Source organism: Ambystoma mexicanum, chromosome 6q (genome assembly GCF_040938575.1).
Source record: "Ambystoma mexicanum isolate Mex_15411 chromosome 6q, UKY_AmexF1_1, whole genome shotgun sequence".
Lineage (NCBI taxonomy): Eukaryota > Metazoa > Chordata > Amphibia > Caudata > Ambystomatidae > Ambystoma > Ambystoma mexicanum.
This window is the reverse complement of record NC_090937.1, coordinates 1,393,826,245-1,393,970,423: the sequence shown is the minus strand read 5'-3', so window position 1 is coordinate 1,393,970,423 and position 144,179 is coordinate 1,393,826,245.

Genomic DNA, 144,179 nt, shown 5'->3' with positions numbered 1-144,179 from the left:
ATATTGTCCGATCAATGATTGCCGCACGGAACGTCCCTCCTGTGCATCGGCACCGTGATGCTGTCCTGCCATTCCTTCCTCCTCCCCCTCATCATCATCTGGTGGTAGCAGTTCCATGTCAGGGTGCAGTGGCACGTTCCGACGGATGCACATGTTGTGCAGCATTACACATGCCATGGTGATCTTGGACACCTTCTCGTGGCTGTAGATGAGCGCCCCACCCGACCGGCAGAGGCAACGAAATCGTGCCTTAAACAGGCCGAATGTCTGCTCTATCACCACCCGTGTACGGGTATGGGATCTATTGTAGTCCTCCTCGTGCCTGTTCTGTGGGTTGCGGACCGGGGCCATGAGCCACGGCTTCAAAGGGTAGCCAGCATCACCTGCATGAGAGTGGAATGAAGGTAAGTGTTTGTACATTCATGGTGCAGAACTGTACTAGTCTTACATAGCAGCAGGTGATTACTGGCCATGCACACATGTCCCAGGATACAGTCACCCCATTACTGGCCCGGGTATGTGTCCTGTGCAATGGAATGATGGAGGGGGTAGCTTCTTCCTGATGGGTCATGGTGTGCACTCACGTCTTGTTGCATGTGCGTCGTATATGCATGCAGCAGTGTTGGACTGCATTCATTGATCTCATGCGCGAGATTTGGTGACGGGGGGGTGTTGGCTGTAGTTGGTAGCATACTCGTCATTCTGCACTGATCCCTACCATGGTGACTTGCAGCAATCCTATGGGGGTGCAGGACCAGTGACACGCTGTGGGATCCCTTTTAGACTCACTTCTATGCACTCCCAGGGATGACTGTCCTGTGTGTTGTGATGCAGGAGTCAGCGACATGGTGCTATTGCACTGCATGGTGCAGGATGCCCTTACGGTGTGTAAGGGCTGTCGATGAGTGGTGCATGTGTTGTGGTATTTGGCCAGGTTTCCTGTTAGTCATGTAGTGTTAGGTGTCGCCTCGGATTCAGCACTGTGTGGTTAGGTGGTCATGTGCCGTGTCACTTGTCTTAGGGCACAGTGTTCTGTGAGGTGCACATCGTGCACTGGCGTGAATATTCCCACACAGGTGGAGTATGCATCCCCCCCTTCCCACACAGGTGGAGTATGCATCCCCCCCTTTCCGACACAGGTGGAGTATTCATCCCCCCCCCCTTTACCACACAGGTGGAGTATGCACCCCCCCTTCCCACACAGGTGGAGTATGCATCTCCCCCCCCTTTCCCACACATGTGGAATATGCATCCCCCCCCTTTCCCACACAGGTGGATTATGCATCCCCCCCTTTGCCACACAGGTGGAGTATGCAGACAACCTACTCACAGCCCCAATGCACTGCCATGGCCCATTCAGGTTACTCACCAAGTAGCCAGGCACGTCGTCCAGCATGTCGCTCCATGTAGCATGGTAGTGTTGAGTTCCGCAGGACCAAGGAGTCATGAGTTGATCCGGGTTATCGGGCATTGCAATGTGTGATGGCTTTACTGGCATTACACACCATCTGGATGTTGATGGAGTGGTATTGCTTGCGGTTGCGATACGGCACCTCCATGGCATGCGGGACCACCAATTCAACGTGGGTGCAGTCGAGGGCACCTATGCAATTTGGCATGCCTGCCAGTGCATGGAAGGCAACTTTGGTATCATATATCTCCTGGGGAGTCCGTGGTAGGGATATGTAGTCCCTTGTGTGGTTGAGGAGGGCATCCAGCACTTGGATGAGTATCCGGGAAAATATGGGCTGTGAAATGCCATGCATGTGACCCACTGTATGCTGGTAGGTGCCTGTGGCAAGGAAGTGGAGCACAGACACTACCTTCAGTAGAGGGGGGATGGCAGTGCAGATTTCTATGCGGCTCACTATGTCGTCATGTATCAGGTCCACTATGGTGGTAATGGTGTCCCGGTCAAGCCGGTACAGGGTGTGGATCTGCTCTGGTGTGAGGTTGAAGGGGGTGGCTCTGATGCAGGGGATTGGGGGCTGCCGGTGTGGTAATGGTGGCTGCACCGGTAGGGCATGCTGGGCCTGTCTCACCCTCCTTCTCCTCCTGTGTATCCTCTGTAGTGGGGGCTGTGGTTGTTGTTGTTGCAGTTGCTGCCTTGCAAGCAGGGCCTCCAGCTCCAGGAAGGCTGCTACAATTGGTATCATCTTGGTGTGGGAGGGGGTGTGGTGTGTGGGTGTGCTCCTTTTGTGCTGTGACAGACTCCATTGCCTCCACCTGTGCTGATTGGGTGCACCTGTGCCTCTTTGAAACACTGCTCATGGTTCTTAACACCTTCTCAGCGATGCCGGTATTTACTCCATGGCGGTAAGGTACTTTGCGGCCTTGTGGAGGCTGTTTTTTCCATGTCTGCTTCACTTAGGATCAGCTCCGGTTTACGCCATGGCGCTATTTTCGGTATGGAGTGTCGGACGCGGGCCACTAAACCGCTATTTACGGCCTCGTAATTTACGGCGCCGTAAATAACGGTCTGGTGGGTCAGAATGGGCCGTAAAGGGAAACGATGCCGGTAATCCTTTACCGGCATTGTTTTTCCTTTACCGCCCTACTCGGAATGACCCCCATTGACTGGAAGCGACATAACATACGGGAATTGCAATGGTTACTAAGCCGTATCCAGTCAAGGTCACCTGAGCGAAGTGTTCTTAGAGGGGGAATTGCTTTGAAGGTTTTCAGCATTATTATTGCCACCCCATAATAACTGGCATACCTGGGACCAGTTTTTCATCCTGTGCCACTTTGTTAGAGCCAGACACAGGTTCACATTCTTCGTTGGACAACTCTTATTCCACTTCCTTGTCATTCACATCAATTTTAGGATTAGGTCCACTTATCGCACTCAAAGCTTGCTTCTTTGACTTAACCACAGGTCTAATCGCTCCATTAGGCTCTAAACCCTCTTCTCCATCCTCATCATCAATCAATTCATCCTCACAATGATTATCCCACTAACCGTTTCATTCTTGTCGAATTCATCAGTGGGCTCATTCTTGTTTATTGCCACAGGGATAGAATTGCAAAAGGGCAGTTTGTACACCTAATATGCCAATGCTATTGGTTGTGGACCGACCCTTTTTTGGAGGCAAGGGATTGCATTCTTTGCCAAGCCTACTCCCACTATGACCAGTATCTAAATACAAATGTTTAGTCTTTTGTGTACATTTTTTCGGGGGCAGTGGCTCTTCCTTACAGCCCTCTGAGAAGAGATTCAAATGGGCCTTGGATTCTTCGTCCAGTTGGTGGAGGTCAATAACCTTCTCCTCACACACATTATTTCCCATAACTTTGCGTTTGTTATGTGGTACCACCTTGACACCTTTTTTTGACTTATTCCTCTTTGCTTCCCTTTTCTGTGCACAAGCAATGTTTTTTTTTTCTCTCCTTGTCAGTACCACTTTCTGTTTTTCACACTCACTTTCAAAATCAGAGTCATTCATACTTCCACTCATCCCTTAATTTTTGTCATCAGATAAGTCAATTAGATCTAGAAGCACTGAGGAACTATCCGTCTCTTCTCTAAGAGGCCCAGAGTCTACTTTTGGTGAATAAAGACACTTAATTCCATTGTTAAGCTCCCGCATGATAGATTTCTTAATGACCTCAATGTCCAATTTCAACAGTTTGATGTCACTACCCATAGCGCATATAGCTTCCATTAAAGGGTCATGAGATTTCAACTCAGGGTATGGCTGACGGCCTAATGAAGCAGCCACCATTTCTGCAAAGGATTTCATCTCTGCATTCACCATTCTTTCATCCCCAGGAGTTTGTATGGAGCCATCTTTGAGAGGTAATCTGATTTTGTTAGACACTAGATTGGACACAGCATCACAGGTAAACAGAACCCCCTATACTTTGTTGATCCTACATAGGAGCTTGGTTATAATCGCTCTCAGTTCAATTAGAACACAGTGCGTTCTTTTGTGTCCCTTATCTAGTAGGTCTAAGATCCTTGATAGAAATCCACACCAAAACCTGGGGCATCCCGAGCACGCAAGTCCAATTCCTCATCCACTATAACATCTTCACATGTGTCAACTTTAGTAAGCATAACTGTCTTTTTTTCAAATTGATCAATCAGTTCACTGGGATTCATAAAAGGATTGGTCTTGGTTACTAATGGATGTATAGAAATTCACCAATAGTTTACCTTCATATCCATATCCTCTAGGATTTTTACCACTATAATCTGCATCCTCATTCAAATCTCCTGTAAAGGAGTGGAGGTTATGATTATAGTGGGTCAGTAGGCTAAACATATGAACATCTTCTCTTCCCACTACTCTATTAGAGACTGGAGTGGATGGCCACAGAGAAAATCTCATTCTCTTACCCACTTCCATCTCAATAGTGGGACCGAGAATAGAGCAGTCATTCAAGCCACCCATCACACTGATAGTGAAATTCTCAGTATCAAGCTTACTTCTCATCCATTCGTCTATCTCTGTCTCACTAGGATCCATCCTAGCACAGCGAAATCATTTACCTCTTTGACATTATATTTGATCAGAGATGAAGCAAGATTAGTGATCGCCCTTTCATTACGATGTACAAACTTAGGAGCATCCTTAGTTATCACACCTTCCTCATTAATGCTCTGCAGCTGATCAATCTTTGAGGCATCCAAAGTTACCTCACCTTCCTCATTCATACTCTGCAGCTGTTCAATTTTAGAGGCATTCAAGGTTACAACGCCTTCGTCATTCATACTCTGGAGCTTTTCAATTTTAGAGGCATTCAAGGTTACAGCACCTTCCTTGATCATATTCGGAAGCAGAGGTAGATTGACAATACTGTGTACGCTACACTCAAAGTTAATGACCTCTTCCTGAGGAACATCAAGATTCGTTAGATCCTCGTGCGAGGATCTTTCATTTGACAATTTCATGGATGCCGCGGCTGGACTCAGCACCCCTGTGAGCTTCCTACCGCTTCTGAGTCCATTCACCATAGTCCTAGGGCTTAGTACAGAGACCCACAGACACACAGTTTAGATCCTATGAAGTGCCACAGGCTAACACGTTACCAAAACACAGGCTAAATTTACACAGTTCAAATATAACCTGATTAATAACAGGCTAGTATGCAAGTAGGCAAGTATGCTCAAAACCAAGCACATCCAACCAATTTCACACAATTAAATGTGAACAAAATACCAAAGTACAGCCTTCGCTCCCACCACCATGCCAAACAGCCTAACAGCCACTTCTGATTCCACTTCCAATGCACGTGCGCGATGCGCGTGCATCTAGCTAGATAAAGGAAGTGGAACGTGGCCAATGGCGCGGGAGGCCGGAGGCAGGGGGCGTGCCTGCGGGCGGATGAAAGCTGTAAGGAAAAGAATATAGCTGTAACGCTTTATGGAACTAAGCAAATGCAACGTACCGATCAAAAGCAAACGCCGCGGCAAAGCTGCACCACTCAAAGTTCTGAGAGTTCTGAAAGAATAAAGTCAGTAAGGTCAATTTACTTGAAAGTCCAAGCAAAGAAGTACGGGCGGCACAATATTACGCCAGCACTAAGGCTTCCTCTTCCAGACGGCAACAGCAATGTCTAAGGCAATATCCAGTAGAAGAGTAGCAGAGCAGCAGGCAGATTTAGCTTCAGCCTAACAGCCACTTCTGATTGCACTTCCGATGCACGCGCGCGCGATGCACGTAAATCTAGCTAGATAAAGGAAGTGGAACGTGGCCAAAGGCGCGGGAGGCAGGGAGCGTGCCTGTGGGCAGATGAATGTTGTAAGTCCAAGCAAAGAGGTACGGGCGGCACAATGTTACGCCAGCACTAGGGCTTCCTCTTCCAGATGGCAACAGCAACGTCTAAGGCAATATCCAAGAGCAGAGTAGCAGAGTAGCAGGCAGCTTCAGCTTCAGCCTAACAGCCACTTCTGATTCCACTTCCAATTGCTTTTTGAAATACAACCTATGCCTACCCTCACCCATGTCTCACTAGGCAGTTCATAAAGAGTTGAAGGTTTCATACCTGGAGGATGATTTGAGGCTGGAACCGGTTCAGCTCTGTCTGAGATTATAGAAAAAAAAAATAAACAATTCTGAGTAAACTAATTATGAGTCATGCCATGGGCGCAGAAACCAATGCTTTAATGATTCCATGGTTTGCTTTTATAGGAGGGTGATGTTACCTCCTATTTTTATATCCTGGCAAGTATCTGAAGAACGGTGGCCAACAACATCAAATCTGATTTATTACTGAGACGCAACATCGAAAGAAAACAGCAAGGCATTTTGAAACGTATTAATAGACTAGACACAATCTTGCTCGATGGCCAGCTCCCTAGTTACCTGTTTTGGCCAAAGATGTTAACTGAATGAGTAATAATTATCAAAGCAGGCTTCAGTGCCATACATGAGGTTATGAATCTAGACAGTAGGGATCAATAATCGATATCTAATAACCAGAGGGTGGAGGACCGCGGGTAGGGTGCCTGGGATAGGGAGGAGATGCTAATAAGAGAGAGGGAGAGAGAGAGAGATGGAGAGAGAGAGAGAGAGAGCGAGAGAGAGAGAAATATGGCCATTTACATCTTTTTAAAAAAATCTCTTTATCAGAATGTTCTCTTTACTATAACATTAAGCAGTCTTCTTCGTCCCTTTTGTCTTCTCATGTACCTCTGTTCTCTCTACCTTTAAAGACCCCAGATCAATTAGCTTCCCATCCCATACTCAGGGGGGTTTCAGGTCTGCAGAGGAGTGCAATTCATTTAACAATTGGCTCCAATCCACCACCACCCCTTCTGCCAACATTGGTTCCCATGTTTGTTGCAGGATATCTACCTCTGCCATCCCTCATCTACGGACATCTTCCATCCACTGAGCCAAAAACTGACCCTGGGGTTTCTTCAATGCTATGACCGCCCTCCTTTTGCGAAGTACTAGCAGGAATTGACCCAGTCGCTTCTGTATTTTATGGCGCTTCCCGCTTGGCAACAATCTCCATAAACATATTCTTGGGATGCATTCAAAACTAGAACCCAATAATGCATAATGTTTTATATTACTGCTTGCCAGAAGTCCACGATCACCCCTCACTCCCACATCATGTGCCAGATCCCGGCTAACCCAGTCCCTCATCTCGGACAATCTGTGCTCAAATTATGATTTATTGAGTGTAGTTTCACCCTATGCAGGACATTGATCTGTATAAATTGAAATCTGGCATTTCTGGAGATTTTTGGGATCTGTTACCACTTTACTCCCATTCCACTTTTGAGATCTGCTCCCCCACATCTCTTTCCCACTTGGCTTTAACTGCATGCTCACCCCTGGGACACAACTCACCTATTGTCCGGTAGATTCGAGAAATCTTTGCCCTCCCTTCCCCCTGTGTCAGTAGCACCTGCTTTAGTGGATTCGTAGTGGGTTCCTCCGGGGTACCTCCCAATATTTTTGCTAAATGATTAACCACTGCCCCATAGGCTAGGTACTGCCCTCTGGGGATCCCATATCGCTGACTCATTCCTCAATCTGTATCACCTTCCTTCCTTCAAACAAGGTACCCACTGAAACACATCCATTCTCCATTAACCCTGGGAACCCCATTCTTCTCACGGCTGTCCAGAGTCCAGAATCTGTTATCTGCGGTACATCTGGACTATAGAGTCCTAATGCCTGCTTGCTTTTCTGTACTACCTGGAAAACGTTTCTGTTCCCCTTCCATCCAACAGTCCCCCACAGTAATTCCACACTCCTTTGATGAACCAGGAAGCCCCCAATAAGCCTGACAGTAGCTCCCCTCCAGTATCCGCCCATATCAGCACTGCCTGCATCTGTGCTGCCATAACATTTTGCTCGTAAATTTGGTAAATTGAGACCCCCGTGCTGACATGGACGCTGTAGTGTTGCCAGTGAAACCCGTCTCCTCCCAGAATTCCACAGAAATTCCCAAACCCGTTTATCCAACATCTTGAAGAAGACGTTTTTGATGGCTCATGGGATGTGGTGAAATAATAAGGGTGTCTCAGAAGAATACCCATGCATAGAGCTACTCTGCCCATCAATGGTAATTTCTTCCAGAGTTGGACCGAGTCCCCTATCCCTGAGAGTGCTCTCTGTATTATGGACAAATGTCTCTTCGATACTGTGAAAGATCTGAATGCCTAGATAGCGAAACAACTCCCCTTAACATCGGAGTCCCCAGGTGGGGAGGGCAGTCAGGTCCCGATGGCTAAGGACCCCTAACGGGAACAACACTTATGTGTCTATGTTAATGCGGTAGCACGATAACTTCAAAAAATTGACCAGCACTTCTAACAGGATTGGTAGGTTGTCTAGCAGATTCCCCTTATGCAGCAAGTCATCAGCATATAGGGAAATCACATGCCATACCCCTTCCACCTGGATACCTGTGTCTCTCATTTCTTTCCTGAGATACTTCACCAATGGTTCTAGCACCATTGAGAACAATAGCTGGTAGACCTGGCACCACTGCTATGTCTCCCTACTTAGCACCCATCGCTGGGACACCAAGTCATTTGTTTTCACTCTTGCCATTGCTCGTTGTATAAGAGTCACAAACACTGGCATATTTTGTCCCCAAACCCATAGGTTCTCAGCACCCGAAACAGCCATTCCCATTCCACAGAGTTGAAGGCCTTCGTGGCAATATATGCCAGTCGCAGGAGGATAGCTCAGGGGCATGGTGCTTGCCTTGGAAGCAAGACGACAAGCGAGCACCACAGGTTCTATCCCCGGGTCCGTGCTTAGAAACCTCTGGGTATTAAGTGTGTTATAAATAACCTATCATATTATATCATATCATATCATATCATATCAAAGGAGGCCACAGCAATGGCCTCTCGGGAATCTCTAACCTGGTCCACCATGTGGGGCAAACGATGGAGATTCATAGTGGTGATTTGTCCCTCCATGAACCTGCACAGGTCTGGATGTACCAGACGCAGGGCCACCCCAGAGAGGCTTGTAGACAGTTCCTTTCCCAAAAGGTTTTAATTGACATTTAGTAAAGAAATCGGGCACACTCAAGGTGGTCTTTATGTTCTTTTAATAAGACTGTTATTATCGCTTCCCGCATTGATTCTGTGAGAATCCCTGTTTCAAAGGCCTTGTTGTAGACTTTCTTAAGTCGGGGGACCAATAGTTCCTCAAACCTGCAGTACAATTCCACCGGGAGTCCATCCCCTCCCGGAGATTTACCCTTCCCCAGTGCGTGCAATACCGCAAAGATTTTGGATTCTTCGATTGGCTCATCTAGCATCTCCTGGATCTCACTCAGCAGGACTGGCAATTCTGCCATGTCTAGGAGCTCATGTGCATCATCATCCGAGTATGTCTTTTCACTCGTGTACAAGGATTGAAAAAAAAAGGGTTTGAAGATTTCATTGATCCCTGCTTGAGTGACAGTTATGTCCCCAGAATCCTGATTAATCTGGGTTATGGTGTGCCAGGGCTGCCCCCGTCGGATCAGCCAGGCCAATAATCTCCCTGCCTTATTTCCCTCCCTGTGAATCTGTGTGTCTCTCTGACTCCCATCAAATTTGGAAAGTGAATCCTGTGCCTCCCGGTGAGATGCCAAATTGTTAGTTAATTCAGTGCCTCTACCCTGTCCTGCCACCTTTTCCTGTTCCAAGTTATTTACCTCCACTTCCAGTTTTCGCAACTTCTCCTGCAGAGTTCTCCTAACCCATACTGACTTCCCCTAACCATGACCTTGAATGTTTTCCATAAGGTTCCCCACTTTTCCACTGAGCCCTCATTGTTTTCAAAGCAGCTTAAGGTCTCTTCCCTCAGCGTCTCTCTGAATGCCCCATCCTCTAGGGTTGTGACTGAAAGTCTCCAAGAACCCAGTGATGACTTGCGCTGTATCCCGTCATGTTCATTATCAGGGGCGAGTGATCTGAGATATTTCTAAATATTCTGTACCACTAAACCTGCAGAAGTATTCTGCTCTGACAAACAGGTAATCCATTCGCAAATACGATCCATGCACACCAGAGAAGTAGGTGTCTCCCCGGTCCTGTCCATGGGATTCCCTCCATAACTCCACCAAGTCTCAATCCTCCACTATCTTTCGTAAGGATGACGCTGCTTGCTGCTTCAGTAAACCTGATCTCCCCGTACTGTCCAAGCTAGGGTTTAAGAGGCAATTGAGATCCCCGGTAGCCAGTCATAATGTCGAATGCAAAAAGTCGAATCCAAAAATGTCAACAAAAGAAAAATGTGGAAAAAAAAAACTCGAATGGTTTTTTTTTAATTTGTATGTTTTTTGGCTTTAGCTAGTAAAAATAAACAGGGGGTTATTTTTTTATTTTTTTTAAACATATTCAAATTTTTTTTCGCAAAATTTTTGCATTCGACTTTATTGAATTCGACTTATTCACTATAAACCCAGATCCCCTCCTCATATAAACAACCACTCCCGACATCGTCCCACCAATTGCATCACCAATTGGAAGTATTCTTTGTCATCCACTTTTGGAGCGTACGAATTAACAACACAGATGTCTCTGCCTTCCAATACACCCTAAAGAGCCATCCTTCTTCCAACGTCATCCCTTACCAACTTTTTTACCTGTAAGGGCACTCCCCGCCGCCTCCCGAATCAATACCCCTCTTGCGTATTAAGAATAAGATGTTCCCACCACCGTCCCTCCGCACCACCTTCTCAGTAAGTCCAAGTTCTTGCGTACCATATGGGTTTCTTGTATCAAAGCGAGCTATATGCCCCATACCTGCTGACATTTCAACTTTTTACCTTGACCCTGCACATTCCAATTCCCGATTTTCAAACAATCATCCCCATACTAAAGACTGTTGTCCCTTTCCCACCATACGTTCCTCTCCATCTCATCGCCCCACTGTTCTGCATGTACCATTTCAGTCTGTTCTACCAGCTTCATTTTGAACTTTAACCAACTAGGCAACCGTGCCCAACATGTTTGCCCACCCATTTCCCTGCCAACCCTTTTTCCACTCTGTCTCCCAGGTAGCCCCTCTTTGCCCCACCCTTCCTTCCCCAACAGATTCCCTCCACCCTTCCCTTATTCTAAACCCCCCCAGATGTACTGTCCAGGTTCCTTTTCATACCTGTGGATAAATGGCAAAGAGCACAGGGGGAATGCTCCCATCACCCCCGCACCAACCGTCCGTCAGAAAAAAAAAGAAGAGGGAGATAGGAAAGATTCCTGCCCTCCTACCGCTCCCCTTTTCCACACTCCATGGTCAGCAATCACCCTGTCAGCAGCAGTGTGTACCGCCAGCTAATCCAATCCTACACTTCCTGCAGCAATGCAAAGAACCAGGAATTTGCATCTACTATGGCCTTAAGCTTAGCTGGAAAAAGCAACATATACCTGATGTGGAGTTCTCGGAGGCAACGTCTTACTGCATCATAGGTTCTCTGTTGCCTCTGCACCTCTAATGTGAAGCCTGGAAAAATGCTCAACTTGGTGTTACCTATCTCATAGTAGCCAACCTTCCGTAACTCCTGTGGGATTGCATCTCTATCTCGAAAATGTAGGATCTTGGCTACTATCACTCTCGGTGGTCCTCCCAGTGGTGGGGGACCTACCTGGCACTCTGTGCACATGCTCCACTTTAAAGAGATTGGAGAGACTCTTCACTCCCAGAGTTCTCAGGATGAGATTCTCCACAAAGAGTTCCAATCTCGTACCTCTACCCTTTCAAGGACCCCAACCAGCCAGATGTTACAGCGCCGGGATCGTTTCTCAGCGTCTTCCACTCTTGTTTCCAATGTTCTCGTTGCTCCTACTATGCCAGCCGCCTGTTTCTTTGGATGCTGTATGTCATCCTCCATATTACTCACTCTTTGTTCCACCTTTCGCATACTTTTCTGAGGTCTGCCCTCACCAGGGACACATCCACCCCTACTTCCTTCATGCTCCCCTCCAGGGAGGTTTTTGTGGCTTGAATGGCCCCCATTAGGGCCTCTAACGTCATTCCTCCAGTCCCTTCAGCAGCTGCCCCCACAGGTCCCGGGTCTCCACCTTCATAGTTCTGCTGTTTGTTTTTGGGGTCAATGTACTTGTCCATTTTCTGCTGACCTTTCACCATAGTGCTAGCATCCCCTTTCGCAGCCTCTGGCCACTGTTGCAACTGTCTCAGGGGTCCTTTGCCACCCCCCTCTGTGTCACTGGCCCTTTCCAGCAGCCTGACTTCACCCTCACTGGAACTTGAACTCATTTTCTGGGCTGCAACAGGTCTGTTAAACCATTCAGTGCCAATTCCTGTACGGGGGGGGGCACTTTCTTTCCCCCATCAATCTTAGGATGTGTCCTCCTGCTTCACAGGGATCTGAGTGCCCAGCTGCGCCTGCACACCCATTTATTTAATGTCTATACCAGGGCCGCAGTGCTCCTCCTCCTCCTCGTAGCCCTCATATGGATGACACTGAGCAATCCAAGTTTCCTGCCGCTACTACGCACCTATTAGTTCCAGCACTCTATCAGTGTCCCTGTGCTTCCACTCCGCTATGTAATCTTTTTCAGGGGTGGCACTCTAAATGTCCCAGTGTGTTGACAGCGTCCCCAGCTGTGCCTCCGTACCTTGCACTGCTGTTCAGGATCGTTTGGCTGTCTAGTTACTGAGCCTGTTTTTCCCCTCCAGGGACTTTGCTGCCTGCAAGGAATTCCTCTGCCGGCTCCGGGCTGCTCTTGTTCCGCATCTCACCTTAAGTACGGCAATCCAATGTGACCAACGGGAGGCTCTCTCATCACACGGATCCTTCTTCTGGGATCTTGGCCGCACACCTAGAACCTTCATCGGGTGCGTTTTCTCTCACCGATGTCGTCGCTGAGCAGTGCGGCAATGTCTCCTCCCTGCTCTGCGAGTTCCGCGTATTCCATTCAATGCTGTCCCACGGCGGTGGCCTTCTTAATCTCGGTCCTCTGCAGGATCCGGCGCTAGATTCTCTGGGGGTCCCTCCAAGACAACCCATTCTACGGAGTACTGGTCAGTATGTGCTCTCCAGGGTCACCAGGCTAGTTCATCAATAAATGCGGTTCTTTTACCCCAAAACGCACGATTTTACCAGGATTTCGTCGGGTGGCCTGTGAGCTACAGAGCGTACGTGTTCATGCTCCAACAGCTGCCTGAACGTCAGTAATTCCAGCATGCAGATGCCTTGTAATATACACCTCATAAGACATCTCAGCACATGGTTCATGCATCCTGACGGACTGGATTATGATATCCCACAGATAATGGCACAAGCCTCTGGAAATGAACCAGTTCCTAGGAAGTGTAGCACAGCGATCATTGTTTTGTGTTTGCATTGTATATGAAGGGGCTGCTGTTAAGCTTAATTCACCCCTCCCAACCCCACGTCCAGTATCACCATGTCCTCGTATGTCACAGACTCCTCTGGGCGGAAATATACTCTTGCCTCACTCTCCTACTGGATTGGTTGCTAAGGCTGCAGCAGCAGCAACTAGCCATGCAGCAGGCTTTTTGCAAAAATGGCGAATCAAGCAGCTTCATTGTTCTACACTTTACCACTGTCTTGAACGGGTGAAAGTTGAGACAGTCAGAACTTTCAGCAAACAGTTTCAGATTTCTTTGTGGATCAGCACTGCAGCTGTGGGAATGATTCTTTAGGTGTATTGCACCTCCATTTTCCCTACATGGGCACTTTCCACTGGCAATCCCAATATTCTCATGCAGATTATCCAGCTTTACAAGTGCCTCTGACTCAAACCTTTGCAAATAATCTTTGCCACCATGTGCACACATTGTTTTAGAACTAGAAATGCAATTAACGAAGTTAGTATGTATTTGCCTATTCTAACATTTAATGAGAATCATTGAGCTGGTTGAATTGTGAGTACGCAGGTCTTATATTTGCATGCTAAAGGGCACACTTTTGAAAGATGAAAGTCTGAATTTTTTAAAGAAAGCCTGCTATTATTCTGAGCAATATCTTTATTGAGAAAGGGTTCTTAAAGGTCTCATAATTTCTCTGTCAATCAGAATTTTAATTTCGAATACTCACATTGATATTCTCTTGCAACGTTTAACAAGCATGTTTTAAAAGCTGCAGAATTACAGAGCACTTTAAATCAAAACTGAAATATATTGTTTTCAATTCGCTAGGTCAGCACGGCCACGGGTCATAAAGACCATTGGCAGCATTGCTCTGTCCTCTGCACATCGTCTGCAACAGGGAACACGACCCAGAGATCTGTGCAGACGAAAGTGACCATCTTGTGAACCCGGAAGTGCTTTGTTCTGTGGCAGAACCTCCAGCAGCGACTGCTGCTATCCACTTTCTGGCAGTCAGCTGATTCGTAAAAGCCAATCGCCCCTTGTGAATGCACTGCACACAGGCAGATTCACCTCTGTGAATCAGCCCAACCACTGAAAGTAGGGCAAATGCAAGTGGGAAACACAGGATTAGTCACATAGGCCTTCATTTCGAGCATAGGGGTGGGTTAAACAGTGCTGTTAGCGATTTAGCATCCCTTTTACTGCAGGATAGTATTCTTAGTTGGAAGGTGATGTGGAGGGACAAGTGGTTCCTCTGCATTACCAACAACATTTCCTTAATTGATAATTCCTCTAAAATCCCAATGGAGTCCAATACAATTCTACGATGGGGACCAACTCAAACAACTCTCCACTGCCAAAAGAATTGACAATATGTGTCAATGTGTCACACCCCTGGAGTATCTCACAACTCGGTCCTGACCACGGAAGCCAAATGTAGTGGACCCCTGCCAACTTGGTTGACAAAGGTTCCTGGTTCGTGATAACAGGCAACCTCGAGGCAGCCCATGGGGGGAAGAGGGTTAGGGAGAAGTTGCGGATAGGGAAAGGGGTGTGTCGGTTAACCGTATAGAGGGTTTGGGTTTGTGTAATGGATAGGTAAAGGGTTTAAAAGGGAAAAACATACATAACATAATCATGAGATTGCAGTGATAACCTCTTCAGCACTGGAATTCTTAATACCCCAGTAGCACTCTCCTGTTCCTTTTGAACTCACTCCTTCTTGACTAGGATTAGGCTCCCATGATATTCTCATATTCAATGTACCTTACATACTATGCAAGCGACTAACATAAGCACATAGCATCCAGTGACCTGGACTGAGCAAACGCGACTAACATAAGCACATAGTAACCTGGAATTATCAAAGAGTACAGAGGACCAACATGAGCCCATAGATAGTAAGCTTATCCCCCCCCCTGCCATTCCATAAATGTCTGCCAAATAGTGATTGCCACAGTTCCAAACTCCTCTTGGTTAAGCAGCGACAAACAAACATGGCTTGCATCTCTCCATGTGTCCTCATACAGCATTAATACGCGTTCGCCACTTTTCTTTTCTAGTTCATGTGTTGCCAATAATGTTAACTTTCTCTTTCCACTCTCTTGTTCTCCCCAACCTCACTCATGCCATACGTTCTACTTAAATGAGGCCTGGAGAGGGCTCGTGGCACCATCCCATGCGAAGTTAAACTTGCGATACGCAGGGTCTCAGCAGCGTTCCTTGCTCCTGCAGCGTGGAAAACAAAATGTAATTCACTGGCTGCCTGTCCTTCTGTGCTGCATGCAACACCCTCCAGCCTCACACTCTCAGACCACGTTCCTCCGGTTCACGGCCATACTCTCCTCTGGCCCGTGACTGCAAAGCCAGCAAATCACCAACAAACAGCACAGGCTGGGGAGGAGTCTTTATAGAAGAAACAGCGTGTGCACGCGCACACTTCAAACACCCATGTAGTCATGGGAGTTGAAGTCCTTTTGGCCCCAGGGCCCACAAACAGTATTTCACAGTCCTTTTATCCCCCACACCACCATGATACATAACCAGTCCCATTTTCCACACACAAAAGAAATGTCACTATAATTAGAATGGGTCCTACAGCCTTTTGGTTAAAGTTGAAAATGAAGCATATCATACCAGTTTTTGTCTTTGTATAAAACATGTATGGGCGTTTGTCACCTGATAGTCACGACATTTGCTAAATGTTTTTATTTTAAGGCCATATAGTACCATAATAACCATCATATGCTCAGATACTAACATCGTTTTCAGTTATAAATACAGAAAGTCAGGCACTCACGCTATTGTAATCAGAATAGTTTACCCAGGGCTCACATTCATTACAAAATGTGAAAGGGGCGGTAGAATAACTGTGTAACCATTTTGATTTGGGATTGATACAGGTTTTGCCCTCCATTGCAAATTAAAAGGTTCATGTATTACACCACAACCAGATATTTGAAATCTGCACTAGAGTTAAAACCAAGTGTTCACCACCTTAGAATGACAGGGCTTTCTCAAAGTTGCAGTAACAATCTCTGGAACTTGCTATCATATATGGCCACCTCACCTTGTTAATTATGGTGTATTAAATTAAATATCAAACATATCACTACTTCAAATCATGTTCCGGCATTTTTGTAAACATATGTTTAAGAGACGCCTTGTTACGTTTAAGAAAAGGGTCATTGAGTCGCAAATGTCCAACATCATACAAACTTTATTCGGCCATCAGGCCATCACAGTACATCCTAGCACATACACTTGATAAACAAAATCATATTACACCACATCATGCCATAAATAGAAGAAATAAGAGGGGAGAAAACAGCAGTGGAGAAGGACCAGCTCCATTCAAAATTGCACCAATTTAAAAAGGACTTTCTACAATCATCCCCAATTGTCGTTCTAGAGGAATCCCTTGGTTTCTTCTTGCTCTCTGCCAGTTTTGGTATCCCATGTAGGTAAACTATGGCGGATCCAGACCCACCCTTTTCATAGCGCACAGACATATTCCCCCTGAGATAAGAACCATATGATTTGGGGTGATTTTCCCGAGTTAGAAATGTTCGAGGGAGAAATGACCGAAGATTATTCGTTTGAAATAATCTTCGGTCATTTCTCCCCTGAACATTCACGATGGGCCCAAACCCTCTCCCCACACCCACACTCCTAACCCCACCCCAATGCACCCACACCCCCTCTGCCTTACTTACCTTGCCTTCCGTCTCGCTGGTCCCTGCGACAGCTTTTCCCTTTCACTTCCGTGATCGGGAACCAGTGCCGCAGGTTCCTTTCGTTTTCTTTTTTTTTTTTGTCCCCTGCAACCCCCGCTCACTATACTGTATAGCTCTCACAGCCTTTATTTTTCTTCTTTTTTTTGGGTCAGCTGTGGGGGTGCCCCCGCAACCCCCCTCAGTGAGCAGGGGTTGCAGGCGATAGCCATGCAGCCTTTTTTTTACCTAGCCCTCCAAAAGACCTAATATACATACCACAAAAAGTTCGAACTTTTGGTAGTTGTTCCGTGATCGGGAACCGGTGCCGCAGGATCCTTTTGTTTTCTTTTTTTTTCTGTCAGGCAGCTGTAGGGGTGTCCCCTGCAACCCCCGCTAACTATACTGTATAGCTCCCACAGCCTTTATTTTTCTTCTTTTTTTTGGGTCAGCGGCGGGGGTGCCCCCGCAACCCCCGCTCAGTGAGCAGGCGTTGCAGGCGATAGCCATACAGCCTTTTTTTTACCTAGCCCTCCAAAAGACCTAATATACATACCACAAAAAGTTTGAACTTTTGGTAGTTGTTCCGTGATCAGGAACTGGTGCCGCAGGATCCTTTTGTTTTCTTTTTTTTTCTGTCAGGCAGCTGCAGGGGTGTCCCCTGCAACCCCCGCTCACTATACTGTATAGCTCTCACAGCCTTTATTTTTCGCTTAGGGAGCAGGGGTTGCGGGGGATACCCATGCAGCCTTTTTTTAACCTACCCCTCCAAAAGACCTAATATACATACCACAAAAAGTTTGAACTTTTGATAGTTGGAACTTTTTGTGGTATGTATATTAGGTCTTTTGGTGGGGTTGGTAAATTGGATTCCGTCATTTTGGCCGAATCCAACCATATACTGCAGGGTCGTTTGCGATTGAACCTTTTACAGGACATGAGGGCTGCTCCACAGTTGGGGGAATGTTGGCTTAGAGTAAGACACTCAACTGCGCTCTTGGGGCTTGATTCTGGGTTTGCGAGGGGCATTGACGTCACTGGGTTTCCTGGATGCCCTACTGTGAAAAGCAGCATGTTCTTTGGGTGTTACTGGTTTCCTACAATCCATGAAGTAACTACAAAAAGGAGTTGAAAGGCATTTGCCTCCCGTTTATACCTCAGTATTATAACACATACTATCAGAAGGCTGAATTATTTCAAAGTTATTCCTAACGCTGAGTCCCTAGCACAAAGTTAAATAACCCTATCTGTAAATAATCTCGTATCAATTGGTTGAAGGCCCTAGTAAGTGCTGCTGAGCCGACTACAAGAGATGTCGAGATCCTGACCCTATCCTCTCTAAAACACTTTCCTAGTGTCTATAAGTGCACACAAACATGGAGGTCGGTATTTTGTATTTAATCTTTCTGCCCCACAGCGTGTGTCTTATCATTAAAACAAAGAGATGACTCTATGACCAATGGTCAATAGGGGTGTTTAAAAACAACAACCTATTTTCTCACCACTGTGATGTAGTGGAGAGAGAATGTGTGATGATAACTAGAGCAATTTCTTTTAACAAACCCTATTCTTTATTTATAAGGGTATTGAAGTCTGGGTCATCGGCCAGTACTCTTAAACAAACAGTCAACCGGTTTCAGCGGGATTCTTGAGTAGCCGCTTTCTTCAGGACAAATACTAGTTTACATTCAAGTGTTCTCAAGGTGTCTTCAATATTATGAAGTGTTTGAGGGTGTCTTCCGTGGTCCAGAGTAGATATGGTGGAATAATCCCTGATCCTATAAGGACAAAAACAAGAGAGAAAGGTGGGACTATCATCAGTCTCAAGTACTATTAAAACCCTTTCAAAATTGTATTCTAGTTGGTACTTCTACTTCAAAATAGAGTTCTCCTTACCTCTATATGTCGAAGTGCTGAAACATGTAGTTCGCTTTATGCTGCGGGTCTTTTGGCCTCAGCTGCATTAAAGTTCTGTTTTCGATGTGCAATTCTGTGTGAGGAAGATGTGTGGCTCTCTCTGATCTCCCGAATTGTTCTCACTGTAGTGGGGACAAGAGTATCAGATCTTAATGTCAACACTCGTGCGTACATTCTTAATTATCTACACTCAACTGTCCAACATATTTGGTGGCTCACATTATCCGTGATTTTAACATTATATGGTGGACTTGCCTAATGCTTCCTAGCTGTATTGCGGTTCTCAGTACTAAGAGACTTCCATCTGCTATGCGGGTTGTTTCCTATGAGTCATTTACATCATAGTTATTACGCATATTGGTGGGCAGTACGGCCATGATTAATGATGCCTCCCTCTGTCTAGTTCCCTTGATGTCATTGCCATATATTGGCATACCTCCAGCTGAGTGTCAAGCAGTGTCCAATGGTGGCAACCAGTGCTGTTGGCACTTCTCCCATGGCTACACCCCAGAATGTGGTGTGCTTCTTCACCCAACACTTCCACCTCTCTTCCTGGGATAGTGGGAATAACTACAGGTTGCAGTGGGTGCCCCCCTTTGCATCGCACCACCAAAATGCTACATTTGGTTTTGGGCTCAGGCTCTGGGTCGACTTGTAAACTGGATAGGAGGGCTGACTTGCAAAGAAAAAGTGGGGGAAAGGGTGACAGAGGTGGGGGCTCCATTATTGCCCTCCACACCGATGCCCGTTTCAGCTCACTCTCACCTTGCTTCACGAGGAGTTGATGGGTCATCTTCCGACCCAACAGCACATCAGGGGTACGCCATGCGACACCGCAAACACCCTGCGGAATGCCAACACCGCCACCCTTAGAACCCGCCGGGCTTCCTCTCTGTTGCAGTAGTCTGGTGATTATGTAGAGGAGGGGGCTTGGAGGGGGCGTGGCCAATCTGCAAGGTAGCAATGGCGGGTCTCCAGACCCCTACGGGATGCCAACACCCGCCACCCTTAGACCCCTCCCGATTTCAGCCTTGACGGGGAAGTCCAGTGATTATGTAGAGGAGCGGCAAGGGTGGGCATGGCCAATCGGCACAGCAGCAATGGGGGGTCTCCAGACCACTGCGGGACACCAACACCCACCGCCCTTAGACTATGATGCGCTTTACAAATGTGTCTTCTTTGATGCAGTGTTACATCTCGCTTTTTGCCGTTTAAAGTATATCCTACATTAAACCCCAATAAGCGGATATTGTCACATGATGTACTGAATATTAGCATTTGGACTAGAACTTTATATATGCAAGCAGTTTTATCTGAATTAATGAAAATGTTTACAGAGGCACCAGTGAAGTAGTGACAATGAAGTAGTGACAATGGAATGCAAACAACTGATTCCAAGGTAGATTCCATGAGAATATATGTTCCAAATTGGGGAACATGGTACACAGTTTTGACTTTTGAAGAACGTAGACTATATATCATAATGTAAAAAGCTGGTCAACAAGTCATTCCTTGACCTCTAAGTGATCGTAACATTATTTCATATGGAGTTAATTATAGGGATACAGACACTCAATTATTTACAAAAATAGTTCATTAATAATAGTATTTGCAAAAATCTTTTTGTTTATATTTTTATACTATAATGGGACACACAATCAATTATTATGTATAGCTACAGTTAAGTTACATTACACATCTCAAGCCCTAGTTCATACGGCATTGCATTTTGTACACATTTTTCATAATTTCACAGTATCTACAACAGTAAGCCATGTTTTTCTGACAGGAAATGTCGGCCCATAGTGAGCTAACAGGCGGTTGCTCCATATACCGTGGTGACCTTCATCAGGAGAACTATTTACTTTCTCTTCCAACAATAATGGTTCCCTCAATTTTAGATTCTTGTCCCCTTTGTTCCAGATTGACAATGCTCATTCACAGAAGCTCAGTTACGGTGAAACATTGAATTCTACAGGATACTTGTTTTTATGTTTTCATGCTCAATATTGCAGCTCTCTTTACTTAATATGTTTCCTTCACTGAAGTGTGGTTCAAAGTAAGCTACGGCAAGACCGATGTGTACATTTGACGCACTACTTTGAGAGAGTGGAAATTCAATGAATGTTTCCAGTGAAGCTTGTCCTTCATCCACGAGGTCTATAATATCTCTTTACAAAATTCTTTTAAATTCCATATTCCCTTGTCTATTTAATCTCCTGCATTAAAAGGGGCATCTGATTACATACCTGACCCCTCACTGTGTCTAACATATAGGTGCATCCTATGTCCAGTGTTAGGGCAGCAGAGGAGAAGCACAAAGAATGCTTACAGCATGTTTCAATCCTTTGTCGAATATCTGTACCATCGGTCAACATTTCTGCTCACTTCTTTTGAAGTGGATATTTATGTGCATTATGACAAACCTCACAATATCATTTGATATAGCTACCACCTTTCTTAGTGTAGTGTTGATGCCTATTGTTCACTTCAGTGAGCTGGTTATCTATTCACCTGGAGCATGTAAACAGTTTTTTCTATTGGGAACCGGCAGCATTATTAAAGTTTTTTTTTAAAAAAAGGTGCAACATTACCTTAGAGATTTCCAAAACTCTACAGAGACATCATAGTATCATCAGTCCTCTTAAATCCACACCCTATGTCAATGGTACTCAGCATTGGTCATCAGGACCTATTTCTATTTAGCATGGATAGCTTTCGGGGTGGTCAAAGAGGGACTGGGGGTGCAGCAAATCGAACGCAGTTTCATTAATCTCAATATGAGTGCACTTTTCTAAGAACGAGGCTAAACTTGTGGCTGACGAGAGAGATTATGGTCAGGCGTAAAACTATTCATGTGGAGCTTACATTTTGTCGTTTTTGCAAAAACCGATATGAGAAAGAAACGTTGCCACATCGTATTGTATCATGCCCACATTTGCATGTCTTTCGGAAAAAACACTTCAAGGACCTTTTGAATCTGTACATGGAGAAGGATGAAAAAGATATTTGGAGCATTTTATCCAATAGTACTAGATTCTCAATTATGAAAGCTATCGTGCATTTTTTGGAAAATGTTTTACATGATGAGATATTGTTAGATGTATAAAGTATAGTCTCGTCTAAAATCCAGTTTTGCAATGCGGAAATCATAGACTTTCACAGTGGTAATTGTACCTACGATTTTATGATGGTTATTTTAAGCATCTTATTTGTCTACTTTTATACATTTTATTATTGGTTCGAATGTTTTAGAAAATGTAATAATTACATGTACTGTTAATTCCTTCTCGCTATTGTCCAATTATGTTGTTGTGACAATTTTTCCAATAATTTTTGAAAAGTTGATGTAATCAGCTATGACAAAATAAAAAAAAAAAAAAAAAAAAAAAATATGAGTGCACTTTTACAATGCATCCGAACATAGTGTTTAGGGCTCTGTTTGAAAATGCACTTTGACTTCTAAACAGGTAGAAGGCAGGTAAATGAGTTATCCATATAATCTCCTGATGTTTGAGAGCGTGACCAAAATTGTTTTTTGTTTATTCCGGTCAGTAGTAAAACAGGGGATACGCTAAATGCCTAAAGCTATTTAGGAGTTTCAATTTGTGCAATAAAGTTGGAGCCTTGTAAATTGGAAAAGTTGCAAGGGAACAGATGTTATGGTGTCCCTTAGAGGGGATTAGCCATGTGTTTGGTTAAAGATTTGTCCAGGCCATCAGAGGCTGTGTGTAGCTGCACAAACTACAAAGGTTTTTTAAAGGCATCAGTAGTCTGTGGAATGGTGATGGCTATCTATAGTTCAAGGGAATTCATTGTTAAGCAGACCATTTGCTAAAATAAGTCAGTGAGACCATGTTCAATCATACGTAAAGTTAAAAGGTTTTAGGCCAGTTATAGCTAGCAATTAATTATGTTTGCAATAGTAATGTTTAAACCATGCACTAACATCAGGACCTACAACAACCAATCCCAATAAGATGTGTGTTTTAAAATAAGATCTGAAGATAATAATGAAGATAAGTCTGACCAATGAAAATGGAAAAATTGGGGAAAGATGGAATTTTTTTGAAGAGGTTTTGTCCAATCATATGTGGTGGGTGGAGAGTAATAAAATGTATCTGGGGTGTTTTTTGTTGCAAAAAGTATCTAAACTGCCAACTGATGTTGTATTGTTGAGACTTGGGTTAGGTTGGTCCTGTAACACCATGTTACCGGTCCCCGGATCTTTTGTACAATAAACTTGCTTTATGTACAACCATGTACTTGCTTCTTAAGTGGTGGGCCTGTTTTTGGTTAAGGTGATTAAAACTCCACCACCAGTTTTGGCGCGCCATGTATGAGCCCAGGTGTTCCGAGATGTTGGGGGTCTTCTGTCAACACCTCTCAGCTGCGGCACCTCACGTTGGGGATCAGTCTTCTGTGCATGGTTAAAAAGAGGTTAGCGGACGCCATATTGGTTAAAGGTCCATCTGCTCGCCAAAGATGTGGTGCCATGGCCTAGCAGCGTGGAATGTTTGACGAAGCACCACAACAGAGCACCTAAGATTCACGTGAGTACATGGTTGGGGGTGTAAAGCAAGAGGGGAAATAGGGTTAGGAAATGTGTTGTTTTCTTGACTGAGGGTTTTCTTTTTTTCTTTTTTTCGTTGGCAAAGGTAGACTTGGAGTGTGGGTGTGAGATTAGTTGAGGTTACAGGGCTTGGAAAAGTGGATGTTTTTTCATAGAGCGATTGAACTGGTTTGTATTGTAAGTATTCAGTATTGTTTGGAAGGAGATTAACCCATCACACCCCTCTAGGTGCTTTAGGGTGAGATGAATCCCATGAGGAAACTTGTGAATTGCCAGGGGTACAAAGACAGCATGCACAGACATAATATTATGCAAATTGTAGAGGTTTAGACTTAGTGGGTGCATATAAACAGGTGCCATTTTGTAGCTACGGCAGAAACATAGGGCTTGCATGGCAGCGTGTTAGAGGCAGGCCTCAAACCTGATGAAGAAACCTGAAAATGCCCAAACGCTGATGAGAGAGAGACCTGTGCTGTTAATTTCCACACAGAACACACATCGGGTGTTGCCAACCGATAGCCCTATGCTGCACTCCTAATGGGATTCAATCCCCAATATGTTTTGTTTTTAATATAGCCAGTTGTGAAATGGGGTCTCCAAACAAACGGAAGACACCTTTCGCAGTGGTGTGTGTGAGACTCTTAGAGAAAAGGGGTAATACAATGTTAATTTGTGTTCATTATGTACACTAGCTGTGTCCTTAAATAAAGGGATGTCCACCTGGTACAGTATAATCCAGAGCCACCAAGATCAATTACAATACAGGTGCACAACATATATTCTTTATATAGCAAAAGATGTTCAAACAACTTACAAAAATAGATGAATGATAAATCAATTCAAATCCAATTCTCATAAATACAGTTGGATAAGGTTTCGTAATCAAAGCTATAGAATCAGATCAAAAAACAACTTAATGATCACTTAGATTCATATATTCAGCAAAACCCTTAGTTCAATGCAAATGTACAAAACATACAACAATTCCGATACAGAATTCACACACAATGTGTATGTGCTACAGCAGTATGGGTAGTCAAATCCCTTCTGCTCTGTCTTTTATCCTAAACACTCCTAGATGTAATAAAGTGCCAACGCGTTTCAGATTCCGATTAATCCATCTTCAGGGCAGGATATGTAAAGTTCCTTCAGGTGAATAAGGATTTTCCTAGGGAAATGTAAATAGACTAATTAGCTCTTGGAGGATTGTAGATAATTTGAGATGGTTTGGGATGGTGCTTAACAATCAAAGGCACTAACCTTGGGGTTGAAGTTATGGGTCAATCGCTTCAACCTGTATAGCAAGCGAAAAAAGGACATTTCAGCTAAAATGAATCTGGAATGTTACACTCTGAGCAGTTAGTAAAGAGAACATATTAATATCACTCACCTGGTCCAGAGGCGAAAAAATCACCCCGGGTATGAGTAGACTGTTGGAAGGTCGGTTGCACTGTGTGCATACTGCAGAATATAAAGATAGGGGAATACTATTTAGCAGTAAGTTAGAACGAAAGTTCACGTCTCATCAATAGACATAATTCAACTCAAGACACGTGTACAGGTCCGGTAAACATAACCGCAACCAGATGTTTAGCGGCATATTGGCGCCGTTCACGGGTGGTGGCTCTAGTGCGTGTTACATAGTTGTAAGATACATAACTTATCTGGTCAAGACCAGTCTGTAGAGAAAACTCAATTACCTTCTCTCTTGGATCGAACGCAGCTCGCGAGACGCCCGTCAGTCAGATGCGCGGCCCGTGACTGAGATCTGTTATGTGGTAACCATGGCAGTGTTAATTTCCACAGAAATCCTCCTTTGTTCTAAAATGGTTGTCAATATGTTTATCCCTAAAAGCAATGTATCCTGCAGACCCATGAGATGTTGTTAGGTGCCTCGGTGTACGTGTTATCACAATCAGGCCAGAACAAGCCTCCGACCCCCACATTGCCAACTGTGAGTTATAGCCACTACAACTATCAGAATTCCTACATACCAGCAGGTCCCAGGCCACCGACCATAAACCAGTCAACCATAAAAGATCTAAGAGAATAGTACTTTACAAAGGCATGATTTGTAATGTGAGGTGCAGGGAGGGATACATTATAGTTCAAAAGCGAGGGTGGGAGCTCGAGCCTCCCCCTGTACGAGTCCATGATCATGCAAGGTGCCATGCCTCGTAATAGAGTAGCACTGTTAGAATAATATGCCGAGTGCATACATATGGCCTTAACAAAAAAAAATGTCATTCATAATAGCTCTTTCTATCAACAACTGAATGGCACGAGCATGGGGGCGACTTTTGCCCCAGACTTGGCAAATTTATATATGGACCACTTTGAGAACATCCACATGTATAATGATACCAACCCTTTTGGCAAAAATATCCACACATGGCATCGGTATATCGATGATATTTTTATGATCTGGCGCGGTACCATGGAAGAACTCACCAGCTTCAACATCTGGCTGAATCAATGTGAACTGTCCCTCCACTTTACGTGGCAAGCTAATAATAGAGAAATCCCTTTTTTGGATCTGCTTATAAACCGCACACTAAACAATACAATTGGAACTAGCCTCTACAAAAAACCAACTCAAAAAAATACGTTACTCCACTTTGATAGTTTTCATCCTCAATCATTAAAAGAAAACCTCCCCTTTGGCCAGTTCCTTAGGATCAGGCGGAATTGCTCTGAGAAACAAGACTTCCGATTCCACAGCGAAAAACTGAAGAACAACCTAATGGCCAGGGGCTATCCCCCCCACTCCATCAGGAGATCATACAAGAGGCCGAAAAACACTCCAAGAACGGAATGCCTTTCGAAACAAGTGTGCACCAAGTTGGACAAAATCACTTGCGTAACAACTTTCACCCCTATTAGTAATGCCCTGAGAAGAACCATTCGGAAACATTGGAAAATGATAAACACAGAGTCTTTCTCTATCCCACCCCCCCGTTTTGCTTTTAAACGGTTACAAAATCTGGGTGATAGACTGGTACATACGTATCCCAGACAGCCTACCCAAACACCTACACAACCAACACTATGGAGTTTACCTCCAGTTGTAGGCCACTTCTAATGTGCAATTTTACTAAAAATGTAAAAAGTATCGAGTTAAAAACCGGCATTTGGACCTTGAAATCGTTCTCGAATTGTGCAACTAAATGGGCCATTTATTGCATTATTTGTCCATGCAAACTTATGTATATTGGTAAAACCAAACGGACGAGAATAGGTGAACATCGTTCAAGTATCAAGAATAACATCAAAGACAAACCATTAGTAGATCATTACAGTAAAATGAAACATTCTCATAATGACATGACATGGTTTGTTCTACAAACTCTTGATGCACATCCCCGTGGGGGAGATAGAGACCTGAATTTACGTAAATTGGAACAAAAATGGATTTACAAACAAGATTCAGTGAAATGTGGACTAAATTTATACATTGAATGGAACTTGTTTGTACACAAATAAGGTTTTGTCAACAGCACTAATCATTAGTTCTGTACTAATCCTTTTGTACTAATTAGCATACCCATTTATAAATTTCATATACATGGGTTTACATTCTGTTGTAGATCATGGATCACCAACATTGGGATCATGGGTCCCCAGCTACCTGTTTCCCTGATGGTATATATACTATACCAGCTAGCAGTAAATAATAAGACATCTTAACAATTGGATTCAGCCAATGTACACTTAAACAAGTGTTTTTCGATTGTCCTTTGTTATAGATCATAGATCACTACAATCGGGATCATGGGTCGCCAGCCATCTGTTGCTGATGGTATATACACACCAGTTACCAGTAAACAACAAAACTTTACATTCAGCCAATGGACACTTCAACAAGTGTTTCCAATTTTTCTTTGAAAACATTTTTTTATGTGTAATCATTTCTTTCAATGTGTTTTATCCAAGCATCTCAAGTGGCCAAATATTTCCAGATACACATATGCTAACCATCAGATGGTTACTCTCAGTAATCTTGCGCTGTATATGCTAGCGCTACCGTGCGTATATCCGTACATTTGCTTTGAGTCATTCAAATATGGCCGATCGGGTTTCCAGCTTCTCCAGGCCATCTCCGCAGCATCAAGCGATTACGCTCACGCTAGAACGTGAGCATTTAACTGTGTGGAAACTATCATATGACTGACCAGACGTATCTGGCTTTGTTTATGACCGTCCGGATATAGAGAAAGGAGGCTGAAAACATCGCAAAAGTAAGTCTATTTTATGTATTACCAATTCATACGTAATATACGAAACAAGTACTCTCCATTTCAGAGTCCCCCCTCCTTCTCGTGTCTTGCAGAACGCTGTTTTTCGCACACGCCACTTTTAGGACGAATTACACCAACATTGCGGTGATGTCCGTTTAGACTAACACATTGTTGGCTCCAGCAGTTAACCCATTGATGGAAGGTATGAGGACTCATTTACATCTCTTTTATATGAATTGGGACAGTATCTAGTCATCCAGGGACATATCTTCCGTGCGCTTGTTGCACGCTTTATGTTTCCCATGTAGCCAATGACGGCCATGACCAGCATACTCCGCCATTCTAGATACATACAAAGCACCTACAGACATCGTCTGACCTACACAGAACCTCTGTGTCAAGTTCACTACATTAATTAATTTTTATTTGCACAAATAGGACAATCAGAATATCCTCACGTGCTGTTTAATGTAACAACAGAAGGTGTGGAGTTATATCTAGATGTACAAATAACACTAAACAGTCAAATGAAACTTATGCCATTTAAATTACTTCAAGATATTTATACATGATTAGTTTTTAGGTTGCACACTGATCTGTATGATAGGGTTGTGTGTATCAACACTAATGCGGCATTTTCACTTTTGCCATTTATAACATAGCTAGTTTTTAATATACATGTTTGTTTGTCCTTAGAGATACATCATTAAGACATCCCACACCCAGTGTGATGAATACGACGCCTAGGCTATAATTGTCGTTTTTTTCTGTGTCCTGATGAAAGCCTTTTCTGGTCCAATATCAATCTAATGGACAACAGTCATCAGTGAACCTCTGAAGACTGTACTCTTTTAAGGCTGGAAACAGAGTTATCCTGTAGACACATCTCCCAGGTGGACTTTTGTCCATACATTGTCCCTTTTGGGGGTTTTGTAAAAATACGACCATTCTATGTCTATGATGTGAAGTCACTTCTGTCACTACTAACATCACCTTTTGAAATAGAACAGGTTTGTTGTATATTTTGAATCAAGTTAACAGATTTAGGTGATTGTTTCACACGACTTTTTTACTCAACAGGATTGTGATTTTTTTCTCTCTGTTTTGTTGTGTGTTCTTTTAATAATTGGACTCATTATGTTTAATTTCTTTTAATATGTATTAGAAAAATAAAACTGATTTTCTTCCTTTGAAATACTACCTTATGTGCATATCTTGTGATATTTGTTTTGACACAAGACTGTGATTCACTTTTGCCACATTTCCACCCTTACAACCAGCCCAAATAGTGTGACACCAAGAGGTAGCTTGTTTTGGGAACCCTTTTGTGTTAACCTTATCCAAATACATAATGACCCAGCTCGTGAGACTGAGTCATTGAGCAAGCCACCCGCATCTATGAGGTGCAGAAACTGGTGGAAAATAAGAATCAGCCCAAAAACCCCAAAACCAACAGCACCCTAGCTGCTGCCAAGGTGGCTGAGGTAAAGGTTGCCACCGTTTTAGATTTGGAGATGGGGGGGCCTAAATACCTGCCTGCACTGAACAATTCACAGCTCAGAAGGCCCTCGGGCCAGTCACAGACAGGGAGTCAAGGAGGTAATCCCACAAATGGGGTCCCTCGCTCCCCTGACTATGTAAGTCCCTGCTACAAGGGAAAGAGACCAATCATGGGTTATGTGTGGACTCCTCCAGCACAACGGGGGGGGGTCCAGCCAAGCACCTGACCCAGGGAACTTCCCTCCTAACTTCCCACAGGAGGGCAGAAATTCCCCAAACACTAGGCAGAACTTTTTTTCCAGGTATCCGCCCAATTTCCAACCCCAAATCCATCCATCCTCCTTTCCCCAATTCCCTGAGCCCAGACAACCTAATCCGGGAGAGGGGAGGCAAAGGTTGGAGGGGTACCCAAATCTTCCAAACCCAGGGTATTACCAGAGAAGGGATAGCTACCCTTCCCGGGATCAACCCAGGGGAGAAAACAGAATCCCGTATCAGCCTGAGCGGGTTTCCCAACTGAGCGCCAGGTCCAAAATATGGCCCGGGATCTGGGTCACATACTGAGGGCTCAACAGAACCCTCAGATGAGCATGCCACCGCAGAATGCCCCAAACTCTGGGCCTGGTGCTCCAGAACAATGACAGGGGCAGCACCCCGATAACCCACCGGTTCCCAGGGAGGAGGCCCAAGGGGAAGGGGGGTGTAAAGCCTTGGAGGAAGCTTCCTTCCCAACTTGTAAACAGCCCCTGGAAAACCAGGAACCGGAAACAAAATCTCCTACCCCTGAAAGTCTGCCACCCAAGGAGCAAAGAGGAGGTAGGAGAAACAAAGGACCCAAACAGACCAATTTTGAGGAGGAGGTACAGATCTTCCAATTTGAGGGAGAGGGATCCCAAGAGGATCCTGGGAAAAGGATCTTCTCCTTCAGAGATGGGGGAACGCCTCCCAAGGAAAAATGGGTCCCAAGGGATTCCAACCTAGACTGGGTAGATGTGGGGATTGAGCTGTCGCCGCCCATCATTCTATCCCAGAACCAACAAGACCGAAAACCCCTGGTTCAAACCCATCCTGGTGATTGCCTCCATAAAAGGGGGGCGGCCCAGAACCGAACCAGGGGAACCCAAAACCGCATCAATAGACTGGGTAGATGTGGGGATTGAGCTGTCGCCGCCCATCATCCTATCCCAGAACCAACAGCATCAAAATCCCGGGTTCAAACCCATTCTGGTGACTGCCTCCAAAAAGGAGGGGGCGGCCCAGGACCGGAACCAGGAGAACTCGAATATCCTCTTTCAAGTTGCCAACTTTTTCTTGCAGATTCCCATGACTCTCCACAGTATTCTGCCCAAATCTCTTCTCTCGCAATGTCCAAAACCAGAAAATTAGCCCACCAGTTGTCCAAAAATGTGCATTATCTGTGCCCCCTTGAGGAGAAGGAGGGAAGATACTAAGCCCCGGTACAAGTACAGGGGCAGGGTACAATTTTGGCACTGGTGGACACTGGATCCCAAGCTACCCTTCTGTCCAAAAGGCCCTTTGATGAACTAAATGCAGGAAGGGTGGAGAATTACCGTATTCCTCTCACCTCTCTTCCTGGACAACTGCAGCACTTTGACGGGAAGGAAATTCCCGTCGAGAAGACTGCAGATTTGGACATCAAAATTGGGCGACACAAGGTGAAACGCCCGGTCATATTAGTGACTCCAGAGGGCACCCCTTGTTTACTAGGGAATGACCTCCTGAGAAGGTTGTCACCCCTAATAGATTGCGTAAACAAGGTCCTCTGGACCCAGACTAGCCGACCAATAAAATGAAAACAGAGTGTCAACCATGTTAGTTTAAACGGCACCTGCCACATGGTTGAACAAAAATCTGACCAAGTAGAATTTCACTTCCAGAACAACCAAATTCCAGATGTGACAGTAATAACAGTAGGACAACAGACTGGTGATGGGGGGTCCTCTCTATTTCTGAAAATCAACCTTCCCTCCAGTTTAAGGTGGTATTCCACACTGGAAGGAAACACTCTGAAATTCTTTACTAATCCACAATCAGACATTCCCACTCCGATAGTCCAGAAAGATGTAAAATCAGCTCAGAGCCTGACTGATATTCAGCAAATTGGAGAGCAGTTGTTCATCCCTGTTCAGTTAAATGATGGGAAGGACTCTGTTCTCGCTCGTGTGTGTGTGAACAACGGTAAGAGCTTCATCAGCGAAGCCATGTTCCGCCAACTCCCAAAAGATCCAGCCATTCCCACATTCAAACTGATAGACAAATGGGAAACTGACATGAAGCACCCAATTCCAAACATCTCCTGCCAAGCAGGTGTATGCTCAAAATCTCCATTGGCAACAAGAGCATAGTCCATAATTGTTGGGTCGTGCGAGACGTCAGTGCCGCCTTTTACTTAGGCAGTGACATTCTCAATCGCTTTGCCATTAGTTTGGACCTAATAAACTTCAAAGCTTGGTCCGATTAGCGGATAATCCCATGGGCTTTGATGATCCAGAAAAAGCATTTGGTCAGCTCAATTGCTACCTTATGCAGTTGAAATTCAGGTTAAAGAGGAAGTCACCATCCCAGAAAGGACCCGATAATTTCCCCTGGAAGTGAATGTTAAAAGAGGACAAAAATTGAAAAACCCTGATGCTTATATTCATCTAAATGCTTCTCTCCAACAGCAAGGGTTGGGGGTAAACCCAACACCATTAGTCAACATAGAACATGACACCATTCCAATAGAGGTGGATAACAGCGACTTAAAGAGTATTACTCTAGGTGCGGGCACCATTATTGGAATGGCGGTTGATGACCGACATTTCTCCATTGAACTGTTAGGACCAATCCCTAAGGACTGTTTTGACAGTGACAGTGATGACAATACAACACCAGACAGGATCTTTACCCGGCATGGGGGAAACTTTCTGGTGTACACTTCCTGCCCTTATGGCAAGGAAGATGTGACTTGTGACTTCAGAGGGGATGTGGTGATTTTCCAGGTCCATGAGGGCTGCCTTTCCCACCTGAAGCCTCCAGTCCAAATCAGCACTCTGACCAGGGACTTCTCCACCCAGCTGGAGGAGGCCGCTGAGATAGCAAAACCAGAAGTTTTTCCAGGATTCAGGCAGATGGTGGAAGAGAGAGTCAACCTAGCTGATGCCTGCGTGACTCTGGAACAGAAGCAAAAGTTGAAACAAGTTTTCTTCGATTTCCAAGATCTCTTTGCGGTAGACTCATATGACTGTGGTCGCACCGACATACACACAACAACTATTCCCACAGACCCTGGCATGACTCCAGTGTTTGTGAAGCAATATCGCTTGCCTCTCGCATCCATGGAGTCCCTTACTGAAATAATTAAGAACCTTGAGTCCCGAGGAATAATCCGTCCAGTCCACAGTACCTTCAATAATCCGGTGCTGGGAATATTGAAGCCAAACGGCCAGTGGAGACTCTGTGCCGACTTTAGGGAGCTCAACAAACGGGTCCATACTTCTCGATGGCCTCTTCCCTACATTGACCAAGGGTTGGCCCAGATTCTGGGGTCACAGGTATTCACTGCAATAGACCTGACCAATGGATACTGGACTGTGCCTGTCAGTAGGGAGGACTAATACAAGCTGGCTTTTACCTTCGGGGGCCAGCAGTACACATGGACCCGGACTCCCTTCGGATACCTCAACTCCGGCAATGAACTCAACATTTTCCTACACAAGGCCATGCCCGACCTGGGTGCAATGGGTAACCTGGCTTATGTAGATGATGTCCTCATCAAAATTTCAACTGTGGAGGAACACATAGCAGAAATCCACTATATTCTGACTCAGTTGAGGGCCGCCGGAGCAAAACTTTCCTTTCAGAAAGCACAGTGGTGTAGAACCCGTGTTAATTTCTTGGGGCATGAGATTAGTCCTCAGGGTCTCTGTTCCCAGGAAAAGAAAGTGGAAGCACTTCAGAAACTGAAAGACCCCACAACTCTGCGGGAATTAACCAGCCTCCCTGGATTGACTAATTACAGCAGAAAGTTCATTGAGGGCTACGCAGAGGTCACCAGACCCCTGATTCATCTCTTGAAGTGGGGGGTCAAGTGGGAATGGGGTCCAGAACAATCTGAGGCAGTAAGACAGCTCAAAAGAAGCCTCTCACAAGCGCCTTGCCTAGCTTACCCTGTCAGAAACAAGGAGTTCTTCCTGGAGACAGGGTTCTCTAATAAGTGCTTGACAGCAGTATTATACCAAAAGCATGACAAGGTCAATAAAGTAATCTCCTATGCGAGCAAAACTTTATCCTCTGTGGAAGAAAAATTCAACGATTGTGAGAAGGCACTCCTGGCAACGGTGTGGGCATTGAAGAATTACCGCCCGTTCATCCAGGGGGAACACATCATAGTGGAGACTCCACACCAGCCTCTGCAATACCTCCAAAGTGACAGAATCTGGGCCGGAAATGTGAGTAATTCCCGAATTACTTCCTGGATTCTGTCAATACAAGGCTTTCCTGTGGAGGTCAGATATGGCCAAAACAAGAAGAGTCCCCTCGCGCAAGGTCTGGCTGACTTGCATGATTGTGCCAGAGAAAACTGTCTCCAGGACGAAAGTCTAAAAATCAAGGAGAACATGGAGGCATACCTTAATTCCCCACACAAAGTCTTTGAAGAGGACAAGTGTGAGGGAATGCCCACTGTCTATGTGGATGGATGCTCTTACCATGTTGACAACAATGGGGAAAAAGAACTGGTGGCCGGCGTAGGGAATGCATGGGTGAAGGAGTCCCCAGAACCCTCCGCTGGGTACAAAATTGGTCCACGAAGTAGTCAGGTAGCAGAACTGATGGCTATGTATCATCCTCACTGCTGTCCAACATCAACTCCACAAACTGGTCATAATCACGGATTCGGATTATGTACGGAACGGGTTCGTGGAGCGCCTGGTCAATTGGAAAACCAGAGGCATGCTATGTGCTAACAACAAACCCTTGAAACATGGGAAGTTGATCCAAAACATTGATGATCTGGTCACCTTGAATGGGATGACCATCTACTGGAAAAGGGTCAAGGGTCATTCCAAAGTAGAGGGACCAGACAAAACTTGAAATGACTTAGCTGATCAGCTGGCCAAAACCGGGGCCATCCAAGGGGATCTAATAGAAATAGAGTCCCTGTTGGGGGAAATCCAGGTCACTGCTATCACTAGGTCCCAGACAAATGCTCACAGCTATCTTTCAACTGCACAATGGAGTAAGGAGACCCCTGATGCTGATTTAATTACGGCTCAGAAGGGGGATCCAATAATTGGTAAGTTTTACCAACACGTTGAGGACCCTGAGAACTTTCCCCTGACGGATACCGACTACGTCCGGAAAGAGGACCTAAGAGTGTTGATGAAATGTCCAAAAATGTTCCAAATCCAAGACGGTTTGTTGGTAAGGAAATCCCAAGCTGACCATGATCAGTGGGTGGTTGCTACCTCATTCCGAAGCCTGATGTTAAGGCACGCCCATGATGCGGCCACTGCCGGTCATAGGGGGTTTCACACAATACTGGACATCTTAAGAGAGGTTGCATACTGGCCACACATGGGGCAGGACCTCAACCAATACTTGAAGGGGTGTCTTGTGTGTGCACAATTTCAGCCAACATCCCTCACCCACCAGGCGCCTCTCCAAAAGAGGGGGATGACACTGCCATGGTCAGATTTGCAAATTGACTTCGAAGGCCCTGTGATTCGCTCGTGTAGGAGAAACACGTACATGTTGACGGTCACATGCTTGTTTACCAAGTGGGTGGAATGTCTCCCGGCCCCAAACTGCAAGGCAGAAACAGCAGTTGCCCTGATGATTAACCACATCTTTTCCCGTTTTGGTCTACCTCAAAGGATTGAGTCAGACACAGGTAGCCATTTTACCAGCGAAGTAATGACAAAGATGTGGGAGATACTGGGGGTCAAAAGGAAGCTACATATTTCTTACTGGCCAGACTCTTCTGGTGCAGTGGAGAGATACAACAGAACCATTGTGAGCATCTTAAAAAAGTTTGTGGCAGATTCTGGGCCAAGTTGGGATATCCGATTACCTCTGGTCCTAATGGCCATCAGACTACCCCTTCATCCGCAACCAAAATGTCACCATTTGAGTTGATGACTGGACGCAAGATGGTGCTTCCCCAGCATTTGCTCTACAGGACCCAAGAGCAGACGTTGATCAATGCCTCCACAAAACATGAGTATGTGGAGAATTTGAGGAAACACCTCCAACATGCTTTTGCCTATGCTCAGCGGAATCTAGAAAGATCAGGTAATAGCATGAAAACTCACTACGATTTGAAGACCACCCGGATAGAATGCAATGTGGGAGACCGGGTCTATCTATACAATTTCCAAAGAAACCAGGCCAAACAGCGAAAATTTTTGGCTACATGGAAGGGACTGTTTGAAATTGTAGATAAGATCTCCCCAGTTGCATACAAGATCCGCATCCCCAAAGGTAGTTTGGCGGAAGGGGAAGACAAGTGGGTCCATATAAATCAGCTAAAGTGTTGCCATCCCAAGCATGCTCTGGAACAACTGGAGGAGTCCTCTGCAATACCAGAGGGGGCCGACCCAGAGTAATTCAGTTCCAACCCTAAAATATTCCACATATAGCCTATAAAATTCTACGATTCTTGAAAGCAAATTGTCTCCTGATTAAAAAAAATGTATATGTTCTTGTCTACTGATTAAAAAAAAAATGTAGAGGTTCATGTCTTTTGATTTATAAAATGTATATGCCGCCCCACTATATCAATAGTGGTGGAAAAATGTCTAGGAATGTGTATTGCCGCTTTGCTTTATCATCCTAGGAGAGATGAAACCATGGAGACTGACCAAGGAGGATGACCCGGGGACCGGGAGCAAAGATCCAAGGGGCCCGAGGTACCGCCCAATATTCCCATCAGGACCGGCGAGGAGAACCGATCGATCCAACTGGATGTAGGAAAAGATGCTGAACTGTGCCATCTACGGAATTGGAAGAAGGTGATGCGGACATCCCAGCGCGTGGATCAAAACATCCTTTGCACCCGACTTCCCCCCGACTTGAATCAGTCGGGCAGGGGGGCTTGTTGGGTGTCCTGACCCACGTTTGGACTATTATGCTGCAACATTTGGTACTGTGGGCTTAGGAAATCCAAGATGGCGGAAAAGCCCACATTGCACCAGAATCCAGGAAAACCGCACAGTTTTGGCGCACACCAAAATGTTCCCCTGACCTGCCACCCACCAGTGCGAGCGTGATGGGCCAGGAGTGCCATGGGTGAAATGTGTGCCAAAGGAAAAACAGCAGTGCCGGTTAGCTTAGAAAGCGCTTTGAAATCACCTTTGTTCTCTTAAATGCAAGCTAAAAATGCCTATTTTAAACATTGCAAGATATTCAAAAATCTCAATGAACACCAGCAGACATTTGGCAGAATGTAGTCTTGTGTGCATACACAACCTGGAAAGAGAAAGAGCCCAAAATAATGTTCATAATGAAACTGGCTGAGCTGTGAATGTCAGCAGCTGAAGTGAAATTGGACTTAAAGCCACTAAAATCTAAATGTTTAAAATAAATGAGTGACCTACTGTTGAGTGTCACATAGTTTGCAACTGTTAAATGTCATAGTTTTGAACTTAGAATTAGTATTCTAGCTGCATGTGAAAAAAATGTAAGTTTGATTTGGATGAAGAAAAACTGGGAACAAAAGTGACATTTAGCTGAAGCCTGGCTTAAAGAGATTGAATTCTGCCTGGCAACTACCCCTGACAGGAGTTGAAATTTGCTCAGCCACTCTTCCCAGGCCTGGCCTGCATTCTCCTGCCCTCACCAAAGGAAGATGACACCTCACTGATTGGATTAGGGGAGGAGCAGCTGGGGACTGCAGGAAACTGAACAATGAGCCTTCCTTGGCTCAGGCAAATGTTAAATTAGGGGGGGTCGTAAATGGCTTCCTCTTGAGAGAAACTGGGAGGGGTAGTACCTCTGTGAGCAACTTGAGTTGGAGGAAGTGGACAAACCAGAAATTCTACCATGTGCTTTGGGAAACCACACCCCTCTGGGCCAGAGCATAATTTTAAAAAGATGGATAATTCATAGTACAGACTTGTCAACATTATATAATTAATGTCATTATTCTTGTGATTTTTCTGTGCACATTTTAAGAGGTGTTAGAACTCTGTACCATGTTCTGAGGCAAAACCCCATGAACTATGGAGATTGCAGACACAGGGCTCACGCTAGAAAAATGAAAAATTACTGGAATATTTGTAGAAAGGCGGTGTACATCTGTGTCATTTTTGGTAAAAATCCAATATTGGTAAACCAAACAAAAAGCGCGAAATGTCGTCATTTCCTAATCCAAGCTCTTAGAAACATCAGAGTTGGAACAGAAACTACCTTATGTGATATATGATGTGTATATGTAATGTCAACCACTTGTGTATCTGGGAAATGTGTTTAGTTATGAAAATGATTTTCTAAGGTAAAAGTAAAGGGGAGTGTTCTTTCTGTATGCCATAAAGATGACACCTGATGACTCACTGCTCCTTTCTCAAATCATGTCAAAGAGAAATCCTTGACCTATCAAATCGTGAGTGGGTTGGGCAAAGAAAGTTAGCATTCACACCCATTTTCAAAAGACATAAAAAGAGCCACTGGAAGCCAGACAGGGACATTCATTTTCCAACCTTCAACTGAATTCCTGTGCAGCACTCTGACGGAGAACTTCACTCCAGAACTTAAAGCATAGAGGCCTGGACCACCAGCTAAATCCTTTTTCAGCAGGCCTTCAGAATCCAGCAATCCAACCAAACAATTCTACAGCTGGGCGAGCCGTTGGATTCTTTGCCACGAACTTTTGCCAGAACTGGTAGCAGACCCAGAAAGAAGTGCCGACAGCAGAACCACAGACCAGATCAGAACCAGAGAGACCAGAACCAGAGAACCACAGACCAGACCGCGGTGAAGTGCAGAGCAGAGCTGAACCAGAGAGCTGTGACTTCAGAACCACCCGCCCGGAGTCTAGTCCAAACTGCTGACCAGACCCTGACGGCCTATGTCAAATTCATAGTGTGAGTACTCAGTCAGAACTGTGCAAAACCAATCTCTTAGCTTAAAATAATCTGATTCAAAACATTTGAACCTGTCCCGAACTGCATCATAGGAATCATGTGTCCCTTCTCCGATTTTAAACCTGTAAAAGTATCATTTTGCCATTTTGAATCATTATTTCATTTCTGAAAATCTACCTTCACGAAATCGTCGGTATCTCTTGAACCGAGATTTAACTTTCATTTTAAAGCTAAGATTCTAGTCTTTCCAAAGAACCCAGAACCGACTTTCTATTCATTATACTTTTTCCGTAATCGCGCTCGACGCACTCGGAAAAAGTGCTGCGATTTGGCTCAAATTTCTTCACTTGTCAAAATAGCAGCTTCTTGCTTTCCTTTGCTGAAATTCGTTTGCAACCTGACAATCATTCATAGAGCATTGCTAAAGTGATCCTGAACTAATTTAAAGTAGCTATCACCCACCCTGAATCTCTTATAGGGAATTAAAAACCATTTTTAGCATATTTTACTTCATTGACACCACATTTAAAAGGATTTTGCCTGTGTTTTAAAATCATCCCTGTGATCTAAGCTTGCTAGGGGGAACTGAACTACATTTGAGTGTATTCCTGAGAACTGTGTGCTCTCCCTTCCATCTTCTATTGCATAGGGGGGGAGTGAATTGCCACCAGGGGAAAAGTGAACATATTATCTCTTGTGAAAACCCTACCAGTTATTTCTGTACTGCATTCTTTACATCATTGTTTTTCCTTGAAACCATAAAAACATTCTCAGTTACCTTTTCCTCCCTATACTAACTCTTAAGTAATTAAATCAGTGTGCTAGTGTAACATCACCCAGTGTTGATCACTGTCATATTCTTAAGTGTGATATCAAATATTAATTTATTCTAAAAGTGTAATATACATATATGTATTGTTTAATATTTCAATTAAATCTTTTAAATTGCAAAACAAACCTACTTCTTGGCTCAATGAGGTCAGGGGGATTCAAAGAGAGGGGTGTTATATAAGGGTTTATCATCCAGAGTATAACTTGTCATAAAAATATATAAATAAGGGCTTCCCTTGGGCATCCCAGTCGAGGCACTGACTTAGTGGGATTGCTGAATTGAAGTCATTTAACAGTATGAGGGGCCTTGTGGATTATGTACGCCAATACGCCTGAAATAAATTCAATTTTAGCTAAGACAATGAAATTTGATGATGATCCTGCCACACACATCCAGTTAATTCAGGAGATGATCTGTGGAATGGAGATGACTATCAATAGTTCAAGGGAAATAATGGTTCAGGAGACCTCCCTCTGCTGCTTCATGAAAGTTCCTGATGATGATGAACAAAGTTACTACCAACCCTGGACATTCTATGGTGTCATCGGTATCTCTGCCGACACTTGGTCAAACTGATTACCATGCTCAACAGAGAATTTGAAGACCACAGTGTTAAGGTCTCTGGGTTCAGAGTTGGTGTAAGCTTTAGCGGCACTTGGGCATTCACCCTTTTATTTGGCTTTCTGACCTAGGGCATACCCAGTCATCGGGGACATCGCTCATCATAATATGCTTATCAATCTTTTATCAAACAAACCATAATTAACAAACAAACAACAACAAACAAAACAGCAACTTTTGAGTACCAGTTCTTTTCTATTTCAAGAGCACTATTCCATTACATAGTTCTCAAAACTGAGGGGTAGCCTTTGCTCTATTTGTCTCGGGTATCTGCAGTCTGCTTAATTGCGTGATACCAGATATGGACCGCCACCCCATACTCATCTCTCTACTTCCTCCATCACTTACTATGGAGTTAAAAAAACCTGCCTTGTGGGCAGGTTCCCCTCTGGGCCTACGTCGGTCAGTTCAACATGGATGTCTGTCTTGAACTTAGGGAACCACCTGCTGTTCCACATCAGTGATTCCTCATCTTTCTCTTCTATCACCATGGACCCATGTCTCTGAGTTATGGTGCACTGAGCAGTCTTGTAAATCCATGGGGATTTCCTTCAGCCACCTCCTGTTTGTTCCTTTGGCATTGACCACTTCCTGTGGTACACATAACCTGTTTGGGTCAGTCTAAAGATTGGAGTGGGGGGGTCTGTACTTCTGCGTGCTATATGGTAGAGAAGAGACACAGAGGACCCCAGCCAAGATTCTCTATTGTGGTAGCAATGGACGAGCAATCAAGGCCTAGCTTCTCAGGAGGTGATGCAGGCTGGCTCTTAAGTACAATGTAGTCCCCAACCCCCCACAAAGGAATGTCCACACACTGTATTAGTTAAAACACAGTCTTTATATAATTAAGTTCAAGTTTATATACAATCACAATAACTCACTTTGTGCTTAGTTAATCTATAATGGCAAATATCTACAATTCTTAGTGGTACCACAATTATTATTAGATTCCATTAAAGTGCATGAACTGTACTCTGGTTAAATGTCACACAAATCACTTAATAAGACATAGGAGGAAAGTATTTGGTTAGAATAATTGGCCGAATACTGGCCTCTACAGTTAGACACAGTTCTGTGTGGAGATCCCCCCACCTGGGCAAACTGTAAAGTAAAGTTATATCACAAGCCCAGTCCATATATTGTTCTAGAAGTCTTATTTCCTTCTCCAATAGTTCTACAACCCCAATGCACCTGGAATAGCAGAGTTCGTCATCGGGACATCGACAGATCCTTCTTGAGTGGCTCCCTTTAAGGCAGGAGCCACAGATCGTCGAGATCCTTGAGGAAAAAGGGTTGAACAACGGCAGTGAGGTGTCAGCTTTATTCCTAGCGGTGCTCGTCGATGATGGAGCGTTGGCGTTCTGCAAGGAAGAGGCGTGCAGGGCACCTCGGTGACGATAGTTCAGGACCGCAAAGAGATTGTGAAGAACTGTGGCCCGGCAAGGGCATCGAGTCGTCTGTGTCTTTGTGGTCTTTAGGTGGTGGGAAACCCACCGGCGGATGCTCCTCGGCACGTCGGCGGCCGCAAATTTCTCAGGCGGGACAAATCGGTCGACGGTGCAGGCGAGAGCATTCTTAGATCAAATTTTACTTAGGCAAAGGGAGCACGGCGGCTCCGGTCTGTGGCGACAGTCGTCCACGGTGATGGACAACAGGTTCCGGGTGCTTCTCCTTTTGGTTCCACGGCAGTCCCCGTCTCCGGTCGGCATCCTGTCGTAGGTCTGTCTACCAGGGAGCGCAGGCAAGGATTAGCAGTGCACAATGGTCCCTCGTAGCTCGGGAAGAGGGCACATAACCGGACCTCTTTGGGTCAGTCCTTGGAGACACAGCAGCTTTCAGATTGACGAAGTAGAGCAGCAGCAAGACTTCTCTTCCAGCAGGGTTTAAGGTTAAGCTTCAGTTTCAACTCGAGTTTCTCTTCAGCTTCTGAACACGAATTCTAGCAGTGAGAGGCCTCCAGATATACTAGTTGATCTCCCATTCATTCTGCTGGGTCGCACTCAGGCAACCAATCGGTCCGAAGGGCATTCATTCAGGCTGGCAGCCAATCAGGTGCATAGGTCATTCAGGCCATTCACTTCTCTCCAGGCACTCACACCAAGTTATGTGTATTGGGACAAGTACCCAGCCATTCAACACTCCACACTACATTCATACCAGTTTCGGGCAGGGCTGTCTCAGTCATTGTGTCAAACACCAGAAACTAGACATCCACAACAAGAAGTGCATATTCGTCACACACTCCATTCACCCAGGTCTCACCCACAGGGTGTACCTACAACATACAGTCACTGGGAAGGCTCCAGCCAGTCTGGCCTGGACTTCACAACAACACCATATGTGGAATTCCACCCAACAACCAGTCATGGGGAAGGGACAGAGTCAGGGCTTCCCCGGACTTTGGGAAAACAAGGTAACAGGCGATAGAAAGCAAGAGGCCATCGTGTTTCCTATCAGGAATCAACTGATTCCAATGCAAGGGCCTGGGTATCCCAATATGGAGGATACTCAGAGCACCTGTCAAATTCAGCATGGAGCTGCCACCAGCCCATACCCTGCTCTGGGGCCACACACAGGTGCCCAAAAACATATACTAGGGGCACAGGGTTGCACCCCAACCCATGGGTGCCATAAGGGTATCCCATGGGTCTGTACACCAAACCAAAAGAGAGCTACACCGCCAGGAGTCCCACATGAACTCCTGTGCAGAAAACATGACAGAATACACGATAAAACGCAGTAAAGGAAAAGGATACGGATGCATTTCCGATGCATTTCCAGTATCACAGTCAGGCAAACGGATCAGCATCCAGACTTTCCTTCCCAAAAAAACGGTTCTGCCGAAGCAACCCCCATTGTGGCATGTGGAGTGGTCTTGGTCAAGGGTGATGCAGAATGCCTTGTTGATCATTATAATTAAGTGTTTTACATCCTCGTTGGCCAGGGGCTAGCAGGGTGTGATGAGCCAGTGCTCAACTCGTTAGAACTTCAGAAAATGTGTTATTTATTTTACATGTCTCAACCGCACAAAACCCTTAGGCGTCAAGGCACTGTTACAACCAGTTACATTCAAATAATGAAGGGAGGAAAGAGCATTCATGGGCCAAAGTAGGGGGCCTAGGTGAACTGCCAGGTTTTAGTGCCTTTCTGACGGTCCAGTAAGATTGTTTGTTTGGTCTTAAATGTGGAGGGAGAACGTTCGATTGGTTATCCGCCACCGAAGGGGAACTTGCACCTCTGATTTTTGCCAGTTTGTATACAGGTTGAACAAGTCTGTGGGTGTAGGCCAGTCTCACAGGTCTAGAGGATTTGGCCTTTGAGAATTTTTGCAACAGATGTGGTGGGGTGGAGTTGGAAATGAATTTGGAAGTAATGGATAACGTTTTGAAGATTATCCTTTCCTTGATTAGCAGCCACTGGGTGTTTATTCTTGTCTCCGTGATGTGCTCTCTTTTTGGGATGTTGAGTGCTGCTCGGGTGGCATTGTTCTGGGTCACTTGGAGCTTATGGATGTTATGTGCCGAGGTGCCTGCAAAGAGATCATTGCAGTAGTCTAGCTTAGACCCTATGATGGCTCTTGGAGTGGTGAGACAGTTATTTGGGGCTAGGAATGGTCTGGTGGCATTGATTAACTTGGTCGGGTAGGCAGATGAAGTTGCAATGGCGTTGACCTGAACATGCAACCCATTGTCCGAGCAAATGGATTTAGGGATCCTGTGCACTGCAAATAGGTCTGCCAGCATCTGGACAGCAATCTCTGCTGAAGTTGATGCCACAAACTGTATCTCTGGTTATCTGGAGTACTCATCCAGCACAACCAAGAAGCGCCATGACATCTGCATTGTGCCAAAGTCAATGCTGAGGGTTTTCCATGGGTCTATGGCTCTTTTAGATGCTGTGGGGTTCTCGAGCAAGTGGTCTGGCGGCCTGACACCAGATACACCAGCATAGATCGATATTGACCTTGGCCTCCAGATCCAGGAACACTACCTCATCGCGAAGTTTAGCCTTTGTCTTGCTCGTCTTTGATGTCCTACATGCACAAGAATCATGACTTGTTCTTGCAGTTCTAGGGGGATGACTAAATGTGATCCACATACAATTAAATCTTCTGATCTGATGGACAGTTCGCTGCTTAACTTCCACAGGCCATGGAGGAACATTTGAGACTCAGTGTTCCATGTTGGTATGACAACAGAAACATTTTCCACTGGCATGAATGAAGCTGGGCTAAGAGATCCTGCTTGCAGAGTTAATCTACTACCTTTTCCTTAAGTGGAAAGGAATCCAACATTGATTAATGGTTATCGGCTGAATGGATGGGTCAACATGTAGCCATGTGCTCCTTCAGGCATCTGTGGCCCTCGAAAGGGTATTCCTCCAACAGCTGGCTCACATCACTTTGGTACATTTGGTATGCAAAATGAACATGTCCCAGGTCCTCGGCCGTGGAGCAGGTGAGTAGCGTGTCTTTCGCTGCAGGTGTGACATAAAAGGTGATGGCAACTAACGCCCAGTCATGTTTGACCCTAGTGTAGCACCATCCAGCGGTAGGACGGACAAAATCCCATTGTATGTAAAAATGTGGATGCAAGGTCTGGCCAGTTCCGGGGTTGGGCTCAAGTGGCAAAATTGGGACAGTGGCATGCCATTCATGGTTGTCCCAGTGTCTATAAATATTGGTCACTGGGCAGCAGGGTTGTCTGTGCTTTCCTTGAGCATCCAGGCTTACTGGAGAAATGAAGAATCACATTGTCATCGTCTACTGGTTTGGACATCACTGAATCCTAGTCATAATCCAAATCAGTCACCCGCCCTCAACAGGGTCACAGTGGTGGAACTGAACGGCTGAGTTGAGACACCGGCAATGGGGAATGGTACATCTTGGTGAAGTGGTTCGTTTTTCCACACCTAGCACAAACCTGGCCCACCGCTGGACAGTGCTGCCCATGTGGCAGCATGGTTTGGTCCGTTCATCCAATGCCACATATGTCAGGAGCCATGCCCTCTGATTGTTCCTGCTTCGAAGCATTGAAGGGCCTCTGGAATCGACTGCATGTGTCTCCTCAACTTGACCTGGTTGGAAGGCTTCCGCTATGTGCAGCAGCATCGTTGCTGCCAGTTTGTGAGCTGTTCCTAGCTTTAGAATCTTCTGCTGCTGAATGTCATGTCAACATAATCCAATCATGCAGAGTGCTAGATGGTCTCATTGGTTTCATCCCCTGGCTGACATGATACCGCTAACTGACATGATAGACATACAGAGACGCAGCCAGGTCTTGGTGTGTCTGGTGCAGATGGAGTCTCTCATAGTGCCTGTTGACCATTGTGTGACTGCAAATATACAGGGCTTCCTTGGAGACATCATACCAATCACCACAGGTCGGTAAGGTCTTCAAAGTCTGATGGACCTCTCCACCTGCATAAATCTATGGTGGATGGGGTGTCCACACCCACAGCATCGACAGATGAAATGCCAGGGATGTGTGCTGCACGAGCACCCAATCTCATGCCGCAGGCTAACACCCATATATCTGTAGACACCACCGCGGGAATTGAAGTGATAGTCTGCACCACGCCGAGGTGGACATCAGCAAGTGAAGGTCACTTGCGGTCCACCAGACCCTATGAACTGGTCAAAGGTGAAGGTGTGGCAGCTTGCATGTCCCCAGTACTAGGGTACTCTCTTGTATGCAGGGGAAACGGAAAGTGTCAGGATGCAGGGGCATCCAAGGCTTAGCCACGCAACACCTGGGGTGAAACTGCATTGTTCAGCGGTGATCAAGGAGCTCCACCTGCTGGTAGCAGTGAGCCATACACAGTGCTGTAAAACCAGAGAGCTCACAGTGCACAGGGAAGATGGACGCTCTCCACCCATGTTATGGTGGCCCACCAGCCATTCGCAGGGAGCCACAAACAGCACTGACCAGCTATCAGTCACGTGGTGTGTGGGGAGGTGGGAAGCCATCCATCTACGTATTCGCAGCAGCAGCGTGTTACTGCTTGTGCCCCAAAGGTTGGCGTGAGTGTTAAGTCCACAGGCCTTCTGCCTTCCTCGTCTCCGGGTGTTAAGGTCACCGGGTGTATGTGTCCCGTTTCATTCGGCTGGCTGACGTACCTCATCATTGGGGAAGCCCGGCGAAATAACACACAGGAATGAGGCAAACACCACTTGTTAAGTCACTAAATAGAAACTGGCAAAGAGAAACTTTTAGTCCATCCATCACCTATTCTGGAGCCCAATACTGGGGTGGGAGCACAAGCCTTTTTACGAATTGAAAGCTCTCTCTGTTCCTCCCATCTGAGGAGGCAGGAGCCCTTCTCAGATGCACATTCAGGCAGTTCATTCCTTTCCTTGATGTGATATGTTGACTGATTTCTCCCCACCAGGTCAATTTGTTTCTCACTGCAGGCAACAGTGTCAATATCAGGAGGCAGGAGGTCCTCCAATTCTCAGCTTAGTGTCTCACTGCACATGCCTCTGTATATGATGGCGCAGATGGACTCACTATCAACGTTCATGGCTATTTCCATGTTATCAATTTTGGAAATATCAGAGGTTGCTTTCTTTTGTAGAGGGAATGATACTTCAAACACATATCTTCCGAACTGTTGCGTGGTTTCCTCCACAGACTTCACAGTCCTGTCCACATCCTCATCACCGTAGAACTATCTGCAAAACCAGGCAAAATATCCTTGCTTCTTGTCCTTGAGACATATTGCGCTTCTGGCTAGGCTAAATTGGTTAATGGCAAGGTGGCATGCTTGCCACAGCTGAATCACTTGGTCTCCTTGCTCCCGTAATGCGTCTTTCTCTCAGAGGACTTTAATAAACACACTATAATGCATTCTTGCTTACTCAATTTATTTCCTTTCACATACATGGGCATCTGTTGTATGCTGCATTCAATGGACACAGCTTGCTCTCTAATGATGGGTCCTAAGCTAAGATTCTTCCCTGAATGTTTACATTGTTTGTACACCTGACCAATTGGCCCCTGATAATTGAGGCTGTGATATCTCCAAACTCACAGGATTGGATGAGAGTTCTGAGTGCACCCACACAGTTCTCTACTAGCTCATTTGGCCGCTGTGTTCTTTGGAAAAATCTGTGTATCTCAAAATATGTGCCACTGTAGCCTGTTAATTGCCGTTTATATTCTTTAAAGTCACCTGCACCTTCTTCTTCCCATTCAGGCAGACCATCATATTGTCTGTGTCCTTCATGTTATAGTGCCCCTATGTTTTAGTTCTTGATGTTCTGCTGCCAGGTTTGTGCATAGGTAGAACAACACCTCCACTTTAGAGAGGATGGAATTTAAGTTGCCAGGTTTGTGCATAGGTAGAACAACACCTCCACTTTAGAGAGGAAGGAATTTAAGTTGCCAGGTGTGTGCACAGGTAGAACAACATCTCCACTTTAGAGAGGATGGAATTTAAGTTGCCAGGTGTGTGCATAGGTAGAACAACACCTCCACTTTAGAGAGGATGGAATTTAAGTGAGGCAATAACCCATTATTAGCCAGAGGCATCAAGCATCAAGCGGTCAGGTGGTGTGCGCTTGCTGGCAACTTGTTGGAACCACGGTGCATGGTCTAGTGTTCCTCTAATAGGCCTACCAGGACAGCGTTGGCCGTGGATTTATATATTTAAATATGTACTGGAATCACTCCGAGCGAGGATGCGTACTCTGCAATTTGCACCAAAGCTAAGCTGATCGAGTCTAAGCTCCTGGCCCAATGGTTTATGGCTTGGCACGTAGCGGTTATTTCAGCTCCTGTCAGTGGAGATGAGGTCCTCATTTGTGGAATTAGTGGAACGTGGATGACTGTCAGTTGTCGCCCCCCAATGCAGTTATAAAACAAGGTGAGGAGATAACTAGATAGTTTAACCCTTTTTAATCTCGATCCACGTTGCATTGTTCCTTTACCGAAACTCAAAAGAACTCCCTCCTATCAAACATGTGAAAATCACTTTTGTTAAGAAACACAATACAATGATAATGCAAGAATGATGAATATGAACACATAGTTGAATTTATTCAAAAAGACAGTTGCATTTAATCGAAAAAGAAAACAAGCATTTTGGAGCCAAAGATCATTCATACTAAATACTATTATGTAATCATAATAGAGACAAAGTAACTTAATATGTAACGTAAGAATTAATGAATCAGAAAACCTTAAATTAACACATGCAAATCATCACATCCGGAAAAATATGAGTAAAAAAGACATATCTGTTTGAATTGGTTGACAATCAATATGCTTGAGTTGCGGCTAATGCGGTAACATTAAATTCATACAACACAGCTTTCATAAGGACAAGAATGTAAACATGAACTTTGTTCTGGCTTGTGTTCATTATAGAGATGCTAACATTCGTAAAATAAACCAAGAGATATGCAAAACCAAAAGACGTTTTTTAAGGGTACATCTGAAAGATATTTTTACAAAAACAACATTGCGTTACAGAAAACCGGTAAATACCTGATATTAATTCAGTTGATAAAGGAGACTGCATTCAATATAAACGAATTCCAAAAGGTGGGTGTGTGAAAAAATGAATGAAAAAGTGTCTAGATTGACTGAAGCGATAATGAGAAGCAGGATGAAGCAAATGACAATTGATAGCAACATTCCAAAGAGATCGCTGCAAGCTTACATAGGGCCTCATCACAAGTTGGGCATTAACCCATAAAAGTGGCGGTAACGGAATTAGTGCTGCCAATACCGTTCTGTCGGATCACGAGCCGTCGCAAATACTGCTGATCGTAAAATCAACCAGTGCTATTACAGCCAATGCTATTACAGCCAGTGGCATCTGCGCCGGAAACTCCAAGCACAATCACAGCCGCATCACAAGCCCATGTGGGGCGGTATTAGCATCGAAAACTGCCACTATTATTGCCGAACACACAGCGCAATTACCTCCATTGTCCAGCCGGATGTAAATGAACAGAGGTGTCAGCAATGAAGCCACAGGTGCTACCAATGGACTCCAGAGGACTACATAAGGAACACCCGTTACCAAAACACTGTTTCCAACACTATCTAGCCATTATTCACTATGAATTGCGACAGACAGCAGCTCAAGCTGCGCCTGGAAGTAGAGATGCAGGACAACCAGGCCAGGGCACAGGGAGTACGGGGGGTAGGAGGAGAAGAGCCCAAGCCACGCATGCAGCCATCCCCAGGGTCAGGACCTCACCATGGACCCTCACTGACACCCAGTTGGTGACCCTGTGCCGCTTCAACAGGGAGACCATTACTGAACTGCTTAGTACAATGCAAGAGGACATAGCAACTAAGATAAACATCCGCACAGCTGTGCCTCCACCGCTTAAGCTATTTCAGTATTAGAATTACAAGGTACTGGCGCCTTCCAGCACTCCATGGCCACGATCCACGGCATGGCGCTGCCAGAATTATGTGCAGTTCATGCCCAGTTGCAGGATGCCCTTCTGCGGCATGTGCAACAACACATCACACTGCCCACCACCCCAACCCAGGTCAATGCAATGAAGGCAATGTTCTATGCCGTAGCCCAATTGCCTGGACTGCACCCATGTTGCGTTGGTTGCCCTCCATGTCCACGAAGTAGTGTAACAAAATTGAAAGCACTACCACTCCCTCAATGTAAAGGTGACTTGTGCCCCCAACCTCATCATCACCCACTGCTGCGCCCACTACCCAGGTTCTACCCATGTCTCCATGGTCCTACAGACCAGCACACTGCTAGGATACATGGAGAGGTACAGAGCAAAACGGACCTGGATAGTGGGTGAGTAAAACTACCAGCACATATGCACTGTGAAGCACCTGACGACATGGGGGGATGTGAATAATGACACAAAGCATGGCATGACAGGTAATTGTAAAACCATTACCCAGCCAGCTCCTGCACATGTTGAACACACCTAGAATGACATGCTGAAGAACACATACAGCAGCAAATCATACCACACACATGACCACAGTTACCACAAAGCATCATGCATAATCCAAAGCAACAACCAACAGAGTGCCGCATTGCATCACATAACAGCATCACTGCCACTACCACACCCATGTCAACCCACCCTGCAATGCTGACCTACTGCCCCCAGAAACGTAGAGAAGGCTGTTACTCAACCAAGCATGCCACACGCACGAGAGCAATACACAGCCACAAGACAGCCACCAGGAACACATGACACCAACAGACACATCACAAAACATATGCTGCAACATACCAGAGTGCATGTGATGCCAAAACAATGGATGATACCAGTGACACAGCATGCACAGACATTGTACTGGCAAATTCCATGGGAAGAAGCCCCATATGCATGCACATGATGTCCATTGCCATGATAATGTGTAGGTTCCCCCCACACATTTCACAGTGAATGTCTGTGCCTCTCCCCTTTCAGGTGACTCTAGATACCCGCAGCTTGCTTAGTTAATGACCCCTGTGCGTTATTCACAAACAGTGCATGACATACCCTACAACCACGCACAGAGCAGGACATGTGTGTGCATTGGGCACACCTTTGGACATGTGAAGGCACTTTTTTGCTGCATATATCGTACAGGCAGAGACCTCATGTAAGCTCTAGAGAAAGTAGGAAAAATCGTGCTTGTGTGTGCCCTGCTATAAAACATCTGCATAAGAAGAAATGTACCACTACCCAGATGATGATGATAGAGTGCCTGAGGCAGGGGCCACAGCAAGAAATGTCAGAGATGACGTGAGGGATGGGAGACTGGCTCGCCAGGCACTGATTGACAATTTCTTTGAAGTAATTTCCCTGGCACAATCCAGGCACCACTGTGTGACTGTCACAATGACACAATCAGGAATGTCCTCACATTGATGTAGTACAATTGTTTTATTCCAACTAGGTGCCCTGCCCATCCCCCCTCACTCCTCCCACCACCAACTCCCCATCACACTATTCCCCCTCCCTCCTCCCACCACCGACTCCCTGGCACACTATCCACCTTCCCTCATCCCACCACTAACTCCCCAGCACACTATCCCCTCCCCCTCCCACCACTAGCTTCACAGCCCTCTATCCCGCCTCACCCCTCCAACCACCAACTGTCATGATGCCTACCCCTGGGGACCCAGACCACGTCCAGCAACCCCGGAAGCAGGCATCAAGTTATCCTAAGCAAGCCCAACAACCCCTGCTAGGGGCTATTTGGGTCCAGTCCTTGCCCCTATGGCGCCAGGCTCATATGGAGAGTCAGTCCTGGCGCCATAGGCGCCAGGCTCATAGATTAAAATTTACCTGATGCAGACCATGCTGCAAACTTACCTGATGCAGACCATGCTGCAAGAGCTCCAAGCCAAAAGAGGTTTGAAAGGGACTACTTTACTTAGGGACTATTTTTTACTTGGGCGGGGCTGGGGAGGAATACTTACCTGGGACTACTTTGGTGGCTATTTAAACCACGCCCGAAGAGCAGCACACGCTTCGCGTTATTCTGCATCCAGCAGCGTAACACTCACCGTGCCTGCAAGTCTGCATCCAGCCTTCTGCCACGCCCGCCTCGAGTTTGGAGCTCCTAGAAAAAGGGAGAAAGAAGGAGAAAGGTTAGAACAAGAGCAATACCTTTAATCCTTACCTGAATTCCCGATCCATCGCGCCTTCGAGCTGGAAGAAAGAAGTTATTTTATGCGCTTCGCCTTGCCTGCTGCAGCGCCGCGCTGAACTCACCGGCCTTCGCAGCATCTTCACATTCTACTGCATCCTCCTGCATGTTCCTGCCGCACTCCGGCACCTAAGGAGAAGACAAGAACAGCAAGGTGAGCCAAGGGAATACACAGAGGAATATTAGTTACCCCCCCCATAGACTTACCTGATTTTACCACCGTGGGTACTATTCCTCTTCCTGGGTCGGCACAGCTTCCACTGCATCTTCGCCAAACCTCGGCCCCTAAGGGGAAACAAAATGACAGCAAGGTGAAACAAAGGGACTAACAAGGGGAACCCTCCTCACCACAATAGACTTACCTGATTTTACCGCCGGAGGTATTATTCCCCAAGACTTCATACTTTTTCTCAACGCCTGAATAAGGGAGAAAGCAACAGGTTACATATAGACATAATTTTTTTTGAACTGTGTTGGAAAATACAAATCCTTACCAGAATACTACCGGTTGCCACGAGGAACTCTTCATTAGGGTCAAGCTGCAACCTGCAAGGAATCAGACAAGAGTGAAAGTCAGGCATTTGAACTCTTACAAGCTTTATACTTACGGCCTCTTGCTGGGAATCTCGGAGTCAATATTGTTCTGGAACTCACCAATTCCTTCGAGCCAGTGAAGCAACTGGTTATCAACGCGCCCCTGCACTCAATGCAGGATGGATAGCTCATCTTTTAAAACCATCAGGTGAGACTATAAGAGGGGACATCAAAGGTGATCTGTGGGGAGAACAGCGGTGGTGGGTGGTTTTACACTCAACTCCACGGGTGGTTAATTCCCTTTCTCCATTTGCAGAAGAATATTCCTACGGGCCAAGCAAACGAAGCTAGGTGGACCAGTCCAGTCCGTCATCTCGGCCCTTCGCGTCACATTGGTGGAGACCGCAACTGTCCAGTTCCGATCGACGCCTCTGTGGGAGCCAGGTGAGCGTAACACCAACTCCCAAGCACACTATCCCCCCTCCCTCCTCCCACCACCAAAACCCCAGCATGGCCACTCAGGGCAGTAAGTGTCTCAATTTTGTCTAGAACTGTGGCCTGTTGCCCCCCTGCCAGCCCTCAATGATTTTGGGTGCAGATGGCGCTGGGAATGATGCCTCAGTGTACTCTGCTGAAACTCCTCTGTGGGAGTTGTCGAACCGGAAGGGATGGAGCCTGGCTCCCGGAGCTGTTGACATGTTAATTTGTTGCTCTGGCAGATGGCCTCAGCGAGTGCAGAGACACCTTTGGACCCTCACCCTCTACCCATATACTGTTAGGGCAGCTGTAATGGCAGCTGCCTCCGCCCGGCTCATCGTCACGTTCTGCACAAACCTGCCGGTGGCCCCTTGTAGATAGTCATGGATTGCCTGCAGATGTTTGGAGTGTCTGCACCCTATTGCCTTCATCTCCCTCTGTCAGCTCTAAATCTCTTCCCGCCTCTGCAGCACAGTGCTGGTTGGGCGATGTGTGGCATATGGGAGTGGGTCTGTGATGTGGCCCTGGGCTGAAATCAGGGGAGCCATAAAATGGAGGTTCAATGTCCAGCTCAGGTGTCTGAGCACGCCGGCGGCAGCAAGGGCTCTCTGGGTTTGTGGACGCTGGTGGTGGGGAGGGTTCTCCGGGGTCTGTGGACTCTGGTGGTGGGAAGGGCTCTCTGGGGTTTGTAGCCCTTCTGTAGGTGATGACACCAGGCTGGTGTCCCCACGTGTCTCCACAGTCACCCTGCCAGCAGGTGTGGCTTCAGTGTTTGACCCTCCAGCTGCGGGAGTGGGAACAGTGTGCTTTGCACTGGTTCTGGTGGGCTATGTAGTGGATGTTGGCTTGGCCCTGTTAGGTTGCGTGAGTCTCACAGTGGGATATCTACCTCGGCGTAGCCTGACTGGGCCTTTGCAGGGTGGTGGACTTCCACCTGGAAGACATTGAGGGCCTGGATGCACCACTCCCAGATGGGCCTGCAACCTCCTCCTCCTCTGATGCCTCTGGTGTTGCGTGAGTGCCTGTAGGGGCCATAGGAAATGTTGTCAGGTATGGTTCCCATGTGTGTTGGCATGCAGGACACATTTGCTATGGTGCAGAGTGGGACCCCACACAATTGGGCTAATGGGCATGGTTGGTCAGGGGCCCAGCATCATGGGGATGCTTGAAGCAATGAATGTGTGACACATGGCTAGTTGGACTTTGGCCTGTGTGTGGGAGGGCAGGGTGTCTATGCTGGGGCAGCTGATGTACGGCATGCATGCTTGTCATCCTACATGCCCCCACATTCCCTCCCCAGGTGACACTCACATGGTGGGGGTGGTGGCTTACTCCATGGCACTGGCATGGTTCTATGGGATACTACGCTGCAGCCAGCACGGTTACACTGTGGTGCACAGTGATTGGCAAGCTGAGCACATGTCGGTGTAGAGGGACGTGTACTTCCTGTCGCTTGTCTGCCACCCCAACATGGGGCAGGACAACTATGCCTGAAACATGCTGGTGTGACTGCTGAATGGTGTCATCTTCGCTCATGCACCACAATCCCGCTGGGAGAGGGTGCACGAGCAGGGGTATGGTGTGTATGCTATTTGGATAGGTCACTTTCCACCGCTTCCTCCTGGGGTGATGCTTAGGGGTGCCCTTGGTGCCCTGCCCCATGGCTGCTGTGGAGGGTTGCTGATATGCCACCCCATCACTCCAACCAGCTTATGCTGGGCTGTCATTTGTGCATGCACTTGTGGGGGGCTCACCTCCTGCCTGCTGGCTGTTGGCACATGCCTCTGCACCGTTGACTCCCTCTGTTCCTTCCATAGCCCCACAGTGATACACTTTTCCTCCCAGGCGGTGAGGACCACTGGCTCCACAGTGCCTCCTCCAATCGCCAGGGAATCCTGGCATGTTGTGACAGCAGTGCCCGCACCCCAACCCTCAGGTTGTTCCACTGCTTGTGGTAGTCCTATCCATCACAGGGTACACTTGCCACTGCAATCACCTTCTGGCTGATGGCATGCCAGATAGCTGTCCTTCGCTGTCCTGTGGTCTTATGCTGCTGACTGCCTTATAGTTTGTAGCAGTGGGCAATGACCTCATCTGTCAATACTGCCAGCTCTCCATCACAAACTTTTGATTTTCACAGACGATTTTCGGCCACCTTGCCTCTGATCCTCTCCTGAGACATTCTGGATTCTTTCCAGGACTGGATGGATTGTGTTTTTCAAAATGGCTGCTGAAATGCTTCCCATTCTGGTGATTTTGCAAGTTTCGCCAGCGCTAATAGCACCTGCCGGGGTTGGCGATGGTAACTCTGTTAGCACCAATACTTGCTGGTAACCCTTATTTAGTTGCAGTTTCTGCCGGGCGCTAATAGCGTTACCACCGGAGTCAGGCATATGTTCATGCTAGGTTATAAAGAAGCGCAAATACCACCACACGACCCGGTGGTAACGCTATATCTGCTCTGCAGAAATTGCGCCGGTTTACCACTGGACTTGTGATGAGGCCCATATAGACATTAGCCAATGTAACAGCAAGTCATGAGAGGACGAAGGCAGTGAATATGGCAAGGGAAATATGCACAAGATTACAGTGAATAGCTTTGAGTCAAACAGCATGCACTCAGTAACCAAGAAACATGTACACTAACACCCAGGATGTACAAGTAGAGCATGATAAGAATACAAATATATGAAAAGGGATGTGCGGTAAGCCCTTAGAAGCTCTGTATGCTTCCAAAGAATGTCTGCAAACTTCTTACCCACAATGGCTGTTACAGGTTCTGTCAGCGTGAAACCCACATACAGGGCAAGCAACAGCAGGATCTGTGAGCTAACACCCTTCATGTAATTGTATAAGGTAACTTAAAGACAATACTCACCGAGACGAGAAATACAACCTGAAATGTCAGCGAAGCCCACAAACCCTGTTGATCAAACGGGGACCCAGAAAGACTATAACAGCAAATGGATAACTTAATACATAGGACTCCTGACAAGGGACAAGTAGGAATAGTGATTACAGAATATGGAGGAAAACATAGGCATTCACACAGGAGCTGGCAACAGCAGCACACCACACCTAATAATCAACAGGGAACAAAGGGAGAAGTCCAAGGGAAAACCTGGAACAGACTCCAAGAGAAAGTATAGGAAAAGGAGCAGGAAAAACGAAATTTCAAGGGCAAAACCTCCCCCTTCCCATTGCAGGGAAAGAAAGACAAAATGGGACTAAATACTAAATCTATAATCGAGGAGTGACTAAAGGATCAAGGTTTCACTGGAATAAAGAATACAGCCTACTGGGCTGCACAGACAGAGGAAAACACTAGGAGGGCTCACTGCAAAACAGAGGAAGACAGAAAGGGAATTTAGGAAGCAGAAATGACTAATAAGCACACTCAATTGTAAATCCAAGGGAACAAGAAAATAGAAACTAATAAATAGACAATAAGCTAAGAACCAGGAACAATGGACCTAACACAGTGCATGTTGGACCTTTTGGGTGAGCACTGCAGTATCTAGATTTTGAATCACAAATGGGCTTGTGTCACTGCTTAAGTATGTGGGGCCATTGCTGCAATGTATCACAGATTCAGGCACCAGAAAGATCTGAGCATCCGTGCTTTTCACCATCTTGCTAGAGTGAAACACCACACAATGATTGCAACTGACATTTTGGGTTTGTACGATGACTCAATGACATGGCAAACTAGAACATGAAGGAAGTGTGATGTTCATCAAAGTGACTATAGGTACCATGTTGGAAAGGGTTAAGGTTGAAAGTATCCATGTGTGATGAGGGCTTTGTATTAAAACTATTTTTAACAAGGTTCTGTAAAGTGGTAAAGAAGTATGAGGAGTGTAGCTGGCGTGTTTCCCATGTGGAGGCGCTCAGTGTCCAGGTTTTCCTTGTTATTGGCTGAGTGAGGAGGGGCTATTGCACAAAGACTGTTTCCAGATGCAGAGCATCACAGAGTGTAGCTGGAGTGTTTACCATGTTCCCCATGCTTTCCTGGGGAGCCGGTGCTTGGGAAACAGTCTTTGAACATCCAGCTGACATTGTGATCAGTGCAAATTTCCCGGGGAATCTCCCAGGGAGCGCGAGCAAGACACGTTGAAGTGAGTCCTGCAGAGGACAAGACATCAAGCCTGCTTACAGTTTCTAGCAAGTACTTCTGTTTTATGATCTGCGGAACCAAGTCAAGATAATGAAGGTAACTCACCGTCAGCATCCACCCGTGTCTACCCCCAAAACGAACCCCTCTGTTTCTTGTGAGGGGGGAATTATGCTAACAGAGAAAGGCTTTAGACCTGGGAGTAGCCCGGGCAGTTCTGTGGGGGAAGACTCCAGGGTTAATCTACCTCATTGGACAACTATGCTGAGTTGTGAAACATCAGAAGCCAAGGCAACGGGTGTGGATGGTAGAGCCACAGACGTAGTGGATTTGGCGCAAGCGAGGGTCACCTCGAATATATTGACAATAGCCATGCTGAAGTCTACCTGTTTGTTCCAGGAAGCTAGCTTCCTCACCAGAGCACCTGAGGAGAGAGTGAGCTTGACCGAAGCTCCAAGGGTGTTTACATGGTTGGAGCTGACTGATGCCAACCTTTTGGCAGGGGTTGCCTCCTCTTCGAGTTTGGTTCATCCGATGTCAATACCTATTAATGTGAGACTTTTTTGGAAGTTAATGTAGTTAATGGAGCATCTACACCTAAACTTCCCACAGAAAAAAGAGTCAATAGTTACTAAATTGGGCACAATACCAGTTCGCAATCCAATGTGATCATCTCCTTCCCGGTGTAAGAAGAAATATCAATCCGCATCTCGAGCCCAAACCAGGGGTGGAAGCTGAAATGTCTGGGAATTTAAGTCTGGCTGCAAGGTTGTCTTGCTACATAGCAGACATCTTGCTACAGCTATAGCTTGAAAATAGCAGGGTCGAAGAAACTTGACCCAAACGATCAAATGATTGTAAGGAACGAGATATTGAGATTTCCACTGAAGAAGCGTTGGAGAGCCAAGTTGTCTGAGTTTCTGGTGACGCTGGCATCCAATACTGCTCAGCCCTCCTCCTTTGAGAACCAATTTGGAACTTGATGGTGCCCATAAAAGAGTTACCACTTCGAACACAGGATCCTCATCCTTCGAGTCTTCTTATATTTAAAGTGAGCTAACGAAAACAAGAAGATCTTGTTAAATGCAAAAAACCAGTAGCGTTAATATTTTTGTGATGCCTACAGATTTACACACCCAAGCGAGCCTGATGACTGCTTTAACAATATAATTGGCTACATTTTTAAAACTTCATGAGACGATAAACAATAACTAAAAGGAGCAGGCTACCTTGACGGCTATGATGCATTCCAAGTTGACTTATATCGAGTCAATATCTATGCAAAACAGACTGGATCGAGGGAATGAGTCAGAGAAACTGACTCATAAGCACCTAATAGATCTCCTAACGGAGAATAGGGAGGATAAAAAATTGCTAGTCGAAATAACATGAGTAGCACTCAGGACGCTGAAGTACAGCAAGGAATAAACTATTTCCCAGCGCCATCGGATGAGGACAATCATTCGGATAAGAATGACACAAGTATGCAGACTGATCCAAGGAGTCCAGATGAAGTGACGACGAAGGGTAAACAGTGTATTGAATGTGTGGAAGGTCAGGGAGCTGCTGTCTTGGACAATTTGCCTCTGAAACTCGAGGAGAGGAATGTGCTAACTGAGGTTGAAACCCGTATAAATTCTTCTTCGACAGAAACAATGCCTAACCAAGTCAGCATAACTGTATTATCACAAGGGGAAGAAATAACTGAAATGACTGATCATATAAGGTTGAACACATCTAGACCCCCAGTTTTTTAAACACAGCCAGAAAAAAAAACAGCTGAGTAAAGCCAACAAAAATGTTCCTTAAAATACAAAAAGCATGCCGCATGTGAAAAATCTGAAATCAAATTACTCTAGAAAATGTCGGCATAATTGGAGATGTTGTTCACCAGAACCTGTCATAGACCAAGAGCCCCCAAAGAGGAAAGTTAGAACAAAGAGAACAAATCAAAAAACGGGGCAGAACAGTTCATATCATCTGGACATAATTTATTGATCATTCCTTTTTATGATGAGAAGGAAATAGAAGATCTTGTGTCAAATCATTTATCTCCTAGAGGTAATTCAAGCTCTCCCACAAGGGCAGCCAAAATATAGAGACAGCCCATAAGGTAAGTCAACGAATGTTTAAATCGACCGTACCAAAGAGCTGTGTTTTTAACTGAAAAACGCCTTTGTGCAGATAATGCTTTTAGAATGGCTGAACAACCAACAAAAAGTGGCCACAAGCAGTTCAGAACATTTGCTACCAAAGGTCCACAGGCGATGGTTAATTCAAAGAGTACGGAAATGGCAGCAACCAGGGAACCATTATCCAATTCCATGGATGTCAAGGCTGCCCCTCTAGAGAAGAAAGCTACGAAGGTTCATTTAGGGAGGACATGAAATTAAACCCCCTAAAGAAAACATTCAATGCTATAAATAACTCTAAAAGAACAATTGTGCAAAAAGGAAACAATAGATCAAACATGAGGAAGGTTGATTCTTGGGATTGGTTGGCAGGAGCATTGATAGCAAGCAAAAATCAGTAATGCCAAGAGCCCATCCCGCTGAGTGTATTGCCATGGGGTCCTGAATACCAGGGTGTTCATATACTTATTTAATAATGCTGACTGTGCTGTTGGACATTTTGATATCATATGCCTCCAGGAGGCTTGGGTGACTAACATCCCTGTCTTAGGTGGTTTTATTTTGTACCTGAATTGTGCCAAAAAAAAGGTTTGATGGGCAGTTCTTTGGTTGGTCTACTAACAATCATGAAGAATGGGATAGGTCTGAGGGTACTGGAAGAGCGTAACCCCAACTCGTACATCCAAGTATTGGTAATCGAATTGGTGATGTAAAAGCAAGTCATGGGGCCTCATTACACGGATGGCGGTAACCATGGCGCTAGTAGTGCCATGGTTGCCGCCGGAGTCCAGCATGGTGAATGGTGGAATTACCGCCCCATTCCAAGGTTGACGAGCGGTAATTCCCCATTCACCATGGCCCTTCCTCATTCCCATTTGAGCCCCCACAGGGCTCAATGGGAATGGGGAAGGAGCAAATAACGGTACCGCAATTAGCTGTACCGTTATTTGCTCTGAAGTCCCTCAGCGGGTCCCGTCCTTAACGTGTGGTCTGACCACACGTTAAGGACGGGACCCACTGAGGGACCTCATAGTAGGGCGGTAAGGGATTACCGTCACCAGTGCCCTTACCAGTGCCGGTAATCCCTTACCACCATCTGTGTAATGAGGCCCATGGAAAGCTTGCTCAAGATTATGAATTTGTATTGGAACCCTGTGGCTTGTTTTTTAGATTGTGCGACATCCTTGATTGATAATTTTAATGCTTTGTTGCTGGACCCATGGATTTGTGATATGATACTACTTTGTGCAAGTCTGTTTCTGGCTCAGAAACAGACTTGCACAAAGTAATATCATATTACTACCCCTTTGTCCATGATCCGTCACTCAGGGTTCCACACACCGCCGCCACATCCCATGGACCCAACACGCTGCATCATATTTAGAGTTGCAATGCAGTATTATTTTGAATGTGCAAAACTACAAAAGTGCTGTATTTGGGATTTTGACCACTGCCGTGAAGCTGCATCAAAATCTATGCCAGTATTATCACAGTAAATTAATTAAATCAAAGTTATTTATGTTGACACACGAAGTGACTATACTAGCATAAATTGTGACAACCATACCCAAAATATTGGGCTACACTTCACAAATGTGATCTAGAGTGACCATTACTGGCATAGATTATAGACACAGTTTCATGAAGGTGATTTACAGTGACTACTCTGGTATAGATTGGGCAAACAGCTTCATGAAAGTTAATCAGAGTGACCACACTACATTGATTATAGCAGCAGTGTCATTCAAGTGATTTACATGGATTGTGGGTGCAACATCGACGTGATTTACACGGTGAATGCAGTAATTCATAATGAGGACTCCTTCTTGAAGGGATTTACAGTTGCACTGTTGACATATATCAAAGGCGCAGCTGCATGACAGTGACTTACAATGGCAATGCTGGAATAATTTGTGGATACCGGCATCATGAAGTATAAAATGCTCCTTTGTGGTAACAAGGCATGCAATGAATTTGTTCTTGTATTAGCCAAGAAAGCCAGTTTTCAATTGTATGAACTTTTAGCCATTTTTTTAAACATTTCTTTGTAAAATGCACATTTTAAACATGCTATATTTCAAATTTTCTTTGGGGGAGAACCCCCAGAAGTCCAAGCTCCCTCGCTATGCTTGGACACTCACACATATTTGTTGAAGACGTTAATGCTGCTTCACTGAAAATATTCACCTGACCCTGATCCATTTACAATGCCAGGGCCCCTTCAGTGGCTGCCCATCTCCTCAGCATCCGAAACTGCATCAGACAATGGCATGGATATCATAATGTTACTGGCCATGGACAGATGTGACTGGCGTATTTGGGTGCCAGTTGCTTTCCCCTTGTTTCGACAATAGGTGAAAGATGCAACCTTTGATTTAAAAACGTACTTACAACATTCACCTAGTGTGACCCTTCTGTTCTATGTCTGAAGGCCATGCAGAAAAGGGCAGCACCTGCAATAGCAGCACACAAGGTCACAATCCCGTGCTTGCAAACTTCTTTGCACAGCTCTCTCTCCTTCCTTGTCAGGGGGACACGCTTGGCGCTATGCTGCACCCTCTGCCCCCTCCACCTGCTCCTGCCCCCTCCTCCACTTACCTGGTGTGGGATCTGGCCTCCATCCCGGCGACTTCCCATTTCTTTCGGCACTCTTCAGAGCGTGTAACCGGAAGCCCGAGGCACAGCAAGCTTTTGTACACAACCTTTTGTGACCCAGGCTCACCTGCGCTAGGGGCCTTCAGAAGGGCTTGCAGTGGGACCCCGGCATTTTGTGCTGCACCACTGGGGTGGAGTGCTGTAGTCCTAACTGTGCCCCCATCTGCACGGAATCAAATGTCCTTATTTTGTTCAGGTCGATCATGGGGAATCAGCATGGTTGGCCATAAGTGCTTGCTTACTAATAAGTGCCTGTCTACTGTGGATGATCTTCATCCATGGTGAAGGTGAGTACTAGCATGAGTGCATGTAAGGTCTTGGAATGCTCACATGTATGGTTGGGTATGGGGACATTGTGTGCTTGATGTGGGTTTCTTTTAAACATATGTTTTGTATTCGCTGGAATGGCCAGTAAAATGAGGAATGGCGTTAAAGAGTGACACGCGTTGACTACCCCCCATCATCTGGCTGTTCTTATCTCTGATATAGCATAACACTCTTCTGGTGGCACCCTGGAATCTAGCACCCCTCTAAATCCATCTCTTCCTCACCCACTCTTTGCATTCCCTTGCTTCTGCTCCTTTTCCTTTCTTGCTCCACACTACCATTGAAATACACCCCCTACCCTTGGTATTAAAATCACCATCAATATATTTGCTCCCAATTATGATTCTCCAAATCGATATACTAAATTTAGAATTGGCGCCCAGATCCCAAGAAGTTAGATAGTGCTTTCCCAGCACATTCTTAGATCCCTTGATCCCCTCCCTCTGAGCTTGACAGTCTATATGCTTGCCGACATCTACCTATGAAAAATCCTTCATTCCATGTTCATCTGTTCTATGTCCACATTGCATGTCAATCCATTCGTCCACCATTCGCAGGGAGTAGCTGAGAACATTTTTATATCTGGATCTCTTGTCTCGTGTAGTATGGGGAGAATCCAAAAGATGTTTATGTTTGTGGGTCATGGGTAATGATTAGCACCCAAACATTCTCATGTTGGTGGCTCTCAGATAGTCAGATATTCAGAATAACCCAGAATATTCTCAAGCGTCTCGGGAGGATAGCTCAAGGGAAACGTGCTCACCTTGGAAGCAAGACGACACGGAGCAGGGTCCGCACTTAGAAACCTCTGGGTATCAATCGCGTTGTCAATAACCCATCATATCATATCAAATCAAGCGGCCCTCAGGTAGAAGGTTGAACCCCCAAAGTCCTGTTGTTGGTTGCTCTGGGCAAGATCTATTCTAAAGAATTGTGGTTTTAAAATAGCTGCAGCAGGACATCAGAGCATGTTGTAAGAAGAGATGAGATGTAACACACACGCTAATGGAATCTCTTCATGACATGACAGTCACACCTCATTCACATGAGGAGTCAATCCCAAGAGCTATCTGTTTCATAACTGTAACTCCCAACAAACCACCATCCTCCACTTTTTGCTGTGTGACTTCATGGGGACAACAAGTCCTCATCATTGGAGCTTCTGTATTGTCTATGACTAGGTGTCTTGCCATAGTTTTCCTTAATGTAGTGCTGTTTTATGGGAATGCATTGTTAAAGTTTCAACATGAGGCATTGACAGGTTTATCCTGCAGGTTAGAAACAACATCTCCAGCAGCACTAAAGACTTGCACAGGCTTTACACTGGCAGGAGGCAGTTTAGGGAATACATTACAACTCTGACAAGATGTGTTTGACAATGCTTACACACCATGCGTTAGAGTGGATCATCATCCCTGCTCATGTGAGATATGTCAAGTAGGTATGCATCCACACTCTGAGTTGATGATTCGCCACAATATGATCTTTAAGACCCATCTGCATTGAAGATTGCAGATGAAGCGAGGAGTTTCTACAGGCTCTGTATGTCCAGCTTATCACAGTCAGTAGTGATCAGAGGAAATGTCATAGGCAGCGAGAGCCTTGTTCTCCCTGATGATGATGGCAACGTTCTTGATATCTCTGGTGGTGGTATGGTGAGCACAGGGGTTGCTGCATTTATTTGTCCATGCAAATGTTCCTTCCACCTGGCCAATAGGTGCATATTTGTACATCTGAACTGTGTCTCATTCCCAGGCTTACAGTTGCTGATTAAACATGTGACCACAAGCTGGATGTGCACAAAGCAAGCAACATGCATGATCTTTTCCATTTGCAGGCCCGCTACGACATATGACCCATTGTGAAAAGCAACACAGCCTAGCTACCATGGTCACAGCCACAGCACCGCCACCTCCTCCTCCTTATTCTCCTTATCCCAGATGTCAATACGTAGATTCCTAAATTACCTGCCCTTGCTGCCTTCTAGGACTTATTTAGCAAGCCATACCCATGTATGCTCATGTATGCCCATGCAGTCAACTCTGTCCACTGGACCACATGTATCCAATGGAGTGGGTTTTCTGGTACTTGGACTAACCTTGTGCCATCTCCACTGATGGAAGTACCGCATCATACATTTCTGGTACAGCCCGGCATGAACACTTCTACTGACATCCCAACCGTGTTACACTTTACTCATGAACCAATGAAAAGCAGGGTTTTCAAGATAGAATATGGCAAGATGCCAATACAAAACATTACTACCAGATTAGAGGTGAGCAAACAAATTTTGCCATGCATTCTGCGATATTATTATGCACACTAAAAAAAGAGCTGGGGCTTGGAATCTGGTACAATGGTGGCACATCAGCCGTCATTTCTGCTGGTATAGTAAAGGCAAAAAGTGGAATGAGGAAAGGCGCTGGAGGGAGGGCTACAGTTAAAACCACAACTATGTAGTAGCCAATTTGGTCACAGACTTCCTAGGTAAAAAACGTTTTGTTGCACACCATGCAGCTGAAGGGATGTTATTCACCTATTTCCAGGTTGAAGAAATAATGACATTTTGGATGTTTGTGGTGGGAAAAGACGTGGCCTATTAGGCACATCTAACTTCAAGGGTACTGGGGGGGTTCCGGGCTGTGCTTTTTAAAAACACTGCAGTCTAGTATATGTGTAGTTTTGTTTTCACTCCTATCCCTGTAACAGTGGAGCAGGTCTTCCCCTCCCTCAAGTATCAGAGGTTTTCAGAATAGTGTAGCTGTTGCCTGTACTCAACTGGATTATAGCCTTTATCCCGCTTTATATAGCTCATGATCCTCATTCATTTCAAATTCAATGCATGTGACAGGTAGAGACCAGGATCTGTCTATATCCAGTCCCTCAAAATGGCATGCTGTTTCTCCTGGCTCATCATCCCTGTCTATACGTCATTTATGCTCAGGAGTCAAGTCCTAAACATTTAAATGGGGGACTCATCAACAAACACAATGGGATGCAGCGTTGCCAGAAATTAGCATATCAAGAGGAAATATGCACATTTCATTAAATTGGATTTGCATAACCACCAAAATTGCACAGGACAAATGGTATTTGCCTTTCATAAAATCAACACACAAAACCAAGAGAGGATATTTTCTCCTAACAGTGTTTTTGAAAACTTTAAAAGGTGTGCATGTTCAAACTCCAAATACCAATACAAATGTTTTACCTGGAACTTGCGGTACCCAAATGGAACATTCCACCTTTACTTGTTTTACTATTTTTCATCAGGTTATATAGTGCAGTGGTGAAGTGTCTGGCCTGTAAACCTGACGCCTGATTTCATTCATAAACTCAAAGAGGACATTCCATGTAACTAATTTTTAGCTGGGGGGGACTGAGTCACCCTCTGAAAAAAGTGGGTGGACTCCGTCCACCCGCGTGTAGCCTCGACTTGAGCCCTGATTGTGCTTGCTCATCATGGTGCTCTACGCTATCTGCTGTGTATGCTGCTTCACCATGTTCCCCTTTGTGTGTTTGGTCTGGGCTCCTCAGTAGAAGTATTCTTCATAATGTGTATTTCCCCTCCTTCTGTCCCAAAGACGGGGAAGTGAACCTACTCCACCTACAATATGTATTAATGTCTCTCCGATGCTGGTGAATGTGATATTAATCTGGCAACCAGATGTTGCAGTGGATGAATTCCCTAACAGATGTTTTAGGTAATGCATGTATTTTAGTTCCATCCTGCACTGAGGGAGGCCTTTCAACTTCCATTGAGAAGTGTAAAGCTTTAAATATCTTCTTCCAAAAAAAAATACATGCTGTGCAGATGGAAATTGACAAAGTTTTTACGTTAATTTTACTTCCACCCTGTTAGACAGCCCTCCAGTTTTTTTTTTCATTTCATCAAACTAATACAGACATTAAGTCCTTACTCACTACTCCATGACCTATAGTTGGATATTGATGGATGCCTCTCCAGCGTTGGTACCTAAAGAACATGCTCAATATTTAGCGTCCTGGAATGATTTAGCATCCTGAATGTCCAAATATAGCAACCTATCCTTTAAATGAATTGCATCCCGCAGGAAGTAAAAAGGTCAGCCATCACTTCTCTAAAATAAACCTGGCCTAGATCCTGCTGCTTTTAATAGCGTTCACACAACTGCAGAGCTTGAATCAACTTCAAAGGCATTTGGACTTTGCCCCGCTAGTAGCACCTTTTTCAGCCCACCCTCTGCCCCTGTCACGAGACAGAAATTGACCTCCTGTCTGTCTGGGAGGATATTCTGCATATACCATTAGATGTATCTGCCGCTTTCTATGCCTGTGTCTCTATATATCAGAGTGCACAGCATACCATAGGATAGGTTCTAGTCACTCCTTGCTGTCCGAGTTCAGAGGGTCCTATTAGTGCAAAACCATCAACATACCTCCACTGTCTCCACTTCTTTTCAATATATGGATATCTGCATTCGCTTCGCTAATTGCCAGCCTTGCTGTTTTGCATTACTCTTCTCTTCCTACACCAGTGTCACCCAGTTTCTGGTGTGAGCTGAGGGCCCTACACGGACGGCGGTAAGGGTTAACGGTCACCGTTAATGGCAACGGTGACCGTTAACCCTTACCGCCGTACTACGAGGTCCCTTTGCGGGTTGGAGGAATTAACGCCTGCAAGAACCAACCCGCTAAGGGACCTCGGAGCTAATTACGGCACCGCAAAATTGCGGTGCCGTAATTAGCGCCTTCCCCATTCCCATAGAGCCCTATGGGGCAGAAATGGGAATGGGGAAGGGCAATGGCGGAAGGGGGATTTACCGCCCCTCCAACCTTGGAATGGGGCGGTAAATCCCCTTTCCGCCAAGGCGGTGCCGGTAATTTACCGGCATGGTCCAGGGTGCTAATAGCACCCTGGATTACCGCCTTCCGTGTAATGAGGCCCATTGCCCGGGTTTAAGCCAGACTGTATGTAATGAGAAGTTGGATTCGGGACAGTGACACGAAAATGAACTTCTCTTAAACTGAGGTTATTTTATTTGACTCGCACCATTTTGTAAATAATGCAGCTCTTGCCTTGCTACTTGCATTTTCATAGGTTACTAGGGGACTTTTGCCAAATCAGAAAATTGCGAGTTTTATGAAAACTGACCAGAGCTTTAATACTGAAATAGCATAGCTCGATTATCTTTATTTGTTTTACTCTTCACAAACTGAAACAGACTCTTCTGTTCATCCTCAGACAGAAGCATCATATTGTGTTGTGGGCTCTGGTTAATTGCAGGTCATATTATACTAGCGCCCTGTGGGGTCTATGCCGCTTGGCTTCAGTCTGCGCCAAAGGCCACTTCTGGCTCATCTGCCTTAGGAACGTCTTGGGCTCCTCGTTGACAGCTGGTCCGATAGCACAGCGAGCAGCGCGATCGCTTTGACATCTGTGCAGATCCTGCTGACTCAGCTTCGAATCCTGACAGGGCCAAAGTCAGCCTTTTATCCTTCCCACACTGTGGGTAATAATAAGCAGCGCTCAGATACCTGAGGGTTCGTAGCGCTATATAAATACAAAATTATTATTATCTTGTTAATGATCTGTTGTTTACAGCTAAACGTGCTTGCATGTAAAAGCCCTGGCCTACTTGGCCAATAAACTGTGCTCTCATGCCCCGTGGTTTTGCATAGTGAGATCTATGAGTTTGGCTATGTTTGCGCTTGAATGGGCGTGCGATTACACTGAGTGGCACGTCTCTCACCTCGCCTACGTTCTTCCTCATTTTGCTGGGTAAATGGGGAATATGCATGTGCACCCCCTATTTATTTCTTTATGTAGGCCCATCCCACACTTCGCTTGGAGTCTTGTGCAAAGCGCTCGACTGCATACAAAGCTGTGACGGACAAGCACAAAGTTCCCGCAAGGTCCCGAAAAAGGCCCACAGAGTCGATACCATGAATCGTTGAATGGGGTTTTGCTCAATGAATGGCACGCAAAGTGACTGTTCAGTGTGCAGAATATTCCATTAATGAGCCCCTAAGACTTTTCAATGCCACACAAGATCTCTAAGACTTTTCATCCGCCCACACAATAAATGAAACCATACAGGCCTACTTGTACTGTCTACCGGACCCACATGACTCACGCTGCCTGAACCACCCAAGTACCTCCAAAAAGGGAGTTTCATGAAAATAGCCAACATTTAGATGGCATGGATTATAGCAAAATACGTTTGGCCAGGCTTAGTGGCAGGCCACTATTAGGGAGAATTCTCTGTTTAGGCTGAATTTCCTAACCTAGTGAGTCCCCCAGCAGCTTTGCTGGATTTCTGGAGTTTGTTTTTTTTTCTCCTGCCAAGAGTGAGTCCCTTTTCCTCACACTCTTGGACATGATTTGAGGGGTTCCTTGCTATGGGGTCTTTTACTCCATAGGGTCACATGTGTTTTTTACTATGTGTGTTACACAGCACCCTCAGTGCAGTGACACAGGGGTGTCATAGTGACACCCCACCATAGACTCCATACCTTGGGACTGACTACTGTCTCTCAGGGCATGTAAAGTCACCATTGGCTTTACTAGTCCCAAATTATGAACAGAAACCAGTACCAACCATCATATTGTGGACATACTGGTCAGGGCAATTCGATTGCCCCGCGGTCTGTTAGTCGAGGGGGCACGTCTCCATCCCCCCTGATCAAGTTTTGGCTGGTGGCAGTGGATACTACTTTTTATATTCGACCGCGAATATATCTCTATGAGATTTTCCCATTGTTCGAGGCTACCAACTTTAATTATTTAATTATCATAGCCTCGAACATACCACCGGTTTATTTATTTAATATTAATTCGCCGGTTGGTATTTTTTGCCCGAACTCGATTCTAAAATGGCGCTTGTGTTCTCTTCTGTGACTCCAACCAAAGTCGAGCCCTTTGTTCCACTTTTTTGGCGGGCTTCTCCACAGAAGCCTCCAAAAGTGATGCCACTCTGTCTGGGTACCACAGGGGTGTGGGAGGGGGTTTAGGCACCCTGGACTGAGTTACCTTGGTAACTCAAGTCGCACTCTTGTGTGATTGGCCCAAGTGGTGAGCCGGCCGGCTCGCCACTTAGCATGTTTGATTGACAGCTAGGCTGAGTGAATGGGGGTGTGCTGCATAAAAGCAGGGCTTTTGGGACTGGAACTTTAGAAGTCGCCACAGGACCTGAGAATCCGATGAGGGAGAAGCTGAGCCGACCTGCTACGACGACACCACCGGTGGAGCCCTGCGGAACCGATTCACCACTTCCCAACGACAGAGAAGATATCCCGGCTGGAGAGTCTTCTTCCCCTGACTGGTGGGCACAACCAGTTTACCTTCTTTTTCTCGCAGCCCAGGACGTCTTGTGGTCAAATTGCTCGTGCCAAGCACCCCGGCTACCGGATAGCCACTTACCACTGGACCGCGAATAAAAGGACCGCTCCTTTTAACTGAGAACTCCGCGGCTGGTTTCTTCCCTGGCAGTGCAATGGACACCTGTCTTCCTCCCCGACGAGATCCTCTCTTCCCCCGGACGAAGCACCGACTTGCATCCGTTGCCAGGAACAACTGCCCCCGCTGGAGTATTCTCACCACTTTAAGGTACCGTGTCCGCCAGGCCGCCTTTTCTAAAGATTGCTACAAGGTAATAATAATTCCTTAACCTTCTGGACTGGGCTGGCCGCCTTGACCATCTAACTGGTCCATTTCTTTTGGTCCAACCCTTTCTGAACTGATTTCGAGACCTTTGGGCACTTTGAACCGTGTGACCTTGGACACATTTCGACCAGAGCTTCTTAAAGTGGGTCCGGCCTTGTTAACTTTGACTTTACGGTTTTAACCTGCCTTCTTCTCCTACTGTGTTCTTCTGAAAGTGTTGGGATCTGTTTTTATCTTTGTTCTGCCTTTCTCTCCCTTTTAACCCGATTGATTAGAGTGCCATCTTCGTTAAGCTCTCACAGCTGTCTGAAAATAAGTGTTGCTTAACTTAAGACTTGTCTAACTAATCGTTGAAGGGAGTGTGTATCTTTTAGTGACCGTGTTTTTGAACTGCTTGATATTAGTGCCAGTGTGTTTTATTTGATGTGGTTTTAAATAAATAATTATATCTCTTTTACACCAAGCTCTGGTCAGTGTTTGCTTTTTCTACTGTGTTCTTTTGACCTATTGTGAATACTCTGTATACTGCCTAACTCTTCTTGAGGGAAGTCTGACTGCTCAGCCACAGCTACCAAGTGAATCTGTGTGGTACAGACTGCTACCAAGTGGGTTTACTGCCAAACACCTGTAGTCTTAAATCTTTTGCAGTGGTCCCAGAGGGAACTGCACAGGTTTCTGCCTAACACTGGTGTACAGCGGTGAGATTTGTATTGAGTATACACTTTAGAGTGCTTTTTGAATACTTTAGGACAAGTAACCACAAAGCTTAGCACTAAAAAGCTGATTTTCTAACTATGTCTGCTATGGAGAGTTATACCCTAGAATCATTGTCTGCCAAAACTGCTGATTGCTTAAAAGTATTGTGTAGACATAAGAATCTCTCTGGGAAGGGCAAGAAAAGGGAACTTATAGAAAGATTGTTAGAAAATCAAAGTCTGGGTGGTACAGAGGAATCTACCCCCCCCCCCCAGCAAATGTAGATAACAGTGGTGGTATTGATCTGAATCAAAGTATTGATAATCTTGATAATGAGTCAGAAGAGGAAAGTGAGCCTAATGTAGTTAGCCACCCTGAACCTCTGTCTGCCTTACCAACTGTACCTACTGGACCTATACCAGGTCCCACATGTAATCCTGAATATTTTGAACTTGAAAAAATGAAGCTTGAATTAGAATACAAACGTTTTATTGCTCAATCTGAATGAAATCAAGAATTAGAGTTCAGAAGAATCAATGCCCAAGCTGAGCACAAGCAAGCTGAGTTGAAGCTCAGAGAAATAGAGCTTAATCATGAACTAGAAATGAAAAAGTTGTCTGTGGAAAATGCTTCTCTCTCTTCTGGTTCCTCTAGGAGTTCCAGTCCCAAAAGACCCCGGATGCCTAAGGAATTAGTGGGTATGTATGAACCTAAGTTGGATGTGTTGGATTGGTTGAAGATGTTTGAATATAATCATGGGCTCCAGGACATCACAGGGAATGAGCTACTCCCTTCGTTGTTCTCTAGACTTCCCCCGGTTGCAACTGATGTGGTAATGTAGGTGGAGGTGGATAAGAAGGATTATGAGTGTGTGAAGCTAGCTTTAATAGCTAGATTTGGGAAGACCCCTTCCCAGTACCTTAAGAGGTTTAGGTCCCTCAAAAAGCATGATGGTACCCCTTGGGCTACCTGGGTGAGTGAGTGTTTGAAAAACTTAGAGGGATGGATTAAGGGTTGCAAGGTGAACATTTATGAGGGAATCAGAAATCTTGTAATGTTGGAGTCAATTTATGATGCCTGCCCTCCTGAGCTCAGACAGCACTTGGCTGATTCAAAGGAATTAGATCCTAGAAAGCTAGCTAAGGCTGCTGACTTGTGGGTTGCCAACAGGGCTACTCACAAGGATGCAGGGGTCACTCAGAAAAGGGATGAGGGAAAGCAGCCACCAAAAGGGAACCCAGAGATTTCTAATACCTCCCAAACCAAAGAGGGCCCCAAACAACAGAATATCCAGGGTAAGCCCCAGGGTAAACCACAACAGGCTAGTGAACCTTCTGGTCACAAACCAGAAGGAGGTCAGGCCAAGCCACCCTTCCAGAGAGAATTTGGAACATGCTATCTCTGTGGGGCAACTGACCACATCAAAGGAGATCCCAGATGTAAGGGTAAACCTACAGGGATCAGCACAATCTCCTTAGCCTTCACTCCTGAGGAGGACGTCCAAATGGCTAGTGCTCACTTTGAAGTCTTTGCTGAAGAACCTTTGGGTCTTCAAGCAAGTGTAACAGTAGAGTCCATGGGTCTGGTTAGTGATCAGAATAGGAGTGTGTGCAACTCCATACAAGAAAATTCTAAAGTTTATTATATGGGCAGTGTTCTTGTCAATTGCAAGGATACTCCTGCCAGGCGAGTACCCCCAGGCCTCCCAGTATGGAGACCCAGAACCAAACCAAATTGGCTAGAGAGGCCACCTTAAGGAACCACTCTAAGCCTGTGGGAACCTCTACTGAGAACCCCACTACAAGCCCTGGTGTTGGTAAATTGACCTCTGGCCCAGGCAGATTTCAGGCTAAAATGTTAGGGAAATGGGAGCCCCAACCAAGCTCCATCGTTGTTCCCCCAGTTATAGAGTCTTTGACTCCCCCTGCTTCTGAGGAAGAGGTGGATAGACCTACTGGAACCCTAACTAGGCCTAAGAGAACTGGTAATTCTCAGTGCTGGTGGAAAACCAGAAAAGAAAAGTCTAAGGCCAAAAACCTTCAGACTGTTGGACCTTCCACAGAAGACTCCAACCCAATTCCTAGTCTTAAGGCGGAAACTCCTAAAGTAGGTAAAGGTAGATCTAAGATGAAGGAGAAGCATGTACCTTGCTTATCTCCATCCCCTCCAACCAAGAGGCCTAAAACCCAACCTTCTCCCAACAGAGAGGTGGTGAGGACCCCTGGAGGCCCCTCTAGATCTAAGGGAATCCTTTATAAGGACCCCTTAAAAAAGCCTAACACAGGTTCAGAAGTTGTACCAACTTCTGAGGGACTGGTCAACCAGATCCCCTATTACTTTAAAAAGACAGATGTTCGTCAAAGGGTTTGTAGGTCCTATAGCTTACAAAGGAAATACTTTAAATTGACCATAGAACACAGGTCAGGGTGTCACCACCAAAATGCTGATGGTCTCTCTAGGATGTATGTCATCGACTAGAGGTATGAGATTCATCCAGGAGTGGATTAAATCCTCCTGTCCCTTAATCTGGGGGGGGGGGGCGAGTGTTAGGGAGAATTCTCTGTTTAGGCTGAATTTCCTAACCTAGTGAGTCCCCCAGCAGCTTTGCTGGATTTCTGGAGTTTTTTTTTTTTTCTCCTGCCAAGAGTGAGTCCCTTTTCCTCAAACTCTTGGACATGATTTGAGGGGTTCCTTTGACTGTTAATGTGTTTTATGGGCTATGGGGTCGTTTACTCCATAGGGTCTCATGTGTTTCTTACTATGTGTGTTACACAGCACCCTCAATGCAGTGACACAGGGGTGTCATAGTGACACCCCACCATAGACTCCATACCCTGGGACTGACTACTGTCTCCCAGGGCATGTAAAGTCACCATTGGCTTTACTAGTCCCAAATTATGAACAGAAACCAGTACCAACCATCATATAGTGGACGTACTGGTCGGGGCAATTCGATTGCCCTGGGGACTGTTAGTCGAGGGGGCACGTCTCCGTCCCCCCTGATCGAGTTTTGGCTGGTGGCAGTGGATACTACTTTTTGTATTCGACCGCAAATATATCTCTATGGGATTTTCCTATTGTTCGAGGCTACCAACTTTAATTATTTAATTCTCATAGCCTCGAACATACCGCCGGTTTATTTATTTAAAATTAATTCGCCGGTTGGTATTTTTTGCCAGAACTCGATTCTAAAATGGCGTTTGTGTTCTCTTCTGTGACTCCAACCCAAGTCGAGCCCTTTGTTGCATTTTTTGGCGGGCTTCTCCACAGAAGCCTCCAAAAGTGGTACCACTCTGTCTGGGTACCACAGGGGGGTGTTGGAGGGGGTTTAGGAAACCTGGACTGAGTTACCTTGGTAACTCAAGTCGCACTCTTGTGTGATTGGCCCAAGTGGTGAGCCGGCCGGCTCACCACTTAGCATGTTTGATTGACTGCTAGGCTGAGTGAATGGGGTGTGCTGCATAAAAGCAGGGCTTTTGGGACTGGAACTTTAGAAGTCACAACAGGACCTGAGAATCCGACGAGGGAGAAGCTGAGCCGACCTGCTACGACGACACCACCGGTGGAGCCCTGCGGAACCGACTCACCACTTCCCGACGACAGAGAAGATCTCCTGGCTGGAGAGTCTTCTTCCCCTGACTGGTGAGCACAACCAGTTTACCTTCTTTTTCTCGCATCCCAGGATGTCTTGTGGTCGCATTGCCCGTGCCAAGCACCCCGGCAACCGGATAGCCACTTACCACTGGACCGCAAATAAAAGGACCACCCCTTTTAACTGAGAACTCCGCGGCTGGTTTCTTCCCTGGCAGTGCAACGGACACCTGTCTTCTTCCCCGACGAGATCCTCTCTTCCCCCGGATGAAGCACCGACTTGCATCCGCTGCCAGGAACAACTGCCCCCGCTGGACTATTCTCACCACTTTATGGTACCGTGTCCGCCAGGCCTCCCTTTCTAAAGATTGCTACAAGGTAATAATAATCCCTTAACCTTCTGGACTGGGCTGGCTGCCTTGACCATCTAACTGGTCCCTTTCTTTTGGTCCAACCCTTTCTGAACTGATTTCGAGACTTTTGGGCACTTTGAACCGTGTGACCTTGGACACATTTCGACCGGAGCCTCTTAAAGTGGGCCCGGCCTTGTTAACTTTGACTTTACAGTTTTAACCTGCCTTCTTCTCCTACTGTGTTCTTCTGAAAGTGTTGGGATCTGTTTTTATCTTTGCTCTGCTTTTCTCTCCCTTTTAACCCGATTGATTAGAGTGCCATCTTCGTTAAGCGCTCACCACTGTCTGAAAATAAGTGTTGCTTTACTTAAGACTTGTCTAACTAATCGTTGAAGGGAGTGTGTATCTTTAGTGTTTTTGAACTGCTTGATATTAGTGCCAGTGTGTTTTATTAGATGTGGTTATAAATAAATAATTATATCTCTTTTACACCAAGCTCTGGTCAGTGTTTGCTTGTTCTACTGTGTTCTTTTGACCTATTGTGAATACTCTGTATACTGCCTAACTCTTCTTGAGTGAAGTCTGACTGCTCAGCCACAGCTACCAAGTGAATCTGTGAGGTACAGACTGCTACCAAGTGGGTTTACTGCTAAACACCTGTAGTCTTAAATCTTTTGCAGTGGTCCCAGAGGGAACTGCACAGGTTTCTGCCTAACAGCCACAAAAGTCCATATTGTGATGTTACAATGCACATGGAGTGAGGCAGGTACCCGAGTCTAAATTAAACAAAGTCGATAAAGCAGTAAGGTGGGATGACATTTCCCCAGGACTGCACTTGTCTTGTTACAAAATTTATTGTATCCATGTCAGCATTTCTTTTTTTAAAGCACAAATACCCTTCCGAATGGCATTCTGTTCCCTTGTCTGTTTGCCAAGCACAAGCACATTTTTTGAGTTTGTTACAATGGGTTCATGTGATTTCTGCCTATATTGAGAACGTGGGAAATGTTGGAATACATAGCCAATGCTTCAGCTATAGGACAAGTACTCAGAAGCACATCTTTAATATATTTGATTAGAGGACACATTCCGCATGGGAAGGGCAATAGAGTATGGGGAAGATAATGACTCATGGATTGGAGAAAACCACATAAATGTATATAGTAATGGAATATTGGGTGAGGAAACCCTGTGTGTTTTGTAGGGAAGTCTAATTCATGAGAAATGATGAAGAGCAAGACGTCATTTTAAAAACAGTACATAAGCTACTGCCTGGGCCCAGCAGTTGGAAAAGACACGCAAGAAAACATGTGAAATGTTTTTCAGTCACCCAATTAAAATTCTAACTGACAAGGCCAGAGGTGAACATTTCACGTGCCAGAAAATAACCTGTAACTTTGTTTATAATGGGGAACTACTTAACTTTTGGAGGAATACAACAGCAGTTTCAAGAATGAAAAACGAATATGCATTTTACGCCGCTGTGTTTCTCATAAGAATTCACAATCGAGAGGAACAGGGGAATGTATCTTTTAAAAGCTGAAAGTGGTAATGGGACCACAGCAATAGAAGCCTGAACTGAACTCTTGATATCTGTATTCTGCTTGTGCCACCTGCCCCACAATGAGGTGTAACAGTTCTCATGCTTTCACACAGATAAGGAACAATTAATGGAGGTTGACCCATAATGATGACTGGCCTGCAACTTAATCACAGAGAGACCGAAATGGAAGTCTGTCCTGAGTCAGCATTTTTATGGGTTGCATCTGTGTCTGGTGGGTTTAACTAATGGGAGTTCAGAAGATATGTGGTGCCAAATGTGATCACCTGGCCCTCATGAAGGAAGAACAGAAAATATCTGGAAAAGCAAAAGTTATCTGAAGATCTACGGACCTGAGAATTTCAAAGACCTTATCACTGCCATGCCTCTGGGACATAAAGATTAGCCCTGAATTAGTAGCTAAAGAATTGAAGAATCCAGATGCTCTGTTGGTGACAGACCAAACTGCATATGCTATTTGGTGTTGGAAAAATGTTTTTGTTTTTTTACATTTGGATTCAATATTTTACCCATCATTCTTGAACAGATGTTCAGCTAAGTGGTAGAAAAATTAAATTTGTGTGAGGTAATTTTCAGTATGCAAATTAGGTGCATGACATTTTGTCGCAAAGTAAAGGCACACACTAGTGTGTCATAGGTCATAGTGTCCGAAGGGATGAGCCTGTCTCTTTGAGATGGAAAAATAATTTGAAAATACATGTAGAAGTGAGTTAAATGGACAAACGTATAACTCAGTAATTAGTCATGCTATTATGATAAAAATTGCATCACTCAATTTGTGCCAGAGAGAGGAATCTGGTGAGCAAATTAGTAAAGTGGTAAAATGTGTGGAATTCATTGTATGAGAAAGTGGCAATATTTAATGCAGAAAACCCCTTAGATGACATCACATTAAATGGGATGTAAACTAGCTTTAGATGTTACTCCCATCAGACTGCCCTCTTCATTAATATGCCAAATGACTGCAGGGGGATATGACTACTGTGATGCCTTGCTTGGAACACTGTCCAAACACATACATTGACCAAGCAGAATGAGGAAAGTATACACACCTCAAAAAGGTGGTGTTACTGATATATTTAAGATTCAACAAACACTCACTCAGGACAAACACTGACACACTCACTCACTAACTCATTGACTAATGGAGAGAAAATTGTAACAGGAAGGAGAAGGAAAAGCTTGCTCTCCTTTTGGAGCCGTTGATGGATTATTAGCTCCCTGAAAGTGAGCCCTTGCAGTCATTAAAGCCCAAGGTCTTTTTTGAGGGTAGAAATAGCAGACAGTCTGTGGGGAAAACATGATCCCATCTTGTTGAAGAGATGCTCACCTGTCTGTGATCTAGTCAAAAATAAATTCATATGTGAGTATGACCTAAAGGGGAAACAATCCTGAGTGGAGTGATACTATGAAGGGAATTAAAGTAAATTCTGACTTGTTGTTTGTAAGTACTGAGGTGCGGGATAATAGAAACTGGCTGTATATCTGGGCAAAAAGTAACTATTTCATAAGCGTATGTGCTTCTGGAATTATAGATCAATTAAATAGTACCTATGGTCTGTACATAGTGAGATCCTCTGACTCCTTCTTTGTCCTTTGAGCAAGCTCAGAAGAGCAAACAACATCTCATGGTGTGCATAACTAGAAAAATAAAGTATCTTCCTGGATACGCCCTTTTGCAGAATACTGTTGTTAAAGCCAAATGATCCAGTCACAAGGGAGAGTGTGATTATTTGCTACCCATTTGCTCGCTATTTAAAGTTTCCCATTGAAAATGAGACAGGTATACTTTTATACAATAGTTAAAAAGAAACAGCACTGAAGGGATCTAGCCTCCATACATGTTAAACACACTTTTATTTACAAGTCATTTACAAGCTGAAGGTCTAGTAGTAAAACGCTGTAGAAATTCTGACATGTCTATTGAGTAAGGTGGTGGTATTTTGAATAAAGAGGAAGCAGCATTGGACAGGCAGGTATATTGTAAACTAATTTGTTGTTTTTGACAAATGAAATATTCTTCCTAGACTCTCATGCATGCAATCCATGGTGCCTACATGCTCAAGGCGAATTAAATGTATGGATACCCATGGTGATGTGTGTGTAACAAAAGCCTCTGTGTTGATTGTTTCTTATCATTGGCCTTTTATGAAGAAACAATGTGTTTATTAATAAACTGATACCATTATTTCTATTTTGTTAAGAAATAGACCTTCTGTTCAACCCTGTTTGTTTCTTGTACCGAAAGGAGGGTGAAGCTGTAAGGAATTAATGTTAATACATTGGGGGTCCCAGATTCATAAAAATAACCTGATTAAATAAAGGAAAATTGTGTGTGCCTGGTTTGTGGTGGGTGGAAAGCTCCCCTGAATTGGATGTCACCCGATTAACACATTGTACAGTTTTGGATAATACCCTACCAATATGGTATATGTGCAAAACTCCAAATATAGAGCATGCACTATTTGTATGAGATAATATAATTTTTCTGAGGTGTTCAACTTGGTCATATATTCAGAAAAGGGTTGTTTTAACTACTCTGTGCTTAAAGATCAAAGTGCAATGGCAATGGAAAAATTGTATCCTGGGAAAGACATGATTTGTATGGCAACCTCCAATACACTTTGCCAACCTTTCCATATGCCGAACATCGTGTCAGAACATCCTTGCCAGTCACTTATTTGTATATAGCTAAAGTGAAAATGTTATTTATTACACAAACACTCTTTCAAGGTGAACTTAAAACCAGAGATCTAAAAATTACCCATGCAATTTTTCCAGTGCATAAACATACATTTACTTTATCTTCTCAAGCAATTAATAGATATTTTCAGTTTTTTCAGCATAATTAACAATCGATTTATCATTCCAAGAAGTAGAGTGAACAGGTTTACTGGTGAAAGTTAAACAACCCACTCTCAATGAATCAAAATATTATCAGAGATGTACTTTGCGCTGCCAATGTGTGACACTTCAGCAGATGTTGAAATGAAAAAGAATATGTGAGGAGACTTTCTTTTCAAATGAAAGGCACAGTAGGTTTTTTGGACAGTGCATTTGTTCTGATCTGTAGCCACTGTGGGAATTGGAGGCATTAAAACGCCTAAAGGCACACACGCTTTTTTATACACTGAGCAAACTGCTTCAAATACACCATTCAAGCTCTGGAAACGGTACTGAGAGAATGAGAATGCTCTCTTCCGAGACCCATTGGGAATGGGAGACAGGAGCCAATTATTGCACAGCAGTTAAGTACCTGATTAGGCCACAAATAAGTAACACACACACAGAGTCTTGTGTTTTCTAATGAGCTGTGCGAAATTAATAACACCATGGATACTAATGGCAACAACATTGCTTGGAAACAGCAGTATTGGTAGCATCATAAAATATGCAACTATTCTGTTATTCCAGTATTAACCTCTGCTTTTTCTTTTAAACCTGGACAAATGTGTTATATACATGTACATCTATGAATTAAAATAGAGCTAATGCCCCTCTACATCGTGAATCGAGCTTTCCACTAATGAGCACCCACTCCCCTTCCTGATGTATACATCCAAGCACAGAATCATAGATTAACCCTGTTCCTCTTATTCCTCTAGTCTCCTACACGTTCTGCAGCCTTGCAATGCCCGGTTTGGGTGCTGAGCTGTCTCTATCCTGAACCCTCCTCACTGGAACTCTGCTTCACACCTTGATTGCATTGCTTTCCACTTGAGTTTCCGAAAATTAGATGAAGAATTGTCTTTTCTTTCAGTAGCTTCTTCATTCTGCCATAATACCCAATATGCCATCCTTTACAAAGCAAATAACCTGGCAATGCATGTTCCCCTTTATGCATTTTATGAGTAAGGCAATAAATAAATAAAAAAAATGGCAGCAGCTCTGTACATACCAAGCGATACCACTGTCGCTAAATTACTTCTGCCCTTCATGAGTACAAGGATGAGTAGTGGCTAAACAGCCTTCTCAGTCCTTAGACCTATACCAAACAAGCGTGAACCCAATCATGAGGTAAAGCAGGGGCAGCTAAAATAATACCGCCTTCGCCTTTTGTGGTAACGTGGGCTGAGGGAAGGCTACACTCTCAAAAGAGGAGTGAATGTGATCCAGTAGGAACCCAGATAGCAAAGAAATACAGTAAATAAAAAGAATGTCCAAGTTCCTATACACATATTTAAGCTTTAATTAAACACACCAATGTACAAAAAGCTACAGAAAAACACTATAAATCCCACATCTCTAGGAGAGTACACAAAATAGGCAATAGATAGAAAGTTGCAGCACTCTGGGTAATGAAACAGGAGTGAAACAGCAATATGCAGCTGCAAAGAATATGTATTTCTGTGGAAAATGGTGGAAAAGGGCATCAATAGTGCCCTTCTTTTGTTCTTATCTGGTTTGAAAGCATTGAACCAGATTTTGAGCTGTGATGCAGTCTGGGTCCAGACAGGTTCACGTGCAGTCGGTCCAGCTTGGTCGAACGGCGAGCTGGCATCAAGTTGGTTCAAATCAGGGTCTTGGTTTGGCTCGAGTGTGGCATTCAGGTCATGCAATTTGGATGGTTCACCAGGGAGTTGAGTCAGTTCGATGCATTGGTATCAGTGGTTCGGGGCAGTGTGTGACACGACCCTCCAGTGGTTCAGGTCAAGGTTAGTTGGTTGAATGTGGTGACTCGGTCGAACAGGTGATGTGCTTTACTTGGCACAATGTAGCAGTGAGTGGGTTTGACAGGTGCAATGCATTAGTGGATCGAGTTTAATGAAACGCCAAAAGTAGCACCTGTGAGTCCCTCTGCTTCGAGTGTGCAAAATGTGGTTTTTTGCCATTTTGATGCAGCAGAACAGGGTGGTTCAGGGGATGAGTGCATTCAGGTTCTGCTCTCCAAGCCCGGGTAGTTTGCTGCAGAGTGGAACGTCCTGGTCCTCATCAAGAGTCACCCCAATGTGCCCTGGGACTAGATAGAGATCAGAGCTTGCCTCTGCCTTAGACTGCTCCTTCCTAACCTCAATGTGTGAGGGCTTTGGAAAGGGTAACTCTCCTAAAAGCAGACCAAGTGAAATCTTTCTAAAGTGTTAATCCAAAGGTGAATCAAAGGAGGACTGAGCCCACTGGTGACTAGATTAAAGCAAACCTGTTTTAAGTACACCAATCCCTTTCTTTTCCAAAAATGGTGTTCACCTTCTGACATTATACCCAAAGTGTTTTGAGATAAAGGAAGTTGAGGACACAGGACGAAATGAAAGGTATAGAGAGAAAAAGGATAGTGGGAACTTCCTACAACTATGGTGATTTCCCTCTGTCTAAACTAACCTTGCACCCATCTTAGACCCATAGCATCAAAGGCCCCTATGGTATGCAACACTATGGTGTGAGGCTAGTCTCTACATGTAGTATGTGCCAATTGATGCAGTTTTCTCAGGACAACCTGTGCGGAGGGGCTGACTGCCCATAGCAAGGGGTTACCTGTCCTCACACAAGATCAAAGTAGATGCAGCTCCCACTTGCTCCTGTCCATCTGGTTGCAGCAAGAAAGCCAGTCTAGGAACAATACACAAAGCCTGTTCCTGGCTAGACTGGGCTCAAAGGGTTGAGCATGATACTAATGTGATGTGGCTTTAAGAAGTATTAGTAATACTAGCTGCAATACCTTAACTCACGTATGGCTTACATTAATAGATTATGACTGCCAACATGATAGCAATTCTCGGTTCCATGTCTTAAAATCGCGACAAAAATGGCCGTGAATAGAAAATATTGCATTAAAAATGCTGTGATTTTGCAGCCATAATCATGTAAAGGATGCGGGGGACAACCCCGCCACCCCTGCACCCATTATACCATTTAAGGGGGGCGGGGGACACCCCCGAAACTCCCGCTCCCCTAAATGGTATAATGGGGTAAACCTTTACCGGGGCAAACCACAGCATTTTTGTCGCAAGTCTTTTTACCACAACATTGTTGCCGCGTTTTTATTACCTGATACCCAATTCTCGTAGGGGACCGGGGCGCATACCGTAACTGCAACTCCTGTGCTGAAGTGATTTAGCTGTCATTGTAGCTGTCCGAGGGCTTCTGTGACCCCTAAACCTGCGATATGCCACTGAATAGCAAACAGTGCAGATCAGGATAATGATTCAGCAGTATACAGGTGTACACTATTCTTTTGGCAGAGTTTGCTGGAAAGGGAGTTCTGTTCACTTAAACATATATATGTAAACTATTGGTATTGGTATTATATATAGTGCTTTATGCTGGGGTCCTTCAGCTTCTAATCTCTCGCCTGGGAATCAACCTCATTGTGCATGGCTATCCTCTCGGCTTCATAGTAAGACTTTTCACATATTTTGACACCAATGACTGCCAGTTCTGCAGTTTTTACTGGAATAGCTAGAAACACCTGCAGCTGTATGACATACATTAAGATACCACTAGAATCTAGTATTCAGTCGTTTTGGATGAACAGTATGTACTCTGGTCATTTTGGGTATTACCAATGGGGTAGCTCAAAGGCCGCTGAGAGAGAGCTCATTCTCATGGCGAATATCTCATTCATAAAGCCCACCGTGGGGTGATCCTGAAAATATGTTCTTAAAATGAGTCCGTTGATAGACGTGTGAATCCCATGCTGTGTGAATGATGCAAGGAGGTTATGTGCCCGTGAAATACAATCATGAGTCCTGCCCCACCCCTCATCTCTGTACTGTGGATTCTGCACAAGAAACGATTCAGTGCACCTGACCTTTCTCTCTAATGCGCCACCCAATTACTGCTGTGGTCTGGGAGAAATATGGTGTTCCCCCAATAAATATACAAAATCAAGTTATAAATAGAAGCAATTACTCAATAGAAGTAATTACTCAAACTTGATAGACGTTCTTTTCTCACTCTAACCTTCATGAAATTGCTTAAGTCGGCATGCCATTGCCCCCTTTTTTCAGTAAGCATCAAGTGGACTACATTTAAAATGCTTTTTTTATTATGCAAAACATTTTACACGTCCCTTGTTCATTCATGACCTGGTTCGACCACCTCTTCTCCCTCTCAGTATGAAATACACATTTGAAACCTACACACAGTGAGCCCGAATTACAAAAAACAGTTTTCAATGGAAATGTGCCATTTAAAAACACTGCGTATATCATGACTAATGTGTCAAACATATTTAAAAATGAAACAACGTCTCTGTATTGAAGTGACTTCCAGGCTTACTCAGGTTACAATGTAGGGTTTATTAACAAGCACTTAAGTTACAGTTACATTAGGAAAGGACATAAGTGGACAGGACATAACACTGGCCCCATCACCCACGCTTGGGAGCTCTACCTGCCTGAGCATGGAACCCTTGGGTAAACATTCTAACATTCACAAGGCAACACTCCACATAACAGCTCGACACATACACAGGGAGGCACCATATAACATTCTCCCCATCCAAATGTTCATTAGAAATGTTGTGCATGACTGACTGTTCCAATAGATTGCAATCCTAGTTTTGATTCCGTAGTATTGGATCGCCTGAAAATAATATGCTAATTTATAGATTGGAAAGGTGAACATATCACAGCCAGCAATGTTTTCAAATGCAAAGAAATTAACCTTTTTTCCTAATGAGCGAGAGAGAAAGCCAAGCAAACTCAAAGCTCTGAATGGAGACCCAGGAGAGGTCATTACTAAAAGTCAAACTAGAAATTGTTTTGATGTTTAAGCTGAGTTAACTTGTCATCATCCCCAGCCTTGGAAAACATTACATTGAACTAATGTTTGATTTAATGCTTGCAAATATTGACATATGGATGGGTTCCTTCAGGGCCACCGTAAGCACTTTTGGGGCCCGGGGCACAGACCTCTTTGGGGCCCCTCCGCCACTGAACCAAATGAATAAAGGGATCCAGAATACCTGGGTGTGCCCCCCTCATCACGATCACAACCCATAGCTTGATATGCTACCTTGCAGCAATCATGAGACATAGTGAACTCACAAACTATGTAAACCACAGTGAACGCAGAAAGCATTACAGGATGAACTTATCAGAGCAGTATGTACTTGCCATCAAGACAGGTAATAGTTTTAGAGCCTCAGCTGCAGGCCATACAATATCATGTTGTGTCCTATTTAAGTTTGGTGAACAAAGGAAACTGACTTCTTTATCTCAGCCAGCCTTGTGGGGGCCCCCTACAAGTGCCCCTTTTGCCCTCCCATAAAGACGTCTCTGGGTTCCTTGGGTCTTCATTTTGATTTTAATGAAATAATGTGTAGGAAATGTTGACGTTTGGTTTAACATGCATGCACATTTTTTTTAGATATCTATGTTACCAATTGGATTCTGCTCTGCAGGAATACAGGGACGAGTAGTGGTAAAATAGGCCACTCAGCCCTCACACTTCTGCAAACCAAAACCCAATGCAATCATAAAGGTAAAAGAGATCCATACTGCGTTTGCCTTTTGTGGTAATGAACCAAGGGAAGGCTAGTCTCTTAAGAGGGGTGTGAATGTGTACAAGTAGTGACCGACCCAAACAACAGTTACACGGTCCAAAATAAAAGGAATGTCCAATCAAGGTTCTATAAAATAAACGTACTTTAATTAAACACAGCATCTGCAATAGCATGAAATAGAGACACTGAACAACATCCCACCCCTGAGGAAGACAGAGAGAAAGCAACAGACTGGAGAAAGTAGCCCTCTGAGTGTGAGCACATGGGTTATAGGCAAATACCAACTACGAAAGGATATGTCTTAGATGAAAGAATGTGCTAAGGTGACCTAACCAGTCTCTAGTGTCCCAGTGGACCTAGGTGGCAGTTTGAGGTCCACAGTACCTGGTTTTGGTTCTTGGTGGATTGACGGATGTTGAACCCGGTGTCAAGCGTTTATGCGAATGGATCAAGCTCAGTTTGGTTACTTTGGAGCAGGTGGGCCTGAGCCGCAAGCGGGAGTCGATTAGGGGTGAATGCGGTTGCTCAGTGTGGTAAGAAAGAGGGTTGTGGTGGTCCCAGGATCCCTTTGCAGTTGGGCCAGCCTGCACTAGGCTTCTAGCCACTGGGAGGGGTCGATGTGCCAAGCTCCAGCAGAATTATTTAGTGAGCGATGGTCATCGAAGATAGTGATCTTGGGTGTGCCGATGTGCAAGTCAGTGAGGTGCCCATTCGATGGTGGTTGTAACTCCTGGTCAGATTTGGTGTGTTAATCATCAGTGATTCATATTGGGTAAACAGCATCGAGCAGTGGCTTTGGGCTTAGCAAGCTAAGGGCGCAGGTAGGGCATGATGCAGCATCGAGCTGGTTCAAGTGCAAGCATAGTTCTAAATGGTGGAGGAGCGCAAAAGACAGCACCAGTATCTTTTACTTCCAGGTGCTGGTCCTCAAGCTGCTCTAAATTCCATTCAGAGTGACTTGATAACAGGAGGGTTCCATTCAGTGTCTGCTTTCCCAGCTTTAAGAGATTCTGGTGCAGAGTGGCAGTTCCTGGTCCACAGCAAAGGTTCTCTCCCAATGTGCCCTGAGATTGGGTAGCGGACAGATTGTTCTTCTGCCTTTGAACCCTCCTACATCATCTCAGGCTGAGGGCTTTGTAAAGTGCAACTTTCTCAAAGGAAGTACAGTGAGCTCTTCTCACTTGCTTCATAACTCATCTTCAATGTCTTCAGAGGATCTGCTGAATGGGCGTGAGACCCCTTCTTTTAAAATTGCAAATACTCAAGTGATTTATTTATTGTTTGTTTGTTTGTTTGTTTGTTTGTTTGTTTATTTATTTGTATGGCGCACCTTACCCAGGGGCAACAGGGCGCAGGCAAAAGATAATTCGAAGCTTACAATGTTGCAGAAATATACACTTTGAGGTAGTAATAAAAATAATCAGAATTACAGGAATAAAAAATATACAAATCTTCATACATACAAAGTCAATATCTATGCAGGGGTAAATATACAGATATGTACAGGGCTGTTAGAGGCGGGTAAACCTAAAAGAATATTCAGGATTACAGGAATAAGAGGTATACAAGTCTTCAAACATTAAAAGTCAATATCAATACAGGAGGTAAGTGTACAGAAGTGTGCAGGGCTGTTAGAGGCGAAGGCAGAAACACGAACAAGAGTATCACTATGTATACATAGGTGTAGAAAGTGCAGCTAAATACAAGGGTTATTGGAGTTAAGGTGACTGATGAGGTGTCTTCTAAAGTGCGAGTATGGTTGGTCAGCTCTTAGGTTGTGAGGCAGAGAGTTCCAGAGCGTGGCAGCTTTCACCGGGAAACTGTTCCCACCAATGGTGGAGAGTTTGAATCTGGGGATTATCAGACGGTTGGAATTGATAGTTCTTGTTTGTCGGATGGAGGACTTTCTCTTTACCTTGTCCATCAGATAACTGGGGGCGGCATTGTTGAGGGCTTTATGGGTTAGGGAGGCCAACTTTAGTTTGATTTTGTTGTCTGTAGAGAGCCATTTCTGTTGGCGTCTAGTGGTTGAGATATGATCTCTCTTATTAATGCCGAGGGCAGCTCTCAAGGCATTGTTTTGTAGGATTTGGAGCCTGTGGATAATGGCTTTGTTGGCACCGCTATAGAGGGCATTACAATAATCAAGCCTAGATAGTATAAGTGCTCTTGCCAGGATCAGGCAGCTGTCATTGGATAGGAATGGTCTGCCTGCCCTTATTAATTTGCAAGTGTACGCAGTGGTAGATGCTAGTGAGTTAACCTGTTTAGTGAATGACATAGTGGCATCCAGATAAAAGCCAAGGGTTTTTACTTCCCTGGGTACTCTGATGAGATTACCATCTATGTTGAATTCGGCATATTCAAGGCCTAGTTTGTTGATATTAGCAGGGGTACCTAAGATGATGAGCTCTGTCTTGTCATCATTCAAGCATAGACCATGAGATGCCATCCATGCCTGAATGATGAGATATACCCTATTCACCAACTCACTGTCCTTACTGTGATCCCCTGAAAGTGGGAGGAGAATCTGAGTGTCATCAGCATAATTAGTGTAGGTGACACCCAGATGGTCCAGATCGTCGAACAGGGGTTTGGTGAAGATGTTATATAGGGTGGGGGAGAAGCATGAGCCCTGCGGGACTCCGCAAGTGATAGGAGAGGGGTCTGCTGCTGCTGAAGGGGAGAAGACTCTCATAGTTCTCTCACTCAGAAAGGATTCAATCCATTTGATAGCTTCTGGGGAGAAATGAGCAGCTGAGTCAAGGTGTCTGCAGAGGACCTTGTGGTCGACGAGGTCGAAAGCCGCGGAGAGGTCAAGTAAGAGGAGGAGTGCTGTCTTGCCCTTGTCCCTCAGATCATCAATTTGGGTTTTCAGATCGATGAGGGCTGTTTCCGTGCCGTGTAGTGGGCGGAAACCTGATTGTCTGGCGCCTAGTAGCTTGTGTAGTTCTAGGTATTTTTGAATCTGGACATAGGCAACTTTGTCCAAGATTTTCAGTAGGAAGGGTACCGTTGTGATGGGTCGGTAGTTGGTGGGGATGAGGGGATCGAGCGTCTGTTTTTTGAGGAGGGGGAGTACCCAAGATTGTTTTAAGTTGGAGGGGATACTGCCTGAGGAGAAGGAGGCGTTTATAAGTTTAGAGATAAAGGGTGACAGGTCTCTGGCTGCGTCCTTTATTATGTGTGCAGGGCAGATATCGCCTTTACAGTTTGATGGTTTAAGAGAGAGGATGATTTTCTCAACCTCAAGGGTGGTAGTTTTAGAGAAGGTGAATGAGTTAGTGTGTGTACTTGGTGAGGCTCTGGGCGGAGATGTGGGAGGGTTAGTGAGGTTTAGGGAATCTTTTTTTAGATGACTTTTATTTTGTAGGGTGTTTATTTTATTTGCTAGTGCTTGTTGGATGTCTGTGCACCAGGTCTGGTTCTTGGTGCAGGTGTCGGGTGTGGCTATGGGTGACTCAAGTTCCTTCAGTATGGAGAAGAGCTCCTTCATACTTGAGTTGGAGTTGGCAATGCGGATGTTATAGGAATTCCGTTTAGCTAAGCAGATTTCAGATTTGTAATGACGAGAAATCGTGTCCAGGATGGCTTTCTTTTCACTGGAGGGGCATAATTTCCAATCAGCTTCACATTTGCGCTTTTTTAGACGGAGGACTTTGAGTTCGGGTGTGTACCATTTGTTTAAATGGGTTTTAGGCTTACTGGAGCGAAGTTTGAGTGGGGCAATTTTGTCCATGGTAGTTAACATGATTTTATTATATTCGTGAACTAGTGTGTTGGGATCTAGATTGTCTGGCAATGCGTTTAGGGTTGGAAGGATAGCTGGGATGATTTTTTCTATTGAGATATTTTTCTTGTTTCTTGTGAGGCAGGGTGGTGCCAGTGACACAGTTGTGGTAGGTGATCTAGAGGTCAATAGGTTAAATGAGACCAGCGAATGGTCGGTCCAAGGAAGTGGTGTGGTGGCGGAGATGACCGCTGAGCAATTGGCATCAGCAACCCAGTCTAGGGTTCTACCCTTCAGGTGGGTGGGTAGGTTGACTTTTTGTGAGAGTCCGAGTGATGAGATCGTATTGGCTATGGTAGAGGCATGTATGTCTGCTGGGTCGTTGAACCCTAAGTTAAGGTCCCCTAGTAGCAGTAGTTGTGAAGTGGTTTTCGCATTGTTAGAAATTAGGTTGTGTAGATCTTCCTCGAAGGTTCCAAGTGGACCTGGTGGTCTGTAGATCAGGTGGATAGTGAGGGATTGGGTATTGTTTATGGGGAGTTTGGCGGTGAGGGATTCACACGATTGCAGAGTTTGGGTCGGGGCTGGTCTGAGAGCTAAACTTACTTTCGATCTGATGGCGATGCCACCGCCCCGGTTACCTACCCGGTCCTGCCTAGATATAGTGTAGCCGTCTGGGATGGCTAGCATTAGAGATGGGCCTGCTGCATTGTGGAGCCACGTTTCAGTTAGAGCAATAAAGTCTAATTTGTCTTTGATAATTTGTACATTTGTAACACGCTTATACATCAAGTACACTGTGTTTCAAAGCGCCCATAGGGCAAAAGGGAGGGAACATGGGAATGAAACAAATATAACAATAAAAGATGGAGGTTGACCTACTAGGCCTTGTGAGCATTCGAAATGTGCAAGTGCAGAGAGAGTGAGAGAAGAGGTAGTGGTTGGGCAAGTGCTAGGTGTATCAAGAGAGAAGTGCTAAGGAGTGATCAGCTGTAAGTACACAGGTGGAGTGGTCAGCCGTAAATAAATAAGTGCAGGCCTACGGTGGCATAGACCAGTGAGTGCCAAGGCAAAGTGCTGGGAGGCCAGGACCCGGGAGACCTCATAAGGACCCTGGTCACCAATCTCAGCAACTGCAGGATTTAGCAGAGAAGGGAGGAAGGGAAGGAGGAGGTGAATAGAAGAGTCTTGAGGAGCTTCAGGAATTAGAGCAGACCCAGCTCAAGATGAAGAGGAAGAGGGAGGCAGTTCCATAGAAGGGAGCCTGCTGAGGAAAGAGATTGGCCGCCAGTGCCGGGTATAACAAAGCACTTAACACGCAAAGAGATGGCGCCAGAGGAACGTAAAGATATGGAGGGAGAGTATTTAGTGAGAGCAAGTTGTAGATAGCATGGTCCCCGGCCCCAGACAGCGTTGTGGATGATGCAGAGGGATTTCAATTTGATACTTGCAGCAACCAGGAGCCAGTGGAGAGTTTTTGGAGTTTGAAATGATTGGTTATGTGGAGGAGGTCCCAGATACGACCTGCACCCCTGCCCCGTATCTCGAGTTGCCAGTAAGGTACTCGTCAAGGTATGGAACGTACGAGGAGCAGCTGAACCAACAAAGGGCTGCAATGGGCCCCTGCCCTGTGTACATTAGAAGATCAATACCTGTTGAAATGCCCATAACCAGACAACCCTGGGTAGCACGGTACCCAATCAGACAACCGTACCTGCCGAGTATTTACAGACTGTCCACGAGGAAACCCCGAAGGCCTTAATGGAAGGCCAATGGAAATAGATTAAGGGCCTGGGCAGCCCCGAGAACAACCAGAAGTGTCTACTGAAAGCTATGCATGCCAGTACCGACAACTGCGAGGATAATTGTAATGGACGAAGGGGAAAGACACTGTCAAAAACGTATGAGAATGGTGCCATGAGACAAGATGGAAGCAACCGCCTTATTTAACGTGTGTAAATAAGCTTGAAACACAAGATGCTAAGTAATCGAGTCTGCTTTGCAATGCTTAGTAGAAGTTAGAGCGGCAAGCGCCGACTGTATACATCTACCTCAATACAGCACAATGTACACGTGAGACTCCATTTTGTATAAACAAAAGTACTCCCAGGCGGCCAAGGCCTGACTGGCCAAGTTTCATATCCAGGCCCAAGCTGGGGAAAGGAGCGGGATCGAAACTTAACAAAGGATGGCTCATGCCGGGGAAATCCAGGTCAACCAGAGAAGGGGAGGTGAGCATGAGCTCACGAGGCTCCAACTTCAGAGCATGCCAGCCCGCCCGTGAAGGTAAAGATAAGAGAGGCCCATGCAGGTGGCCAAGCGCATTCAGAATTAAATGCACAAAAGGTTGGAAACTGAAGCAGATGCACGGTGGACCAACATGTGACCAGACAGGCGCGAAGATGTACCACCGCCTGATGTCATCCAGAACCAGAAGGTGCCATAACTTTTCCTGATAAGAGACTACAGATCCGAGGCCATACCCAGCCAACTAATTGACACATAGCCCTAAACCACTGATTGATGGAAGGGAGGCAGGGTGAATCTTGGGACACCTGGCACCAGGGTGTCTATTCTGCATGCTGCTAATTAAACTGGAGATTTATGTGTAGGGGCGTAACTCGCCCAATCACAAGGGACCATGTAATCTAGGGTCCTATAGACATTGTAACCAATGAGACGTCGTACTTGTTGTGACGTCAATCACGTGTGGTCTAGAGGGATGGGCATAGACGCCCACCCGATAAGAGTTATCCAATCCGTATGCCTTATTTTCATATACAGATATAACACCTATACTTAAGTTACCTTTCCCAGCCAATTGTATTGCATGATGATTTTTTGTAGAATTAGACGTCAATGATGATGAAGTTTGCCCATAAAAGAGGCTGTTGCACTGAAGTTCGAGGAAGTCAGGCGAGACAGGTGTTCGAGATGCTGCTGATATCCATAAACTGATGTATGTACTATTAAACAGACTTCCCTTTGCCAACTTACTGAGTACCTAGTATTGATGTGTGCTGGAGTATGTAAGTCCTGCACCCTGTCCTCACACAGTGCAGCTATCTTGTATTACAAGTTTTCGAGGGTGAGTGCTAACCAATGATGGGCCCGTCAGTAATTACCTCTCCTCGTCAACACTTGGTAGCGTGAGGATGGTTGCGGCCATCGATTATTGATAATCGATTAATATAGTTATAAGACACCTTTAAACAACTCTGGGCCTCAGGTTACATCGCAAGACCTTTCGCTATTCCGGCTGAGTAGGCCGAGAAGCTCCCCGTCGACAGTGATAGTGTATTTACTCCCAAAAATCTGCAGTGGGTCTGAAGGAACCCGCTTTTCCAAGCACAACCCTTTTCATTCCCACGGGAAGCGGATCGGACGAAAACCATAAAGTGGCAAGAGGAAGGGACGGTGATCCCAGAGATCCAGAGAGGAAAAGAGACGATCGGTGAGTGAAACAACGAAACTCGTTACCTTGGCAAATGACTTATAGGCATTAGAGCAAGTGGGGGAAAGGTAACAGAGGGTGGCGGAGAAAGATAAAATAGTTAGAGTTAGAGAAGACAGTATATATAGTGGGTTAATGACTCGAGTGTAAAAGGAAGACAGATATAGCGGAATACCGGGGGGGCACCCGAGATTAAAAATGGTAAGGAATACCTGGGGGGCACCCAAGATTAAAAACTGTAAGGAATACCAACAGGGGGCACCCGAGATTAAAAACTGTAAGGGATACCGGGGGGGCACCCGAGAGAAAACTGTAAATTCGCCTTGTTCCTGCGCTTTAAAGAGTGGTCAGAAGGAACTTGAACCCAGAGCCCACAGAGAGGGGGACGCTTGGCTACAATGACGTTTAAAGACGTCATTAAGGGGTAGTTCAAATCCCATAATGGGGTAATAATTAGAGGGCAGGTATACGTTGACCATCTGGTGGCTGTATAGTCTGTCAAGCGTCTGTCCTACATGTTCTGTGTATGCTGAATGTGGAATTATTGTGATATTAAATGATGGCAATGCATTTTGGTTTTCACGATTCTGTAAATGAGAGGGAATCGCCATTGAATTGATGTGTCTCGAGTAAAACTGTTGGTGTAAAAAGTTTGCAGGAAAGTTGGATTGGAGCTTGCGTATGTGGTGCTCGCTCATAATAGTGTAAAAAATTGAAACATTGTGTGATCATTGTTGGTGAAAAAAAATGAAGAATGGAAGAAGTTACCCCACTTGCACACTTGTGCAAGCAATTGCCAAAACATGCAGCAAAGCTGAAGAAATACAGCCAGGAGTGGGTTAAGGGCACCGCATATAAAATGTTTATACCGTGGCCCCAGAATGGTTCATTGTCTAAGGCTGTTTTACAGCACATGATCACGTTCCTACATGCCACATATAGCGGGAAGAAACTCGAGAAACGCCTTACCGTTCTCGAGCTTTGGAAAATGTTTGAACAAGTAAAGGAAGAAGAACCTCCCGCAGACTGCGCCACCTGCCCCGCCGGAACCAGTTGTTGAGGGAAGTAAGTCGGAAGACCTTTACCCACTACGAGAACTTAAGGCAGCCACAGGTTATAGCAACCTTTCATACGAGTCACCTGCGTTTAGCAGTAACGAGACGAAAGAGAAGGAACAGGAAATTGACTCAGCCTCCTCGGGGAAGCGATTGATAAAATATATGATGAAATGGGACTGGAACGAATCTCCCAAGAGGCAAGGGAAGATGAGCGCTTAGAGAGCACTCAGTTATATGACACTGAGGATGTCACCCAAAGTAGTGGGAGTAGGGGACGTTCCCTAGATAGACTCGAAGTCGAGCAGAACGAAGATGATACAAGAAGCTGTGTGAACTGGGAGTATTCAGAGTCTGACTCCGAAGGGGAAACGGAAGAAACTGTGTATGACGAAGGGAGACGGTGCGAAAAGCAACACCCAGGGAACCAAGAGGTACGATGGTCAGATGCTAGAGGGTCCACAAGTAGGACACCAAAGTCCGCTGGACAGTCCAGCTGACACAAAGAGACACCCACGGTCAGAGGGGGACATCAGCCCCTGCCTATGCGGTCAGGCTAAGAGCATTACCAGGCAGGCGGCAAGGCGGAAACGCCACCCTGGCAAAAGACCAGAAAGATAGAGAGGACTGCGCATTCCAATTCCCGCTATTAGAAAAGGGGGGAGCAAGACCGCAGTATATTCCATGGCCTCACATGGACAGAGAAAACTTAAAAAATAAGCTCCCAATGCTGACATTGGGGGCTGGAAAGTGGATACACAAATTAAAAAAGATGACCGGGGGAGTCACATTGGCAATAGGGGATATTAAGGGACTCTTGAATGCCATACTTGGTGAAAGGGCTGATGATGTGTGGAAACGGGCAGGGTACCCAAGGGTAACCATTACCAACACCACCCATGATGGAGCCCGGTTTAATAATTGTAGAGCAAAAGTGTGGAAAGCGCTGCGAACGCTATACCCTGACACATCAGACATGGGAGCCATTATGACTCGGAAAATGAAGGAGTCAGAGGATCCGTTGCTTTATATCCAGAATTTTCAAGACGCGTGGGTGCTTGAAACGAAATCTATCCCTGTATTCTATCATATATTGTGCCAAGGGTTACCAGAACTGGTGCAAAAACAACTCAAAAAATGTGTAGGAATAGAAGCTAAACCGTGGGCCGAAATCCAGTTGACAATTGCACATTATTGTAGGCTGTTGCAAGAAAAGAATCGAAAGAAAGAGGCAACTCGTAAGTGAGAAGAGGCAAAGCTTGTTCAAAGGAAGATCTCGAAGTATGCGGTCGAGGCAGCCGACTCGAGTGCGCAATGGGCCACTAACCCGCCGCAGAACAATCAGGGTAACGCAGGATATTATCCGAGAGGAAGGGGATTTGGAGGAAGAGGATGGCAGGGTAATCAGGAAGGCTTTAGAGGTAACCAAGGAGATTTCCAAAATGTTCAAGGTGGTATCCAGAGCGCACCAATGGGCAGTCCAGCTATGCCAGATGGACAGATGGCCCGACCACCACCAGTGTGTTGGCTGTGTGGAGTGACAGGACATATGGCACGCATGTGCAGAAGCCAAGGCATGTGGCAGAACAATCAAGGGATGGGGGCAGGCACGGTGAATCTACCGGCTACCCCACAACAGGGCAATGCACAAAACTATACCGTGCAGCAGCAGGCAGCTGGCTTGCAGCAAGGTTCACGGCAAGTGGTCCAGCCACAGAACATGGGGAATGTACCACAGGGACAACCCCAGCAGGCACTGCCGCAAGTGGCTCAGGGCACTAATTCCGGTGGGCGAAACCCACAGGCATACAGTGGTCCAAACCTATATATGAAATAGGACGGCTCATAGGGATCTCTGATGTGCTCTATCCTATCGGTGACACCAGACCCTAATAGGGAACCGAGGGTAAATGTCACCATAGGGGGAAAAGAGTATTCCTTCTTAGTTGACACAGGTGCGACGTGTGCGTGCATAAAAGAAGGCAAGTTTTCCTTGTCCGGCGAGGCAATAGACACGCACCGTTTCACTGGAGCTCATAGTAGAGTTCCCTTTACAGACACTCTCCCGGTCTCAGTGGGAGAGCATGACATGAATGTGCCTTTACTGTACTCCCGTCAGTCCCCAGTAAACATCATGGGTCGAGATCTAATGACAAAGCTGAATATGTCAATCTCATTTACTGAGGATGGCATAGTGTGCTCCACGCCAGGAATGCATGATTCCAATGTATGCGAAATGATCAGAGCATACTCGGGATGTGCAGCTCTGAGGGCTTTACCGCTGGAGCCAGAGGTCTTCGAATATGGGGTGCGAGTGCTTAGGGTGGGATTGCCGGGCCTCGCAGGCAAAACTATGATGACCCTTGACGAGTTTCTTTTTAGACCAAGGATACCCATGCATGAAGAGGGACAAATATTTGCTTTAGAGATACAGTTTGCCGGGGTAAAAGGGAAGGTGGTTTTAGTAGAAGGATACAATGACGAAGGAAGGCAATGGTGCGCTGTTATCGCCATTGATGAAGGGTATCGAGTGACTGACGTCACAGATGATGATTTGTTCGAAGAGCACCCTGACTTAGAGGAGACACGGGTGGATGTAAGTCTCATATTCTGGGTCAAAATGGTCAAATGAGAAGTGCCACAGTGAATGATGCTAGTGATGGCACAACCAGAATACTTTGAGGATGACATGGCCCAGGTGCCAGTCACAGTATGGACAAAAGGGCCTTATGACGTAGGACTCCTGAAAGGGGCAGGAGAGGTGAAGATCAAACTCAAGCCTGGAGCGATCCTACCAAAAGCGTGACAATACCCCATGTCCAGAGAAGCGGATGAGGGGATTGCAAAGACAATCTCTGCCATGATGGAACAGGGCATTCTGGTAACGTCAGAATCACCTTGTAACACGGTGATCTATCCTGTCAAGAAATCGAAGGGAGGACCTTGGCGTTTAATCCAGGATTTACGAGCATTGAACGACATAGTCGAAGCCGAGTTCCCTCTAGTCCCTAATCCATCCACCATTTTGTGCAACATACCCACGGAGGCAAAATATTTCATGGTAATCGATTTGAAGAATGCATTTTTCTCGATTACATTGCACTGTGACTCACAAGACCTGACGTCATTTACTTTCAGACAAATGTGCCTGAAAAGTACAAGGCTGCCACAGGGGTATTGTGATTCTCCGTCCATTTTTAAGAGAGTCCTGCAAATGGACCTAAGCAACGTTGCGGTAGACAGTGTTGTATTGCAGTATGTAGATGACATTCTGATCTGCAGCACCACTGAAGAGCAATGCCAACACGACTCTGTTCAGCTATTGACCATATTAGCTGAGAAGGGATACAAGGTGGACAAGGACAAGTTGCAATACTGCCAACAGGAGGTGTTATACATAGGGCAACTAATCTCACATGAAGGGAAAAAGGTAACACCAGAGAGGGCTGAAGCTATCATGAACACGGCTAAGCCACTGACAGTAAAACAAATGCAGAGCTTCTTAGGCCTATGCAATTATGTCAGAGCATGGATCTTCGATTACAGCTCATATACCAAGCCCTTGCTCCAGGCCTTAAGGAAAGCCCAGGCAACAGAGGGAAAAATTGAATGGACTGAAGGAATGGAAAAGGGGTTTGCAGAGCTAAAGGGGGCAATTTGTAAGGCCCCAGTTCTCGGGATCCCCAATTATGCAGAGGAAGTCTATCTCTTCTCTCATACCGATGGCAATTTTATGACGGCAGTGCTCGCTCAGGGAACATCGCTGGGGTATAAGCCCCTAGCGTACGATAGTGGGAGCTTGGACCCAGTCAAGAAGGGCCACTTCCCATGCGAGCAAAATTTAGCAGCCACTACATTTGCCATCGAAAAAGCATCATCCATTGTGATGGGATGCTCCATGACATTATATGTTGAGCACTCATTATTTGCCATATTGGAGAAGCCAAAAGGCACCTTGACCTCACAGAGAGCATCCGCATATAAGGTGATTATCTCAAATCCATCGATCAAAATAGTGTGATGCAAAACTGTGATCCCTGCTATGTTTATTGCTGAGCTAGTCACAGAGGGAGAACCTGTGCATGAGTGTGCCAATTATGAAGAGTTTTATGATGAAACCCCCAGAGTAAGAGAGAATGCTCTGCCAAGCGGAGAAGTCGTCTTCATTGACGGGTCATCGAGAATTGACCAAGAAGACGGGCAAAGGTATACAGGCGTGGCCGTGATCAAACACATGGCAAATGGAGAGTTCCAAGTACTTGTCAGTGCACGAATACCATCCCACTATTCGGCACAGGCTGAAGAATTAGTAGCATTGATATCATCATTGAGAATCACGCAGACCAGGAAGTAACAGTGTACAGTGACTCTGCCTATGTGACGTCCACCGTGCACGCAGGCCTGGCACGATGGAAAAGGAGGGGCTACCTCCGAGCGAACGACACGCCAGTGCAACCTGCAGCCTTGTTGGACAGGCTGATAAAAGCACTACAGCTCCCAGCGTGCATAGCGGTCGTTAAGTGCGCCGCTCACACCAAGGGAACAGATTTCAGGTCACGTGGAAACCATGAGGCGGACACGGAAGCCAAATGTATGGCATCCAAGGGTGAGACAATCGTGGACGTGGGGGTGGCACGTACCCATGAACGAATGATGATAGCCCGAGCCACTCCATAAGCCTATAGCACTATGGGGCAGACACAGTTAATGGAACTCCATGGGGAGGCACCACAGGATGAGAAGAATTTATGGAAGCGTCGAGGGTGTTCTTTAAACCCCTCTGATGGGTGATGGAGGCAGGACAGCAATGGTAAACCAGTAATGCCAGTCACCCTTCTAAAGGTAGTGTTAGAACAGCTCCACTACTCTTTCCATATGTCAAAAGAAAATCTTGCGGCAACACTCTCAGAAGACTGGTTCACGCCGAATCTAGCGGAGCATGTTGCATTCTTTATGGTCAATTGCATAATTTGCCAGAAATTCCCCTCTGGGCACACATTGAAGGTGATGAGAGGAATCATTCCCAGACCTGAAAGGCCTTTCCAGCACCTGCATATCGACTATGTCGATATGATTCAGGTTTGTAATGGGTACAGGTATTTGGTTGTCGTGGTGTGTCCATTCTCTAGATGGACACAGGGCCCTGTACACATCCTGACACTTCCTGTGCTGCAAAATTCCTGGTGAGGGTTATTTTCCCCAGGTGGGGGGTGTGTGAGGTTATGAGGTCAGACAACGGGCCCCATTTTGTAAACTCAGTATTTGAGCAGATTAGCTTGTTGCTTGGTATAAAGCACAAGTTCTCGTCGGCATATCACCCAGAAGGAAATGGCATATGTGAACGGCTCAATGGCCTGTTGAAAGAAAGGATATCCAAATTGAAGCTCACATTAAAGAAGTGATGGCTGCACTGCCAACCACTGGCATTATATGCGCTACGGAACCAGCCAGGCTCAGACCATCACCTCACGCCGCACAAAACTATCACTGGTAGAAGAATGAGAACCCCTCTTACCCCCCGAGATAGGGCTAGATGTGATGCCCAGCCTGGTAGGGAGGTTCTGGGAGAAGAAATTAAGAATGACCTTGACTGCCTTACCTCTAGTACATCTGTCATTTCAGGCCAGCTGCAGCGACGGCGTAAAGGGAACAGCACACCACTAACCACAACAGACTGTGCTGAGACAGGCGCAGCACATAGCCTTTGTGCGCCACTCATCTACCCTGGTGACAGCGTTTTGGTGAGGAACTTTACGAGGAAGAAATGTGACGAACCACGATTTAATGGCCCTTTCATAGTAGAGGTCTGCACCCCGTCCGCTGTCAAGCTCCAAGGAAGAAGAGCCTGGATCTTCCTGAATGACGTCAAGCCCTTTATAGGAGAAGGCACTCCTACTACATCTACTGCAGAGGAATCCGCAGACAACGGAGAAGAACCTCAGCACATGCAGACAAGATCTATGGCAAGGAAGAAGGACGCATGAGCAGACAAGTTACAAGAGCGAAGAAAAAATATAAAAGTGAGACTTTCAAAACAAGACAGTTCTTCAAACCAGGTCAATGGTGATAAGGGGACAATTAAATGAACATTCTAAAGAACTTTTGTGAAAATCTTGTCCACACTGAACCTTTTCTATAGGCATAAAAAAGACAATAAGAAGAAAGCAAACACCCTGTGCAGCCAAAGGTGCAGGGTAAATGAAGAAAAACATGTATTCATATCAGCAAAAGCATTAAGCTCATGAACATTTAAAAGCCACACAAAGCATTGAAGAACCAAAGACTCTGGTAAGCAACAGAACCGGACATTCCTGAGAACTGAAACTGTTATTCTGAAGGACCCAGCATAAAGACTTTGTTCGCAATCATATGGTTCATCCCAGCAGTAGCCTGACGTGGGATGTGCTAATCCACTTCCAACTGGTGGTACTGTCATACCCGTCACTCATAGGGAGAGAAACAAGTGTCACTGAATACATTCAAGACCCAGAAAACGAGAAGGTAATCAGGCAACTATTGACTGTCATCGCAGATGTCTTCGCCGAGTTGCCTGAGCACAGTGACTCAAAGACCAATGCTCCCGCCTCAAGCAGTCATTGACAAAGTGACCTACATGTTATTCTTTCGAATCATTGAGGAGTGCCCAGAACTTGTCGGGAGGACCACAGATACACTGACGTTCATCAGAAATCCCTGAAAGAATCATTTTCTAAACCAGATATGGAGTAAACTAAATAACGTGGTAGCCACCCACGCAGCAGGCCAGTGCAAAGACTGCTCAAAGCAAAAGCAAGGTGTGTGATTGAGACCCTGCAAAACAAATAAATGTCCCTGTCCCCTGAGGACGGCCTACTAGCCCACAATGTCCTCTTCGGCTTAGTAAATGACTTTCTGGAAATTGTAGGGAGACCTGCCGAGGTTGACTCCCTCACCTACCTCAGAGACCCTGCCAATGCGAGAAAGATAGGAACACTCTTCTATAGCATAAAGCTACACATGGAACTGTCTAGCTTTCAGAGGGAGTGTCTGAGAGAATTCCAGTGAAACTATCTGGCGAGGGACAGATCGAGGAGGTGAAAAACAGATCGCACTGCATCGAAGACCTGTAACCTAGGAGACAAAGAGACAGAGCAAATGTGTTAACACCCGAAGACAGCAGAATTGCCTTCACAGTCTTCTTTCACCTCATTGAGAACTTTCCAGAACTAGTGGGTAGACACATCACTGTCGATGTGCCCACTTTTCTTAATGATCCAGCAAAGAATTCCCAACTTAACAGGCTCCTAAGAGCTATTGGATCACAATTAAGAAGCAATTATGGACATCCGCTGTTAAGGCGAGCCTTAGAAAGGAGAGATCCAAGATAAAACCCTTTAGAAGCCCCAGCCGGGGGCAGAGCAAGGAAACAAAGACACAGTTCTTTATGCTTCCAACGTAGAACGAATCGAAAGGGGATAACTACATCCTGAACTTCTTTCCTATTTTTCTCTGTTTTTATCATCATCCTGCAGTAGAGTAAATGGGGGAGAGAGAGACTTTGCAGCAACTCGACCTCGAAGAATCAAGCGAAAGGAGCAGAGCAACAAACTTCACTGCCGTGTTTACTTTTTTCAACCTTTTTCTTATTTTTTCCTACCTTCTCATATGTTCACTTTTATTTTTTATTTTTGTTTTTAATTTTTCAATGGTTTATCTATGCATGATGTGCAGCAAAGCCATCCTTTTATGGTGTCACTGCGAACAAATTCCTGCATGTCCTCAGGGCCAAGACGAATTGGGAAGGTGCCCTGGGAATGCGTTGTATACACAAATGCAAGAAGAATGCGATGTGCAAAAAACGGTAGTCTAACCTTTTTCCATAGTCTAGCAAAGGATCTGTACTCCATAACTAGAGACTTCCGTCATCACCCGCAAGAGGGGGGACATTAAGCTGCACCCGCCACTTTAGTGTTTGCTGAACATTTTAAGTAACGAAATCAAGATAAGAGAAGTAATAAACTATTGACCATGGACTTGTTCGAGATAGGGGGCCCATATGTATATGTATAGTGATTATTGTAGTATTTTTGTCGTTAACGATCAGAACTGCATTTCTATTGGTGCACGAAGCATCCCAATGTCCGTGCATCCACCAGAAAATGAGCGTCTGGGCCCCACAAAGGCACCCAGACCTTATGTTGTCATCGCTGTTCCAAGAAAAATTGATGATAAAGCAAATGATTTACAGTTGAATTTAATTAGCAGTGATATGGATGCACCTGAAATTATGAATGACGAAAAAGTTTGGAGACAGGGTCAGCACGGAATGAATGACAACATAGCACTGTCCACAGCACGCACCCACACACTGAGTGCACACGAGCAAGGGCAAGTGTCAATGGCTTTGAGACCCCAGGCCGAACTGACAGAAAACAAAAAGATACCTGTGAAACGAACAGCTCCAGAGAACAGAGAACCAAGCGACCAACAAGACAGAGATGGCATGACAAAATCCCTCAAGAGAACAGAGGAAGCCACAAAATAACTCATGGGGAAGACACGAAGAGCTGAGCAAGGAAACTGCAGCAACTGTGATAACGAGATTTCCTGCTCCAACACCAGAAGTAACTACTGAACCCACGACACCGCCACGTGTTGGAAGGATGACTAGCCAATGGTGGTGGGAGGAGGTCTAAAAGAGAATGCACGAGGGAAGGAAAAAAACGCAAGACCTCCCCCTAATACTGCATGGCAGGAAATGGAACCTGCCTCACCGAGGATAATACCTGAGAAGCTACCTGAGCGGAAAAGCAGCACGGACGCATTCAAAGACATAGTGATAGCTAATTACAGGAAAACATTGAGAATCAAGAGAGGCCCATATGAAGCCGGCAATGAACTTAATGACTATTTGGACAGCACAGCCCATCTTGGAAACAAGATCTGGTACCAACACATGAAGGAAGTTGGAAGAAGGCAATCAGAAGGAGAATGTTTCGTCTGTGCACTCCTGCCATAGAGCATGGGAAAGTCCAAGATCTTCGTGGCTGTAGAAGAAGATGTCCCCACACCACACAGTATGTCACACATTAGCTATGTGCAACATCAGAGGACAATTCATGGGAAGAGATGCCTCATTGATATGGGCCAACGAAAAGGACTACCCTGATGAAGACGGGTTTGTCCAGGACATCAAAACAAGAAACAGGGCGCACACCAAGAATCACGTTATTAGATATGAAAACCCAGATGTCAAAGGGTCAGGAATAAGGTGGGAAATAAACTCAAGACTGAACGTCCAAGGAAAGATGGCAGAAGAAGCTCAAATTTGGAAAAACCGAGGACAAATGCAGATCTGGGGATCAGTAGTTTCCCCTAACGGATGGGAGGAAGGAGTCGTAATATGCCGAGCTTGGATGATCCTTGGAGCCTGCAAGGAAGCAGTAGAAAACTCACAGAGGTTATGTAAACACCTATGGCTGAAGTTGGTGAAGCTGTTAACATGGGTCAAAGACAGGGGAGGGCCCCTGCAAATAGTACCGTTGGAGAACCCGAATCTGTGCTTCAGAAGTAATGGCACAAGGAAAATGGGAGAAAATCAAAACTGTGGACGAATATATGAGGCACCAGGAATGGCAAAGGGAACCACAGTCCTGATGGACCACTATTGGGCATGTGGATCCAAAGCATACATAAGACTGCCAAGAAATTGGGGGGGGCATATGTACATTGGTCACTGTCCATGTTCCCGCAGTGGTGATTCCAAAAAACGATCTGAATCTGGACAGGTTCCCGAAAGCAGATGCTCATCTGAGAAGGAGGAGATCCGCAGAGGTGATATCCAGAATGAAGAGAGAAAACTACTTTTCTGCCAAATCAGAAGAAACATTCTATGCGATTCCATACGAACACAGGCTGTTCAGCCTCACTTCAACATTATTCACCACAATGCTTCTGCCACACATCCAAATTGGAGTGAATGCTAAATGGTTGCAGATAACCAGATGGGAGTTACTGCAGACCATCAACACCAAAATAAAAGGATTCAATGCGATCAAAGAAGAGCTGAGAGCGGTTAGACTGATGACCCTCCAGAACAGATATGTACTTGACATGATCACAGCAATGGATGGAGGTGTTTGTGCAAAAATTGTAGAATCATGTTGCACATTTATACCATCGCATGATGAGGAAAATGGAACCCTCACAAAGGCCATAAGCTTGTTGACAACTTAAAAAAACCAGATGATTGATGAAACCGACGAAGTGGAGGATGACAGTTGGTTTGGGAACCTATTCTCATGGGTCCTGCAATGGATGGCCGATATAGTCAAGTTTTTGTGATATTTGCTAGCAATGGTGCTGCTAGGATTCTGTGTTATTAAGATAATCATCACACAGTGCCAGAAAGCTGCAAAGAAGGCCATTGGGATGAAAATGATGGTTGATGTCGAACCAGGCTGGAAGCCCAGAGACCTGACAGATGAGGGGATAAAGGACTTTGTGAAGACCAGTGAATTTGCACCAGAGGGAACGACATTCACTTATCCCAAGAAACCAAGAAGGTATGAAGGCAAATGGATTTACTGCAGTCCAAATGGACAATGCCAATTGATGACCTGTAACAAAGATGAGCATGTGAAAACAGCAGGAAGCTTGAAAGGGGTGATAAAGATATGGACCCCAAGATTGCATACTTTCACGCCATCTTGTGTAAACCCATGAGACGATGAGCAAGAAGCTGAGGAATCAAAGAAATTGAATATAAAGGAGGGAGTAGGAGTTGTCGATGAACCGACCAGAGGGAGTAGTGTAGAGGAGGTCCCAGATACGACATGCACCCCTGCCCCCTTTTGCGAGTTGCCAGTAAGGTACTCGCCAAGGTATGTGACGAACGAGGAGCAGCTGAACCAACAAAGGGCTGCAATGGGCCCCTGCCCTGTGTACATTAGAAGATCAATACCTGTTGAAATGCCCATAACCAGGCAACCCTGGGCAGCATGGTACCCAATCAGACAACCGTATCTGCCATTGGTACGAAACAACGAGTATTTACAGACTGTCCACGAGGAAACCCCAAAGGCCTTAATGGAAGGCCAATGGAAATAGACTAAGGGCCTGGGCAGCCCTGAGAACAACCAGAAGTGGCTACTGAAAGCTATCCATGCCAGTACCGACAACTGCGAGGATAATTGTAATGGACGAAGGGGAAAACCCTGTGAAAAACGTATGAGCATGGTGCCATGAGACAAGATGGAAGCAGCCGCCTTATTGATCTTGTGTAAATAATCTTGAAACGCAAGATGCTAAGTAATCGAGTCTGCTTGCAATGCTTAGTAGAAGTTAGAGCGGCAAGCACCGACTGTATACATCTACCTTAATACAGCACAATGTACACGTGCGACTCCATTTAGTATAAACAGAAGTACTCCCAGGCGGTCAAGGCCTGACTGGCTAAGTTTCATATTCAGGGCCAAGCTGAGGAAAGGAGCGGGATCGAAACTTAACAAAGGATGGCTCATGCTGGGGAAATCGAGGTCAACCAGAGAAGGGGAGGTGAGCATGAGCTCCAACTTCAGAGCATGCCAGTCCGCCCGTGAAGGTTAAGATAAGAGAGGCCCAGGCAGGTGGCCAAGCGCATACAGAATTAAATGCACAAAAGGTTGGAAACTGAAGCAGATTCACGGTGGACTAACACGTGACCAGACAGGCGCGAAGATGTACCACCGCCTGATGTCATCCAGAACCAGAGGGTGCCATAACTTTTCCTGATAAGAGACTACAGATCCGAGGCCATACCCAGCCAACTAATTGACACATAGCCCTAAACCACTGATTGATGGAAGGGAGGCAGGGTGAATCTTGGGACACCGGGCACCAGGGTGTCTATTCTGCATGCTGCTAATTAAAGTGGAGATTTATGTTTGGGGGCGTAACTCGCCCAATCACAAGGGACCATGTAATCTAGGGTCCTATAGACATTGTAACCAATCATATGTCGTACTTGTATTGACGTCAATCACGTGTGGTGTAGAGGGATGGGCATAGACGCCCACCCGATAAGAGTTATCCAATCCGTATGCCTTATTTTCATATACAGATCTAACACCTATACTTAAGTTACCTTTCCCAACCAATTGTATTGCATGATGATTTTTTTGTAGAATTAGACATCAATGATGATGAAGTTTGCCCATAAAAGAGGCTGTTGTACTGAAGTTCGAGGAAGTCAGGCCGAAACAGGTGTTCTAGATGCTGCTGATATCCATAAGCTCATGTATGTACTATTAAACGGACTTCCCTTTGCCAACTTACCGGGTCCCTATTATTGATTTGTGCTGGAGTATGTAAGTCCTGCACCCTGTCCTCACACGGTGCAGCTATCTTGTATTGCAAGTTTTCGAGGGTGAGTGCTGACCAATGATGGGCCCGTCAGTAATTACCTCTCCTCGTCAACACTTATTTATAATGCGCTTAATAACAAAGGTTTCTAAGCACGGACCAGGGGATCAAACCCTTGTTCCTCTGTGTCGTCTTGCTTCCTAGGCAATCTCATTGCCCCTGGCAGATAGGCAGTCAGGAATGAAGGAGGTAGTAAGAAGAGAATCAGAGGGAAGGCAGAAGTTAGGTGTGAAAGTGGAGCAAGCTAGTTCTTAATGATGCAGGAATATAGGTTGGAGCCTTGAGGCACGCCACAGGTAGAGATAGAGGAGGAGAAAGAGTCCAGTTGAACCTGGGACGGACAGTCACTGATGAAGGAGGTCAGCCAGTCCAGTGCCCGCTCTGAGATACCATGGGTATCGTGGAGTCGTTTTACGAGGATGACGTGGTTGACCATATCAAATTAAGAGGAGAGATCAAGTAGAATGAGAACAGCTGGAGAGTTGGAGTCAAGAGATGAGAGAAATTCTTCATGGGTGATCAGAAGAGCAGTTTCCATGCCTCTGGATGCTAGGAATCCAGATTGATGGTCTTGGAGGCAACTAACAAGTTCAGTGTGCTGGGTCAGTTGGGGTAATACCCGCTTCTCCAAGAGTTTCCCAAGGAAGTTGGTGATAGATATGGGGCGGTAGGTGGCTGGATAGGATGAGTCTGCAGAAGGTTTTTTAGGGGGGGCGCACAAAGGAGTGCTTTAGGGAGGAGGGGAAAGATCCAGTAGCACAAGTGTGGTTGCAGATCAGCGAATGCAGAGGCAAGGGAGCAAATGTTGTTCTTAATGGTTCCGGAGGAGCAGTGGGACACCTGTTTGGAGGAGACTGTCATGGAGCGGCCAACTCTGCTGAGCTCATCAGGTGTGATAGGAGAGAAGGAGGAGAGAAAGGCACAGGGAGGATGGGAGGCCATAGTAGGGAAGGGGGTGGGGGAGGAAGGATCTCCTGAGTTTTTGCAGTGAAGTGTGTGGCCAGTGTGTTGCTATGGGCAGGTACTGAAGAGGTGGGGATGAGACTGCAGAGGTGTTGGCTAGTTCCCTGCTGATTTTAAAGAGTTCAGCCGTGTTGTTGGATGCACCAGAGACAGGAGCCTGGATGTTGGCCCTTTTCTTGGTGCAGAAGGAGTCTGTATTTCCTTTGGATCATCCCAAAGCCCAGTTTGTCAGAGGGCAAGCCTGAGGTCTGCCACTTCCATTCTGTGTCTCTGCACTTGCGTTTCAGGGCTGCAAGTTCAGAGTCGTACCAGGTGTTACACTCAGAGACACGTTTCAGGTGGATCCTCCTGACTAAGGCAAGAATATCAAGGGTACTAGTAATGGCAAGATGAAAGTTGCTGAGTGCAGAATCAGAGGTAGTGTCTGGAATGAGGAGAGGGGGGAGGTAGATGCGAAGGCAGCAACTGACACTTGTTTCTTTGAACGGATGGTCGTGAATGAGGTTGGCATGGCTGGGGGTGTGGTCAGAGGGCCAAAAGGACCTAGGTGAAAGGAGAGGAGAGAGTGGTGTGACCAGGAGAGTGGCACGGTGAGAAGGGAGGAGAGTCAATGGTCTGTGTGGATGAAGGCATCACGAGTGTGTTCAGCCGAGTGGGTAGGACCAGAAGGAAGAATGGAGAGGGGGAGTGTGGTGCAGAGATCATGGAAGAGAGTGGATGCCGTGACTGAAAAGTCAAGGTGGATCTTAAAATTGCCCATGAGAAGGAGTTTAGTGGTGGTTGTGAGGAGAGAGGAGAAGAAATCAGCCCCTTCAGAGAGGAACAGGTTGGTAGAGCCAGGTGGCCTGTAGATATTATATGATATGATATGGTAGGTTATTTATAACACGTTTAATACCCAGAGGCATTGACCCTGAGCTACCCTCCTAAGAAAATGGTGGCAATGGTCAGAGAGGAGGTGGGAGAAATGACCAACTTGCAAACCAGGCTCTCAGAGTAAGGCTGGGTGAGGGAAGAAGAAGGGACCCGGTCAGGCAAGATAAGAGCAACCCCACTGCCTACAAGTTTAGGGTGAGGCTTGGAGGTGATCTTGTAGTCATCACAGAGAATGGGGTCAAAATGAGTGACTGAACTGGCCTTGAACCATGTCTCCGTAAGAGCAAGGATATCAAGCCTGCCAAGAGGATTTTCACATTTAGTGCCACCATTAATGGGAGAGGATTTAAGGGGGGAGAGAGTAGATATGGGATGAGGAGTCAATAGAGCTGGAGAAGTGACAGAGAAAGGGATATAAGTAAAGATCTGTCTGGAAGTTGTGCTGACATAGGTGTCTGCGATAGGTAGCTGTATAACAAGGGGGGTGGTTACCGCCGATCAAATTAAGACAATTCTTAAATTTTAGAATGTTTTATTTAGAGGGAAAATGTAGTGATGTTTAGAAATAATCACCCTATTCCAAACTTGCAAGAGCTTAAACATGAACTCGCATTTTTCTAGGAAACAGCAAGCATAGATTAAATCATGTCAATTGTTGTGCACCCTTTTCAATCAGGGGACGTGTTTATTTACATGTAGTCTAGAAGAAAATCACATAAACATCTTCAGGCAAAAAGAACTCATTATGCAACATATTGCCATGGTGTATGGATCAGAGAGAGAAAAAAAATAATAAATTAGACAATGTTAAACACTAGGATTGTCCTCATTCAAAGCAAAGCCTGGATTCTGTATTCAGGAGTGCAACCAACATTTGCATATAGTTAAAAGGAAATTTCCTTTACATGAACCCATCTAACAATGATAGGTTCTTAATGTTTGAACCAGAAACTTGGAAAACGTGTATATACACAATTGTGCTGCTACTGTGGTCTGCTAACAGAACTGGTGTACTCTCTAATGCAGTCAGTGTTTATGGCATCAGAGTATACTGCAAATGTACCAAACAGAACATTCATACAAAGAAGTTAGGTACATTGTGTTCTGTGGGCGCCATTAGGTAGCTGTGTACAAGACAATGCGATCAGGAGAAAAAGAGAGCACATATCTCAAGTGTGGCATTATTTGGAAAGTACTGAGCCTGACTTTTGGCAGTTTGGTTAGAAAAGCCAGGTTCTGTTGTTTTATAATGAAGTCTTTCACATTAGTGGGGTGGTGGCCAATCCTTGGTCTACGTCGGGAAATGAAAAATCCCTGATGTTTGACTGGAGGCAGGCAAGGGCCTGCTGCAGTGACGTTTCGGCTTTAGAATTGTCAGCCTTCTTCTGGGCCAAAAGGATTGTGGAAGCCTAAAATAATGTGTAAGAGAAGAGATTGATATGTTTTAGATCAAGGACATGCTCGGGAGAAAACATCCACGGCAGGTATGATCAGGTCAACAGTTAAAAAAAAGAACACTAGAGTACACATGCAGATGTGTATTCTGGTCTACAGGGGATTAAAACAACTGACCTTGAATATGTCTGGACTGGGAAGTGGAGGGAAGAGAGCCAAACTCAGACTGGACCGTGTAGAATGGGATCCAGTATCTGGGTGTGGGTGTGTGGAGCACCCTGTTGTGGCGTGCAGGGAGAAGACTGTTGCGCCCTGTAATGTACGTAGGTAGGGCTGCAGCAGAAAACATGAGAGGGAGCAAAAAGAAAGAAAGAGAAATGTAAATGGGGGTACCACTGTATCTTGACTTTGGTGCAGGTAAAGTCAACATTTGCATCTAGTGGTATACAAAATGTAGCATACCGCTGATTAAAGGCTGGAGCAGGGGTAAGTCCGTCTGACTGAGAGACCGGTCATGAGGCCCGATATGGCGCCAGATGGAACTTTCATTACATGTTGCAGCTGAAAGTAATGGGAGAACTAATGTGAGCTGGGTGCCGCGGGACCAAGACAGATTGCCGGTTTTGTGTGGAAGCAGACCTGTTTGGGACTGCTTAGATCTGAAGCTTACCTGCATTGATGCGCGGATGCTGCGTACATGAGTGCTGCTGCCATCCGTAGGTATGCGTATGGGCTGCTGGATCGCTCAGCAGTGTATGCGCTGCAATGCGCATGCGCTAAAGAATATTGTGCGCATCGGGCCGGGGAGCCGTGTGCTACGGCGCATGCGCCGGGAGGCAGTGGACCCGCTCCGGGACAGTGTGTGTAGTCCTTGGTGTGGAGCCACTAGTCTCCCCGCGCATGCGCCCAGGGGCATGAAGCGGTGCTGTGGAGTGCTAGGCTGCGATGACTGCCTGGCTGGAGATGTGGCAGCACAGACAGCTAGTCTGGACGCGAAGTACGTGCGTTAAAAGTGATGAACGGAATAAGAGGCTGTGTATGTTGAGCCTGGTAGGCAGGATGGTAAAGCTCACGGGCCTGTGTGCAAGTACCATGCCATGTACTCTGGATGTTAGAATAGCTGAAGCGGGATGGGCTAGGCTGGGCCAAGGGGGGGGTTGGAGGGAATGCCTCTGCGATAGGTAGGCCAGGGTTAGTGGTCATGATATCTTCTTTGTGCTTTTTTCTTACAGACTTTGTGTGAAAGGGAGAATAGGTGACAGTATAGCAGTTAGAAATTATGGGGGAGATGGTGAGTGCCATAGTAGTAGAGGAAAGGAAGAAGAACGTTGAGGGCTGCACAGCACGGAACTGTTAGGACTGATTTTGTATATTTTAGTCTCGGGAGGATAGCTCAGGGGCAACATGCTCGCCTTGGAAGCAAGATGACACAGCAACACAGGTTCGATCCCCGGGTATGTGCTTAAAAACCTCTGGGTACTAAGTGCATTATAAATAACCTATCATATCATATCTATACTCTGGCCTGAGGGACAGATGTATAGAAGGACAACCTATATTTTGACAGGGACAACTCTGAGAGCTGTAGCCAAACCAGTTTAAGGAACAGTGACAAAAGGTCTAGGCAAAGTCTCAAAAGGTGGTGAGCTTGTAAAGGGTCCACAATGAGTATACACAATGGAGGCACAAATTACACTTAGAGAATATGTGTTAAAATACAATTATTTATTTATGGTATGGCTAAACAAAACTATGAACAATGACTACTAACAGGTAGACCTATCACACAACACCAATAATATAATACATATATACAGTCACTAGAGTAGGGCATAATACAGATCAAACCCATGTAAAGGAAAGTATAGATTTGTTTATGCACTACAGGTCCACAGAGAATTAGCCCTAGTTTCAAAGGTCCATCCCTAAGTTAACTTGGGCCTTATGCCCAAAAGTTCAGGAAATGTTCCAACACAGATTGTAACGCTGGACAAAATGAAGGTAGGGTCTCTGAGGTCCAGTGGATGATTCCAAGGGTTAGAGGACAAGTTATTCTAATTAACCAAAGTGTCTCCAACTTTTGGAACGCTTGGGCGAGCAAGCAATGGCAAAGCAAAAGTGTTGTAAAAGTTTTAGAAAAGCTAGAACAACCTTTAAAGGGAGTTTAAGGGCAGGTAAGAACCACTGTAAGTCACCCATCGTATTCTGATTCTTCACACAAATTGGCAAGTGAATGGAAGTGGGTCCGAGGTAACTTTTCCTGCCATCAGTCTCAGTCCTGGTGTTACAGGTTTGAGCAGATTGGTATCTTTGGCTGGTGCAAGGACTATCAGTGGCAGAATGCAGCAAAGCACGATGTAGGATGCCTCTCAGGAATGGACTCGACTGAGGTGAGCTGTTTTTGATGTTGGTCACTGCAGCACGGTGATGCAAAGGGACTCACTTGTCACGGTCAGATTTTCTCTCCTATCTCGGATCCCTTTGATGCTAGGACTCTGCAACTTCGCTGAGGTAAGTCTTGTGGGACAAGCTGGTGATCTCCCAAGTTCCAGGCCTCAACGCTGAATGGTGGCATCGGCAGCACAGAAGACCAAATTCAGAGCTGGTCAGCCTCAATGCGGTCCTGGGGCACTTCTGAAGGCTCTTCTTTGCAGGGTACCAAGCAGACATCAGGAATGGATGTTCCCTCCACCCCACGGCTCGCAGCTCCCTTTCAGGACTGATGGAGATCGATAACAAGACAGGGCTCTTCCAGAACAGCAGCAGGAGTTGGTTGCCAGGCCTACATCAGATGGGTCACTCGTCTCCTCACAGGTATCACAGCTGGACAGGAGTCTTGGCTCCTTCAAGTTTCTCCAGGATCTCTCTTCAGTGGGTGCAGAAGTCCTCTTCTTATCCCAAAAGCCAGGTAAGAGCAGAAACACCCACTAGCCGATAGCAGAACTAGCCCCACAGCACACCCCTATTAGGACCACTGGCAGAAACACTCATGCATAACACTCAGGCACACTGAGACAAGTGTGTGGATTGGGACCAGACACTCCCAGCCCACATCTTGCCAGCAAACACACATAGCCCTTCAGTAGCCCACCAAAGGCCTGTGCTTTCCCAGGCACTGGAAGACCATGGAAGGATTTTCCTTGCCTCACAGACGAGGAAGAGGACAATAAGACAAGATGGCCAAAGTACAAGCAAAAAACATTGTGGCATGGCCATGTTTTTCAACTAGCTACAGTTAGTAGCCAAATGCAGTAAACACGGAAAGGCTAAAATAAAAAGCACCAAAAAATAGTAAAAAGTCACTGGAGGCACTAGCTTGTCCATTTAGCACACCAAGAGTAACCGAAAATCCTCTGAGTGTTAGTCTAGGGCAAAAGAGCGTACCCTATAGACTGCATTGTAAGATGTATTGTACAATGATAAAAAGGAGTAACAAAGTAACAAGACAAAGGGAAAAAAAATTCCCAGTACTGAAAGCCTGGAGGACGTGTCAGTTTTCCCATAACAGATGACCAAAAGATAGTGTAGTGAAGTGCCAAGAATCGCACCGTGGGAAGCAGGCCTAAGGTGCTGCATTCCACTACTCAGTGTTTGAGGTCTCTCGCCAGGAGGGATGTTCTGCACGATTCCTTTGCACCTTGTCTTCGGCACTGGTGGTTGCCATGGCGCTGTGTGAGGCTGCTCCAAGCTGGTTGTAATGGACGCCTAGTATGTGTTCCGCATCACGTGACCCTGTGGCGTACGATGATGGCCACACCAGTAAGTAAAAACGGCCCGCGAGAATGGCACAGTGCTTCTGTTTAAGCTTCTTGTGTTCTTCGTTTCATGTGGATATTGATCTCTGGTTTCCTGACTTGGACTGCTCTTGGATTGTTCTGTTTGACTGATTCTGGTACCTGAACTCCTGTGTTTTGACCTTGGCTTGCCTTTGGGACTGAATTCTGTGTGCTACCTGCTGTCCGCCTCTCCGTTGCCAACTCGGACTGTCCTTGACCTTCCTTGCTTCCCGTTTGGATTCAGTGTCCTCCAGCTCGTTACCAAACTCGCTTTGCCTCTGGATTGCTCCTTGTTCTTTCATCAGAACTTACCGTCTGCTACTATTCCTGCTGTCGGCCCCTATTGGGATTCCTTTTGTACAAGCAGCCGTGAACTAGAGACGCTTACCTGTTGCTGCTTTAGGCATCCTCGTGCCGCCGGGATAGGTGGTTTTCCTTTTGGATCTATATTCCACCTGCCAGTGTGGGACTTCTGCTGGATCTGCAAGGCTGGTGATATTGGGACTCTCTTGATCCGCTCTCCCTGGGATATTCTGGTAAGACCAACCCAGGGTTGTTTTGGTTTTGTTTTGTATCTTGGTTTAGTCCTTCTGGTTAACACTGGGATTGTCTTGTTTACATTAGGCATCTCTGGGGGCTCTCAGGACACCACTTTTACCATCCTTCCCTTGTACGATCACCATTGGAAGCAAGAGCAGTTCTACAGGTGAGCTTACTTCTGGTATCTAGAGCAAAAGATTAGGTAAAATACCCAATCATACAGCCGCTCTCTGAAATCCCAAACTGGGTTTTGTGTTAGTTGTTATTTTACTATGTAAAATTCCTGTGAACCAATCTTGGAAAAAATTTGAAAGTCAAATATGTAATGGTTTTTCAATGTTGATTTTATCCATCAAGCAAAAAGTTTTTTTAAGAAAAGAGTGACGAGTAGCCACTAATAATGTTCTTAGTGAGGAAGAGTTTGCCATAAGTCACTCTATCCGTAGACTTATATTGTGCCAATGCATTTCGGAATACAACAAATTCCTTCATCAGGGCAAGTCTAAAACATAACATTTAAATGCAAGTGTGCCAATCATCCCATGGCTAATATTCATATATAATAAATCCCATATTTAGAAAAACGTAAGTATGTAAACATCAACATGAACAGTCATCATCCAAATAGTTGAAAAAATGTGAAGGTAAACACATACCGACAATGTAATGAGCAGGATCAGTAGGCAGGTTGAACGCGCCGATGCAACGAGGACAGTCTGCTTTCGGCAGACGCAGAGAGAACTTCTCCGCACCGTTCTCTACATATGGTTAGCAACAATCCACGTTTGCTCTTACTTTAAGCGATTAGCTACATTTTGGTTAGGCTCTTTATATAAACTTTACTATTTACAGCAACTGCTCGCCGAACGCGGTGTAGCAGCCTGGCCTCTGAAACATAGATTTCGTCATTGCTCGCCTACATCAGGTAATGGACCCAATTCCCTCCATTTTGTTATAGGACGTCTTTACTTACCTTTATACTGAACTGATTGGCTTCTTTTATTTTTCAACCTGGTTACTGATCCTGCTCATTACGCAGACACGTGTGCGATATACATTGGAATGCGGTGGCCATAAGTAGTGCGATTCACTATGCCTAAGCTCAGGCATAGCTTTATTTTAGAGATTAACCTGCCACCACAATGGGTTACTTATGATCATTGTAGTTTTGGTAAAGGAGGGATATCTTTAATGCTGCCCGTGCGCTGCAGAGACTTGGCTGTGGCTGTGGCGGTCAAGTGGGCATCTTGTGACCTTTGAACCTTCTCTATACCACAGGTAGAGCAGCTGCCATGGATTAATCTACTGATGCAGCAGGTCACTTTGCTTTTGGCATGGAGTCGACAGAAAAGGGGAATCTGGTTAGCAGATTACTCTTTTGGAGATGAAAAATCAGGCCTTTGCACCCAGCCAGATGGTAATTCCTCACAATCTGTGTGTTGCATAACCCAATGTTTTTGATATTGCCAAAATGATTGATTGATGTTCCACCAGGTGATCACATTTAACCTTAATTGAAAGAGTGGAGATTAGTTGATGATGTGCTAAATGAAATTCAAACTGTAGAAACATAGATTTAATAGTATTTTTTTTATTTATTGTGCATTTGGTTACAAAAGAAAGACAATTAAAACCTTGAGCACAGTATTAAAACAAATCATAATATTAAAATACATCACAATTATTTTGATTTTATACTCACAAATTAAATACATTTATCATCAAACAGCTTAACAAGTTAAAATACCTAACTAATTCAATATAAATCAATTCTTATCAGCTGAACAGCTTTTGTTTCTGTGCTCTGAGGTATTCCCCTATGTTACCATTAAGGGCCTAAAAGAAGTTGTACGGCGTCCTACCATACATAAAACCCAGTCCCAAACATTGCGACCAAAGATGGCCCAAAGGAGTACTTCAGAATTGATCTTTATGGACATTTCCAAGATCCATAGCGAATGAGGCATATTCCTTGCGATATTGGTTTTCCGATATAGGACATGGCGTCAGTCTGTGTCGATTTGTTTTCAAGCGCAATATGGCAGAGTCTACCACCTTAATTCCCTGTATAGGGTACCTGTATAGGGCACCCTTATACAACTTCCAGTGTATTCATACGTAGGGAGAATATTTAAGAGAAGCTAGATAACACATTGTTTCAACCTCCAATGACACGATTTTAACACATAAGAACAAGGATATATCTTTAGGAAAGCCCTATTTTGAATATTCCAAATGCCGCCTTTTGCCTCATAACTTCTCAAGTGTATCAATTCTGTCCCCAAGCCAGGTCTTCTTCTTTAATTGTTCTTCATAATTTGGATTTGAAAATATTTCTTCAATTGAGAAGTTAATACTATTACAATGAGCAAAGGCTGTACTTTGTAAAGACAATAAGAAAGAATTAAGAGATTCTACGCTTATTTTAGATTCCAACAAGCCCATTAGTGTACGAACTTCAGTTGTTTTAAGTAACAAATTGCAATATAATTTGGCACATTCTAACGCCCAATGTGCTCTGAAAGATCACAAGCCCAATTCACAGCGCAATGCCTCTATAGGCGTACCACTGAGTACCTTCAACACAGATCTAAGTATTTTTCCCTCCAGTCTAATCACCCATCTCATGTAGTGCTCGGGCAATAATTCTATTTCCAACAAGATGATATTTGTTTGATATATTTTCATGAGAAATTCTATATTGTCTCCACCCTAGTTAGTGATGAATCGCTTAATTAAGTAGTATTTTCTTTATATTCCACGCACTGTATAATTGCCATAACGAGAGATTACTGGAGAAACAATGATGGGAAATCCCAAATATACATAATTGTTAACCAATTGTAACTTAACATCTTGGAGTTTCCATATGAACTTGCTTTGTTTATTTGTTTGACTCCCTATCAACAGAATTTTTGTTTTTTGAAACATTAATCATCAGATTGTTTCACTCGCATACCTGGCCAAGGCATCAATGGAACGCTGAAGACCAATGGGCGTGTGATCCATTAGGATTGTATCATCTGCATACATTAACCAGGGGATTGGATCTCTTCCAATACGAGGGACAATGTTATTCACTTCAGCTAACATAGTATCAAAGTTTTACATATTTATGTTGTACAACAATGGTCCAAGGACGACACATCCTTGTTTTAACCCAACATTCGATTTGATTTGACTTGTTAGCTTCCCATCCTGAGACAATCGTACATAAACCAATGTCTCACTGTACAATGCCTTGATAAAATATAGTTATATAGGATCCAACCCCAATTTTTCAAGTTTGCTCCAAAGCTTTGACACTGTGTCAAAAGTAGTCCACGAACCATACATAAAGTTTACTTTTGCAACTATTGCCAAAATAGATTCTATTGCTCAATTATTGTGCATCGTGCTATGGGTCTTCAGAAAACTTGTTTGAAATCTATGGAGGTGTCCTCTATCTTCCACCCATCTATTCAGTTTTTTTTTAAAAGTAAGGTAGCAAAAATCTTGGCACTATTATCAAGAATCACAAGGTGCCTATAGTTTTTTCCACCATTCTTATAAACAGGGATGAGAATAGCTTCCTTCCAACTATCAGGAATCTTACCTGTATCTAAGATCTTCCTAAACCAGTAAACCAATAGCCCTGCACAACAAGGGGGGTTAGATTTGTAAACTATATTGGGGACATTGTCCAGTCCCAGGGTCTTTGAAACTTTTAATTTTGTGTCACTGCTTCCAAATCCTGCCGTCCACAGTCCTAGATTATTCTCCACTGAGCCGGGCAAGATACGCTAATGAGATGTTCTACTGTGGGATCGTAATAAAGTTCTCTTAAATGGGCACCCCGTGAAAGCTCAGAAATGGGATTAAGCTCCTGTTTTATGCACCCAGCCAGATAAGACCTAAAATACGACCAACACTTTTTATTATCGTTAGTATGTAGCAATTTAAACACAAATTTCCAATTTGCATTGCTGACGGACCCACAGTATGACATACCCAATTCATATACCTAGTGGTTACATTTATTAAATAAGCAGATTGGACATAATTGGGCAAGTCCTCACGCTTTCTCATACTTGCCCATGCATTGCAAAACTCTTTTTTTGATGGATAATTATGTCACAATGGGCATCACCTCTCTTGTTTATCCATGTTTTCGATTTGCATAACTTCAGATGATAAAAAAATGATAAAGATGTTTTATTTAGGTCCCAATCACTAGTGATCACTCTATTCACAATTTGTGTATAATCACTATGAAGCAAAATGTAAGTTTTATCCAAAGTATCCTCCGTCAACTATATTTGATTATCTTGGCAGTAGCCAAAATCTTTGCACTGCACCTTCTATGCCAAGGCTTGGTGATTATTTTTTTTAATTTTTACACACCCAAGTCAGTAATAAATGATCACTGAGAGTGGTCTGCAACTGAGTTATATAATACTAATATGTGACCATAACTCCTGACAAATAAACACGTAGTCCACACATGAGGCAGAATTGAATTCTCTTTAAGTTCAAACAGCCAAGGTTATATAGCTCTAAGTGTTGACTCCAACCACTGGTTCTAAGGGGTCTTTTGATGTTACACTCCACAACCTCGTCTGGGTGCAGGTTCTGCCCCATCTGTTTTGTTTACATGTTCATTAAAATACCCTGCAATGATCTCTCTCCCACAGGGATTATAATCATACCAATAGTTCAATATATCAGCCACTTTGCTTTGTATAGTGTGGATGTGCTTTAGCTTTGGGGGTTTATATATGTTTATAAGTAGGACCAAAGGCTGTGAACAACACTTCTCATGCAAAAGCACGGAGAGAACACATGATGATGCCTTGCCTATAGGGAATGATTTTAACTCCAAAGAGCCTCTGGTCCCAATGGCCAAACCCCCCTTTGGACGGCCACGGGCCCCCTGGCTGACTTGCAAACATATAATATTATATCCGTCAATGAAAATATCCTCTTTCCACCATGTCATGTACACAATTGAAATTTGCAATCCAATAGGGTTAACCAGAAAGGACTTGAATCCACACGTGTTACAAGAGGCCTATTTGATATCAGCAAAACTCTCAGTCTTTCGTGCTGTATTGGGGCCAAGATGTTGAAATTATTCAAGCGTCCATGGAGTGGTATTGCTGGCAACTCTTGTCACCCATGCTTTGCGTCTAAGTACCATTGAGAATGCATAATTTGTGATCGGGGCCTCATGTGCACACAATGCCTTAGGAATTTCACCCCTATTCCAATTACAGTCCTTCAACAGCTTATTATCCATCTGCTTCAAACACACTGTCAACAGATATCCCAGCTTACAAAAAGAAGTATCTATCAGAGCACACCTAATTACTCAAAAACTAAATAACTATTTAGAGAAATTTTATTACAATTCTGGGTGCTGGGGAGGAATACACGCCCTGACACTGGGGCATGTGTTAAACATGAAGCAAAAAGTGTCTAAACTTAAAGACACTCCCGTCCCCTGCACACCTTACAAGCTGAAATAAATCAGTCAAATTTCATAACATTTGCACTTTTATATATAGAAAGAATTGTCAATTTAGAACATAGGTAACAAAATATCTTCATAAAAGTACAGAAAAAAGGTATCAACTGACTTCCAATATGGCCAGCATGAAAAACAAATCAAACCAGACAAAAAAATAGCTTCAAGCTCTACGCGTTTCGGGGACTATCCCCTTCTTCAGGAGCAAAAATATCTGCAAGTATATACAATTAGATGACATCTCACATATCATTAAAAGTTTGGACAAACTAAACACATTAAATAAAGAGAATACATTAAATAATTATGTACACATAAATCCAACCACAATTCTACATAACATACACAGTGGTTGTATATTCACAGTGGTACAACTGGTATGGCTCCAAATGTAAATCTCAAAATGCATTAAAACCTAAAACACTTATACGTATGTACCTCACAGTGCGAATGTTGTCAAAGAAAATAGAGTCTCTGTCTGTGCATCTGTCTGTGCACGACGTACACAGAACCAGGATCCCTGCGAATACTCCTGCCGTCCTCAACAAGTGAAATGTGATTGCCGAACTCTGGAATACCAAAGCATATCTAGCAGCTCCAATTACACGTAGTTAAATCACCAAACCTTAATGACTAAACAACTAGTTCAAAAAACACCTATTACTCATTGGCAACTAATCTGTGCAGCTCAACGATCACCAAAATCCACAACCTTGTGCCACCACCTCATCTTTGTGCCAACACATCAACTTCACACAGAAAGTTAAAAAGCCCAAATCCTCAAAGAAAACCCAAAATTGAAATTGTACAACTCTTCCAACATATATTATTTACCTAAGGCAAATCAATAGTCAATCCAATCCAAATTCAGGACTTCCAGTACCCCGCATCCAATGTAAAGCATCCTGCTGATTATAGAAATGTATAATGCAACTAAAAAACAAACACAAAATATACCATTTACAAACTAACACCACCTTTCCAATACAAACATAAATAAATATAAACACATCCACACAGCTTAAACTTACTTCCAGAAGCGCACCTCTTCACCTCAGATTCAACGGCTCCTCTCCAATTCACACGTAACAGATCCCAACCCACAACACACTTCCTCGCTCATTTTATACTGTTTCCTGGTAGTCACATGATAAAGTCACGTGACCCGCCGGCACTGAATACTAAAATAATGCACAAAGCTCCCTGCAACCTGCCAAATACACAGGTAATGCTAACTAAGCACACAGGTACTGAGTGAGTAAATAAAAAAAAAATAAAAAAGACACCAAAGATGAATGTGTGTGTATTTAAAAAGGTGATAGACATAGAAGAAAGACTGCATTTTTGAAAAAATTAAAAAAATATTAAATAAGTTCCTTAAAACTATTGCTGTCCATCAACCATACTTAACTACGCGGCAAATTCAGAAATAACTAAGTAAACTAGTTATGTACTAAAGATAAATGTGTGTGTATTTAAAAAGAAGATAGACATAAAAGAAAGACTACATTTTTGAAAAAATTGAAAAAATAATGAAAAAGTGCCTTAAAACAATTGCTGTCCATCAACCATACCTAACTATGCGGCAAATTCAGAAATAACCAAGTAAACTAGTTATGTACTAATTACCCAAACCCAATAACTACTATTCCATACACCTCTACTGGAACAACCAGTATGTAACCCCCGAAAAACACAGATCCCTCCATGTGACCTCAAACTCATATCAATTTATGCATTATGAACTACGCGGCAAATTCAAAAATAACCAAGTAAACTAGTTATATACTCATTACACAAACCCAATAACTACTCTTCCATACACCTCTAATGGAACAACCAGTATGTAACGCCCGGAAAACACAAATCACTCCATGTGACCTCAAACACATATACATTTATGCATTATGACTTAAACCATTCACCAACCATACCTCGACACCTACACAAAACAATTCAAAGAGAACTCTTCATTGAGCCCTCTTGGAGATAAAGTCCCCAAGAGGTCAATCCAAAACATCTCTCTCTGGGCTAATATTCTCAAAAAGTCACCTCCTCTGGGTGGTTTCTTCACCACTTCCAAAACATTAAACGTCAATTGTGCAATAGTATGTCTAGACATATTAAAATGCCTAGCAACTGAAGATTTCTCATTTTTACACCGTATTTGAGATTTATGTTCAGTCCATCTTTCACGTGCGGATCTGGCTGTCTGTCCAATATACATTAATCCACATGGGCACTTAATGCTGTAAATCACCCCTGTGGATCTGCATGTGGCAAAATCTCTAAGAGTGATTTTTTTGCCCGTCTGCGGGTGAAGAATGTATTCTCCTTTAGCCACATTGTTACAATGACTACACGACAGACAAGGAAATGTTCCCTTTTTTTTAGTCACCAATGTCATCTGAATTTCCTTCGGGCCTCTTTCGGCTCTCATAACCCTATCTCTCAGGTTCCTACCTCTTCTATACACCATCATTGGTGGAGATGGAAACAATCCCAGAAGTGTAGGATCATGATGGAGAATCGACCAGTGTTTATGTATGATTCTTTTAACATGCCAACTTTGTCGAGAGAATTTGGAAATATGCAAAATTGCATCAGACTCCTTCTTCACCTTAGGTGTAAGCAATTGCTCCCTTGTAATCGGGAGCGCTCTGTTCTGGGCCTCATTCAAAAGTTGTACTGGATACCCTCTTTCAGAGAATTTTTTAGAGAGCGACTCACATTCAACTTTATATTCATCAGTATCCATAACAAATCTCTTAATTCGTAATATCTGACTATATGGCAGACTATCCATCATTGGCTTTGGATGAAAACTCGCAAAATGCAATAAATTATTAACATCAGTTGGTTTATGAAAAAGTGATGTTTTGACCTGATTATTAACAATTTCTAACTGAACGTCCAAAAAGTGTAACTTGGGGTCACCAATTTCCAAAGTATATTTTATCCGTGAATGAACAGTATTTAAATACTCAAAAAACACTTCGAGTTCACCTTTGGAGCCACACCACTCACCAAAAATGTCGTCGATGTACCTTTTCCAGACAATTATCTTACTGGACCATTCAACATTGTCTAGTACAAATTGTTTTTCAAACCAGTACATGTAGATATTAGCATATGCAGGGGCCATCACTGACCCATTGATGTTCCAGAAATGTGTGCAAAATATGAGTCTTGGTACCTAAAGTAACTGTTGTGTAAAATAATCGTAATCAACTCAATCACCAACTGTGGACCACATTCTACATTCACAGACTGTAGTAGTAACCACTCTACAGCTTCAATTCCCTCCTGGTGGGGAATCGAGGTGTACAGGCTACATACATCCATAGAAAACAAAATACATTCTGAGGATAGACAAACAATTTCATTTATGTTCAATGAAAAATCAGTTGTATCCCTTAAGTAGGTAGGTATCAACTTCACCAGGGGTTGTAAGATCTTATCAACATATTTAGACAGTGGATCTAAAATACTGTCTGTTCCTGCTACTATGGGTCTCAAGGGTGGATGCGTTGTGTTTTTGTGTATCTTTGGAAGACCATATAGTACTGGTATGATTGGATGTTTATTGAGGAGAAAAGACCTTGTTTTAATCGAGATCCACTCATTATCCAAAGCTCTGTTCACACAGGCTTCAATCACTGATTTAATCTGTATAGTAGGATCACGATGCAATCGCAGATACGTGGAATGTCATTAAGCATCATTCGACATTGGGTGTGATAGAAAGCAGAGTCCATGACTACTACTGCCCCACCCTTATCTGCTGGTTTTATCGTTAGATCTAAATCTTTAGCCAAGGCCTCAATATCTTTAAGTTGAGACTCTTTAAGATTAACTGGAGTTTTTGAATTTAATTTAATTTTCTTCAAATCATTTTCCACCTTGAATTTAAACATATTGATCACTGGATTTTCTATAGGAGGGTCAAACGTACTCTTAGGTTTAATTTCCAAAACATCCTCCATTTCATCAACTGTTCTGTCAAAAGTTTGCATAGAGAAAAACAATTTCAGTTTGATTTTCCACAACAACAGATGTAAATTAATCTTTTCTTCAAACAGACTAGAATTACTTGCCGGCGGGTCACATGACTTTATCATGTGACTACCAGGAAACAGTATAAAATGAGCCAGGAAGTGTGTTGTGGGTTGGGATCTGTTACGTGTGAATTGGAGAGGAGCCGTTGAATCTGAGGTGAAGAGGTGCGCTTCTGGAAGTAAGTTTAAGCTGTGTGGATGTGTTTATATTTATTTATGTTTGTATTGGAAAGGTGGTGTTAGTTTGTAAATGGTATATTTTGTGTTTGTTTTTTAGTTGCATTATACATTTCTATAATCAGCAGGATGCTTTACATTGGATGCGGGGTACTGGAAGTCCTGAATTTGGATTGGATTGACTATTGATTTGCATTAGGTAAATAATATATGTTGGAAGATTTGCACAATTTAAATTTTGGGTTTTCTTTGAGGATTTGGGCTTTTTAACTTTCTGTGTTAAGTTGATGTGTTGGCACAAAGATGAGGTGGTGGCACAAGGTTGTGGATTTTGGTGATCGTTGAGCTGCACAGATTAGTTGCCAATGAGTAATAGGTGTTTTTTGAACTAGTTGTTTAGTCACTAAGGTTTGGTGATTTAACTACGTGTAATTGGAGCTGATAGATATGCTTTGGTATTCCAGAGTTCGGCAATCACATTTCACTTGTTGAGGACGGCAGGAGTATTCACATGGATCCTGGTTCTGTGTACGTCGTGCACAGACAGATGCACAGACAGAGACTCTATTTTCTTTGACAACGCTCCCACTGTGAGGTACATACGTATAAGTGTTTTAGGTTTTAATGCATTTTGGATTTACATTTGGAGCCATACCAGTTGTACCACTGTGAATATACAATCACTTGTGTATGTTATGTAGAATTGTGGTTGGATTTATGTGTACATGATTATTTAATGTATTCTCTTTATTTAATGTGTTTAGTTTGTCCAAACTTTTAATGATATGTGAGATGTCCTCTAATTGTATATATATCTATACTTGCAGATATTTTTGCTCCTGAAGAAGGGGATATTCCCCGAAACGTGTAGAGCTTGAAGCAGCAGTTCAAAATTGGGAGCTTATTTTTTTGTCTGGTTTGATTTGTTTTTCATGCTGGCCATATTGGAAGTCAGTTGATACCTTTTTTCTGTACTTTTATGAAGATAATTTGTTACCTATGTTCTAAATTGAAAATTCTTTCTATATATAAAAGTGTAAATGTTATGAAATTTGACTGATTTATTTCAGCTTGTAAGTTGTGCAGGGGACGGGAGTGTCTTTAAGTTTAGACACTTTTTGCTTTATGTTTAACACATGCTCCAGTGTCAGGGCGTGTATTCCTCCCCAGCACCCAGAATTGTAATAAAATTTCTCTAAATAGTTATTTAGTTTTTGAGTAATTAGGTGTGCTCTGATAGATACTTCTTTTTGTAATTTGGTAGTTGCCCTTTATGTGTGATACTGATCATTGGTAGCACCCACTATATTATGTCGTTTTCGAAAATCAATGAGATTACGGACAAACATGCCACTACTTTGGCATTTATTAACGAGGAAGCCAAGCAGATCTTGGCTCTAATTGGTCAAACTGAAAAACTTACAGACACACAGGACAGTCCGGATTGTTTGATTTCTAGATTAGAATGCGTCATTAGACGTGAGATTTCTCAGAAGGTTCATGCTTCAACTTTGGTTGAATATCATAAATCTCAACGAATTCCTAGAGGCCTCAGAGTATATCAAGGAGTTCATTATTAAATGGGACCAGATATTGAATAAATGTTCATTGGACCTCATCCTCTTGACCATACAGGAACTCGCTAATTCCTTAGATTCTATTCAGAAAGAAATTACTGATCTGACTAATCAACTTTTAAAGTTGAAGACTGTACAAGACCTTAAGTGCATTTTTGGAGGATATCAATCTGAAGCTCGCTTCATACAAACAAGATTTTGAACAGCGTACATTTCGTAAATTTAGGAGAGACACTTTTGACTATTACAACGATATTGTATACTCGTGGCAGGAATTTTATGCTCAAAGAAATATGAGTAGGTTTCCTAAACCACCATCTAAATCATCAGGCTCAGATAACACTAGTGAGGGGAGTATTGGTGACCCCATACCAGGTAGAAACTTGCCAACTCGTATTCCAGCTGACAGTGCAGATTCAGGCGAACCTGCTTTAACTGTACCGATATTGCCACGTTCTCCGCAGAGGGTTCCTTTTTTAGAAAAAAGACCCGACGTGGGAACAAGTTCCAAAAAGAAAACCAAGTGAGAGAATCCATAGTAGTAAATATTTCAAGTAAAACTCTCACTGTTAATCAGTTGGATATTTTGAATAAGGGACTGTCATTTGTTCCAGCAAGTAAATCTAGTCTGTTTGAAGAAAAGATTAATTTACATCTGTTGTTGCGGAAAATCAAACTGAAATTGTTTTTCTGTATGCAAACTTTTGATAGAACAGTTAATGAAATGGAGGATGTTTTGGAAATTAAACCTAAGAGTACGTTTGACCCTCCTATAGAAAATCCAGTGATCAATATGTTTAAATTCAAGGTGGAAAATGATTTGAAGAAAATTCAATTCAATTCAAAAACTCCAGTTAATCTTAAAGAGTCTCATCTTAAAGATATTGAGGCCTTGGCTAAAGATTTAGATCTAACGATAAAACCAGCAGATAAGGGTGGGGCAGTAGTAGTCATGGACTCTGCTTTCTATCACACCCAATGTCGAATGATGCTTAATGACAATTCCACGTATCTGCGATTGGATCGTGATCCTACTATACAGATTAAATCAGTGATTGAAGCCTGTGTGAACAGAGCTCTGGATAATGAGTGGATCTCGATTAAAACAAGGTCTTTTCTCCTCAATAAACAACCAATCATACCAGTACTATATGGTCTTCCAAAGATACACAAAAACACAACGCATCCTCCCTTGAGACCCATAGTAGCAGGAACAGACAGTATTTTAGATCCACTGTCTAAATATGTTGATAAGATCTTACAACCCCTGGTGAAGTTGATACCTACCTACTTAAGGGATACAACTGATTTTTTATTGAACATAAATGAAATTGTTTGTCTATCCTCAGAATGTATTTTGTTTTCTATGGATGTATGTAGCCTGTACACCTCGATTCCCCACCAGGAGGGAATTGAAGCTGTAGAGTGGTTACTACTACAGTCTGTGAATGTAGAATGTGATCCACAGTTGGTGATTGAGTTGATTACGATTATTTTACACAACAGTTACTTTAGGTACTAAGACTCATATTTTGCACAAATTTCTGGAACATCAATGGGGTCAGCGATGGCCCCTGCATATGCTAATATCTACATGTACTGGTTTGAAAAACAATTTGTACTAGACAATGTTGAATGGTCCAGTAAGATAATTGTCTGGAAAAGGTACATCGACGACATTTTTGGTGTGTGGTGTGGCTCCAAAGGTGAACTCGAAGTGTTTTTTGATTATTAAAATACTGTTCATTCACGGATAAAATTTACTTTGGAAATTGGTGACCCCAAGTTACACTTTTTGGACTTTCAGTCAGAAATTGTTAATAATCAGGTCAAAACATCACTTTTTCATAAACCAACTGATGTTAATAATTTATTGCATTTTGCGAGTTTTCAGACAAAGCCAATGATGGCTAGTCTGCCATATAGTCAGATATTATGAATTAAGAGAATTGTTATGGATACTGATGAATTTAAAGTTGAATGTGAGTCGCTCTCTAAAAAATTCTCTGAAAGAGGGTATCCAGTACAACTTTTGAATGAGGTCCAGAACAGAGCGCTCCCGATTACAAGGGAGCAATTGCTTACACCTAAGGTGAAGAAGGAGTCTGATGCAATTTTGCATATTTCCAAATTCTCTCGACAAAGTTGGCATGTTAAAAGAATCATACATAAACACTGGTCGATTCTCCATCATGATCCTACACTTCTGGGATTGTTTCCATCTCTACCAATGATGGTGTGTAGAAGAAGTAGGAACCTGAGAGATAGGGTTGTGAGAGCCGAAAGAGGCCTGAAGGAAATTCAGATGACATTGGTGACTAAAAAAAAGGGAACATTTCCTTGTCTGTCGTGTAGTCATTGTAACAATGTGGCTGAAGGAGAATACATTCTTCACCCGCAGACGGGCAAAAAAATCACTCTTAGAGATTTTGCCACATGCAGATCCACAGGGGTGATTTACAGCATTAAGTGCCCGTGTGGATTAATGTATATGGGACAGACAGCCAGATCCGCACGTGAAAGATGGACTGAACATAAATCTCAAATACGGTGTAAAAATTAGAAATCTTCAGTTGCTAGGCATTTTAATATGTCTAGACATACTATTGCACAATTGAGGTTTAATGTTTTGGAAGTGGTGAAGAAACCACCCAGAGGAGGTGACTTTTTGAGAATATTAGCCCAGAGAGAGATGTTTTGGATTGACCTCTTGGGGACTTTATCTCCAAGAGGGCTCAATGAAGAGTTCTCTTTGAATTGTTTTGTGTAGGTGTCGAGGTATGGTTGGTGAATGGTTTAAGTCGTTCATAATGCATAAATTTATATGTGTTTGAGGTCACATGGAGTGATTTGTGTTTTCCCGGCGTTACATACTGGTTGTTCCATTAGAGGTGTATGGAAGAGTAGTTATTGGGTTTGTGTAATGAGTACATAACTAGTTTACTTGGTTATTTTTGAATTTACCGCGTAGTTCATAATGCATAAATTGATATGAGTTTGAGGTCACATGGAGGGATTTGTGTTTTCCGGGGGTTACATACTGGTTGTTCCAGAAGAGGTGTATGGAATAGTAGTTATTGGGTTTGGGTAATTAGTACATAACTAGTTTACTTGGTTATTTCTGAATTTGCCGCGTAGTTAGGTATGGTTGATGGACACCAATTGTTTTAAGGCACTTATTCATTATTTTTTCCATTTTTTCAAAAATGTAGTCTTTCTTCTATGTCTATCTTCTTTTTAAATACACACACATTTATCTTTAGTACATAACTAGTTTACTTGGTTATTTCTGAATTTGCCGCGTAGTTAAGTATGGTTGATGGTCAGCAATAGTTTTAAGGCACTTATTTATTATTTTTTTAATTTTTTCAAAAATGCAGTCTTTCTTCTATGTCTATCTCCTTTTTAAATACACCCACATTCATCTTTGGTGTCTTTTTTATTTTTTTTTATTTACTCGCTCAGTACCTGTGTGTTTAGTTAGCATTACCTGTGTATTTGGCAGGTTGCAGGGAACTTTGTGCATTATTCTAGTATTCAGTGCCAGCGGGTCACGTGACTTTATCATGTGACTACCAGGAAACAGTATAAAATGAGCCAGGAAGTGTGTTGTGGGTTGGGATCTGTTACGTGTGAATTGGAGAGGAGCCGTTGAATCTGAGGTGAAGAGGTGCGCTTCTGGAAGTAAGTTTAAGCTGTGTGGATGTGTTTATATTTATTTATGTTTGTATTGGAAAGGTGGTGTTAGTTTGTAAATGGTATATTTTGTGTTTATTTTTTAGTTGCATTATACATTTCTATAATCAGCAGGATGCTTTACATTGGATGCGGGGTACTGGAAGTCCTGAATTTGGATTGGATTGACTATTGATTTGCCCTAGGTAAATAATATATGTTGGAAGAGTTGCACAATTTAAATTTTGGGTTTTCTTTGAGGATTTGGGCTTTTTAACTTTCTGTGTTAAGTTGATGTGTTGGCACAAAGATGAGGTGGTGGCACAAGGTTGTGGATTTTGGTGATCGTTGAGCTGCACAGATTAGTTGCCAATGAGTAATAGGTGTTTTTTGAACTAGTTGTTTAGTCATTAAGGTTTGGTGATTTAACTACGTGTAATTGGAGCTGATAGATATGCTTTGGTATTCCAGAGTTCAGCAATCACATTTCACTTGTTGAGGACGGCAGGAGTATTCGCAGGGATCCTGGTTCTGTGTACGTCGTGCACAGACAGATGCACAGACAGAGACTCTATTTTCTTTGACAACATTCGCACTGTAGGTACATACGTATAAGTGTTTTAGGTTTTAATGCATTTTGAGATTTACATTTGGAGCCATACCAGTTGTACCACTGTGAATATACAACCACTTGTGTATGTTATGTAGAATTGTGGTTGGATTTATGTGTACATAATTATTTAATGTATTCTCTTTATTTAATGTGTTTAGTTTGTCCAAACTTTTAATGATATGTGAGATGTCCTCTAATTGTATATATAGCTATACTTGCAGATATTTTTGCTCCTGAAGAAGGGGATAGCCCCCGAAACGCGTAGAGCTTGAAGCTGCAGTTCAAAATTGGGAGCTTATTTTTTTGTCTGGTTTGATTTGTTTTTCATGCTGGCCATATTGGAAGTCAGTTGATACCTTTTTTCTGTACTTTTATGAAGATATTTTGTACCCTATGTTCTAAATTGACAATTCTTTCTATATATAAAAGTGCAAATGTTATGAAATTTGACTGATTTATTTCAGCTTGTAATGTGTGCAGGGGACGGGAGTGTCTTTAAGTTTAGACACTTTTTGCTTTAACAGATATCCCAGCCCCATTAATGCTGTTTTTTTAGGGCTCAATAGAGCTACAATGGCTAGCAAGATGAACTCTACTATAGCCCAATTACTAGGACTATGCATATTTGTAAGAATTATCTGTGTCATGTCATTCATCAACATTGGTATGCGATGGAAAAGTTCCATTAAATGAGTTCTATTCGAAAATGGACTGGTGGATAGTGGGGTAATTTCCTCCAAATGTATCCCTCTCCCCAGCTTGTGGACTCTGTCGACTAATTGGGTATATCCACCACAAGCTCCATCTGTTTGAAGCAAAGCAATACCCTGCTCAATATGTTGTTTATGATTACGATTTACGATTTATCTCCCCCATACAATGGCATTCTATATTGTCCAAACTCTATGGTGTCATTACATCCAAACTTGCCTCATGAGTAAGGAAGTTCGTTTGAAAAATGCCTGGTATTGCCCACAGTTCCGGGCCGGCAACCTTATACCCCACTTGTGGCTAGCTTTAAAGATGGCCCTGTAGCTCAACTTGTCTCTTGGAGCCATTGGCAAGCAAATTAGCGACTAGGGTCATAGCCCTCTCCATCTTCTTGCCAATTGGGACTGAGCTTCTCTGCCTCCTTTAGTCTCGGGAGGATAGCTCAGGGGCAACATGCTTGCTTTGGAAGCAAGACGACACGGAGCAACACAGGTTCGATTGCCGGGTCCACGCTTAGAAACCTCTGGGAATTAAGCGCGTTATAAATAACCTATCAGATCTTCAGGGAGGTCAACCGGGTTACTGTCACCCGGGCTTCCTACTGATGTTTTGACAAAGAGATTTTCCTAGGTGCATAAGGTAATGAGCGAACCTTGAGCTGCTTGTTCTTCCCACCCTTCACCAGCTTTACCTCATTTGCAGAATTTAAGATTGCACCAGGTGTTAAGGCTTCTTCTCTGGTACCTGTGTGGATTGATTGTCTATAATTCCACCATTTTCATTATGCACTGACATTTGTGTTTGGCTGGTGAGATCTATGAAGGTCGGAGTTAAACCTATATCACAATTGCCCAGGGCCGCCGTCCCTTGAGTGGAGGTTGAAAGCTGGACCATATCTGTATTTTCCCTAAGTGTAGGAGCCAGTTGTATTTATTGATCTTCACCCACCCCACCCCCGATTTCTGGCCGTTGGCAATTAAAATAATGGCCACAACCTTAGCCAAGATTCGCTTCATTTGGCTCTGTTCTGCCTCCATGTTACTGCACAGTATCATCAAAGCATCCATTGTTGCTGCTTTCGCATTCAATGTGGTCTGTACATTGTACTTGAAGAACTGGGGGGAGAATGTTAGTACTGCAACATTAGTGGACTCATAGTGGCAATCTTGGGTGCTATGACTATCATAACAGCTTGATGTACTAGACAATGAGGCAAATCTCTGTAGGTCCAGTGAAGCAGAAAGATGCATGCCAATTGTCTTCCCTTGGGCTCCCAGTGAATTTCATATGATATTTTGGGAGACGGCCCCTGTACACTTTCATTTAGTCTCCTGCAGTCATTTAATAATGAGCTGTTGTTGTCAAAAGAAATAGTTAATATGTCCATCTGCACCACTTGCCATACAGAAGTCGTGGGAACACTCAAACTGCTTTGTTCTCAAGTGTCCTGTTCAAATATTTGGACCATTTGAGCCCTGGGTGATATCGGGATGTTTCCCATTTTGGAGCTGCCATTTTCTTGTCTACCCGGCAGAGACTATGTTTCACGCCGTGATACCAGTACCGATTTGCCTCTTCAATTTCTTTAAATATGGAAAATAGTCGGGGTGCAAGTCCATAGTAGTCCGTGATATTAGCTACTTTTCTCACTTTATTCAAGGATATATCTAGAGTATGTTCGCCAGCTCACCAAGCTGTTTATCAAACATCACCACTGGCGACTCACTTGCCAACTGCAAGCTGCAACTGCTCCCCCACTCTATTGCATTTCAAAGTTTCATTTTTCGACCCTTTTTTGTTTTCATCAGACTTTTTAGAAAAGAGCCGGTGTGCGTAATCGTACTTGGTTACAAGTGTAAGGCAGCACTTCGGACAGAACGGTCAGAGTGATTTGTTTATTTAATGAGTTCAGAGCCCACAAATGTTGAGTCAAAAACCACGTGTGGGAATACGAGCTCACATGCACACCAGGGCTGCTGTGCCCCGGCTTCCCGCAGACTGCTTCCACTTGTCCTGGGCAACGCCGCAGGCACCAGGCGTGGCCTGGTAACCTGTGCCCCATGGCAGCCAAGCAGGGGAGAGGGGCGATGAGCAGCCCAACAAATGAGCCAGTGCTCCCCCTTGACCCCCACCACAACTACAAAGGCGACGCGCAGTCACTGACCCGGGAAACACAGAGGGAAGGGCAAGGTGTTGCCTTTCCTCCCGAAGGGATGCAAAGTACCAGGGCCTGCAAAAACAGGAAGTAGGCGGGGAGCAGTTTGTTAGGCCCCATAAGGGAATTTGTTGTTGGCACCAGCCGCCGGGAGGGGCTGGCACCACAGCCCCCCACACAGACACAACAAGGATCCAGGGGAAAGCCCCTGGGTGCTATATAAGGAGCTGCTTTGGCAGCAGAAAAACAGAATCAGTTTGGGTCCCTGTACGGGGACCCAAGCGAACCAGTCTGTGGTCCCTGCATGGGGAGCCAAACCAAAGAGTACTTTGTGTACACAGAGTCTCTTCATTTTCCCAGAACCCTCCCACCCTAGAAAAAGGACGAGAAGAAAGAGAAAGAAGACAGGTCACCACACTGTGGTGGGCCAGGAATGGCGGCATGGGCCACAGGGGGTAACCTCGGGACCCGATGCCCAAAAGTACAGCATATTATAGTTACTGTAATTATGATTATGTTTTTGTTATGACCATAACTGTGCAATAAAATCTCACAGCATTTTATTGCCAACACTTACCCAATGTTTTTGCGTACTACCTGGGTGGGGGGGGGGGGCATGGGGCGTTTTGTCACCCAGGTTAAGTTACCACCCTTCCTGCATATGGGTCCACATATGGGTCCACTGATTACCAATTTGTGCCTGCTTCACAGTGGATCCCGGGTTTTGACTCCTGGTAGGCGGAAACCGTTGGTTAGCCGCACGCAGCCAAAGACAGAAAGAAGCACAGTTGCCGGAGGTAGATTTATGTCTGCCGATGAACGTAGCAAACACCTCTTGCAGTTATCACTGTGGACTGCTTGCACATCTCCCCACTAGATTTAATTGAATTCCATCAACATTTGAATAATTTCCTCAGTCCAATTAGATATACATGCACTTACATTTAGAAATCAACTTTTTTTCTTCGGCGAATTAGTAGTTTAGGCAGATATGTTAACATCAATTTTTATACATTCCGAAACGAGCCAGATTGCACTGAATCAAAAGTGACAAAGTTTAGAAGAAGAGGATGCCAAGAAGAGAGTGCCAGACATTAATCAACATGTGATGAACAGAGTTAAAAGTGAGAAGAAACAAAGGAATATGATTTCTTATTTTATTAACCACTTGTAACATGGCATCAACTGCTTGATGAACTCTCCCTGTCTCCTAAAATATGTGAAATTTTTTCAAATACTCAAAATTCATTTTGGTTCTATGGATTGAGCACATGCAATTATGGAGTGGGAGATGTTTGTTTATTAATTCAGGTACTGGAACTGATTGGACACTTGTCGTTAATAGCATGAAGGGCTTACATTGACTGTTCTATGTTTGAAAGAACATCAAAAAATATCAAGTTTTGGGATCTAAGCAAAACGAAGCACTAACGTAAGTGTTAATAAGATTGTCATATTTCAACATTGTCATTTTTATTTTTCTGTCCCTGCACGCAGAGGCAAGTGTATATGCTTATCGAGCATGAGGAATCCGGTGGTGACGCAACGTCTAGCTATTGGATTTACTTGTTGGGCGGAGTATGAGTTTGGGGTTGAAGGAAGTGTTACAGTTATTTCTGTAGAACGTCAGTAGCGACATACACACAAACATCAGGCAGACCCAAGGTCCTGTGATGACGGTCTCAACACAGAGGTACATCTTGCACACATCTACATCTGCACTACATCTATATACAGACATTACATTGAGTTCAACGCCTCTAACAGACACATGGAAACGTTTTTTAAAAAATGATTCCAAAAAATGACCTTTTCAGTTATCCTTAGAACCGAAGCTGTAACACCAAAGTACTCAGATCATGTTGAAAGCAGTATGTGAAGAGGAAATCATTGAAAAAGAAAACGAATATAATATAAGTCATGTAAAAGAGGACCCCAGCCACACAAAAAGGACATAACAGTATGGAGGAAATATGTCAGATGTAATAACATGTAACAATAACAGCCACAAAATATACCTTTTTATAAACACTAGTATCTACAATAGGACCCGGGCATTTGCATCCATGGAAATATGCAATAAAGCCTCAACAACAAAACAAGAACTACGCCAACGTCACTTACCGAACGTGAAGGAAGACACATCTGACACTGCTATAACCTTTAAAATGCTTTTTCAGATGTGGAATGTGTCTTATGTGTGCTTTCATCACATATAGGGCACAGGAATGACATTCAGTATCATAAAGAAAACCAGAAATTCAGTTTCATCAATTGTAAAGCTAGACACGCAACATATATTATGGGATGCACATGCAGAAGAAACACAATAAGAAGCCTGAAATAAACCAAGTGAATGAGAGTGTTTTAAAGTTCAACAAATTTACAGCACTCCAAGACCTGTAGGGAAAAAGATGCTCTGAATTACAGCCAGGACAGAATTTAATCAAAAACTCAGTCTCTGACAGCAAGAGGTGTGAGACTCTGCCATGAGACTCTGGTGTGAGATTCTGGTGTGAAATTCTGGTGTGAGACTCTGATGTGAATCTGGTGTGAGTCAGCTCTGTTCACAAAGCAAAAAAAGGCAAATTTGAACCTAGCTTTACACGGTAGCCATACCTTGGCATAGTGCACCACACCACGGTATAGCATGAGCTCAATTGCAATGAAGCATAAGACTAACAATTAATGACCCGTAACCTACTAACCTCTAATCCTGTGCTAATATTTACAGCTCAGTCCATAGCTCAGTCCAAAGCTTATTGGTGCGAAGCATTGGGACAAATTGGCCCAATTCATGAGTTTGCAAACACAGGCTTTGTGGGGTTTGCTCGAAAAATGCAAGAAATAAAGCTGCTTCTGCAATAAAGATGTGAGCTGAGAAATGTGAAAAGTCACGTTGCTCAAAGTAGCTCAATTGTTCATGTTCTGCTGCAGGAAGCCAGCATATAGAAATGTAACTTTTTGTCATCTGTTTGCTTCCCTGAATCTCTGTGGGAAAAGTGACAGGCAAAACACGTGTTCTCTGGAAGATTCTAGAGGTTTGCTCAGAGGAGGTGGTGTCTGATTGGCATGTGACATCACAGTCAGGGGCAGGCAATTCTTACACTGTCTGTCGGAAAACATACATCAAGGAACATATCATAAAGAGAGGCATTAAAAAGGGAAGTGCAGGGAAGTGTGGGGAATGCGTCTCAAAGCTCCTGCAGCCTTTGCCGATTGAGGATCTGGCAAGTGTTGCTGGGTTTGTCCTGCTGCAGAGGAAGGAGGGTGTGGTAAATGGGAGAGAGCTGTGCTGAGACTGAGGGGACACTGAAACTATTCAGTGTCTGCTGAGTCTGCTGGTGTGCATATTTCAAGCCTTATTTAGGGGAGCATGAAGTACAAGTGGTGTGTGTGTAACATTTGACAATTGCAAATGTTGATAGCTTTGTGTTTTTCTGCACCGTCCAAGAAGCAGACTTCACATATATAAACTGAAAACTCAATGCTCTGCTGAAGTGAATGGCACTTTTCAGGGCCATTAGATAGCAGTGTTTTGGATTGCAGCACTATATGCAATTTAAACCTACTGTGGGAGAAACAGTGTTATCGCTGTGGAGGCAGTCACTGCGAAGAGGGCCCACAGCTCTGTTTTGGTCTGAAGTGTGGTGTATGCTATCAATGAAAAAGGGAAAATATGAAATAGCGATGTGCGCTTTCATTTCTGTATTGCAGAGAATCTCATAATGAACTAATTGCATTGCACATGTAGTTTTGTAGTACTCATGAACCCTAATTACTTATAAAGTACCTGAAAAGAATGAGATCAGCTTTGGCCTTTTTATTGTGTTTTCTAGTTACTTGTAATGGCATATAGATAGGTACAAAGCGAAGGAGGTATTTCTACTACCGCCAACGGTAAAAAGTACAGTTCACCAAAACACTGTGAAATGGGGAAAATCATAAAGAGCTGATGCCCCATATTACAGTTTCCAGCTAACCTGGTAAGTGTATTCTCAGCCCCTATTACCAATAAAATACCACCAATGCAATACCACTAAGATCTGGTTTTGGCTTGGCACTCAATATCCGAATATAAGAATAACACCAGATCGTCCTGTGAACTGGGGCTCACGAAATACCCCAACAGACCCATTGGTAAAATGCAACATACAATTATAACTATTTAATTTCAAAGATAGGACAAGGTAATGGTAAAACAAAATAGACCACTGTAAGTGGTATAGTCTAGCTGAATCAAACACCAATACAACAATATTCTAAGATTTGATATTGCACATCCAATTGATTATAAGTAAAGATCACATAGTGTATTATAGTTGGAAATGCTGATAACAATAACAGAAAAGATAGAAAACAAAATAAATATATGAAGCTAAAATAGAGCTGAGAACACATATTCAATTACGGATTGATAAATATTGTAAGGCCAAAAACGTTATTACACTTTAAATGTAAATAAACATAGAAGACAGACAGCAACATACATGTATTGCTACACAATGTAGTAACACTGTATATATTTCATCCATCCTCTCATATTGTTCATGACAAAGTGGATGCTGAGGGAGATAGGCACAACAATAGATGTTGCTAGTAAAGTAAATGTTAAATGAATTTATGAAAGTCAAACAAGCTTCATGTATTGTTTTATTTCATGTTATACTTATAATTGATTCAAATAATAAATCATTTTAGGTTCAAGTGTCTTACTTGTTCTGAAGATTGCATCACTTGATATTCCTGCATTTGCATAACGGAGCTTGGACACAAATCACAAAATTACCTTCTGCCTCCTCTATCCACTCCAGCACACAAATTCCACAGCATCTCGACCTTTCTATGTTGCTCAGAGTAAGCAAATTCCAAAGTAATCCTTGAAAATGCCTTCTGCCCGGTGCAAACTTTGCGAAAGGCATTTTGATTTGCATACATTAGGAGGTGTAAAAAGGCACAGAAATGCAAACATTCAAAATGGAATGGAGAAGACTGCATGCATAGAAGTGCACTCGTAGGCGTGCTCTGTGCAATTTACGAATCAATCCAAAATCAGCCACAAAATATGTAATTATCTTGGAAAATTGTAGACTGGAAATACATGAATTGAAACGTGAACTGCAAAGATTGTTTGCATTGTAAATATGCCAGGATGGTGTTACTTATGCATGCCTGGAGCATTGAAGGATGCAATCCACATATGGCTCTTCCTGTGAATCCACACAACATTCCACATCACTGGCTTAATGTGACTCCAAACAGCTCAACTGAGAGCATGTGTTATGGTTATTGACAATGTCAATAAACAACGCAGAATGTACCACCGTACAATTAATGCATGTCCACCATGAAATGCAGAGAATCTAGAAGAAACGTGTCCTGTAAATTGGCATACTTTATGTAACACGTACTACACATGCATTTATATTTCCTCCTATTTATTTATTTATTTATTTATTTATTTATTTATTTCTACTGTATCTCCATCAAAATGGTTCCCAAAAAGACTGCATTGAAGGACAAGTGGAATGTGTATGGTCTTTATTGTAGTTTGCTACTGAGTATGTTTTATGTACAGCACTGGGATTCTGGCTTTTGGCGTAGTGTGTTTGACATTTAATCAGCTTAAGAACATCATTTGAAGGCTTTAGGACTGGTGATGAATACGATTTCCCCGGTAAGGCAGTTCAGAAAGTGCAAAGTGAACAGTTAGAACCTTGAAGGTACTAAATTCGAAGTTAGTATATGGGTGCTCAGAACAGTTAAGACATTTGCCATCTGACTCTAGTGTTGGGATAGTACTAAATGATAAGGTGGGGGCAACACCATGGGCCAATTTAAATGTTATGGTGAGGTTCTTGTGTTGAGATTTGTGGCATGTCATTAGTAATCTTCCTAACATCTGGAACAATGTAAGCTAATTACAATACAAGTCACAATTGAATTCAATTGATATTTTATTTCTATCACGCTCGTACACAAGTGTTTCAGAGCGCAACAAGGCAAGGGAGGGGAACAGGGGAGAACAAAACGATTTTATTAGGCTCAGTGACATTGAGAACGCGCAAGTGCATGGGAGAGGGGGAGGGGAAAAGTGCATGGAAGGGGGAGGAAGTGGGAAAGTGCGGAGAAAGTAGAAAGATAAATATTAATAAATAATAATAAATACATAATAAATATGAAAGGCAGCAAATAATGGCAGTGCAGCCAGCAAGTGGCAAGTGCTGGGTTTATGGCAGAAGAGGGGGTCTGTATGGGAACAGATACAAACCCCAGTGCAAGGGGTGCCTGGAGGCAGTGCAGGAAGGTGGCAGGGTGAGCAGGTACCTGGTCCCGGAGAACAGAGGGTAGCCAGGTGCACAGTGCCAAGAGAGAACAGATCAGCAGGGGAGCGGGGGGGGGGCAAATCCAGAAGCAAAGAGGAAGGTCTTGAGGTGCTTCCGGAACCATAGATGGTTCTCCTCAAGTTTTAGAGTAGCAGGGCGGCTGTTCCAGAGGGAGGCCCCAGCCACAGACAGCGATCTACCCCCAGCTTGTTTCTTTGAAAAATGACTGACCCTGAGGGAGCTAGAGGTAGAGGAGCAAAGGGCTCGAGAAGGGAGGTATTTGGTAGGGATAGCTGAAGGTATGTTGTGCCCAGGCCCCAGAAAGCCTTGTGGACACTGCAGAGGGTTTTGAATTTAATCCTTGCATCCACTGTGAGCCAGTAATAACACAAAAGAGGCACAGGGTGCAGAGTCCCACTGGGAACTCTCCAGTGTTCCATGTAGGCCCTGCTCATCAGGAATGATGTACCCATCCACTGCCTCATGGCTGAAAGGCAGTATTGCATTCTAACTTTCATGAGTTATAGATGGAGAGTCTTGGAGACATTAACTTTGTGAAACAGATGTCACCACCCGCATGGTGGGTGTGTTGGCAGCAACTGAAGTAGGATCCGTATCACAAAAAGTGCAACAATGATGGGCATTTTATCCCATTTGATAGGTCATTTTGTCCAGCTTCCGGGGAATTGTGGAATGCCATTTGCACTGACTTATTAGTACAAACATGACAAGTTACTGAATGGCCAGTGCAGAAACAGCATTTGCAATAACTGATTTGTGTAAGAACCACAAATGGCACCTATTGGTCTGTGTAAATATTGATGCTATATTGATTGTCACTTGTGTAAAGTAGGTTGAGACAGAGCTTCTATTGAAGAATTAAGAACAGCAAAGTGTCCCTGAGGAAAAGGAGCAAGTCCTGAAGAAAATTAGTCCAAAAATAAGGACGTATTTGAAACTCGAATAGGGATGGTCTAGACACGCCCTTTCATGAGCTCGATATAGAAGACATTGGGCCTCATCACGAGCTGGGCGGTATACCAACTGGGATACTGCCCAACTTTATTTGCATTACCGTCCCACTGTCCGGCGGTATTACGGGTTGAGTGGTAAAGATTATTCCCTATTCCCCATTTTGGACCCAATGGGGAATTTTCAGTGCAATTAGCGCATGGTAATTGCGCCAAAAATCAGCATTTTTCAGGCTGTTTACTCGGGGGTAACCATGCCATACTCATGATTGGGCGTACTCTCAGTAACCCCATTACCACCGCAGGGCCGTCGCCCAACTCATGATGAGGCCATTAACTAAGATTGAGTAAATGCATTGTTTCTTCTAGTAAGATGCTGATTGTGAATTTAATATGGTTGTTTTTTTTTACAATCATGTTAAATGGAATTAATTTGAGTGGGTGTATGGTTGTATAATTGAAGAACTACAAAGGACTGGTTTTTTTTGTAAAAAGAGGCCTAGGACAATGCCCAATTGAACTTGTATTGTTACAAACAGAAGGTCCTAGCTCCTCTCAAATCCTCGCCCTTAAAGATCCAACAGCAATAGTTTGGATACCTAACGAGCTGCCCTCCTCAGTTGCAACAGACTGCACTCACAAGCGACATTAAAAAAATATATGTATATTTTATTACAAAATTAATTTCATATAAAAAAGATTTTTTCATATATATACAACCAGTATTTCAACCACAGTAATCCATATATGTGGAGCAACAAAACAAACCTCAAGTGGAAAAAATATAAAAAAGTATATATAAAAAAATCCAAAAAGAAAACAAAACACCAAAGATAGAACTAAAGGGGTTCTGTGCTAAACTTAAGAACAAACACCTGCACCTTTAATAGACAGAAAAACAGTAAAGCAGTTGAAATAATAAATATTTCTCATTACAGGTTGTTAATAATATAACACACACATCCAATTGTATACTAAACAACACATAAACAATACACAATATCTAACATTAGCATCTTGAGTACAAATACCAATCTGATGTCTAATTGTGGATCTGTTATATTAATATTAAGATCCTATTATTGTTTCTAAGTAGACAGCAGCTTTTGATGCTTAATTAAAACCGTGACCGTTATCTCACAGCCAGAGAGACCCGACATGTTTCATTCCCATATTTCTTCAAGAGAATTGTTCACGGGAAATTCTTCAGGGGGGATGTACTGTAGACAACAATCGGAATTACACACACTTAAACCAATTCTAAGTATTGTTAGTGCAACCAGATGCAAGCAAGCGGGGGGCAGCTCTTTGATGACAGGCTCTGAACACAGAATGGCGTCAGCCTCACTGCCAACTTGTTATTAGTAGCAGGGGTAAAGGAAGAATCTTCGCATGGGGAGCTTCCACCCTCTCAGGCTCTGAGTCTTGTAAGTACAATGGCGGCAACAATTCGAAGTCTTAATACAGCCAAAGATTTCAAAAAGGCAGGCACGATGTCAGCCGTTCGCTCATTCATCGTAATCAAGAGCACTTTGCTGTGTCTGAAACATATTTTTTTCTTTCGCAGTACATACAGGAAATGAAGGGAATGGCCCAGAAGCAGCAGCTCCTCCACAAGTCCACGGGCACATAGAACACCAAACTATAAGAGGGAGAGCAGCGTGACAGCTGTTGAGACAAGAGATCACAGTAGAGGACCTCTTCTAGTATAGAGAGGAAACACCATGGATGTTCAATAACGGTGAAAACCTTGGTTACAGGTGTGTTAAGGCCTTTCCCAAAACAATAGACGGAATCCACATGGTTATTTGTGTCTTGAGTTAGGTCCCGTCAGCAAGTGCAAGCCAGGAACTGTAAACGGAGCTTGTGACTCGAAAAGGCAGCATTGTATAATTGACCATTACGTTAAAAAATGAAGTCCTTGCTTTTTCTCTAGGACAAAACAAATATATTGCACTGTTCATTTCATGCACTTGTATATTGTTTCAGTTTTCATGTATGTAATTGATTCATGTATGAACCTTATCATTTAATGATATTATGTGTTGTTGGTGTGCTATAGGGTTTATTTACACACATATGAAGAATTATGGGGCTGATTCATGGAATTTGTGCACCGAAAAACGGGGATTTGTGTGCCATTCTGCCCGCAAATCCCCATTTGTTAAACAGGGATTTGCGGGCAGAATAGCACACAATGCCCCGTTTTTAGGTGCACAATTTCCATGAATCAGCCCCTATGTGTTTTTGTGGAGCTTTTGATTTCCACATGTTGGGATACATTTTGATTTCATTTAAATTTTGAATTTTGATTATTTGTCCAACCTTTACACACTGCTAGATGTATTATGACTTGTGTAAAGTTGTCCATCATCTCTGTTAGTTCTAGGTTTGTTGTCGAGGAAGAAGACTGTTATGGGCCATCTGATTTTGGAAGGAGGTATTGCACTTTCTACATTGCAAATAGCTATGTAGCAGCACCAAACCTCTCAACCTGAAGTCTATGGCAGGATGATATCTTTTCGAGATGTCTTGGCACACACTGCCATACCCTCCAGATTACATCATATTGGAGGGTTGGTTCAAGCTTTTGATGAACAAAAACAGCTTTGCCCTGCGGACAACGGTACTGAGTAGAGAGTCACTCAACTAGCTTGATCACATCCTCTATGTCCTCTCTCCATTTGAAATTTCCCTAGGTGCCTAGTCCTTCCTAAAACTGCATATTGGTTTGAAAATGATGCAGGTTCTACTCTCAGTGAGCACACACGAGTACCGAAATCATGTTGTACTACTAAAGTATAACATAATTACAGTACATTTATCAATTCAGTACTTGAAAACATGCTTTTTATTCTCCGTGGGCAAACGCACTAACGCACCACGCATCATGCATTGGGATCTCAGGGCATGGACACACACCATGTCCCGTGGACCTGGCAGTGAACATCTATCTGAACCTGTTTTCCCACAGGGAATGCTCCATGGGTTGCTGTGCCCCAGACATGCATGCAAGTTATGCACAATGTGCAGTGTCGCTTGTGTTATGAATAGATTCACTGACCAGATGGCGTATTGGATTCAAGCACAGTGGGATGCAGGCCTCTGAGCGGCAAAACGCCTCACCAAACAGGAGGCATAGGCTCCATACAGGCCGGAACCACCTTCAGGATACTTCTAGGGCTTAACTTCACATCTTTCTCCAGGATGAATTGTTCAGTGGAAGTCAGAAGATGGTGCTGTGACACAAGAAGGAATCATTTAATATCTGAGCCAAAGGATATATTCCCTATATACCAATCCTTTGCCGCGTGGAGTCTAGACCTACCGAGACCTATACATTCCTCTGGATAGATCACTACTGCAGATAGTTCTTGGTAAGCCACAGGATCTTGTAGGGTACTCAGCAGGACATGGGTCGACCCTCGACCACAGCTGGCCTGGAGGGCTCAGACTCAGAGGACAGATAGCAGAGCCCACGCCCCTTTGCAGTAACAGAACAGGTCAAAGAAAGACAAGGAGAAGTGCTCCATGAGACTGAATAAGGACTGGTTCTAAGGCCTGTAAGGCTCAGGCAGAAAGACGGCTCGCCCACACAGGGTCTGTAGAAAAGGCCTGACTTGCAAACACACCCACACTTGTGTAGCATGAACACGTTCAGAAGTGAAGGAGGATACCCATCTCAGCCATACAGCAAACATACAAACATGGGGAGTCACCACTTAATTATAACACGTTAATTACGTTTTTTTCATCTAGCTAATTCCAATATTCATGTCATAGATCAATCATTTGATCATAACATTAATTTATTTTACCATCCTTAAAAGAGCACATTGATTATATCACACCGAAACATCTTGGAAATATCAACCCCCCCACCCCCGCCTTAGCAACTCGGGTATTCTCATTCGCAAGAATCATCTCTGTTCCTGACAGATGGACTTGTGTTCATTCATTTGAATACTAGGATTCATATAAATAATGTTCAGTATTTTACAGTTGGTTTTACATTAGTCTAAACTTTTTTTTAGCAATTTATTGTTTGTAGTGTGCAATGACACTAGTCTAAATCAATCATCTTGTTTATCTGTTTGTTTTGAAAAAGCAATATTAAATAAGAAACATGTCTGTAAAACAAACATTCAGCAATTGCCAGATGATAATGCCTCCATTGTTTAAGAGTGTCAATGCTTAATGTATTGTGTCTTTTGAATGGATAAGACGTGTTCCCAGTAGTAGCATTGTTATGTATATTATATATGTCTCGAGTTCCTATTGTTGAAACGGGGTCCGTTCTTGGGCAGTAGTGGAGCAGCTGAGCAAGGCCTGGAAGAAAGGCATGAATCTGCTACCACTTTATAAAGGTTTTGCAGGTGGAGTGGGAGAACGAAGGAGAAATGCATTTCCGGCTCATACTTCCTCTTTGTCTGCAAAACCTCGCCATGTTATGCCATTGTGACATTTTCACGCTGGCGTAAAACTAGCGCATTCCGAATAAATCCGCCGGTAATGAACGCTTGCTAAACTAAGGTAGATTCCATAGATATCCATTGTCAATGCAATTTGCAAAGCATAATTTGCATATGGCATTTTCTTTTTTTTACAGAATGGAGCATAAAACAGAAGAGGAAAAGTGATTTCACATGTTTTTTTGTCTTCCATTTTCCATTGGAAAACTAGCATGCAGGGTGCCCAATAGCATTTTAGTGGTCCCTGAATGCATTTCCAGTTTTAACAAAATGAGCCGTATATCTTTAACGAGGCTGCATGTGTGAGTACATTTTGCCATGAGGGTTGGCATTAGGCTCTGCTCCACGCCAACTGCAAATGGGTGAAGAAATGTGGCACTGTGGCTAGGGCATGGCATTTCGGTGGGTCGTGTGTGCACTGCATCCAGGAGTAGTGCACTCAGGACATATATTTGAATTGGATATAAGCCACAGAGAAGAAAAATCTGCTGGATGTTACAAACCAAACAAACAGGCATTCAGTGTCACTTTGTCGCAAGTGTAAATTACATGCCAGGGACCATAAATATTGGCACTTATGTGCTGAAGGGTCTCTGCATGCAATTTTAAACTTTTACAAAATGGAGTGGAGCATGAAAGAGTAAAAACAGGCATACACGCCTTTTCCGTTTCATTTTGCTCTCCACTTTGAAAATGATGTCGATTGCACCTGCAAATGGCACTCGGCAAATGGCATTTACAACTGATTGCTATGGAATCCATCAGTTGTGTGTGCTAAATACAGGTGGATTTCCGCAGGAATTCACTCATTTTATGTCTGCATGAGAATCTCAAGCAGGCATAAAACCATTTGAAGGAGGAGGAGGAATAAACAGAGGGAATGCTACATTTGTTTCAGAATGTGCATAAATGTGGAAGCCCCTGTACTGAGAATAAACACAGCCAAATAATATGTTCTTCAGGATGTGTCCCACTCAGCATTGTTTCTTCACAGAGGAGAAATATCCATTGTCATATCAGTCTCGACGCACTCACAAGGGCAGTCAATAACCGAAATGCCAAACAATTCTCCTCTGAACAAGCGTGGTATCAGCAAACCCAGACACATCTTTCTGTGTTATTGGGAACCACTTTATGGAGAAGCTTAGCCTCTCTAAGCCACAGTAGGCAAGGGATTCCTATCTGGATTACACTTAGTAACCTAGGTGTAAACCCCATGTTTTTCAACATGTATACACATATAGAAGACAAAGCCTGGACAAATATCCTGTTCTTTGGGGTGGTTCCCTGGGGGTGGGTGGGGGGAGGAGGGGTTCAACCACCTTTTAGCTCACTGTACCTACCTTCAAAAGAGAAATTTCCATTTGCATATTAGTCTGCCCCCCCCCCCAGCCCCACACAAAGGTAATCCAGCACGGAAATGCTAGGCAATTCTCCTATGAAAAAGAGTTCCATAACCAACCCCAGACACATGCTTACTCTGTTTTGCGTATCTACTCCTCTTTTGAATACATTGCAAATCACCTCCAGTGTAAAAGTATGTTGTCAACAACATACACCTTTTTTTGTCCTGTACTTTTGCATTCCACCACTCATAAAAATGAACCCCATTGAGGCTCAGCTTCACAATATAGGGCATGTTCTTATGAGGTTGTAAATGCCCCATGAGGGTGCCTGACCATTTGCGCATCCACATGGTGGCTTATTTGGCACAAGGCAGAACAGGATCTGAAAACTGTGTCACTGCAGTTTACTATGCATGGTATGGAAACAGGAGAGTCACCCGGTTGTTTGAGCCATGAAACAGAGAGGGCAGGCACACTGGAACTCTGAACCATGAGAATGCAGTGGTG